Source organism: Bos indicus, chromosome X, assembly GCF_029378745.1.
Source record: "Bos indicus isolate NIAB-ARS_2022 breed Sahiwal x Tharparkar chromosome X, NIAB-ARS_B.indTharparkar_mat_pri_1.0, whole genome shotgun sequence".
Classification (NCBI taxonomy): Eukaryota; Metazoa; Chordata; class Mammalia; order Artiodactyla; family Bovidae; genus Bos; species Bos indicus.
This window is the reverse complement of record NC_091789.1, coordinates 91,481,755-91,623,185: the sequence shown is the minus strand read 5'-3', so window position 1 is coordinate 91,623,185 and position 141,431 is coordinate 91,481,755. Positions and strand designations below refer to the sequence as shown.

Here is a 141,431-nt window from a genome sequence, read left to right as displayed (position 1 = left end):
CTGAGTGACTGAAATGAACTGAACTGACAGGAGGACCCACCACCTCTGACGTTCATCTACAACAACAGGCTCCTTTCTAAGTTTTTCCAGACAAAACTCTATAAACAATTCTTACCCCCAACTAGGAACTATACCACCACACCTCTGTAATCACACTTCACATCTCTCCTTCCTTTACCACGTCTCAGGAACTGCAGAACATTCTTTTACTTTCTCAGGGAGATTCCCTTCTGCATATGGTGTAAATACTCCTCTTGTAGGCTCTACACTGGCGAGTTCACTGTCAGTTTCAGAGACTACTAACAAGTTCCCAGAAAGACTGCTATTTGCTATCGATTTCAGCTGTTGCCTTCTTACTCCTGGAATATTTTTCTTATGTGGAACCACCACCTATTTATGTCTTCCCACTAACTGGACAGGAAAACTGCACCCTGGTATATCTGGCCCCAGATATTTCTATTGCTCCTAGCAATCAGACCCTTCCTATCCCACTAACTCATAACTGACCCAGATGGGCAATTCAATTCATTCCTCTATTAATCAGTTTAGGAATAGTGGCTGGGATTAGGACAGGGACCACAGGACTCTTTAAATGACTATCAAAGCCTTTCCAAAGACCTCACTGACAGCCTAGAAGAAATAGCTACCAGCTTTATCACTATCCAAAACCAGCTAGATTCCCTGGCAACCGTAGTCCTCCAAAACAGAAGAGGATTAGACCTCCTCACAGCAGAAAAAGGAGACCTATGCCTATTTTTGGAGGAAGCCTGCTGCTTCTACGCCAATAAATCAGGCTTTGTAAAGGAAGCAGCAAGAAATCTGACAAACAGGGCCTCGAGAATACATCAACACCTCAGTAATTCATGGGAAAACCGGTTAAGTGATTGGAATTGGATGCCCTGGGTCCCACCTTTTCTAGGCCCTCTCCTTCTACTTACTCTCATCCTAAGTTTTTGACCATGTTTAATGCATCTTTTTTCAAAAATTCTTCAGGACCACTTACAAGCCTTCACCAACTGAACTATCCACGAGCTACTTCTAACTCACTCAGATTATCAAAAACTTCGACCCCACACAAATCCCCTTGACCCACATTCCAGCCTTTTCTTTTCTCACCCCCTTGAAGCCCCTGTCCCTCAGGAAGCAGTTACAGAAGACTGACCTTTGGCCCTTATCCTAAATCAAAAAGGCTGGAATGACAGGGCTCACATGGGGTCTCTTTGTTAACACAGCTCATTTTGTTGACCTTGCAAACAAAGAATAAAATCACAGTGATCTTTGAGACTGACCAAATTGACATTCTGTTTTCTCACTGGCACCTACCTTCTCAAAGCTACAAGACCACCAGATTCCAGACCTCTGTCTACGTGACTACAGGACTCAACTACAGGCTAAAAATTAACCATCCCTTCAGAGAATTTTTTATTGGTGGAGTATAAGAAAGACCCCGTCAGAAAGGGAGGACACTGGTTCTCCTCAAGGGCCAGTCATCCTCTCTTTTCCCTCTAATAAATTTCCCTTTTCTTGCCTGACTACCCAGCTCACTCTCTTTTGCCCTGCACTCGCCTTACACAAGCCTTTGCCTTATATAATACCCTAGACTCCTCTTGGAGGGAGGGCACAGTTCTTGAGGCCTGAGCCTACTATGTTCCCCTCTCCAATGGCTGAGAATAAAAGCCACCTTTCTATTTTCCCCAAAATCTGTCTCCCTACTTTTCATTTGGCTTCAGTGGGCAAAGAAGGCCAAGATTTTGATTGGCAACAATTTTGGGGGCTTGTCCAGGATCTGGTTGCAGGTAGGAAGCCCCACAGGGCCCCTTGGCTAGTGGACAGCCTGGGACTACTGCCGTAGGGCCCTGCCCAGGATAACACCTGACCCTCCTGACCACTCGGCTGGGGAACTCTGAAACTGTGGTGGAGAACTGGAGAGAAGTTACCCTTTGCAGCTGCTAAGGCTCCTTTTGCCTTAAGGGTTCTTTTTTTCTTCTCTTGTCCACACCAGCCCAGACTTGGACCTGGGGAATACTAAATATTGGAGAATCAGAAAGAGGGTGTCTAGTAATGTCATAACACCCACCAGCATTTTGTAAGTTTCTTGAGGTACACCTTCTGTTTGGGGAACTGCTTGCTGCTGTTAAGTCGCTTCAGTTGTGTCCGACTCTGTGTAACCCCATAGACAGCAGCCCACCAGGCTCCCCCGTCCCTGGGATTCTCCAGGCAAGAACACTGGAGTGGGTTGCCATTTCCTTCTCCAATTTGGGGATTCCTCTTTATAAAGGAGGATCCTGTTGGTAAGGCGCTGCTTTGGAGAAGCGTCACAGGCTTAGTGGGACTTGAAAGTCACATCTGGGGCAGTTTTGCCTGTTGGTTTTTGGATTTGGGGCACTCCTGTGCCATTTGTTTTTTCTGGTGACTTCCCACTGGCATGGTTTGGTTTGTCTATCTTGGTACAAACGTCTGGTACTAACTGCTCAAGATAAAATGGGAAGCACTATCTCTAAAGTTCCATCTCAGAGTCCGATAGGTAAATTCCTAGGTGAATTGTCAACTATAATTATGACAAGTATTTACTTAATTGGAAGTTAAAGATGATCACATAAAAAATAATTAAAAAAATTTTTTTCCAGGGAGGCTTTTTTTGTTGTTGCCTACATAATTAAGGTGATGAGAAAAAAAAAAGGTGGCTTGATAACTTTAAACAAAGCCCTCCTAGGGGGTAAACTTACATTTCTCTGTGTTTTTGAGTTGTAAATGTTCTATCTGATCTTTCTAAGTTCTATTGTGTGTTTGTTCCTGTTAGGCCTATAAGAGGTCTTTTTATAATTTATTGGTAGCCAAGTGATGGATCCTTCTAAAATCAGAAAAACTAACAAATTATTAAATCTAGAGTGCTTTCATTATAAATAACTACTTTGTGCATACCTATAAAACAAAAGTCAAATTAGCCTGAGAACGAGAAAAACTGGTTTGGGGAAAAGTCATTGTGATCTTCCCTTCAATGTCTCTTTGTTGTTCAGTTGCTCAGTCACATCTGACTCTTTGCGACCCCATGGACTGCAGCACACCAGGATTCCCTGTCCTTCACCATCTCTTGAAGGTTGCTCAGACTCACGTCCATTGAGCCCATGACGCCATCCAAACCCTTGTCCTCTGTCATCCCCTTCTCCTGCCTTCAGTCTTTCCCAGCATCAGGGGCTTTTCCAATGAGTCAGCTCTTCGCATCAGGTGGCCAAAGTATTGGAGCTTCAGTTTCAGCATCAGTCCTCCCAGTGAATATTCAGGACTGATTTCCTTTAGGACTGACTGATTTGATCTCCTTGCAGTCCAAAAGACTCTCAAGAGTCTTCTCCAACACCACAGTACAAAAGCATCAATTATTTGCCTCTCAGCCTTCTTTATAGTCCAACTCTCACATCCATACATGACTACTGGAAAAACCATAGCTTTGACTATACGGACCTTTTTTTGGCAAAGTAATGTCTCTGCTTTTTAATATGCTGTCTAGGTTCATCATAGCTTTTCTTCCAAGGAGTAAGCATCTTTTAATGTCATGGCTGCAGTCACCTTCTGCAGTGATTTTGGAGCCCAAGAAAATAAAGTCTGTCACTGTTTCCATTGTTTTCCCCATCTATTTGCCATAAAGTGATGGAACCGGATGCCATAATCTTAGTTTTTTAAATGTTGAGTTTTTTTTTTTTTTTTTAATATTGTGTTTTAAGCCAGCTTTTTCACTCTCCTCTTTCACCTTTATCAAGAAGCTCTTTAGCTCCTCTTTGATTTCTGCCATTAGGGTGGTGTCATCTACATATCTGAGGTATTGATATTTCCCCTGGCAATCTTGATCCCAGCTTGAGCTTCGTCCAGCCTGGCATTTCATGTGATGTGCTCTACATCAAAGTTAAACAGGGTGACAACATACAGCCTTGATGTACTCCCTTCCCAATTTTGAACCAGTCTGTTGTCCCATTCCAGATCTAACTGTTGTTTCTTGACCTGAATACAGGTATCTCAGGATACAGGTAAGGTAGTTTGTTATCCCCATCTCTTTAAAAATATTCCGCTATTTGTCGTTTGTCGTGATCCACATAGTCAAAGTCTTTAGTTTAGTCAATGAAGCAGAAGTAGAGATTTTTTCTGAAAACCTCTTGCTTTTTTATATAACCCAACAGATGTTGACAATTTGATCTCTGATTCCTTTGCCTTTTCTAAATCCAGCTTTTACATATGAAAGTTCTCGATTCACATACTGTTGAAGCCTAGCTGAAAGGATTTTAAGTATTACCTTGCTAACATGTGAAATGAGTGCAATTGTGCGGTAGTTTAAACATTTTTTGACGTCGCCCTTCTTTGAGATTAGAATGAAAACTGACCTTTCCCAGTCCTGTGGCCACTGTTGAATTTTCCAAATTTACTGGCATATTGACTACAGCACTTTAACAACATCATCTTTTAAGATTAAAACAGCTCAGCTAAAATTCCATCACCTCCACTAGCTTTGTTCCTAGCAATGTTACCTAAGGCCCACTTGACTTAACACTCCAGGGTGTCTGGCTCTAGGTGAGTGATCACACCATTGGTATTATTTGGGTCATTAAGACTTTTTATTGTACAGTTCTTCTATATATCCTTGCCATCTCTTCCTAATATCTTCTGCTTCTGCTGGGTCCATACCCTTTCTGTCCTATATTGTACTCATCTTTACATGGAATATTCCCTTGGTGTCTAATTTTCTTAAGGAAAACTCTAGAACTCTGGTCTCCAACATTAAAAATCAAACAAGTCTGTTCTATTTACCCTAGTTTTAAGTTATATATTTAAGGGGCTAAAAAAATTTACACTGAGATATCTGTCCAACAGTTGAGATAGTCAGACAGAAAGGGCCTGACCTCCTGGCTCTACCCAACTCCAGGGATCTCGGAGCCTTTTATATAAAAATAGCAATTTTACTTTGACTCATTTTATAAATTCAAAAAGGTCTTTGCTGAATGGCTTATACAAAACTTTAAAGACTCTAAACTTTATAACTCAGAATTTATACAACATAAAACTTTGTAAAATAAATTTCAGTTTGACTAAAAATCTTGTCACTGATTTTAGTAACTTTAGGTGACAGAACTGTTCTTTGAAAAACTATGCAGCTATCTTTGTCTTACAAATGTCTGAACCAAAATGTAAATACAGGCCTCAAGGACCTGCAACCAAGAAAAAAAAAAGGTGACACTTAAATCTAAAGTCTCAAAAGGTCCTTTAGCCAAACTTACAGATAGCAGGCCTTGGTCATCTGCACAAACAACCTTAATATATATCAACTACTTATAAACTAGTAAGTTTATGTTGTAATACCCGATTCATAACTAAACTTTTAAATGAGTCCATGAGATCTCTAGTTTGCCTGTTTATGTCTGTGTATATATTGTATATGAGATATCTTAGTTTTGATGTTACTTTCTAGAGGTAGCGATGTCTCATATACAATACAGAATGGCTACTGTCTCTGGCCTTAGGCTCTGGAGAAAATAGGCTAAGCAAAATTTCTTTTAAAATTACAGAACCAGTTCTTTTTGCATATGCAATTAAAAACAACTAACTTGTTAAAAAATGCCTAAAAAAAACCCTTGAAGTTAACTCTTATCATGTCCTTAAGATACACAGCCCACTTTGCCCAAAACTTCAGCTTTGGTTTAATTATTAATAGTAGTTTATGCTCACCAATCTATAAAATGCTAATATAAAAGTCAGTTCTTGGTTGCTTAAAGAAAATAGGATGTGTGTTTTTGCTTAAAAAAGATACGAGAAATAAAATTACATATTTTTAAGAAAAAAATAAGTTTGACTTACAGGTGACTGTTTCTAAATGGAAAAAGTGACAGATACAAAAACCTAAGAAAAAAATTAAACTTTTTTTTAAAATTAAAAGCTTGTTTGTAAACCTTATCTCACTAATCTATCTTTGGATGAAGGTCCAATGTCCTGTGACTTGGAACCAGAGGATTGCACATTCTGGAAAGGACAAAATTCAAAGGACCATCACCAACCTGGACAGAAGAACTCTTGTCAAGTTTTCTTAACTAGCTCATGTACCATGAAAATGAAGGAAATTAACTCTTAGATCAATTTCCACTCACAAAGAGTCCCTGCATTGGACTGACCTAGAGAGAGGATGGCTGATCTCCAAATCACCTTTATTTTTTTATTTTTTTTTATCCTCTTTATTTTTTTTAATTTAATTTTATTTTTTAAACTTTACATAATTGTATTAGTTTTGCCAAATATCGAAATGAATCTGCCACAGGTATACATGTGTTCCCCATCCTGAACCCTCCTCCCTCCTCCCTCCCCATACCATCCCTCTGGGTCGTCCCAGTGCACTAGCCCCAAGCATCCAGTATCGTGCATTGAACCTGGACTGGCAACTCGTTTCTTACATGATATTTTACATGTTTCAATGTCATTCTCCCAAATCTTCCCACCCTCTCCCTCTCCCACAGAGTCCATAAGACTGTTCTATACATCAGTGTCTCTTTTGCTGTCTCGTACACCGGGTTATTGTTACCATCTTTCTAAATTCCATATATATGCGTTAGTATACTGTATTTATGTTTTTCCTTCTGGCTTACTTCACTCTGTATAATAGGCTCCAGTTTCATCCACCTCATTAGAAGTGATTCAAATGTATTCTTTTTAATGGCTGAGTAATACTCCATTGTGTATATGTACCACAGCTTTCTTATCCATTCATCTGCTGATGGACATCTAGGTTGCTTCCATGTCCTGGCTATTATAAACAGTGCTGCGATGAACATTGGGGTACACGTGTCTCTTTCCCTTCTGGTTTCCTCAGTGTGTATGCCCAGCAGTGGGATTGCTGGATCATAAGGCAGTTCTATTTCCAGTTTTTTAAGGAATCTCCACACTGTTCTCCATAGTGGCTGTACTAGTTTGCATTCCCACCAACAGTGTAAGAGGGTTCCCTTTTCTCCACACCCTCTCCAGCATTTATTATTTGTAGACTTTTGGATTGCAGCCATTCTGACTGGTGTGAAATGGTACCTCATAGTGGTCTTGATTTGCATTTCTCTGATAATGAGTGATGTTGAGCCTCTTTTCATGTGTTTGTTAGCCATCTGTATGTCTTCTTTGGAGAAATGTCTATTTAGTTCTTTGGCCCATTTTTTGATTGGGTCGTTTATTTTTCTGGAGTTGAGCTGTAGGAGTTGCTTGTATATTTTTGAGATTAGTTGTTTGTCAGTTGCTTCATTTGCTATTATTTTCTCCCATTCTGAAGGCTGTCTTTTCACCTTGCTGATAGTTTCCTTTGATGTGCAGAAGCTTTTAAGGTTAATTAGGTCCTATTTGTTTATTTTTGATTTTATTTCCAATATTCTGGGAGGTGGGTCATAGAGGATCCTGCTGTGATGTATGTCAGAGAGTGTTTTGCCTATGTTCTCCTCTAGGAGTTTTATAGTTTCTGGTCTTACGTTTAGATCTTTAATCCATTTTGAGTTTATTTTTGTGTATGGTGTTAGAAAGTGTTCTAGTTTCATTCTTTTACAAGTGGTTGACCAGATTTCCCAGCACCACTTGTTAAAGAGATTGTCTTTAATCCATTGTATATTCTTGCCTCCTTTGTCAAAGATAAGGTGTCCATATGTGCGTGGATTTATCTCTGGGCTTTCTATTTTGTTCCATTGATCTATATTTCTGTCTTTGGACACTAATAGATGGAGAAATATACCATGTTCATGGATTGGAAGAATCAATATAGTGAAAATGAGTATACTACCCAAAGCAATTTATAGATTCAACGCAATCCCTATCAAGCTACCAACAGTATTCTTCACAGAGCTAGAACAAATAATTTCACAATTTGTATGGAAATACAAAAAACCTCGAATAGCCAAAGCGATCTTGAGAAAGAAGAATGGAACTGGAGGAATCAACCTACCTGACTTCAGGCTCTACTACAAAGCCACAGTTACCAAATCACCTTTAAAACAATGCTCAGAGGAAAAACTACATTCACATGAAAATAAAAAGATGACATCAGAAGTAGACAAATTGCCTAAAATCCTCGACCTGATTCGTATGATCCTTTATAATGTTTTCTTGACTTCTTGGACCTTTACATATAAATCAAACGTTTTTCTATGATGGACATGATACTATGCTAGTTTTAAGGATCAATCCAATTGTTGGGTTTGTGCCAATTACCTATGTCTAGCACTTCTGGGTTACCTTAGTGGATTTCTCCACTCCAAGGCTCTAATTGGCTGACTGTTAGAAAATTTACCTTTTAAAAAATTATAGTCATGTTCAAGTTACTATTGACATTATAAAATCTCCTCACCTTATCAATTAATAATACCCACTCTGACCTCAGGCTTCCCTGGTGGCTCAGATGGTAAAGTCTCCACCTGCAATGCAGGAGATCTGGTTTCGATCTCTGGGTAGGGAAGATTACCTGGAGCAGGGCATGGCAACCTACTCCAGTGTTCTTGCCTGGAAAATCCGATGGACAGAGGAGCCTGGCAGGCTACAGTCCATGGGGTTGCAAAGAGTCAGACACGACTGAGCAACTAAGCACACACAGCTCTGACCTTGGCCATAAATATACAATTTACTCTATTGCTCAAGTTTAATCAGAGCAACAAACAAAATTTCAACCAAGAAATAAAACCTGCCACAATTACAGGATGGATTTATATAGTTAACATCAGGCTATGGTAATTTAAGGAGAAGGCGATGGCACCCCACTCCAGTACTCTTGCCTGGAAAATCCCATGGATGGAGGAGCCTGGTAGGCTGCAGTCCACAGGGTCGCTAAGAGTTGGACACAACTGAGCAACTTCACTTTCACTTTTCACTTTCATGCATTGGAGAAAGAAATGGCAACCCACTCCAGTGTTCTTGCCTGGAGAATCCCAGGGACGGGGGAGCCTGGTGGGCTGCCATCTATGGGGTCGCACAGAGTTGGACACGACTGAAGCGACTTAGCAGCAGCAGCAGCAGCATGGTAATTTAAATTCAAAAGCTCCTCTATCCTGGGAACAATTAACTTATACTAAAGATAATTAGTCTAGTTACACTAGAAAACAGGCTGGGTGCCTTGTGGACAATGCCAAAATATAGTTTCCCTAAGAAATAAAGATTGGTACAGAACAAACTAAGTCAGATGACATAGGTATAATCTGGGTTATACTAGGGTGAAGGTGAAAAGTAAAAATCGCTCAGTCGTGTCCAACTCTTTACAACCCTACGGACTATATATATAGTCCATGGAATTCTCCAGGCCAGAATACTGGAGTGGGTAGCCTTTCCCTTCTCCAGGGGATCTTCCCAACCCAGGAATCGAACCCAGGTCTCCTGCATTGCAGGCAGATTCTTTACCAGCTGAGCCATAAGGGAAGCCCAATATACTACAGGGAAGCTCCATATACTAAGGTATATACACCTAAGGGAGGTTCTTAAGTTCTTACTTATGACCTTACTATTACTGCTAACTATATTGTTTTGTATACTGCCTGTTTCATAAAGTATTGTCCCTTGCGTTATGAAATGTGTGACTGAGCCACTGATAAAATGATGGTATACAGTTCCACATAAGATCAATGATTATAATAGTGTGGCTCTAGATATGCGAAAAAACAACAGAAGAAAAATATTTTCTTGGACCACAAGAGACTAGTAAATACAGGTAGTTCAGAGAATTTTGAATACTGTTTTATGGTCTAGTCCAGTGATAGCACATTGAGTGGCCTGTCAACAAAATTTTCACAAAACCTGGGAATGAGTATTCCTAGCACTGTGGAACAAAAAGGTCATGTAATGCCCTCAAACCATGGTCAAATTCATTACACTGAAGGGGCTCTGCCAATTGGAAATTGGCACTTGTCATCTGTCTCTACAAAGATTGGCCACTAAAGCTGCTGACCTTTAATACCCCTGAAAGGAATTCAGGGTGGAAATTAGGAATGAGGCTCTCTGTGCTCTGGAAAAACTGGCAGAAGTGGCTTCCAGATAATTAAGACACTTTCAGGAGGAGATTTTTATGAACCCTGATTCTTGCATCTTCTCATACCTAGAGAAACACTAACGCCATTGACAATGACAGTCACTTTGGCTATTAAGTAAAAATTATAATTAATGTCAAAATAGAGTAACTATGGAAATAACTAGGTGACACTATGGTGTGATTTCAGAAAACTCCTTGTTTTGTTAAGAACTTGAGTTTTCTGAGCTGTGTCAGAATTAGGATGCCATCAGCCATTCTAAAAACAGATCTGCCAGCAGCAGGTGACTACAACCCTTTTTATTTTTTAAGATCTCTTCTTGAACTGTTATATGTTTAGACAATGGAATTGCTCTGGACTGTATGAAGTTGAACGGTTCTATGAAGACCTACAAGACCTTTTAGAACTAACACCCAAAGAAGATGTCCTTTTCATTATAGGGGACTGGAATGCAAAAGTAGGAAGTCAAGAAACACCTGGAGTAACAGGCAAATTTGGCCTTGGAATAGGGAATGATTCAGGGCAAAGACTAAGAGAGTTTTGCCAAAAAAATGCACTGGTTATAACAAACACCCTCTTCCAACAACACAAGAGAAGACTCTATACATGGACATAACCAGATGGTCAACACCGAAATCAGATTGATTATATTCTTTGCAGCCAAAGATGGAGAAGCTCTATACAGTCAACAAAAACAAGACCAGGAGCTGACTGTGGCTCAGATCATGAACTCCTTATTGCCAAATTCAGACTTAAATTGAAGAAAGTAGGGAAAACCACTAGACCATTCAGGTATGACCTAAATCAAATCCCTTATGATTATACAGTGGAAGTGAGAAATAGATATAAGGGCCTAGATCTGATAGATAGAGTGCCTGATGAACTATGGAATGAGGTTCATGACATTGTACAGGAGACAGGGATCAAGACCATCCCCATGGAAAAGAAATGCAAAAAAGCAAAATGGCTGTCTGGGGAGGCCTTACAAATAGCTGTGAAAAGAAGAGAAGTGAAAAGCAAAGGAGAAAAGGAAAGATATAAGCATCTGAACGCAGAGTTCCAAAGAATAACAAGAAGAGATAAGAAAGCCTTCCTCAGCAATCAATGCAAAGAAATAGAGGAAAACAACAGAATGGTAAAGACTAGAGATCTCTTCAAGAAAATTAGAGATACCAAGGGAACATTTCATGCAAAGATGGGCTTGATAAAGGACAGAAATGGTATGGACCTAACAGAAGCAGAAGATATTAAGAAGAGATGGCAAGAATACACAGAAGAACTGTACAAAAAAGATCTTCACGACCCAGATAATCACGATGGTGTGATCACTGACCTAGAGCCAGACATCCTGGAATGTGAAGTCAAGTGGGCCTTAGAAAGCATCACTACGAACAAAGCTAGTGGAGGTGATGGAATTCCAGTGGAGCTATTTCAAATCCTAAAAGATGATGCTGTGAAAGTGCTGCACTCAATATGCCACCAAATTTGGAACACTCAGCAGTAGCCACAGGACTGGAAAAGGTCAGTTTTCATTCCAATCCCAAAGAAAGGCAATGCCAAAGAATGCTCAAACTACCGCACCATTGCACTCATCTCACACGCTAGTAAAATAATGCTCAAAATTCTCCAAGCCAGGCTTCAGCAATATGTGAACCATGAACTTCCTGATGTTCAAGCTGGTTTTAGAAAAGGCAGAGGAACCAGAGGTCAAATTGCTAACATCCGCTGGATCATGGAAAAAGCAAGAGAGTTCCAGAAAAACATCTATTTCTGCTTTATTGACTATGCCAAAGCCTTTGACTGTGTGGATCACAATAAACTGTGGAAAATTCTGAAAGAGATGGGAATACCAGACCACCTGATCTGCCCCTTGAGAAATGTGTATGCAGGTCAGGAAGCAACAGTTAGAACTGGACATGGAACAACAGACTGGTTCCAAATAGGAAAAGGAGTACGTCAAGGCTGTATATTGTCACCCTGCTTATTTAACTTATATGCAGAGTACATCATAAGAAACCCTGTGCTGGAGGAAGCACAAGCTGGAATCAAGATTGCCAGGAGAAATATCAATAGCCTCAGATATGTAGATGACACCACCCTTATGGCAGAAAGTGAAGAGGAACTAAAAAGCCTCTTGATGAAGGTGAAAGTGGAGAGTGAAAAAGTTGGCTTAAAGTTCAACATTCAGAAAACGAAGATCATGGCATCTGGTCCCATCACTTCATGGGAAATAGATGGGGAAACAGTGGAAACAGTGTCAGACTTTATTTTTTTGGGCTCCAAAATCACTGCAGATGGTGACTGCAGCCATGAAATTAAAAGATGCTTACTCCTTGGAAGGAAAGTTATGACCAACCTAGATAGCATATTCAAAAGCAGAGACATTACTTTGCCAACAAAGGTTCGTCTAGTCAAAGCTATGGTTTTTCCTGTGGTCTGTATGGATATGAGAGTTGGACTGTGAAGAAAGCTGAGCGCCGAAGAATTGATGCTTTTGAACTGTGGTGTTGGAGAAGACTCTTGAGAGTCCCTTGGACTGCAAGGAGATCCAACCAGTCCATTCTGAAGGAGATCAGCCCTGGGATTTCTTTGGAAGGAATGATGCTAAAGCTGAAACTCCAGTACTTTGGCCACCTCATGCGAAGAGTTGACTCATTGGAAAAGACTCTGATGCTGGGAGGGATTGGGGGCAGGAGGAGAAGGGGACGACAGAGGATGAGATGGCTGGATGGCATCACTGACTCGATGCACGTGAGTCTGGGTGAACTCTGGGAGTTGGTGATGGACAGGGAGGCCTGGTGTGCTGTGATTCATAGGGTTGCAAAGAGTCAGACACGACTGAGCGACTGAACTGAACTGCATGTTGAAAAACAAGAAAAATGCATGTGTAATAACCAATAGCCACGTTAAAGATTAAGACCTACCATCTCCTCTTCTATCGAACACTTCTCCTCCTGCCTTCAGTCTTTCCCAGCATCTGGGGCTTTTCCAACGAGTCAGTTCTTCGCATTTAGTGGCCAAAATATTGAAGTTTCAGCTTCAGCATCAGTCCTTCCAATGAATATTCAGGACTTATTTCCTTTAGCATGGACTGGTTGGATCTCCTTGCTGTCCAAGGGACTCTCAAGAGTCTTCTCCAACACCACAGTTCAAGAGCATCAGTTCTTCAGTGCTCAGCTTTCTTTACAGTCCAACTCTCACATCCATACATGACTACTGGAAAAACCATAGCTTTGACTAGGCAGACCTTTGTTGGCAAAGTAATGTCTCTGCTTTTTAATATGCTGTCTGGGTTGTGAGCTTGGCTTTTCTTCCAAAGAGCAAGCGTCTTTTTATTTCACAGGGGCAGTCACCATCTGCAGTGATTTTGGAACCCAAGAAAATAATTTGTCACTGTTTCCATTTTTTCCCTATCTACTTGCCATGAAGTGATGGGACGAGATGCCATGACCTTTGTTTTTTGAATGTTGAGTTTTAAGACAGCTTTTTCACTCTCCTCTCTCACTTTCCTCAAGAGGCTCTTCAGTCCCTCTTCACTTTCTGTCATGAGGGTTGTATCATCTGCATATCTGAAGTTATTGATATTTCTCCCAGCAATCATGATTCCAGCTTGTGCTTCATCTAGCCTGGCATTTTACATGATGAACTCTGCATATAAGTTAAATAAGCAGGGTGACAATATACATACTTGACATACTTCTTTCCCAATTTGGAACCAGTCTGTTGTTCCATGTCTGGTTCTAACTTGCTTCTTCACCTGCATACAAATTTCTCAGGAGGCAGGTGAGGTGGTCTGGTATTCCCACCTCTTGAAGAATTTTCCAGAGTTTGTGGTGATCCACACAGTCAAAGGCTTTGGTGTAATCAATAAAACAGAAGTACATGTTTTTCTGAAATTTTCTTGCTTTTTCTATGATCCAATGGATGTTGGCAATTTGATTTCTGGTTCCTCTGCCTTTTCTAAATTCAGTTTGAACACCTGAAAATCCATGGTTCACGTACTGTTTAAGCCTGGTTTGGAGAATTTTGATCATTACTTTGCTAGTGTGTGAGAAGAGTGTACTTGTACAGTAGTTTGAGCATTCTTTGACATTGCTCTTCTTTGGGACTGAAATGAAAACTGACTTTTCCAGTCCTGTGGCCACTGCTGAGTTTTCCAAATTTGCTGGCATATTGAGTGCAGCACTTTCACAGCATCATCTTTTAGGATTTGAAATAGCTCCACTGGAATTCCATCACCTCCACTAGGTTTGTTCATAGTGATGCTTCCGAAGGCCCACTTGACTTCACATTCCAGGATATCTGGCTCTGGGTGAGTGATCAGACCACCGTGATTATCTGGGTCATGAAGATCTTTTTTGTACAGTTCTTCTGTGTATTCTTGCCACCTCTTAAACTTTTCCGCTTCTGTTAGGTCCATACAATTTCTGTCCTTTATTGAGCCCATCTTTGCATGAAATGTTCTCTTGATAGCTCTGATTTTCCTGAAAAGATCTCTAGTCTTTCCCATTCTATTGTTTTCCTCTATTTCTTTGCATTGATCACTGAGGAAGGCTTTCTTATCTCTCCTTGCCATTTTTTGGAACTCTGCATTCAAATGGGTATATCTTTCCTTTTCCCCTTTGCTTTTTGCTTCTTTTCTTTCACAGCTATTTGTAAGGCCTCCCCAGACAGCCATTTTGCTTGTTTGCACTTCTTTGTCTTGGGGATGGTCTTGGTCACTGCCTCCTGTACAATGTCATGAACCTCCATCCATAATAATCAGGCACTCTGTCTATCAGGTCTAGTCCCTTAAATCTATTTCTCACTTCCATTGTATAATCATTAGGGATTTGATTTAGGTCATACCTGAATGGTCTAGTGGTTTTCCGTACTTTCTTCAATTTAAGTCTGAATTTGGTAATAAGGAGTTCATGATCTGAGCCACAGTCAGCTCCCGGTCTTGTTTTTGCTGACTGTATAGAGCTTCTCCATTTTTGGCTGCAAAGAATACAATCAATCTGATTTTGGTATTGGCGATCTGATAGTGTCCATTTGTAGAGTCTTCTCTTGTGTTGATGGACATGAGTTTGAGCAAGCTCTGGGATTTGGTAATGGATAGGGAAGCCTGGTGTGCTGCAATCCATGGGGGTCACAAAGAGTTGGACATGACTGACTGACTGAACTGAACTGAAATAAACCTAGACAACTGGCTACCTGGCTACAAGTCTCCTTAAAATGTTAAATCTAAATTAGGATTCATGCTTAAATTTTTCTATTTTGTCTGTTAATGTTGAGGTTGTCATTCCTCCAACTACTTCTGAGTCCAAATGGATCCATTCCTTTGGACAGGATGACCCATCCACTGACTCTACCTGGACCACAATCAAAATTGTCATCAAACATGACTTGATTCTTACTCCTTCTTTGATCCCTAATTACATTAACTTTTACTGATCTAAGGTCTCTATTTAAAAAAAAAAAACTGTTATGTTTTGTCTCCTCCAGATGACAACAGATTTAGGTCAAGATAATGATGATATGGAGAGAAAACCCACACCCCCAAAGAGATTACAACCACTCCTCTGAACAGATCCTGTGGAAATAACCACAAAAGTCACCCTGGGGCCCCTTAGTAAAACAGGGAGCAAACTCTGTGACCTCCAACTACGTAGGGTCTATGAATCCCAGGTCAGCATTAAAGAAGTTACAGAAGACTGACCACCTGTCCCTCATCACCCCAATAAAGATTTTTGGAGTTCACATCTTTCAAGATAAATTTAAAGTAGGAGATAAACGGGCCTCTGGGCCAAACCGCTTGTGATTGTCAAACGGAACAAAACTGATGTTTATCCTCAGCCAGACAAGAATGACACCTATTTCCCTTCCTCTATTGATATGGAGGGAATAAACTGGGGGGATTTGTTACATTGAAAAGGAAAAAAGAAGAATGAGTTTTTCTCTTTCCTTTTACTAAGAACAAAGAAGAGAAGAGTGAGCAGGCCTGAACATTCCTATATTTTTTTTACTTTAACTTCTCCTAACTCTGCATGTCTCTAAGTTAACTTTTCTGCCCCCCTAACTCTGCAGGAGCTACAATTCACATTTTCTCCTTTGACTCTACGCTAAGTATATCTCCTATCTGGTGTTTATTCTTCCAACACTCTTCCTCTTGTAGTTAGTTACATAACAGAGAGAAGGCCCTCAGAGCCACGAACTGCCAAACTACGGGGTTACTGACACCAGTTTATGACTACCTTTAAAACAATGCAAGAGGAAGAAATCAAAATCCTATCATCTTTTTTCCTCATCACCGACTCCTGACCTGGACCCCTTCCTTATATAAGCTCCTAGACTCCTCAAGGAGGGAGGGCACAGTTCTTGAGGCATGAGACTACTGTGTTCCCCTCTCCGCTGGCTGAGAATAAAAGCCACCTTTCTATTTCCTCCAAACTCTGTCTCCGTATTTTTCATTCAGCCTCAGTGGGCAGAGAACGCCAAAATTTTGGCCGGCAACAGGCATGACACTTTAATGACACTGAGTTATTGTAAAAGCCAAAAGTAAAAATAGTGACCTTACCCTAATCACTCTAATTCTGCAGGTTTAGATGGGCTCAGTTTTCCTTACAGGATTTCCTTAGTAATGGGGTTCATTATATTTATAATTGTCATAGATTCCTGCACCTAAGGCTGGTCTCAGGAGTAGGGACCCCTCCTTATATTTTGGGCTTTATATCATAGTATGAGACATTTGCATGCATTAATTTGTATACATTATATGCATTCACATGCATTTAAAGGATATGACTCTCCTTTGGGGTCACACAGAGTCAGACACGACTGAAGCGACTTAGCAGCAGCAGCAGCATCCCCTCCTTAACTGAAACTTTCATTTACATGGTTCTGTAAAACACTGGGTTTCCTAGGTGGCGCTCGTGGTAAAGAACCCGGCTGTCAATGTAGGTGATATAAGAGACTCGGGTTCGATTCCTGGGTTGGGAAGATCCCCTGGAGAAGGGAATGGCAACTCACTCCAGTATTCTTGCCTGGAGAATCCCTTGGACAGAGGAGCCTGGTGGGCTACAGTCCATGGGGTCGAAAAGAGTCAGACAAAACTGAAGCAACTTAGCAAGCCTGCTAAAACACTATTTGGCTGAAATTATCTTACTCTTAAGTATTTGACTGCTTTCATCCCAAACATCACTATGAATATCTGATGGTCATTCAAACACAAATGGTATCCTGGCTGACAGCATCAGGGAAGGGCTTTCAACAACCATCTTCCTGGAGCAAGAGAAGAAAGTGTTACCGAGTCCAAGCTTGCTCGCCACATGAGAAGCCAATGAGAGAAGCCAATGAACCCAAGAGACAAGGGGTTGAGGCAAGGAGGAGACTTTAATCAGGGAGCCAGCTGACTGAGAAGATGGCAGGCTAGCACCTCAAAATAACCATCTTACTGGGGTCTGGATGCCAGGTTCTTTTATAGATCAGAGATGGGGGGAGGTGAGGAAGCAAAGTAAAAAGGCCATTAATCTTGCAAACATCTAGAATGGCAAGTCTCGGGCAGGGGATGTGTTAATGTCTTCCTTCCTGCCATCCACAGGTGGACAGGGTTCTGAACAAAGGCACTATAGTTTAACAGTCAGGCCAAGGGGCAGGATTCTCTGAGGCAGGTCATTATGTATGATTATAATAACCACAGCAACAAAAAGCAAGTCAAAGAAATAGTTCCAACATAGAGTCAGAATTGGCTTCTCTGCAACAGAACTCATAGGTTCTGTGCTAAGAGTGTTCCAGCTTCTCTGGAACAGTGGTGAGAGCTGAGGCTGTGTGACGCCAGGGCCTATGGTTGGTGGAATGTAGTATTGCCTTTTGCCTCTGAGTTGGGCCACAACCCAAATAAGTGCCCACTCTCATCTGCCTCTCACTATTTCCTTTAGTTTTTGAAACATGGTTGACACTGTGTCCCCTATAGTGTTATACACCAAGTTTAAACTTGTTAAAGTATTGTTATTGCTTTTTTTTTTGCTCTTTTTTATTGAAATATAGTTGATTTACAACGTTGTGTTAATTTCTGCTTATACTGCAAAGTGATACAGTTAAATATATGCATACATTCTTTTCCATTATGGTTTAATCACAGGATATTAAATATAGATCCCTGGGTTATACAATAGGACCTTGCTACTTATTCATTATGTATATAATAGTTTTTGGGCTTCCCTGGTGGCTTAGAGGTTAAAGCGTCTGCCTGGAATGCAGGAGACCCGGGTTCCATCCCAGGGTTGGGAAGATCCCCTGGAGAAGGAAATGGCACCCCACTCCAGTACTCTTGCCTGGAGAATCCCATGGAGGGAGGAGCCTGGTAGGCTACAGTCCATGGGGTTGCAAAGAGTCGGACACGACTGGGTGACTTCACTTTCACTTTCATATAATAGCTTGCATCTACATTATTGTTTATATAATTTTTATAACTCCATTGCATGCACAAGGTGTCATTTTCAAAAATGTTTTGGAATGCTATATTAATAGCATCTAAGAGCCAAAAGAAAATTGTCTATAGTGAATGCACATCTAGCATATTATCTCTTGAAAGGTCTCCAGTGTTTTATAAGATTTTTTAATAAGAAACTCTATTAGCAGGGAATGATAATTTCAATAAAGAAGTATAATTTTCCTTCATGAATCTTGTAATTTTTTTAAGGTGATTTCAATTACTGGCAGTTGCAAAGGTTAAGATTCTTAGAGATTAGTTATTCTAACAATTTTCAGAAATAGTAAAGCCTAAAAAATTGGCATATCCCCCCCTACTATATAAAAAAATGAAACATCTTTCCTCTTCCTTTTTTTCCTTTTACCTTTTTTCTTCTTTTATACTTCCAGTTACTCCCTTATCTTTTATCTTTCCTCTACTTTTCAATGTATCCTTATAAGAAAATTTTACTTTATGAAAATATTACCAGCAGCACAAAGGTTTTTTTTTTTTTTTAATTCAGTTTAATCTAAAGCCTGAGGGGACACAGAATTTACCCAACATAGAAGAATATGAGAAATAAACAGGTAACCATGTGTTAGAAAAAATGTAGATGTTTGAAAGTAATATTGATTTAAATGTATCTCTGGAAGCAGAAAGCTGTTTTATTTACACTACTCAAGGGTTTACAAAAAGTGACTATGAATATGCAGCAACTGTACAAAAGACAAATGTCAGAGTACAAAGGACCTTTACATTTATTTATTTATTTTTTGCAAAACAATGATCTTTACTTTATTGTCATCTCTTCAAGTTTTATCTGTCAGAAAGCCTCCAGATTATGAAATGCAGAAAGAAAAAAATAATCAGCCAAAAGCAGAACCATCAACTTCATAATCCAAACATGCAAACCAAACAAGAGTTACAAGATCATAGCATTCCTCTATGACCTGGTTCCTGTAATTCACGTGGAGACAGGAACACCATGCACTATGGAATCTGGGGTGTGCTTTGAAGGCCTAGTTTCTCATGTGCAAATCTCTGTGATATTGGGCTACTCAGTTTACCTTGAGAAGCCTTGGTAGTCTCACCTTTATTTTTTTTTCTTTCCTTATTTTTTTTTAATTGGAGGCTAATTACTTTACAATATTGTAGTGGTTTTTGCCATATATTGACATGAATCAGCCATGGGTGTACACGTGTTCCCCATCCTGAACCCCCCTCCCACCTGCCTCCCCATCCCATCCCTCAGGGTCATCCCAGTGTACCAGCCCTGAGCACTCTGTCTCATGCATCGAACCTGGACTGGCAATCTGTTTCACATATGATAATATACATGTTTCAATGCTATTCTCTCAAATCATCCCACCCTCGCCCTCTCCCACAGAGTCCAAAAGACTGTTCTATACATCTGTGTCTCTTTTGCTGTCTCACATATAGGGTCATCATTACCATCTTTCTAAATTCCAATGAGTTAGTATACTGTATTCGTGTTTTTCTTTCTGACTTAATTCACTCTGTATAATAGGCTCCAGTTTCATCCACCTCATTAGAACTGACTCAAATATATTCTTTTTAATGGCTGAGTGATATTCAATTGTGTATATGTACCACAGTTTTATTATCCATTTGTCTGCAGATGGACATCTAGGTTGCTTCCATGTCCTGGCTATTATAAACAGTGCTGCAATGAACATTGGGGTACACGTGTCTCTTTCAGTTCTGGTTTCCTCAGTGTGTATGCCCAGCAGTGGGGTTGCTGGATCATAAGGCAGTTCTATTTCCAGTTTTTTAAGGAATCTCCACACTGTTCTCCATAGTGGCTGTACTAGTTTGCATTCCCACCAACAGTGTAACAGGGTTCCCTTTTCTCCACACCCTCTCCAGCATTTATTGTTTGTTGACTTTTGGATAGCAGCCATTCTGACTGGCATGAGATGGTACCTCATTGTGGTTTCGATTTGTATTTCTCTTAAAATGAGTGATGTTGAGCATCTTTTTCATGTGTTTGTTAGCCATCTGTATGTCTTCTTTGGAGAAATGTCTGTTTAGTTCTTTGGCCAATTTTTTGATTGGGGTGTTTATTTTTCTGGAATTGAACAGCAGGAGCTGGTTGTATATTTTTGAGATTAATTCTTTGTCTGTTGCTTCGTTTGCTATTATTTTCTCCCATTCAGAAAGCTGTCTTTTCACCTTGCTTACATTTAAATGTATAAAATAATTCTACCCAAAAGCATAAAGACTTTGCCTTACACTTATCCTTTTATCATAATAATAAAGTCCTTAGCTTTAATTCTTCTGTTTTCGGTTGCCCGGGGTCTTCCTTGCTGCACAAGGGCTTTCTCTAGTTGTGGTGAGCGGGGGTTACTCTTTGTTGTAGCATGCAAGCTTCTCATTGTGGTGGCTTCTCTTGTTGCAGAGCACAGGCTCTAGGTGCACGGGCTTCAGTAGTTGCGGCACACAGGCTCAGCATTTGCAGCTCAACGGATCTAGAGTGTGGGCTCAGTAGTTGCGGCTCAAAAGCTTAGATGCTCCACAGCATGTGGAATCTTCCCGGACCAGGGAAAACACCTGTGTTCCCTGCATTGGCAGGCTGATTCTTATCCACTGGACCACCAAGGAAGTCCTAGCTTTTAATTCTTATTTTACCTATTTGCCTCTATGTTTTTATTAGGGGAATTCCAAAGTCATAATAATGAATGGCACATGAATAATAAGAAAACATTCATTTTCTTTTCTTTTTTAAATATTTATTTATTTTCCTGGCTGCACTGAGTCTTAGTTGTGGCATGCAAATTGTTAGTTGTGGCATGTGGGATCTAGTTCCCTGACAAGGATCGGACCTGGGCCCCCTGCTCTGGGAGCATGAAGTGGATTTACAACACTCGTTCCCTCTGGAAGCCAAGTTTAGAAACCTACTATCTTTTACAAAACAGGGAATGCTTGTCAGACTTGTAACTTCTGGCAAAGTTCTGTGACTAAAGAGCCCCCATTACACTGGGCATTGGCCCACCTGCTCCTAATAGATTAACATCAGACCTGTGACACTCTTTCTGGTTACCAGTGGTGCCTCATCACAGTTGATGTTTGTTCAAATTGTGTTATGTTTTACTTGATGGACATACACCCAAATGGTTCTAATGGATGCTGCTAAAAGTACTGGAATAATAGATGTTTTAACTATGCATAATAGTTCTCTTGATTGTATGGAATGTTTTCAGTGGAGAAATGCCACAACTAAAACAGTAGCAGTAGAATAAGACACGATCAGGAGCCCACCTGGCTTCCACAGCCATATGGTATCACTGAAACAATACAAGATGGGGAAAGGGGAGCTGATCATGGTATTAAGACAAAAACCTAATAGAGATGGATGTGTTTTTTTAAAAAATTCAACAGATGTAAGAAAAAAAATTCTATAGTATGCTCATGTACCCAAAGCAAAGCAAGAGGAGAGAAGCAGAAGAATAAGAATCAGAGGGAACAAATAGAAAACAAATAATAAAATGGCAGAAATAAGCCCAGATATATCTCACTAATTACTTTAAGTTTAAATGGTCCAACTATACCAACTAAAAACAGAGACTGGCAGAATGGATAGAAAATACAAACCAAATATATACTGTCTACAAGAAACTCACTTCAGGGACTTCCCTGGTGGTTCAGTGGTTAAGACTCTGTGCTTACACTGCAGGAGGCATGTTGGGGAACTAACATTCCACATGCTTTGTGGAGTAGCCAAAAAAAAAAGGAAAAAGATAAGCAATGCAAACATACATTTTTAAAAAGTAGACTTGAGGGCTACCCCGGTGGTCTAGTGGTTTAAGTCCACCCGCCAGTGCAGGGGACACAGGTTTGATTCCTGGTCCAAGAGGATCTCACACGCTGCAGACCAACTGGGCCCATACACCACAACTACTGAAGCCTACGCTCCTAGAGCCTGTGCTCTGCAGCAGAAGAAGCCACCACAGTGGGAAATCTGGGCACCACAACTAGAGAAAGCCTGCGTGCAACAATGAAGACTCAGCAGAGTTAAAAATTAGTAAGTCAATCAATCTCTTTTTAAAAAAAAAAAAAAGTAGACTTGAGAGCAAATAAATTTATAGGGACAAAGAGAAACATTGTATAATGATAAAAGAATCAATTCACCAAAAAGACATAACAATCCTAAATGTGTATGCATTAAACAAAATAGCTTCAGGGTATATGAACAGCAAAAACTGATGGGGCTGAAAGGAGAAATAGATACATCCACAATTATAACTGAGGACATTAGCAATTAATAGAACTAGTGGAGAGAAATTCCAGCAGTGATAAAGAACTGAACACCACCACTGATTAACAGGATCTAACTTATATTTATAGAACATTCTACCCAACAGTAACAGAAAACACATTCTTTTCAAGTACCCATGGAACAGATTCACCAAGATGGACCATTACCTGAGCCATAAACCAAATCTCAACAAATTTTAAAAAGGGCCCGCAGTTCAATCCTTGGTTAGGAAAGTGAGATCCCACAAGCTCCACAGCCAAAAAAACAAAAAAACGGTGGAATCAAACTAGAAGTCAATAACAGAGACAACAGGGAAACATCTAAAACGCTTATTTAAAACCATGCTTCTTGGGACTTCCTTGGTGGTCCAGTGGCTAAGACTCCATGCTCCCAACACAAGGAGCCCAGGTTTGATCCCTAGTCAGGGAACTAGATCCCACATGCCACGATAACAACAAAAAAAGTTCCCGCATGCCACAACTAAAGAACTAATGTGCCACAGAGAAGATCGAAACTACTCTGTGCCACAACTAAGACCAAGTGCAGCCAAGTAAATAAACATTAAAAAAAAGATTCTTAATCATCTATCGGTCAAAATGGAAGTCAAAAGGAAACTTTTACAAATACATAGAACTGAAAGAAAAGAGAAAATAAAACATATCAATATTTGTGCAATGCACTAAAGCAGTGCTGAGAGGGATATCCACAGCACTAGATGCTTACATTAAAAAGGAGGAATGTTCTCAAATCAATAATCAAACTTCCTACCCCAAGAAACTAGAAAAAGAAGAGCAAAATAGATCCAAAGCAAGCAGCAGGAAGGAAAATAATGAAAATAAGAGCAAAAATCTGGCACTTCCCTGGTGGTTTGGTGGTTAAGAATCCACCTTATAATGCAGGGGATGTAGGTTTGAACCCTGGTCAGGGAACCAAGATCCCACATGCTGCAGGGTAACTGAACCCATGCCTGTGTGACACAACTAGAGAACCTGTGTGCCACAATTAAGACCCAATGCAGCCAAGAAAATAAATAAATAAATATTTTTTTAAATCAAGAAAATTGAAAACAGAAAAATTGTAAAAGTCAATGAAACAGAAATTTAGATATTTGAAAAGATCAATAAAATTGAAAAACCTCTAGAGAGATTGAGAAAGATAAAAAAAGAGAAGATACACATCACCAATATCAGGAATAAAAAATAGGATAGCTCTACAGATACTGCAACAGTTAAAAGGATTATAAGACTGATCTATACATCTGTGTCTCTTTTGCTGTCTCGTACACAGGGTTATTGTTACCATCTTTCTAAATTCCATATATATGTGTTAGTATACTGTATTGGTGTTTTTCTTTCTGGCTTACTTCACTCTGTATAATAGGTTCCAGTTTTATCCATCTCATTAGAACTGATTCAAATGTATTCTTTTTAATGGCTGAGTAATACTCCATTGTGTATATGTACCAGAGGGAGGGTAGGGGAGGGAGAAGGGAGGAGGGTTCAGGATGGGGAACACGGGTATACCTGTGGCGGATTCATTTCGATATTTGGCAAAAGTAATACAATATTGTAAAGTTTAAAAATAAAATAAAATTTAAAAAAAAAAAGGATTATAAGATATAATAAAACTATGAATGACTTTAGGCTCATAAATTCAACAACCCGGAAGAAATAGACTGAATACTGCAAAACCACAAACTACCAAACTCATCTAAATAGTCCTATAGCCATCAAAGAGATTGAATTTTTTATTGATATTTAGCCCCCCAAAAGGAACTCTCTAGGCCCAGATGTTTTCACTGAAGAATTCTACCAGACATTTAAAGAGAAATTAGCACCAATTTTATTGAATCTCTTCCAGGTAAGAGAACACTTCCCAACTCATTTTATAAGGCCAATTTTACTTTGCTATCAAAACCAGAGAAAAAAGGACAAAAAGGAGAAAACTACAGATTGTTATCTCTCTTGAACTTATCCACAGAAATTCAACAAAATGTTAGAAAATCAAAAACATTAAAACAAAATCAAAACAAATCAAAACATTACCAAGGTTTATAAAGAGTTATACACCACAACCAAGTGAAATGTATTCCAGGTATGAAAGGCTGGTTCAACATACAAATTATACACCACAAATAAGTGAAATATAGTCCAGGTATGAAAGGCTGGTTCAATATACAAAAATCAGCCAATGTCAACCACTATACCAAGAAAAATCAGATGATCAAATTGATGGAAAAAAAAAAATCACCAAAACCCCATTTGATAAACTCAAACAGCCAGATTTGTGGTTTCTGGAGATGATGGAGTAGACACACTTTTCCCTACTTCTACCTCTAAGTACACTTAAAAACCTGGATATCGTATATAAACAAGGCTCTAGAAGACTCTGAAAGGTGGAGAAAAGACAGCAGACTGGCTAGAGACTCAAGGAGGGAATGACATGGCAGTTAGTTCCCTGGGTTTTATTTCTGCATGATAGATCCAAGACGAGGTACTGGAAAAACCAGCAACTTCAAAACACTAAGTAGTGCAGACAAGAAAAGATCCAAGAAAACCTTTTCTCCCTAGCCAAAGAAGCAGGCAACAGGCAGCCTGTACGAGAAACAAGGTAAATGTTGGGACATGAAGATTAAACATGGAAAAGGCTTGGAAACAAACTTGCTATGTGAAAATGCATTAAGAAAAATCTCAGTTCTCCTCCTACCTTTCTCCTTTACTTTCACATAGAACACCACTTCTGATTTTTTTTTTTTTTTTTGACTGTGCCACACGGCTTGCAGGATCTTAATTCTCAGACCAAGGATTGAAACTGTGCCCTCAGCAATGAAAGCACAGAGTCCTAACCAGTGGACTGTCGGAATTCCCACTTCTGATAATTCTGGTCACTAAATGTGTGGTGGTTTTTCCCCTACCAAACAATTCCCTGTGACACCAGTTGCATGTCTTACTACTCAGTTCTGACACACTTATCTACCTGGAGATTGCATCGGATCTGTCAGGTTAAGGGCTCAGTCCCACAAGACTGCTCCCACAACTTTGGATGCCAATCAAAAGTAGTAGGTCCCCAGGTTACCCACCACTTCTGTCTGACTCAGCTACACACTGGAGATTCCCATGACCTCTTCTCCCTTGGATTCACTAAAAAAAGCTCACAGAACTCAGGGAAACATCCATGTTTATCAGTTTATTAAAGGATATGATAAAAGATACAGATGAACAGTCCAGCTGAAGAGACACACAAGGTGAGATCTGAGAGAGTCCTGAGCACAGGCATTTCATCCCCATGGAGTTGGGGTACATCACCTCCTGGCATGTGGACAGTTCAACCACCCGGAAGCTCCTAGAACTCCGTGCTATTGGGATTTTATGGAGGCTTCCTCATGTAGGCACAATCAATTATTAACTCTACTTCCAGCCCTCTCCCCTTTCTGGAGGGTGGGGAAGTAGGACTGAAAATTCCAAGTTTCAATCACTGCTTAGTCTTATTGGTGACCAGCCCCCATCCAGAAGCCTATGTAGAGTCATCTCATTAGAATTCCAAAGGATTTAGGAGCTCAGTATCAGGAAACAGGGTGAAAGACCAAATATTAGAAGAAAAGATTCTCCTGTGCTCTTATCATTTAAGAATTACAGGAGTTTTGGGAGCTCTGTGCCAGAAAGAGGGGGTAAAGACCAAATATATATTTTATTATAAATCACTACATCACAGGAACAAAGACAGAGAAGCTACTTACATTTCTGGGCATGCATGATCTGTCTAAATATTTCATCCAAGGAAAATAAATCAAAAATATTTTCTCACTTGATTAGGAGATATTAATATATAAAAGGGATTCAAAAGAAGAAATTCAAAATGTATGTGGCTTAGTCATGTAGATATGTGCCTGTGGCCTAAAAATAACCATAATATTACTAGTGAGAATTAAATGTTAGAAACCTTTTAAAGTGTAAATGACAGCTGATTGTGTTTTTTTGGTTTGTTTGTTTAGTAATAATGGAAATCTGCCTTTGAGAAGAAACTTGAATATATCTTAAGAGTGTTAGTCTGACTCTTTGTGACCAAGTGGATTGTAGCCCACCGGGCTCCTCTGTCCATGGAATTTTCCAAGCAAGAATACTGGAGTGGGTTACCATTTCCTTCTCCAGGGGATCTTCCCAACCCAGTGATCGAACCCAGGTCTCCTGCATTATAGGTGGATTCTTAACCACTGAGCCACCAGGGAAGCCTACGGCCCATGATCAAATACAGGCCACTGTCTCTTTTGGTAAATAAGTGTTATTGAAATACACACACATGCACACACAAATGGCATTTCTGTATACTATTTATATTAATATAGGTACAAACACAATGCCATTTATAATTGCTCCAAAGAAAATGAAATACTTAGGTATATAGTTAACAAACATGTACAGAGTCTGTATGCTATAAATTACAAAATACTGATGATGGAAACCAGAGGAATTCTAAATAACTGAAGAGATTTCTTGTGTTATGGATTGGAAGACTCAATGTGGTAAGAAATGTCAGTTCTTACCAAACAGATCTATAAGTTAATGCAATTACTATGAAGATGTCATAGATATATACAAAGATTTTCTAAGATTTATATGGAAAAGCAAAGGCTAAAATACCTTAAACAATCTTGGAAAAAAAACAGGAGGAACCACTCCACCTGATATTAAGGTTTACTTCGGAGAAGGCAATGGCAACCCACTCCAGTACTCTTGCCCGGAAACTCCAATGGACGGAGGAGCCTGGTAGGCTGCAGTCCATGGAGTCGCGAAGAGTGAGACACGACTGAGCGACTTCACTTTAACTTTTCACTTTCATGCAGTGGAGAAGGAAATGGCAACCCACTCCAGCGTTCTTGCCTGGAGAATCCCAAGGACGGAGGAGCCTGGTAGGCTGCCATCTACGGGGTCGCACAGTCAGACACGACTGAAGCAACTTAGCAGCAGCAGCAGCAGCATAAAGCTATAGGAATTAAGAGAGTGTGGTGTTTGCAGAGGCATATGGATCAAAGGAAAAGAATGGAGAATCTGACATAGACCCACACAAAGACACCCAACTAATTTTTGTCAAGGGAGTGAAAGCAAGCCAATGGGAGAAGGACAGGCTATTCAACAAATGGTGCTAGAGCAAATGGACATCAAAGGGAAAAAACCTGGAATCTGGAACCTCACACCTTACACAAAATTAACTTGAAATGGATCACAGACTTAAATATAAAACGTACAACTTTAAAAACTTTGAAAAGAAAATATAAGAGAAAATCTTCAGACATCAGGCTAGACAAAGAATTATTATACATGATGCCAAAAACACAATCCGTAAAAGGGAACTATGACTAACTGGGTGTCAGCAAAATTAAAAGTTTTTGCTCTGGGAGGGACTCTGTTAAGAAAATAAAAAGACAAGCTACAGACTGGGAGAAAATAATTGCAAAATGTATACCCAACAAAAGACTTATATCTAAAATATGTAAAGAACTCTCAAAATTCAACAGTGAAAACCAAAAACTCCAATTAGAAAATGGGCAGAAGTCATGAAGAGACATTTTACCAGAGAGGATAAACAGATGGCAAATAATGATGTTAGGCATTATTAACCATCAAGGAAATAAATGAAAACCATAGTCAGATATCCTTATGCAACTATCAAAATGACTAACATGAAAAACTGTAACAACGCTAAATACTGGAGAGGATGCAGAGATCACCTACACATTGCTAGAGAGAGTTTTAAATGGTACGGCTACTTTGGAAAATAATTTGAGTTTGGCAGTTTCTTAAACAAGCAACTAGTATATGACCCACCATTGCATTCCTCAGTATTTATCCCAAAGAAATAAAAACTTATGTTCACCCAAAAACCTGTATACAAAACAGTCTTAACAGTTTTATTCATAATACCTGAAACTGGAATTAGCCAAGATATCAAGTTGTGATAAAGCTTAGTTGCCGCACAGTATGTGGGATCTTAGTTCCCTGACCAGAGATCAAACCTGTGCCCTCTGCATTGGAAGGTGGATTCTCAACCACTGAACCACCAGGGAAGTCCCGATTTCCTCATTTGATATTGTACTATAGTTATGAGAAAGCCCCTTTGTACATTTTTCTTTGCAGGAAACCTTTTGTACCTTTTTTTTTTTTTTTTTGCAAGTTCATGTGAATTTATTATTTCAGAATTAAAGGTTAGAAGAAAAACTGTGCATGGAGAAGGGACTCGCACTCAATAGGCAGAGCTGCAGACTGTGGAGCTTGCCCTGGACATATGTAGCCTGGCATCAAGGTGACTGGATCATCAGCCTCCATGGGGACAAACAGTATGGCAGCAGATCATTTGAGACTCACAGTTCTGTTTGTGACCCATTCAGTGGATGCCTAAGGAATAGGACCCTTTCGGGATTTGCATCAATAAATCAACAAGATGGTAAGCACCATGCTACCCAGGTAAGGACTGTGGGCTTCTACTGCTACAGTTCAGGACTGGGCCCCAGAACAAGACCTGGTGATTACAGCACATGAAGGCTTCTTCATGAAAGAATCTCCCATTTGGAGAAAATGTTTTAATTATGAAGTTGAGGGGTAAGGGAAGAGGCCCAAACTGACTGTAAGAGACCCAAATCACCCAAGTAGTCCTTTTCACTCTGCCTCTTCCCTTCCACTCTGACCTGCACAAAGTCAGGACTTGGCAACTAGGTGAGAAGAGAAGGGAGGCTGGCATCACTAACTTGGTGTTTCTCTTTCCTCCAGGTTGATGATAATCATAGGTATGAAATGATGACTTCTAAGTTGGTCCCGGAGGGGTGCACACATCTGGGGGTGGGAGACAGTCTAGAAGGGCACAAGGTATACAAAGAAGAAACTACTGAGCCATCTTAGGATGAGCGTAGACACAAGGTATGAGGAACACATGGGGAGCTTAAAAGATAGGAGTGCTTTGGAGACTGGGTGTACCCATCACATGACCACAAAATGAGAGTGAAAACCTGGGCTTGTAGGGAAAAAACACCTTAGACCCAGTGATTGGCACAGATGGGGGAATATTAGGCTCTCTTGGCTCTTGCCCGCAGGATCCCTGACCTGTCGTGTCATCTCAGAAAGCTGTGGTAACCTTGTCCCAAGGCAACAAAACATTGTTGCTGAGGTCACAATAAACCTATTAGCAGAATCTGGTTACCCCAGATGGGGCTTCCCAGGTGGCTCAGGGATAAAGAATCTGCCTGCAATGCAGGTGACTCAGGTTCGATCCTTGGGTCAGGAAGATCCCCTGAAGGAGGGCATGGCAACCCACTCTAGTACTCTTGCCTAGAGAATCCCATGGACAGAGGAGCCTGGCAAGCGGCAGTCCATAGGGTTGCACAGAGTCGGAAATGACTAAAGCAACTAAGCAGTAGTTACATCAGATCAGGCTATGGCAGGGGGCTGAGTTGACTGGGGTTGCCTAATCATTCTCTTCAGAAACACTTCTGCTTGCTTTTACAGAAAGATTTAAGATTCCCTGGTGGCTCAGATGGTAAAGAGTCTGCCTGCAATGTGGGAGAACTGAGTTCAATCCTTGGGCTGGGAAGATCCCCTGGAGAAGGAAATGGCAACCCACTCAAGTATTCTTGCCTGCAAAATCCCATGGATGGAGGAGCCTTGCAGGCTACAGTCCACGGGATTGCAAAGAGTCAGACATGACTGAGCAACTTCACTTTCACTTTTCACAGGAGCTGTTTAATTCATCTGAGTTTGTTTATCGTAAGGCACAGAAAATTGGTTTATTCCTGTCATAAGAAATGATACACTTCTGCAACAGTTTATGCCCCAGCAGGGTTCTACTTCTGACATGGACATCAAGCCTATACTTGCCTGCCACACATGAACCAGTCTAAGCGGTGAAGCATGACAAACTACCAGCATACAGAAAGGCCACCCCAAAAACAGTAATCTAAACAAGATGAAAAGGCAGAGAAATATCCAGCAGGTAAAGGAACATGATAAATGCCCACCAAACCAAACAAAAGAGGAGGAGATAGGGAGTCTACCTGAAAAAAAATTCAGAATAATGATAGTAAAAATGATCCAAAATCTTGAAAACAAAATGGAGTTATAGATAAATAGTCTGGAGACAAGGATTGAGAAGATGCAAGAAATGTTTAAGTACCTAGAAGAAATAAAAAAGAGTCAAGCAATAATGAATCATGCAATAAATGAGATAAAAATCACTCTGGAGGGAACCAACAGTAGAATAACTGAGGCAGAAGATAGGATAAGTGAGGCAGAAGATAGAATGGTGGAAATAAATGAAGCAGAGAGGAAAAAAGAATTAAAAGAAATGAGGACAACCTAGAGACCTCCGGGACAATGTCAAATGCTCCAACATTCGAATCATAGGAGTCCCAGAAGAAGAAGAGAAAAAGAAAGGCCATGAGAAAATACTTGAGGAGATAATAGTTGAAAACTTTCCTAAAATGGGGAAGGAAATAGCCACCCAAGTCCAAGAAAACCAGAGAGTCCCAAACAGGATAAACCCAAGGCAAAATACCCCAAGACACATATTAATCAAATTAACAAAGATCAAACATAAAGAACAAATATTAAAAGCAGCAAGGGAAAAACAACAAATAACACAAGGGGATTCCCATAAGGATAACAGCTGATCTTTCAATAGCAACTCTTCAGGCCAGGAGGGAATGGCAGGAAATACTTAAAGTGATGAAAGAGAAAAACCTACAACCCAGATTACTGTACCCAGCAAGGATCTCACTCAAATAAAAAGGAGAAATCAAAAGCTTTATAGACAAGCAAAAGCTGAGAGAATTCAGCACCACCAAACCAGCTCTTCAACAAATGCTGAAGGATCTTCTCTAGACAGGAAACACAGAAAAGGTTTATAAACTCGAACCCAAAACAACAAAGTAAATGGCAATGGGATCATACTTATCAATAATTACCTTAAATGTAAATGGATTGAATGCCCAAACCAAAAGACAAAGACTGGCTGAATGGATACAAAAACAAGACCCCTATATATGCTGTCTACAAGAGACCCACCTCAAAACAAGGGACACATACAGACTGAAAGTGAAGGGCTGTAAAAAGATATTTCACACAAATGGAGACCAAAAGAAAGCAGAAGTAGCAATACTCATATCAGATAAAATAGACTTTGAAATAAAGGCCATGAAAAGAGACAAAGAAGGATACTACATAATGATCAAAGGATCAATCCAAGAAGAAGATATAACAATTATAAATATATATTCACCCAACATAGGAGCACCACAATATGTAAGGCAAATGCTAACAAGTATGAAAGGGGAAATTAACAGTAACACAATAAGAGTGGGAGACATTAATACCCCACTCACACCTATGGATATAGGTCAACTAAACAGAAAATTAGCAAGGAAACACAAACTCTAAATGATACAATAGACCAGTTAGACCTAATTGATATCTATAGGACATTTCATTCCTAAACAATGAATTTCACCTTTTTCTCAAGTGCACACAGAACCTTCTCCAGGATAGACCACATCCTGGGCCATAAATCTTGCCTTGGTAAATTCAAAAAATTGAAATAATTCCAAGCATCTTTTCTGATCACAATGCAGTAAGATTAGATGTCAACTACAGGAAAAAAAAAAAAAAACTATTAAAAATACAAACATATGGAGGCTAAACAACACACTGCTGAATAACCAACAAATCACAGAAGAAATCAAAATATGCATAAAAATGAAAACACAACAACCCAAAACCTATGGGTTTCAGTAAAATCAGTGCTAAGGGGTAGGTTCATAGCAATACAAGCTCACCTCAAGAAACAGGAAAGAAATCATATAAATAGCCTAACTCTACACCTAAAGCAACTCCAAAAAGAAGAAATGAAGAACACCAGGGTTAATAGAAGGAAAGAAATAATAAAAATTAGGGCAGAAATAAACTAAAAAGAAACAAAGGAGACCATAGCAAAAATCAACAAAGGTAAAAGATGGTTCTTTGAGAGGATAAATAAAATAGACAAACCATTAGCCAGACTCATCAAGAAAAAAGGGGAGAAGAATCAAAGCAACAAAATTAGAAATGAAAATGGAGAAATCACAACAGACAACACAGAAATACAAAGGATCATAAGAGACTACTATCAGCAACCATATGCCAATAAAATGGACAACCTGGAAGAAACAGACAAATTCTTAGAAAAGTATAACTTTCCAAAACTGAACCAGATAGAAATAGAAAATCTTAACAGACCCATCACAAGCACAGAAATCGAAACTGTAATCAGATATCTTCCAGCAAACAAAAGCCCAGGACCAGACGGCTTCACAGCTGAATTCTACCAAAAATTTAGAGAAGAGCTAACACCTATCCTACTCAAACTCTTCAGAAAATTGCAGAGGAAGGTAAACTTCCAAACTCATTTATGAGGCCACCATCACTCTAGTACCAAAACCTGACAAAGATGCCACAAAAAAAGAAAACTACAGGCCAATATCACTGATGAACACAGATGCAAAAATCCTTAACAGAATTCTAGCAAACAGAATCCAACAACATATTAAAAAGATTATATATCATGACCAAGTGCGCTTTATCCCAGGGGTGCAACGATTCTTCAACATTCGCAAGTCAATCAATGTGATACATCACATTAACAAATTGAAAGATAACAACCATATGATTATCTCAACAGATGCAGAGAAAGCCTTTGACAAAATTCAACATCTATTTATGATAAAAAAAAAATCCTCCAGAAAGCAGGCATAGAAGGAACCCTCAATATAATAAAAGCCATATATGATAAACCCACAGCAAACATTATCTTCAATGGTGAAAAACTGAAAGCATTTCCCCTAAAGCCAGGAGCAAGACAAGGGTGCCCACTCTTACCACTACTATTCAACATAGTTTTGGAAGTTTTAGCTACAGCAATCAGAGAAGAAAAAGAAATAAAAGGAATCCAGATTGGAAAAGAAGAAGCAAAACTCTCACTGCAGATGACATGATCCTCTACATAGAAAACCCTAAAGATTCCACCAGAAAATTGCTAATCAATGAATATAGTAAAGTTGCAGGATATAAAATTAACACACAGAAATCTCTTGCATTCATATACACTGAGAGAACAGAAAGAGAAATTAAGGAAACAATTCCTTTCACCATTGCAACAAAAAGAATAAAATACTTAGGAATAAATCTACCTAAAGAAACAAAAGACCTATATGTAGAAAACTATAAAAGACTAATGAAAGAAATCAAAGAGGACACAAATAGATGGAGAAATATACCATGTTCATGGATTGGAAGAATCAATATAGTGAGACTGAGTATGCTACCCAAAGCAATCTATAGATTCAATGCAATCCCTATCAAGCTACCAACAGTATTTTTCAGAGAACTAGAACAAATAATTTCACAATTTGTACATAAATACCAAAAACCTCAAATAGCCAAAGCAATCTTGAGAAAGAAGAATGGAACTGGAGGAATCAACCTGCCTGACTTCAGACTATACTACAAAGCTACAGTCATCAAGATAGTATGGTATTGGCACAAAGACAGAAATATAGATCAATGGAACAAAATGGAAAGGCAAGAGATAAATCCACACACCTATGGACACCTTATCTTTGACAAAGGAGGCAAGAATATACAATGGAGAAAAGACAATCTCTTTAACAAGTGGTGCTGGGAAAACTGGTCAACCACTTGTAAAAGAATGAAACTAGAACACTTTCTAACACCATACACCAAAATAAACTCAAAATGGATTAAAGATCTAAATGTAAGACCAGAAACTATAAAACTCCTAGAGGAAAACATAGGCAAAACACTCTCTGACATAAATCACAGCAGGATCCTCTATGACCCACCTCCCAGAGTAATGGAAATAAAAGCAAAAATAAACAAATGGGACCTAATTAAACTTAAAAGCTTTTGCATAACAAAGGAAACTATAAGCAAGGTGAAAAGACAGCATTCAGAATGGGAGAAAATAATAGCAAATGAAGCAACTTTCAAAGTATTAATCTCAAAAATATACAAGCAGTTCCTACAGCTCAATTCCAGAAAAATAAACGACCCAATCAAAAAATGGGCCAAAGAACTAAACAGACATTTCTCCAAAGAAGACATACAGATGGCTAATAAACACATGAAAAGATGCTCAACATCACTCATTATCAGAGAAATGCAAATCAAAACCACAATGAGGTACCATTTCACACAGTCAGAATGGCTGCAATCCAAAAATCTACAAGCAATAAATGCTGGAGAGGATGTGGAGAAAAGGGAACCCTCTTACAGTGTTGGTGGGAATGCAAACTAGTACAACCACTATGGAGAACAGTGTAGGGATTCCTTAAAAAACTGGAAATAGAACTGCCATACGACACAGCAATCCCACTGCTGGACATACACACTGAGGAAACAAGAATTCAAAGAGACACGTGTACCCCAGTGTTCATCACAGCACTGTTTACAATAGCCAGGACATGGAAGCAATCTAGATGTCCATTAACAGATGAATGGATAATAAAGCTGTGGTACATATACACAATGGAATATTACTCAGCTATTAAAAAGAATGCATTTGAGTCAGTTCTAATGAGGTGGATGAAACTGGAGCCTATTATACAGAGTGAAGTCAGAAGGAAAAACACCAATACAGTATATTAACACATATATATATGGAATTTAGAAAGATGGTAACGATGACCCTATATGCGAGACAGCAAAAGAGACACAGATGTATAGAACAGACTTTTGGACTCTGTGGAAGAAGGCAAGGGTGGGATGATTTGAGAGAATAGCATTGAATCATGTATATTATCATATGTGAAATAGATCGCCAGTCTAGGTTTGATGCATGAGACAGGGTGCTCAGGGCTGGTGCACTGGGATGACCCTGAGGGATGGGATGGAGAGGGAGGTGGGAGGGGGTTCAGGATGGGGAACACATGTACACCCATGGCTGATTCATGTCAATGTATGGCAAAAACACTACAATATTGTAAAGTAATTAGCCTCCAATTAAAATAAATAATTTTTTTAAAAAAAGAAAAATAATATTAGGTAACAGTATTCATTTAGTATATGGATATGGCCCAAGTAGTGATTGTACTAAAATTACTAAATTCTTTACAGCACTGTTTTATTATATGAATATGTTTTCTATGTATGTATGTCACATATGTATATGTGTCATATGGAACAGATATAATATAAAATCCATATATGTGTCACATACACACACAAATATATAATACACTGTGCATGTTAAAACTCTGGAAATTATAAGGAAATATCACAGCCTCTGGATTTCTTTTTTCATTTTTAGCTGTAGCTAGAATCTTTGTGATGCAGTGAATTGAGGAGAAGTCAACAGGAGAATTAAGCTCAAATGAATATATCATACACCAACTTCAAAGAATGGACTTCATCGGCCCTTTGCCCACGGCTGTGTTTTGAGCACCACCTTGTTAGTAAGCTGAAACTCAAAGCAGTTCTCTTGACTCCAGTGCTTGAGTGGTTTACATTATGCTATGTGAGTTAGTAACTGGGAAAACCACATGTGATAAGAAAAACCTATGGTGATGACAAGAGAAATTGATTTATTCCATAGTTTTCACACAACATAAAAACATAAAAGGAAGGGTTTATTCTGAACAGTTTTCCACTGTTACATAACTATACAATGTTCTGAGTAAAAAGAAGGACCACTCTGAGACTTTTCTTCTTTTTTTTTTTTTTAGTTTTTTTTTTTTTCCATCAAGCATCAAGATCTTGAAAAACAAAAATTCCCACAGTCCCCAAGCAGAACCTGAACATCTCAGATGCCATGGTGAGGGTTTGAGATGAGTTCTTAGTTTAAGTGTGGGAAAGCAATAGACTAACAGACTCAGGTAGCAGTTTAGCTGAGCACAAGGTCTCTTCCTGATCTGGAAGTCAGCGAAGATGAGGGCAGAATTGAATAGTAGTTTTTCAGAATCAAGTTCCTAGAACTCACTGCTGAGTGATTTGAGGTCTCGGTGCCTGGAGTTCTGGCCCAGGTCTGGTCGTTCTCATTCTCGCTTCCTCAGGTGCGTACAGGTGTCTTGCTCCCTGTTTGTCCCAGGTGCCTAGCCCGTGCCCAAGCTCTGGGCTCCTTGAGCATCGCTGGATGCCTCTCCCAGCTTCCATCCCCAGGTTGTTCTGATTCCACTTCTCCTCTGCAACTTTAGAACATGTATTAATATGCGAGTGAGGCTCACAATATGTCAGGGATAACCTTTAATATGCTCTAATTTATGAAAAAAGTAACATTTTCAAACTTGGTGCTTCCACTATTATTAGTGCTGTGGACATCTGCTGATTTGGGATTGCTGGCACCCTTTCCTTCTTCTTATGGAAACAGCTGCCTCTTTTCTCTTGGAGGGTTGACCATCCTTTCTTCTTTCTTTGGGGTTGGAGGACTTGCAATCACAATGGTGGTCACAGTGGGGATGGACTGATTTGAGAAATATGTATTAATAACTGGAGTCAGCAGGACGAAATAATTTGCCATGAGGGGTGAGGACAGGACAGGGAGTCTTGGCTTGGGTAATGTCAGAAGATGTCACTGCTAATGGAGCTAGAGAATATAGCATGAGAATTGGATCATGGTTTTAGTTCCTTATATTACATATATCCTATGATAAATTCTAAGTAACTTACCCGACTTTCTCATTGATTTAGCTACAGTCATACAAAGCACCATTTTTAAAAAGGTGGAGGGAGGAAAATCCAAGTTGCTAGGTGGAAGAGAGTCCTTTCAAATAGTGCTTTGTATGACTGTCTGTAGCTCAATCAATGAGAAAGTCGGGTAAGTTACTTAGAATTTATCACAGAATATATGTAATATAAGGAACTAAAAAAACAGTCTTCATGAGTACCACCTATTTGATGCTTATCTAAATAAAATTTGCATCATTTGCAAAAAAAATCTCCCTATAGTGTCAAAAATGGGGTGGGAGAGGAGTAGATATTTACTCCATAGAGTATTACATTAAACTATTTTAATATATTCTATGAAATCCAAATGTTCGAAAGACCAACCTTAAAATGTAGAAAAAAATGTTGCAACTGTACTAACACTCATTACTAAGTAATATTCATGGAATATTTGCTCCAAGCCCAGCAGCCCCCAGGTGAGCCTCTGCCTCCTTTCTGATGCCATGTCTGAGAGAAGCCAAGTCAGTCAATGTCTCTGTGAGGCAAAATAGTCATTAAGAAACAAAAAGTACACTTGCCAAATCTTCCAACTCATTGTTTAATTTTTTACTTGAAGAAGACAAAAACACTGCAATTCACATATTTAGACAACTTTATCACTATTGCTCAGAGGAAAGGCCTGTCCTGGTCTAGTAGAATTCTACAGAAAGGTCTTGTGTTTGGTGTAGTAAGGGATACTGGGCTCTGGCAGCCCACTAACCTAATTAATAAAATGGTACCCTTTGTACCAGGAAATGTCAACCCACTCCAATCTTCTTGCCTGGGAAATCCCATGGACGGAGAAGACTGGTGGGCTACATACAGTCCATGGGGTCGCAAAGAGTCAGACATGACTTAACAACTAAACAACAATAATCACTTTTCAGATCACACTTGAATTATTAATTTTTCAGAGAATTTGAATGCAAAAAGTAACAATCAATATAATTTAAATGTCATCTCACAATTAAGAAAGTATCTCACAAGTCTGTTCAGTTGCAGGTTTTTATGTTCTATTACATTGCTAAGAAACCACTGGGGCTTCCCTGGTGGTCCAGTGGTTGAGATTCAGAGCTCCCAATGTGGGGGGCCTGGGTTCGATCCCTGGTCAGGGAACTAGATTCCACATGCAGCAACTAAAAATCCCATGGGCTGCAACTAAGACCAGGAGCAGCCAAATAAAGAAAGAAAAATAAGTTTCTTTCTTAAAAAAAAAAAAAAAAAGAAACAGATACCCTTTCTGAATCATCCTTGTGATTCAGGGAATCACAGACTATTCCCTGGCCATTTCACAATCTTTGCTGGATGCATTAGAATTTTCTAGGTGGTAAAAAGAAAGTTTTGAATTTTTTAAATTACTATGGACTTAAAAGAGTAGCAAGTTTCTGCACTGTATTTCTGAAAAATATCTGGGAATAACTATAACAATAACAAAAGCTGAAAATTATTTTCAAGGACTAAAGAAAACAAATGCATTGTCATGCATGCTACATGTTATCAGTTAAAATAGCCAACTGTGATGAAATATCTGAGGGAAAAAGTAGAGACTTTTACAAATGTAGAAGAAAATGTTACTTCTCTGGGTCTAAGTACAGAGTACCAAGGACAAGGAGAAATATGTCAGAACAAGCAGAAAAATCGGGTCATATACCTTGAGAATCGAAACCTCTTATTTATTCTCACTGAGAGAATTACTGTGAATAACTAGGTGAGTTTGATAGCAGCATAAGGAACAGAAAGGGAATGAGAAAAGCAGGAAGCAAATTCGAATAGCCAGGAGAGTGGCTTTGACCATGAGCATGGTGTCAGAATTTCAAGAATGACAGAAAAAGCAAGTAGACAGATGGCAGAGACACTTGCTGAAACCATAGGGAAGAGAGTTTCAAATATGTTATCATTGCTTTTGAACACTCATTGCCCTTAACTCTCTGTGAGGAAAGCTCTGCTAGCCTTTAAGACTAATGAAGACTGGTTGTCTTGCATTGGGAAATATGGGAGGTTTAAACTGAAAAAGCCTAAGGTTTCTTGATGAAAACAAACCTATGATGGGGCATTCAAACCCAAAGCAGCATTTTTAAAAATCGAAGTACTGATGGTTTGCAATATTGAGTTAGTCTCACATGCACAGCAAAGTGATTCAGTTATGTGTTTTTTCAGGTTATTTTCCATTACAGGTTATTACAAGATATTGACTGTAGTTCCCTGTGCGTGTGCGTACTAAGTCACTTCAGTTGTTTCCGACTCTTTGCAACCTTATGGACTGTAACCCACCACGCTCCTCTGTCCATGGGATTCTCCAGCAAGAATACTGGAGTAGGTTGCCATTTCCTCTTCCAGGGGATCTTCCCAACCTAGGGATTGAACCTTGGTCTCTAATGTCTCCTGCATTCACAGGCAGGTTCTTTACCACTAGCGCCACCTGGGAAGCCCTGTAGTTCCCTATTAGTGAAGTCACTCAGTCATGTCTGACTCTTTGCGACCCCATGGACTGTAGCCTACCAGGCTCCTCCATCATAACCTATTCCTCCTCTCCCTCCCTTCCCCTTTGGTAACCATGTTTATTTTCTATGTCTGTGAGTCTGTTTCTGTTTTGTAAATAAATTTATATGTATCATTTTGGGGGTCTTCCCTGGTGGCTCAATAGTAAAGAATCCACCTGTCAATGCAGGAGACATGGGTTTGATCCCTGGTCTGGGAAGATCCCACATGCAGAGGAGCAACTTAGCCCCAGTGCCACAACTACTGAGCTTGTGCCCTAGAGCCCACGCTCTGCAGCAAGAGAAGCCACCACAGTGAGAAGCCCAAGCACCACAACTAGAGTAGCCCCTGCTTGCCACAACTAGAGAAAGGCCCTTGGGTAGCAATAAAGACCCAGCACAGCCAATAAATAAACCAACAAATAAAATTATTAAAAAAAAAAAAACAAGATCAATGCAGAAAGGCATTTATACATCACTGAGAAAGGTGTTTGGGGTGAGGGAGAGGAGAAGTAAATACAAAAATTATCGATGTAATCACCTGTTTTTTTCCAGAAAAAGCTTAAAATGAGTCATCTCTCTCCCTATGTCTCCTCTACCCACCTCCTCCACCACTCTTATGATTCCAGAGAGGAAATAATAGCCAATAATCACTGTGGTCACAAGTAATTGATGGTCACAAATGCATGGTCAGGTACATAAAATTATTTCTACTTTAAAATACAAATTACCAAAATGAGGAAATATATGCATACACTCAGTTAACGGAGGTTACCATAGAGACAGCCAGCCGTACTGTTTCCAGTTACTGCTCTTCATTGCTCAGAATGCATCCACTATAATTATATTCCTCCTAGAATACTCAGATACACATGTTCACGTGCACACACACACACATGCAGGCTAAACACAGTCAAGCAACACAGTCCCACAAAATTTAGGTTATGCTGTTATTTCATCTGTGCTCTTGAAACCATGGAAATTCAGAGCAACAAGAGGCTCTGTGTCCAGAGTCTTATCCAACATACTACGGTTGCAGCTGTAGAAAATTAGGTCAAAGCCTGAGATGGGAGTTAGGAGCAGGCTTCTGACTAGATTCTGAGTGTGCTCCTTGTCCCAAGATTAAGATGGCATGAAAGAGACTCCCAGAAAATGCTAACTTCCCATCAAAGAGGCCCCCTTTGACATTGGAGAGTGACGACATCTATCATACAGAAAGCACTATTGTGAGGACATTACTGAGCGCTGGAGTGTGAATTATTCTTTTATCTTTAATTTTATCATCTAATAATGCTTTGAAAGTACAAATATCATTTTTTGATGCTATGCCTTCAGGGAAATTAAGAAGTGATCACTGCAGTTTTAAACACTGTACTTCCAAAATAGACATATAACTCGTGATTTGGGAGGAATGTTGTCACCTAAGGGGCTGGATTATAAAATTCCAATTTAAAAACAGTATAGGTGTGAAAGGTGTTAGCTGCTCAGTTGTGTCCGACTCTTTATGATCCCATGGACGATGGCCCACAAGGCTCCTCTGTTCATGGAATTCTCCAGGCAAGAATACTGGAGTGGGTTTCCCGACCCAGGGATCAAACCCAGGTCTCCCAAATTCTACTTTAGAAAAGTGTTGGAGGAAAAGTGGGGGAGGGGATGTTGGAAGGATACCATGGGGAAATTAAGAAATATCACAGCATTTCAAAAATAATTAAAGAGGAATCCTCATCCCCTCCCCCACTTTTCCCGTAACACTTTCTTAAAGTAGAATTTGTGGAAAACCTATTTTGTTTTGAAGTTGGAATTTGATAAGCCAGCCCCTTAAGTGATTGCATTCCCCCAAAATCAGAAGTTATGTGTCTATTTTGGAAGTACAGTCCTTCCTGCAGGGGCTTCCTAGGTGGCTCACTGGTAAAGAAATCTGCCTGCCAATGCAGGAAATGCAGGTTTGATCCTTGGATGGGGAAGATCCCCTGGAGAAGGAAATGGCAACCCACCCCAGTATTCTTGCCTGGGAAATCCCACGGACAGAGGAGCCTGGCGGGCTACAGTCCATGGGGTGCAAAGAGTTGGACATGACTGAGCACAAACATCTTTCTTTCAAAAAGATCTCAGAACAAACTGGAGGCTGCCACAGAGAAAGGGTTGGGGGTGCTGATGAAATAAGTGAAGAGGATTAAGAGGCACAAACTTCCAGCTATAAGATAAATAACTCCCATGTATATAATGTACACATAGGGAATATAGTCAACAATATTGTAGCAGATTTGTCTGGTCATGGATGGTAACTAGACTTACCATGGTGATCATTTCACAATATATTCTACTGTTCTGTTCTACTGTTCAGGGCATGTGCATATACACATGCTAAGTCACTTCTATCATGTCCGACTCTTTGTGACCCCATGGACTGCAGCCTGCTAGGCTTCTCTGTCCATGGGATTTTCCAGGCAAGGACACTGGAGTGGGTTGCCATTTCCTTCTCCAGAGCATCTTCCCAACCCAGTGATCGAACCTGCATCTCTTACATCTCCTGCATTGGCAAGCAGGTTCTTTACCACAAGTGCCACCTGGGAAGCCCAATATATATCACAATATATACATATGTCAAATCATCATGTTGTACATCTAAAACTAATACAATGTTCTATGTCAATTATATCCTAATAAAACCAGGAAAACAAAAAAAAAAAAAATAAACTTTTTAAAAAAGACCTCAGAACACATACCACCACATGCCAACTTGTATTCAGCACTCACTTTCCCTGAATGCTCAGATCTCTTTGCTAAGAGATTTAGGGCTTAGATGTAGTCAGGTAATACATATATATTTAATACATTTCCTTGTCATTTATTTCAATATATTTAGTAAAAGTAGCCTGCTTCATATGTCTAACTCTCTTGGGTGATTCCCTGTTCTATCTCCTACAAAACAATTTCATTTGGAGTTTTAACATCAGAGAAGATGAAAGCTTTGGACTATTGTTGTTTAGTTCCTAAGTCATGTCCAACTATTTTGCGATCCCATGGACTGTAGCCCTCTAGGCACCTTTGTCCATGGGATTTCCCAGGCAAGAATACTGGAGTGGAAAAAAAAAAAAGAATACTAGAGTGGGTTGCCATTTGTTTCTCCAGGGGATTGTCCCAACTCAGGGATCGAACCCACATCTCCTGCATTGGCAGGTGGCTTCTTTACCACTGAGCCACCGGGGAAGCCCAAGCTTTGGACTATGGTTATTATAAACTTCATTCTCCAAAAGCACAAAATTAACTTGTTTTCTTATAAATAAAATTACTCCACTGACCACAACAGCACAATCTGAAGCTTCCAGTATTTCTGTATCCTGTGACAATGGAGAAGCAGCCCTGTGTGGTTCCATGATGGGAGTCCTCAAAACATGCCAAAGATAGAGATGGAGATATGGATGAATTACACTGTAGCAGTCAGAGCAGGCAATGTTCAGTCTCTGCTTGGGCAACAAAATAACCAATCTCTTCTTTTTTTGATGCTAGGTTAAAACAAAGAGCTACCACAAATAGCTGAAATTTGGTGGTGGGGGATTCCTAGAGAAAGTCAGCTTTGTTAAAGTACTATCTATCAAACCTCATGCCAGAACCACTAAGAAAGTAGGAAATCCCCTGAACTTGAGACATTTCCCCCTTGCCCACCCTGTGATGATGGAAACTCCTTTAGTAACCAGGAAGCATTAACCCCACCATGGCAGGATGCAAAGAGATAAAGCTAGGGAACAGGATGGTCTAAAATAATTAACAGCTCTCTAAAGAGTTGGCCCTACTAACATGGCTCATTCTTTCCAATTATAGGAACACATTTCCTTGTTTTTTGTTGTTTTTTTTTTTTGGCCCTGCCATGCAGCATGTGGGATCTTAGCTCCCTAACCAGGGACTGAACCCATGCCCCCTGCAGTGGAAGCTCACAGTCCTAACCACTGGACCACCAGGGAATTTCCAATACATTTCCATTTTTTAAAAAGCTTACACATGATTAAATTCATTAGGAGGACTGAAAGTACTATTTTTTTTCTTCAAACAAACAAAATTGCTTTTCAGCACATGTTAGAAGGAATAGAGTAGTAGAAAGGGTGGGGCTGTAAAAACAAGACCTGGCTAAAATATACCACTTATTTGCTATATGACCTTGGGCAAGGGCAAAATGCATACCTGCCTCAGCGGCAGCTCCATCACAACTATGACACCATATTCCACAGTCTCACACAGAGAGCAAGTGAGAATGTATCTAGAAACTTTTTGGTAATTCCTGAAGTCTCATATACATTGTTTTCATGACATTAGAACAGTACACAGTTTATAATAATTATTAAAGTATTTTTGTCTGCAGGATAGATTAAAAAACAGATTTTATGTGAAAACACATATTTTACCTTCACTGAAACTCATACCCCTATTCATACATGACAAAAAGAAAGGGTTAGCTGAAAGCTAGAGACAGGGACAAGAGCTTGGGAAAAGGCAGCAGTGTTACCAAATAGATACAAAGTCTGCTGCTTTCAGTACAGGGTCCTTTTGGAAAGAGGAAAGGTCCTCCCCAACCTACCCCATTTCCAACTGGGCACAGGAAACCTACTAACTGAGGGAAGGAGAAAGAGAAAAGCACTTTAGTGACTGCAACTGCTAGCACACACCAAACCTAAGAATTTGTTAGGTTCTAATATGGAAAGAGAAAGATTTTAGAGCTGCTCAAAGAATAGGACAGGAATCTTACACAGAAATAGAAGAAAAGAAAGGAAGATCCCTTGGAACCCTGATTTCAGACATTGTTCATTCTTAAAAATACAGAAAGCTATATTCTCAATTAAGTTTTCTTCTATAGTGTATTTACATACTGGTGTTATTTTATTTTATTTTACCATTTTATAGAGTAGCTAACACAGGTAGTGGTCAGCTCAATGGGGTGGCTGGTGAATGCACGTGGACCATGACCAGTCATGCGTTGCATTCTATGGAAACTATAACTGAAGACCTAGAAACCATAAGGGTTATATGCCATTTCTGTAAACCTCATCCATGTGCTACTGTTTTCTAATTTTCTGTTCCCTCTTCTCCTTGCTTTCTTCTGCCATCCATATTTCTTTTGTAACTTCCAAATAGCTCTCCCTTCTATCTCCTTTCCACACAGAAAGAGTGTACAATTTTTTAAAGGTATGATAAGTTTTCAAAATAGAGATATCGGTATTTATATACGTTTTGTCCAGTTGTTAAGGAAACTTTTTTCAAGATTAAGTCTATGATGGCACCAAAAAACAGTAAGCATTTCACAAATGTGTTACTTTTATTTAAAGAATTCAATAGTGTCAAAAGTAATCTATTTACATGGGGTTTTCACAATCCATGTTTCTGTCTTTTATTATCTAGGATTATAAACATAACAGGGCTTCCCTGGTGGCTCAGACAGTAAAGAGTCTGTCCACAATGCGGGAGACCCAGGTTTGACCCTGGGTCCGGAAGATCCCTTAGAGAAGGAAATGGCAACCCACTCCAGTATTCTTGCCTGGAAAATCCCATGGACGGAGGAGTCTGGAAGGCTACAGTCCATGGGGTCACAAAGAGTTGGACATGACTGAGTGACTTCACTTTCTTTCTTTTCTATAAACATATCAAGGCAAAAAGTTATAATAATTAACGAACTAAGTCTTCATCTCAAGAAGTGGGAAAAAGAACACCGAAACAGTAAATTTTATAAAGTTGAAGGACAGCAGTTCTGCTTCCAGCCACATGGACAAGAAGCCACATGGACAAGACTCACCCTCCACACAATGCAACTAGAGTAGCCCTTGATCACCCACAAGGAGGGAAAGCCTGCATGCAGCAACAAAGATCTGGCACAGCCAAAAAAATAATGTACACTATAAACCATAAAGCAATCAGTGAATAAAACCATGAGTTAGAGCTAATAAACCAAAAAAAGAGATGAAGTGAAATCATTTTAAAAAACCTAATTCAAAATAAAGCAATAAAAGAGGGAAAATAACAAGAGGGAAGAGGACAAACAGAATCAGATAGCTGCCTCACCATGCCACCTGCTCTGGAGCAAGTCATGGTGGTGGCACTGGCGGCCTGGCTGCTCCTGGCGTCCATGACTGGCGTGCAGCAGCAGCAGGACTTCAACAACCTCAAGGCCGTCAACATCCAGGGCAAGTTGGTGTTGCTGAAGAAGTACGACGGCTAGGTGTCCCTGGTGGTGAATGTAGCTAGCAAATGCGGCTTCGTAGACCAGCACAGCAGGACCTGGGGCCCCAGCACTTCAATGTGCTTGCCTTCCCCTGTAACCAGTGTGGCCAGCAGGAGCCCGACAGCAGCAAGATTGAGAGCTTTGCCCCGCCGCACCTACAGTGTCACTTTCCCCATGTTTAGCAAGATCACAGTGGCCAGCACTGGTGTCCACCCTGCCTTCAAGTACCTGACGGAGACTTCTGGCAAGGAGCCCAGCTGGAACTTCTGAAAGTACCTAGTGGCCCCAGATGGAAAGGTGGTAGGAGCTTGGGACCCAAGCATGACAGTGGAGGAGATCAGGCCACCATTTACAGTGCTGGTGATGAAGCTCGTCCTGAAGAAGCAAGAAGACTTATAAACACTTTCCTTCCTCTCCCTCATCCCCTCCCCGCACTGTGCATGAGTGACCAGAGCAAACTCAAATGGTGCTACAAAGAGACCACAGACTCTCCTCCACTCTTATCCTGATACCTAACCCATCACTCCTGTCAGGGGAAAATTCTAGTAGTTTGATTATTTGAATCTTAGAGCAACCTCTAGGAACCAGTGAGAGTTCTTGACCAATGACTTACCAGCTGGTAAGAACCTCTAGCCTATGAAAACATGTGGCAAATAGAAGCATTTCAAGCAATTATCTTCTATCTATAAAGCGGGACCAATTCCTACCTCACAGGGCTATTGTGAGGATGAGGATGAAAAGCCTATGGAAGTGCCAAGGGCAGTGCCAGCTAACCAGGAGGCATTCAAGAAATGGTTCTTGCATATGAACCAAAAAATAAGTTGTGATCAACAAAAACTTGAACCCAACATGAATTTCGAGCCCTAAGAATCCAGGCCAAATATTTGCTGTTGTTACAGTTTTCCTATGTATTTTTTTTCAATTACAAAAGTAATACAATTCATTGTAAAATAATACATGATACAAAATAAAAAATGAAAGCATCTCCCTCAAAAAAATAATGATAGCTAGATGAAATACTAAAACTTAAACATATCGATAATTACATTAACTAAGTTATCTAAGCACCTCAACTAAAACTCAATGTAAGATTATGTAAAAAGATCCCAATTGCATTGCTTCCTAAATGTGTTAAGAAACACATTTATAATACACAAGGGGAGTGACATTAGCAACATGGCAGACTAGGAAGCTCCAAGCTTATGTTCCCCAACAAAAACCTAAAATTAAATTTGAAAAGAAAAAAGCAAGCAAGCCAAATTATCAGACCCAACTGTGTCAGCACTTCTGGAAAAGTCACAGGTTTACAGCAACAGAACAAGTGTCCAATCAAGAAAAAGTCATTTTCAAAATCATGGGAAAGTTTTGCAGCATTCTTACTCACCCTCATCCCAGCTTCTCCCTAGGAAGGTGGTAGTTGTGGTCTGAAAGCGGCTGCCTGGTTCCCAGTCCCCTCCCTTGAACTGGAGGAAACAGCAGATTATTTGCAAATGGTTGCCTATGTGCTTTCTACCCATCCACCATGTTCCATGTTCCTTTCTTCTTGCCTTCTTTTGGATTATTCATCTATTTTCTCCCTCTTGTTTGAAATGTGTACCTTTTATAGTTTTTAGTTTTTATACCCTTATTAAAATACAGTATTAGTCTAACTTAAAATCTTCTAGAAGATGCATTTCTTAGTATGCCCTAAACTGTATTCAATTCACAAAATCCTTCGGCTAGGTCTGATTTGTTGCTGAACTCATCCATTGACTTTTTCCTACTAAATGCTAGTTTTAGTGATATAGAATTCTATTATTTTCTGTTGACCAACCATAATACAATGGTATTAAGCAAATGTTAGTTACATAATCACAATAGTAAAAGATGTTTATCAGTTTCACAGTAAGTAGCCAGACAAAAAAATAAAAGATAATTCTTAAGTTTTGCTATGAAGGTGATGGCACCCCATTCCAGTACTCTTGCCTGGAAAATCCCATGGACAGAGGAGCCTGGTAGGTTGCAGTCCATGGGGTCGCAGAGAGTCAGACATGACTGAACGACTTCACTTTCACGCATTGGAGAAGGAAATGGCAACCCACTCCAATGTTCTTGCCTGGAGAATCCCAGGGACGGGGGAGCCTGGTGGGCTGCCATCTATGGGGTTGCACAGAGTCGGACACGGCTGAATTGACTTAGCAGCAGCAGCTCAGATCTATCACTTCTGTTTGGTTCTTTCTCAACTTATTTTTACTTGTTTTCATTTTCACTTTTAAAGGTTTTAAAATTTTTTTTCACATGTATCTCTATTTCCATGACCAGAATAAGCATGTTTTACACTGATGGCTGAGGAGTCTATTGTGTCTCTGTATTACTATATTGTCTTTTATTTGTCCTGATTCTTAGGCATGTTGTCTTTTCAAGGTGTCTTTGGTTAAACCACGGAAGTTATTTTGAGTTAATTCCTTTTAGGTGGATGTCATAGCTAATGAGGACTTATTTTGAACCAGCTCTTCATGCCTGCTTCATCTGCAAAATGGGGTAATAGTGCTTAAACCATATAGTCTTTGTGAGGACTTCAGTTCAGTCAGTTCAGTCACCCAGTCGTGTCTGACTCTTTGTGAACTCATGGACTGCAGCACGCCAGGTCTCCCTGTCCGTCACCAACTCCCAGAGTTTACTCAAACTCATGTCCATTGAGTCGGTGATGCCATCCAACCATCTCATCCTCTCTCATCCCCTTCTCCTCCCGCCTTCAGTCTTTCCCAGCATCAGGGTCTTTTCAAGTGAGTCAGTTCTTCACATCAGGTGAAGTAATGGAGTTTCAGTTGTGAGGACTAAATGACAGCTTATGAGTCCCTGGATCCAATATTTTTATTTTTTTGCTTAAGTCAGTTTGAGCTGAGTTCCTCACAGCAACTATCTCGATTTCGCCTGTATCTACAGCACGACTGAAGGCTGGTGGGTGATAAGGCTGGGCTGAGTGCCCCTCAGAGGGGGCTTCGCAGGCCCAGTGCAAAGGCAGGAGGCTTGTCGGGGGAATGATCTCTCAACCGCCCTGATAAGGATTCCCTTCCTCAGTGTGAAGGGCTGGGGTGCTTGTTTATGTCCAGATACTGCACACTGGTCCACTCCATTCTGCCCCACGGTTGTCCCCACTGGAGCTCTGTTTCTCTGAGGTGAGAGCTGGCACCCACAGGAGGGCTCAGGCGGCCGGGGGCGGGGGAGTGGGGGGGCTGTGCAGTGCTTAGGTGGCATTTTATGCTCACACAATGCTGCACCCATTCTATCTCGCTCTTCTGTGGGATGAGGCTGGAGGGACCCTGCCTGGTTGGGAAGCTGCAGTCATGGTGGGAGGCTAAGCATAGGGGCAACACAGACACAGCCCATCTGTCCTGTCACTGTGGGTGGCTTGGGCCAGATGTACTCCCTCCTCAGAGGACACTACTGCTGGCCTGTGAGGTGGTCTGGTTAGTATCTTTATATCCAGAACCCAGCCATTTGCCCCCACACATGCCTGTCTGTTCCAGACACACCTTTCCCACAGCAGCTGAGCACAAGTCATGTCCACTACCACTTCCATCCTGGGTCCACAGAGGTCAAATGTCCCCTTTGGGGACTACTACCTCCAGTGTAAGTGATGAGGTGCCTAGACCTCTGGACATAACTAGAGCAATTACTTGACCTCTGCATCTGTTTGCCCACCTGAAATTGGCAATGACAACTCCCGTGTGAGACTCTTGTGAGGATTATGAGTCAATATTTGCAAAATGTTTTAGAAAACACTGGGCATGCAGTTGGTGCTGAGAGTTGTGTCTGGCGCACAGATGGTGCTTCACAAGCACTTAGAATAGGACCTGGCACACAGATGGTGCTCAATGAGCACTCAAGAGCAGCAGCCATCACACACCTGGCATTCACTATGCACACAGGCACAATACTGGTGCTTGGTTAAGGATGTGGAAAAAAAAACCCACAATGCCAAGGAACACACTGGCACTTTTATATATACACAGCGCAAGGTACAGGGTCTCAATAAGAAAATACACTCTGTTCAGGTGCACCCCACCCCCACCCCCTGAGAACACCCCAGATTGAGAACAAGAAGGAAGGGGAGAATCATAAATAGAGAATAGAAGGAAGGTTAATGCTCTAAAGGGCAAACACGGGCAGGGAACACACTGCTGGAAGGAGACACGACCTCTTCTTCCCTGGGAGAGCGCAACATAGCAGCAAGGAGAACAGTAGCCACAACTAAGCCTGTGACGCCTGGCGTGGGGCACCTATAACTCGGGTTAAGAGAATGGGGGTGGCTTCAGGAAGGAAGAGAGCCGGGACAGCTTCCTTCCTGGTGGCAGGGCCAGGGCCCCTCAGTTTACATCCACGAACTCTGATTTGGGTGGGGCACCACAGGCAGACGATGCGGGGGGCTTTGACGAGCTGGCCTGGGTTTGCAGACGGCGTGCCACGTCCTGGCGTTGGTAGAAGAGGACATAGGCTGCCTTGGACTGTGAGGAGAAGACAGGAGTCAGCGTGGGTTGGGGAAGAAGGTATCGGGAGAAGGGGAGGAAGGAAGATAGGAATCACCTCAATCTGATTCTCTGTCACAGGTGAGACGCTGCTGTCATCGAAGTAGTGCCACTGACCACTGTCCTTGTTGCAGGCAAATGTCGTGTCTGTAAGAGAGGGCAGGCAGTCCTCACCTACCTTCCTGCCCCTAAGAAGGGTCCACGTTGGCTCTCTCACTCCTCTGACACCAATGACCTCGCCACTGGTTCACACATCTACTTACCCACTGGGACATCCCAACCCCATTGCCCCCACCCTGAGCATGCCCCTGGGTACATACAGTGTCCATCCCGCAGGCCCCCATAATGGTTGGAAACTGCGATCAGATCGTATTTGTACAGCTCCCGGGATGAGTCGTTCTGTGGCTTGATGACAAACTCAGAGAAGTCCAGGTCCCTGTGGGTGTGGCAAGGGTTAATATCAGTGGCGCCCCCTTCCCCCAGTCCCTGCCTTCCTCCCCACCCCACTCCTGCCCCCAGCCAGCCTCCCCAGGCCCCAGACCGGATAGGAAACTCCACAAGGGTGTCCAGCTTTTCTCTGGAGAACTTGGTGTAGGAAAAGCGCTTCAGGTGGATGATGAGTGTCTCTGGTAGCATCCACAGGTCCAGCTTCTTGGTGGCCAGCTGGTGCTGCTTGCAAGTGGGGCAGTACCTAGAGATGGAGCCCAGGTCAGGAGACAGACACTTTCTGAGCTCTTGTTGCCATGTAGCTTTGATGGGCCTACTCCTATGTTACTTTAGCATGCTTGTTAAAACCTTGCCACGTACTTATCAATTGCCCAACATAGGCACTTTTGTACTGGCATGTGTTTTTGTTTGGATTCTGGTCTGGCAGACCCTAGTCATCTTTTTGAGCCTGCCTCTGTCCCTCTGGTTTTCTCTCTTCTGTTTTACTCACTCGCCAGGTATTTGCTGACGGCCTACTGTTGATATGAAGTAGACGGCACTACTTCATATTTGTTCCCTTTCTGCTTCGTGGAGATGCTCCTCTTATTTTTTGAGATTGGCTTTATCTTTTCAGTTCTTTCTGTTTCACTTATTCTCCAACATCTTAATGAGCATCTACTGCACAGCCCACACCATTATAACCAATGAGAAGAGACACACAGTGAACTTAAAATGTTTTCACTCTCAAGGGGCTCACTCTAACAGGAAAGACAAAAAACGACGTAAGAGAAGAACGTAAGATGTGACATCAAGGGGTGTTAATGGAGCAAAAAAGAAATGCTAGGCTCAGACAAAAACAGCACATGAAAGGAATGCAGGGAGCTGATGGCTGGGGGAGAAGCAGTTTTTAACAGAAGAATAAGAGAAGGCCTCTCTGATAAGGTGATATTTGAAGAGAGACTTGAGCAAAATGAAGGAGGTCAAGTCCTGTAGATAATTGGAGGAAGGATGATTTTGGGAGAAGGAACAGCTCGGGCAAAGGCTCTGAGGTGGAAATAGGCTTGGGCTGTTGGTGGCCAGAGTGGCAGGAGGCGATCGAATGAGCAGGTGGGGGAAGGTGTATTTAGTGGTAACAGGGGCTGGGCGGAGGTGGTCCTACCTAATAGCACCCCCAGAGGCCCTGTTCTGGTCCCTTACCAGGGGTTTTCCTTCTCTAGGGTCTCAACGGTGGTGAAGAGCTCAATGCATTCCTGCAGCTGCACTGGTGCCTTCTTCAGCACGTACCCAACGCAGTCATGCTTCACGTAGCCCTAGGTTTGGGGAGTGGATGGCAGGTATGAGGATGAAAAGTGAAAGTCACTCAGCTGTGTTGGACTCTTTGTGACCCCGTGGACTGTAGCCTGCCAGGCTCCTCTGTCCATGGAATTCTCCAGGCAAGAATACTGGAGTGAGTAGCCATTCCCTTGGGGGATAAAAAGGAGTAGGGGTGGAAGATGCACGCTAAGTGGTTAAGGGCATGGACTTTGAAGTTAAGAATCTGAGGCCCCGGGAGCTCTGTGATCACGGCTCAGCTGAGGTAGGAGAGGGTGTGTGTGGTGCCAACTGAAAGTGCATCCCCCTCCCTGCCATCCCCGAGATCTCCTTTACCTCAGCCTCCACCTCGTCATAGTAACGCTTCTTCATCTCTGGTTCCCAGTCGATGGCAATGTACGGCTGGGCTAGGGGCGAGGGGAGGTGGTCATGGGCCCTGCTGCCAAGGAATACCCCCTCCCGCCTCCCAATCCTGGCTCACAGCTGAAGGAGACACCATGGGTATCCTCGTTGAAGGTCGAGCGGTCACTGGTCCCATTGGAATTCACTGTGTGCAGGGTGAAGAGGTGCTTGCGCCGTGCCCTCTGGGGCCAGTGAGATGGCCCAGGAGAGTTGTCCACAGGGGCCCGACTTCTGCTCACGACTCTGGAGCTAGGTCCAGCCTGCTCCAGCCCAGGGTCTTGGGAGCTGCCCTCAGTCACACGTCCAGGCTTAGGGAGCCTATCCTTATCCTCCAGGTCTGCTAGGATTGGGGGAGGATGTCAGAGGTGGGAATGTGTGAACCCCAGAGGGCTGAGCAGCAATGCACATCCAGGTGGACCCTGTGTGTGTGTCAGACCCACCCCAGACCCACCACTGACCCACTGACCCTCCCTCAGGCCATGGGAGACCCTCATCCTTGTGGATCCATGTACAGACACTCATCCTTGCGGATTTGCTCTCCTTCCTCTTCCTCACCTTTCTCATCCCCGTCATCCTCATCATCCGAGCTGGGTCTGGTCACGTAGCGTCTGCCAACAGAACAGAGGAGACTCTCAAGGAGGGCGCCAGAGGGCAGGGAGGACAGAGCCCAGAAGTCTACTTTGCTTATGATGGGAAGCCATGGGTCAACCCCATGGTTGTGGAGGAGGAGCCAGAAGGTCTCAAGAGATGCTACAGGAACGTGGGAAGAGATGGCCTGACAATGGAGGATCTTGTGGGCCACAGTTAAGGAGTGTGGATCTTAAGTATGATAAGCCACTGTTACACAGATACATGATCAGCTGCACATTTCCATCAGGGAAGGCCTCCGAGGAACATGCATAAGTGCCACGTGAGGGAGAGGTGAAGCCAGATAGTGCACTGCTGTTTGCCTGGTGGGGACTCTGGGTTTTAAGCACAATAAAAATCGATCGAAACACAAATAACCAAGACTCTCCTAGGAAGACAATTAAGTACAAGATGACGTTGTCTGCCATGTTCACTCCTATATCCCTGGCACCTAGGTGAGGTGGTGGCGAAGTCAGAAATTTAGAGGAAGAAAAAAGCCTACAAGTTACTCTCTGGCCATGTTAAGTTTGAACTGTCTTCAGGAGCTGGACGGAAGGTGGCAACCAAGTGGTTGGACACTCGACTCTGAGTTCTGACCCCACCTCCCCACCTGACCTGGAAGCGCAGACTCACGAGAGGCGGTACAGCAGGATGTGATACAGGGCGTCCCACGAGAGCCGGTCCCGGGGCACTGACACCAGGAGCGGGTGCCCAAAGAGCATCAAGCCATAATAGGAACTGTTATAGTCCCGGGCTGGGGTGCGCTCCCGCAGGTAGATAGGAAGCACAACATCCTCTCTGGAGTTCTCACCAATAGCAGCCCTGCCCGACACCTCATATCTGTGGGAGATGAACATCAGGTCCCGTCTGATAAATATACCCAAGAGGGATTCAAGGACTCTGCCCCAGTTGCTCCAGCCACTCACTACTCACAGCCTGAAAGTATTCTTAAAAGGGTCCAAAGAGTCACCCAGGGTTTTGGATCATTTACACAGCACCTTGTTTACGTGATATTAGATAAAGTCTTTTGGTGTTATTAGAGCACTGAGGGAGCTGACAAAAATTTTTCGTGACACAAGGATCTAAAACAATTTTTTTTTTTTGGAAAACTGCTTGGTTACAAAGAACTTTTCTACTCATAAAGCACCTTCTATTTCAGTTACCCAAACATTTCAAACATGTTTTTCTTTTTGGCCACACCACATGGCATGTGGGACCTTAGTTCCCAATCAGGGATAGAACCCATGCTCCCTGAAGTGGAAGCACAAAGTCCTAACTGCCAGGGAAGTCCCAAACTTGTTCTGAATGCTTTTATGTTCAGAAAGCAGCTTAACATTCCCTATCTTAAAAATCATTTGGGTTTTGTGGCCTGCAAAGTGAGTAAGGAGTGCAGATCAGCATCTGGTACATATGAGGTACTAGTTAAGTGCTGAATAAAATAAACAGGAGCCTCCCTCACATAATAAGGAAGAAAACACCCAAGGACACCCTGCATAAGGATTTCACCCCACTCACTGACACCCCTAGCAGCCTGCCTTGCTAAGGTACATGGCTGAAGCCCTGAGCAGGCTGAGGAAGGGAGAGGGAAGGTGGTTAACAAAGGAGGTTCCTAAGAAACCCCCATCTCCCCTGGTCTTCTTACTCACATGAAGATATCATCTCGGTCCAAGATGCTGCTCAGGGACTCCTCCAGCTGGTAGATCTTGTAGAAGCGGTGACTGAAGACATCAGCCACCATCATCTGGGAATGGGTTACAGAGAGGGGACCGATCAGTCTGCAAGATCTCCCACAGGCCTTTCTGCCTCCCTTGGTTTCCTTGCCCCTGTATCCCACCTTCCTTCCATCTGCAGAGCCTCACCCTTTCTGGCGAGATGCCAGTGTGTTTGGCCAGAGCCACACACAGATCCGAGATCTTGCCTTTCTTGGGGACCACGAGCCGGTGCTGAGGGAGAAATGGTAACCACAGAAGAGCAGAAGGATGTGTGGTGAGTTAGTGCAGGAAACCCTGAGGTATGGCTGAGTAATCAAACCAACTCTATGAGTGCAGGTCCCTCATTACACCCCCGTCCTCGTTCCCCTCATACCTGCTCCGGCTTGCGGCGGGGGTCCATGGAGACAAAGAAGACCTCCATGACCCTCTTATGGCTCACAGGCAGTGGGACACTGAGGTAGCAGAAGGGGTCGAAGGTCACAGACACATTGCCACAATCAGGGCACACCAGTGTGGATTTGAAGAGGCCATGGAAAGTGTCCACGATCACAGAATCATTCCGCCGTTTGTGGTTTTGCCAGGCTTCCTGAGCAACCTCCTGTTGACAGTGTAGTGCTGAGTGGTGAGGGATGCCAGGGGCTGGGGAAAACCATGGTTTGCAGGCAGGGTGCGCATGGGAGTAAAGGTTAAGGCCACTGGTAAAGTCCAGAGACAGAGTTATAGTGAGGGCCACCTGGAGACTGTGTTGTTCACTGTCAGGGCTAGCGGTTACTTGGGGAAGGAGACTGGGTGGGAGTTAACTCTCACTGGGTGTAGGAGCAGATGTGGAGATATGGTGAAGATGAGGATGGGACTGAGGTCAGGGAAGATGAGCTTAACCAAAAATGGGGAGTGGTGAGGGCACCCCAGGGGGGCCAGAAAATCCCTGTGGCAGAGGTCCTAGTGGCTTTAACAAGGCTCTCATGATGGGGGTCTTCTGGAAGCACCCACCTGATCTGGCCTCCCAGCAGCATCACATAGCTCCACATATTCCTTCTTCTTGATGCGATTGAGGTCCTCGTGTAGCCCATCCAGGAGGAACGACAGCAGCTCCTGTGAGTCATGCTGCTGGTAGCCCAGAAACTGGGACGCAAAGTGGCCGACCTTGGTCTGAGGAGATGGGCGGGGCGTCAAGGCATGAGGGAGGAGATGAGTGGGGGGTGGGGGTTGGGGGGTTGGGGGGCAGATAGGGGCTAGCCAGGGCTGAGCCACACCTTGAACACCTGGGGCACAATGGAGCGGTGGTGGCCAGACCATGCCTGTTTCACCAGGTCTGCATAGGCCTGTGCGATCTCCCCCTTCATGCCCAGTGGGTTGCAGAAGTTGAGCTCCTCCAGGTATCGGTTTTTAAGGAAGTACTCTGTGAGCTGCGGCACGTTACTGAGGCACTGTAGGAGGCAGGAGCCAGGTGAGTGAAGGGGAGAAAAACGTAACCAAGGTGGGGATGGATGAAAGGAAGGGGGAGGAGGATGAAGGGGAAAGAAAGGAATGGGCAGAGGAGTAGGGGAGAGGAGAGAACAGCACTTCAGGAGAAAGAAGAATGTGGTGATGAAGGAGAGGAGACTAGGGAGAGCAGGGAGCAAGTGGAGAGGAAAGGCACAGGTATTTCAGAAAGAAACATGGGCACATCAAGCCAGACTGTGGGGACCTAGCTTCCAACCTGACACCTTGCCCTGCAGTGCCCCCAACTCTGTCCTCCATTTCCAATTCGTGAATCCACCCCCATGCTGCACCAGACCTAGACCTCATGGTCCAACCTGCAGGGCCGAGTTCATGAAGCATGTGTTGCCCAGATTGGTAAGACCACAGATGCCTGGCTGGCCCTGGAAGTCCTCTTCCTCCTCCAATGTGCTGCGCCTGAAACGGATGAGTTTTTATCAGCTGAAGAACTACCATGCACAGAGAAAATGTGCTCATGGGCTCAGTGTGCCGACTGTGGGACCCCACTCTGGACCAGAAACCCCGAAGGCTCACGTGTCATGTGGCTGGGCACTGGGCCAAGTGCCATCCTTGTTTCGGGTCTCCATGACAACCACCTGGGTTGGAGGAAGAGGAGTAAAAAACAGGGAAGGCATTCATGGAGGGCCCATGGGTACCGAGCTCTCACTTCTCTGAATCTGAGCATGGCCTGTGGGCAAACAAGTCCTCCCCACCCTCACCTGCCCAGTCTTGAGAGCGGCGTCAAGCACTGTGACGCGGGTGTTGCACAACCTCTCAAAAGAGCCCTCCGCGTTCTTGATCCACAGCCGAGTCTCTTCCTGGGGGCTCACCAGAAACTGCTCTCGAGCGGTGTGCAAAACTAGGTCTGTGGAGGGGGATGGTGCACGTTGTTCAAGGTCGTCCTGGTACCCTGAAGGATCCCCTCCTTCTTGACCTCAGACTCCTTAGATCACTGAACCATGACTGTTGCCGGGAATGCCAATCCATTCCATGACCCATGGGCTCACCAACAGAATCTGTCTGGCTGAATTGAGCCGTGTGAGGTGTGTCCATATCACTGTGCCGGACAAGCAACAGTTCTACTGAGTACACTTCAACCTTGTGGGTGCTGGGCAGTTCCACAACCTGCAAGGAGGGAAGGGTACACACACTGGCGTACCCACCGTGTGCACACACCGACACAGGGTGACCACCTCTGCAATCAGAGGAGCATCCACAGAGACGAACACACATGGCACAGACACACGTACGAGGCTGTGTGAAGTGAGCACACACAGGCAAGCAAACACAGGGGATGCAGCAAGATATCGTCTAATGACCTAAGAAGGGCAGAGCCAGGTGTATGGATACAGCGGACATGAACACACAGGTCTGGACCCGTCCTGGACCTTTAAGGCCTTCTTCCTACGCTTCCCCCCACCAGAAGTCAACCCCCACCCTGCAGCACCCGCACCACCCACTATACCTTGCGTTCAATGGGAGGCTGGCCATGCTCTAGACCATACCAGTTGACCAGGTAATGCCAAGCAGCCGCTGGGAGCAGCACATAGTCCTCACCTTCCACCAATCCCTTCTTGAGGCGCCAGTTTACCTGGTCTGCAGGAGGGCAGGGGGAGGTGGCAGAGGAACAATCAGGGAAGGAAAGTGATGAGTCAGTCTGGCCATCTCACCAATGACCTAGCACAGAGAAGGGGCTCATGATCGTTTGTTGGGACAGAGATGACAAGAAGTCCAGGGCTCAGCTGACATGGGGAGGCAGAAGCCTGGTACCTTCAAAGAGTTCAGCATTGTTGATGCAGCCAGGGAAGGTGCTGGAGTCCTGATTTCCTCCCCGCACGTACACCTCCCACTGCTTGTACCAGTGATGCCCCACGAGGAACCTGGACCAGACAGGTGACAAGGGTGTCGCACAGTTATCTGGTGGTGTGTGGTACCACGTCCCATGGTTATTGGACTAAACATATCCACACGTTACCAAGAAGATAAGTTTCATGAACATCTGAAACTAATACAGAGCTAAAAAATAAAACAACAACCAAAACCAAACTCATACCATGATGCCAGAAAACATGAGATTTTATTATAGAATAAATGATAATTTACTTGTATTAGTCTGTGGGGTAACACAATCAAATTAGATTCAAAATAATTGTTATTTGCAGCTAATGTTATAAGACTTCAGCCATTTTTTGAATGTGCAATGTTTGTACAGGATACAAAACTCTTCAGCTGAGAAATGGATTGTTAAATATGGAAAATCCACTCAGAAATTTAAAAAAATTTCAACTGCTAAAAGAACCACAAAGTCCTCCTTCAAAAACTGCACACTGTGACCTTTAAAATAATTTTTTTGTCTTTAGGATTTATTTTGATGTTATAATAAATTTCTAATCGTATGGTGACTAGCTCACTCTGTGTAAAACTGTGAAAAACATGTAACATAAAATTTACCATCTGAACCATCTTTAAGTACAGTTTGACCTGCTCTCTTTTAAAGGAGACACTTTTATAGGCACTACTAGGATAAACATTTAGGACTGCTGAAATGTGCCTGTGTAGAATGCCATGAGAAATTCTCAAGTCTGCAGAATATCTGATATATAGAAAGTGCTAAATAAACATTAGCTGTTATCATTCCAATCCTAGGGCTCAGACAACAAAGTTCACGTACACATAATCCTCATGCCGGCACCCCTCGACCCCCACCTCATCGCTCTGCAACAGAAACCTGCTCTGAAACGGACTTTTTTTTTGAGGGGCGGCATGCCCCACAGCATGATCTTAGTTCCCCATCCAGGGATCAAATCATGCCCCCCCTGCAGTGGAAGCTGACGGTCTTAACCATCAGATTGCCAGGGAAGTTCCTGCTATGCAATTTTTGATACATAGAAGGCTATCCAAAGTATTTAACAGCCTCAAATAAAAACTTTTCAAAAAGCTACAAAATGGATGAAAAATATGTAACCGTTTTCTAGCTATTTAACTGTATACATTTGATTCTTTAAAATGGCACTTTTCTTTGTTAACCTGGAATGTCGCCCAAAATAGGCAAACTTTTCTGCGGGCTGTTTTATTTATTTGGAGGGGGGCGGTGTGCAGTGACCCCCCCCAGATCCCACACTTCACTCAGGCTGGGGACACACACACACACCCTCCCCACCCTGGTCGTTCATGCCACAGACACCCATCTAGAAGATTCTATCACGGACTTTACCCTCTACCACTTGTACCTTCAAGGTTTTAACTGCTTCTGTGGATGGTCTATGAGGTGAATTTACTCAGTAAAGCTAGTTTCTTGTTAATGGGAACTTTGACACAAAAGGAGGCACAGCTTAACAGGTTTTTTTAAAGCAGATTTTAAAGGAAAATTAACATTAAAATAACTTTTTATTTACAGTGGTAAACAAAACCTCCACACCTGGCTACAACATGAATTTCTGAAGCCTTCATAGAAGACTGAAGCTTTACATAAATTTTCACAAAATATTACTACAATGTTTTTTTCAATTCAAAGACACTTTGAATTTTTTTTAACATTTCTGAATTGGGATGGCTCATAATTTGTCAGCTCAGGTGACAGGACATATAGAGTTGTCAGTGTCTAATGGAAAAGCACGCACATGATTACATTTACTCCTACATGCTCATGTTTTTTTTTTTTTTTTGGTTGCTAATGTAAATGTATCTCTAAAATTCTAACTTTCTAATTTCTTATTGCTAATATACAGAAATAAGATGGATCTTGTTAAAGTCACTTATGTTTCTGTTTCCTCCAATTTGTTCAAGTGATATGAAACTTGTACTTATGGAAAGAAATTACTAAACAAGATTGTCTGTCCTCTAGATTTCTCGTGTCTGGAGAAAATATCGGTTATTTTGGTTAATCATTACATTGCTAGGTATAATAATTATGGAGAAACAGAAATATGGATATAAACTAAGATATGATTTCCTACTCATTTTATTAAAAGGTTGTTAGCTTATTCAGATATAAATTACACTGTTCTAAATTACTTATATATCTATATAAGCCTAAATACATAAATAAAAATGGATATAAATAAGTCCTTTCTGTAAATTGTTACATGAATAATGCACCAAAGGAGGAAAATTAGAATTGGGTTTTTTTTTTTCCCCCTAGAAAATGACTACGTTAACTTATGCCCAGACTGGAAGCTCCTTTTTTGTCACCAAATTACTGTCAACTCTTGGTGCCTTTTGACCTCTCTTAACTCACTTTTTAAAAAGAATTCTTGCTTTTAAGAAAAGTTAAGCTCCCAATAATCGTTGCTATTTATCACTGTATGTTTTACAAGGTTGACTATAAATATTTCTTGTCTTCACTTCGATTTATATCTTGTTTTTAAAAAAGCAACAACAACTATTCTTGGGATCCCCTTGCTGGTCGGTGGTTGAGACCTGCCTTACCATGCAGGGGATGGGGGTTCGATCCCTGTAAGATCTCACATGCTGCAGGGCTACTGAGTACACACGCTGCAACTAAGACCTGACGCAGCCAAAAATACAGAAATAAATATAAAACAACGAACTATTCTTGCTTTGTCTTTCCAAAATTCAGGCCAAAGAAAGAACAGTAACATTGTTCAAATGTTCTTTTCTGCCTAAACTATCTCTGGGAGATATCACAAAGATCTACTCCTTCACCCTACAAAAGGAATGCATTAGGTTTACCTAAAATTTTTCATTTTTCAAACTTTTTAAAATTTTTAAAAATGACAAACCAAAAAGAAATTTATCTTCCTAGGTTAGTTATGGTTAATTATATATAATTAGATATACTAATATAAAAACCTTTCAATAACTGCATACTTTTGAAGCTAAAGAGCATACTTTTTCAAGCAACAAAGACTAGTACAATAACTTTCTACCAAAAGATCCCCCCCTCTAGAACTTTAGACTCACAACCCCCTTTCCCTTTTTGGTTCATAAAAAATCTGAGCAGATACTAGGGGTGCTGACTCAATTACAGGGGAATTGTTGGAGGCCTATTACTTATTTCACTCTTTCATTAGATCCAGTGGCCAAGGCATAATTATCCTGTGTAACAGCTTTAGGAGAAGTCTGCACAGCACTAACCTTTAATGAAGACCCTAGAACTAAACCGACTGAAATTTTCACATGTTTGGTTGACAATTGCTGCTACAGCTGTTACACAGGATAAATACGCCTTGGCCACTGGCTAGTCTCTTAAGTTCCGGAGAGAAATTGTTTTCCCTTCACACATCACAATCGATTCTGCAACACTGCACCCAGGCAGCCACCTTCTTTGATCTGAACAAAGACAGGCTCATGCTTATCTACCTCTTGTTAGGAAACTATCTACACCCTGCAAACAACCAGAGGCTCGTTCACTACCCCAGATTTAACTTCAGATGGTTCACTTTCGAAAATTTGCCAAGGAGGCTATACTATCATTGATTTGAATTTTCTCTTAAAATTTAAGCTTATCCCAGAAATTAATCAGTTTAGATAGCCAAATAAATTAAATGCCCTCACCCAGATCTGCCAGTTGACAAAAGCTAGAAAGTGCAAATATTAACATGTATATTTAGGTATATGATTTGCGATAGGTCCAAGACTTTGAAATGCTTTATGAACACAAAATTCCTGATCACTCCAGTGACCCCTTATAAAAAAGACAGCAAATTAAACTGGCTTCAATGCTTAACGAACATTGATGGGATAATTCTTTTTATTGACACATCCTAATTTTATTATTCAAATAACATAAAATTAACCATTTAAAAGTGAACAATTTAGTGGCATTTAGTACATTCAGTGTTGTGCAACCACAAACTCTATCTACTTCCAAAACACTTTCAACACACCAAAAGGAAACCTGGTATGGGTGGGATACTTTTAAAGGCTATTGTCACAAGACTGTAAAAGTAAGAAAGATGGGGCAGGAACTAAAGCCTGCAAGCCCTTCTGAACACCTCCAAATGGACTATAGCAATATTTCTGTTATTGTCGTTTACTCTCAAGATGGACTGAGGCTGTACCTTGCTGGAGAGCTATAGTGTAATAGTAAAACTGCTTGGTTTCATATTTCCGATTTGGGGAATTTTAACTTGTCTCTCCAGTAACAGGAATATGTATTTCGCTAGTACTGTGATTAAAGAACTCTAAAAGGAGCAAACCTCACTTCTATCCTAAAGGCTTTCAGGTGAGAGCTTGCTTGCGGCAATGCAGGAATGCCAAGAGTCCAATACAGCCAATACAGCCGGATGGAGAAAATAAGGGGGGAGGGTAATCTGAAGAGAAATGGGAGAAACGATCACAGCCAGATACCAGCCTGGAAACTGTAAAGCCCTGCAAGTCACTGTAAGAATTTCAGCATTTACACTGCATGAAACAGTAAGACTCTTGAAACGTTCTGAGGTAAAGGATGGACATAAAGACTCACTCCGTATAGAAACAAGAAAATAATACTAGTACAGTGGAGAAACCCAGCAAATACCTTCACCAAGTGATCAAGGCTACCGTCACCAATGACATCATGTAGATACTGAGTACCCACCTGATACGATGCAAAGGGTACTTGATACGCAGCCAGTCTGATTTCACACATATCCTCCCATAAAATGAAAGCTTAGACCACAAATACTATTCAGGGACGCATACAATGGTAGGAAACTGATAACTAAATCAAAAATTCAGGCAGGGAGGGGAATTTTCATCCCGGAGCAGCACAGAATTTCTTAAGGTAACGGTTTGAATCTTAACCTAGGTGGTTAATTCACAAATTTTGTATTATTCTTTAAATTTTTAACTTAGAAATAGACTCAGAAAAGTCGTAAAAATAATACAAAGAATTTCTCCGTGCCCTTCATTCAAGATTCTCCAAATTTAAATTTTTACTCACTCGGTCATTATTTCTTTAAACACGTCTTTATATATTCTATTCTTTCAACCATTTCACAGTAAGCTTGCTTACACAATGGTTCTTTAACCTTAAATATTTCGGTTCTTTAACCCTAAATGAATTTCCTAAAAACAAAGATATTATCTTTCACAATCACAATACAATGATCAAAACCAAGAAATTAGCAGTACTAACATCTAGTCTACAGACTTTGGTAAACATTTTATCAATTTCCTCATTCATATCTTTTACAGTAAAAGAGAGAAAGTTCACTTTATGAGGTGAAAAAAAGATTTTTAAATAATTTTTTTTTTCTGCTCCGGGATCCAATCTAGGATAACACATTGCATTTAGTTATGCATTCGTTAAATCCCGTTAATTTCTTCAACTTGGAACAGTTCTTCCCGACCTTGAAATTTTTGAAAAGTACAGATCGTTTATTTTTATAAAATGTCCATCAACCTGGCCTACGTAAACGTTTCATATAATCTTTGCAGGTCTTACGTATTTCACAACTTAAAAAACGAGATGCAACTCGGCGAGAAATAAAATGAACCCAGAAACAGTACATTTCGAGCAGAGATTAGCAAAGAAATCAATTAAACAAGTCAATTTATCAAGGTACGCATTGATATTTTTAAAATAGCTGTTTTTTCTTGATTACAAAACAAAGCACTACTAAAACAGAAAACAAACGTAACATCGAAGGCCCCTCCCGTGCCAATCACCTGCACTTTCTCCCGTCCTGGGACGAAGAGCTTGGCCAGAGGCAAAAACCTCGCCGCTTCACAAGCTTTGCTCATTCGCAGGCGCCATTTTCTGCTTCACGGGCACCACCTCCCCTCTGCAGTCTCTCCACGGCCTCAGGACACGCCCCTCGGCCTAGTCACGAGCCTCGTTCCCAGGCTCCAGCTCTCTCCACCACTCAGGGTCCGACTCCCTCCCTCTTCCCCGACCCGCTCCGCCTCCCTATCCTCTCCTCAGCCAGACGTCACCGGCCTTGAATTCGTTCTCAGGCGCCGCGCAGTAGTCACGGCCCGCCCCCAGATGCTTCGTTACGCCCCGCAGACTACGCTCCCCAGCTCTGTTGTTGAGATCCCCTCCTTCCCAAGTTACAAGGTCCACCTCGCTGGCCTCGCCCCGCCGCCGCGGCCGTGCCTTCTCATGACCCGCCCCCTGCCTCTGCGCGCCAAATCGCGCCGCGCTGTCAGGCTGCATCGCACAGGCCCCACCTCTTTCTCAGACTAGGCACTTCCCCGCCCCTCTCGTTCCCAGTCCCATAGGCCATTCCTCCTCCCCAGGGCGGCTCTCACGTGGACCTCCGCCGCCACGTTCCCCACAGTCCCCTCAAGCCGAGGCTCCGCTTTCAGCTCTGCCTTACCAGCTTTCGCCGACCCGCAGCGGACGCCGTCGCCCATTCTCGATCTGGCGCCGTTGGCTCTCCAGGCCCGGCACCTTTTCCCGCTGTGGCTTTCGGTGGTCGACCGCAGTCGCAGCCGTATCCGCGGGATTCGCTGCGACCGCCGCCATAGCCATTTGCCCTCCTCTAACGGTCACCGCAGCTGGGAGTAGGAAGGGCCCCTCAACGGCCACTTCCGGATTTTGGTCCCGGAAACGGAAGCAGAGCCCCCCATACAGCCAGGGGGCTACTGCCATCTTGAAAAGGGACCCCCGCGCTCGAACTCGTCGAGGGGCTGGGCAGGCATAGGCCCGTGGGCGGTGATTTCCGCCACCAATAGGCGGGGTAAATCCTCCAGGTGGGAACTGAGGACCAAGGTGTCTTGTGGGATTCTAACGCCATGTTGAGTCAGGACAAACGATTGTGTGGAAAGTAGAGGTAGTGGTCCCCGAGGTGGACATATTGGGACGTGCTCAGGGGAAGCTTCCAGGACCTTTCTATCCCATGCTCTGCTGAGGACCGCGCGCCTGTATCCTGGGAGCGGCCTTTTTGCAGGCCTGACCAGGATGCCCTTCCTTCATTGCACTACCCTTCTCCATCAGAAACTAATGCAAAAGAGGGCATGACTTCCAGGGCGCTACCCAGGCCTGTGGGCCTCTTCCTTGTGTGAACTAGATTTATCCTCTTGACAAAAGTGTTGAAGGCAAGTCAGCCCCAGGCCAGGTATATTTTTATTGGAGTTACAGCACTGATAATAATAGTTGGCCCTGTTTAGCTGTTTTATTGCACATAAATAGTAGTCTTAGGCAGCAGGTTGCCTATGGGAAGCAATGGGGATGTTGAGGACCAGAAACGTTAATTCACTTTGCCCCACTAGTAAGTAGTGGAGTTGTGGTTGGAACTCAGGAATTCCAGTTCCAGAGGTGCCACCTTTAAATTCCAGGACAGAGATTTTCAAACTAGGGTCCTTTTTGGCTTTCTACCCGTTCAGGAGACCCTTTCACGGTTCACGAAGTCAAAACTATTCACGACAAGGCTTTTTCATGGTCATTTTCTATTGTGTGTGCCATGGAATTTTCCAGAGACTGCATGACATAAGCAAAAGCTCTTTGGATATCCTTAAGAATATGAAGGAATTCTGAGACCAAAAGTTTGAGAATCAGTCCACTGCACCAGGGCTTTTTTTCAGCTTAGGCACTATTGACATTTCTGTTGTAGGATAAAGTTTAGCTGCATCGCTGCCACTACCTGCTGATTCCAGTAGCATCCCCCAGTTGCAAAACTTTCTCTGCGGGTGAGGGAGATTATCTCCTGCTGAGAACTGCTGCTCTAGGCTATGTCTACATTTTCTCTGCTGGGGCTCCCAGCCCTCTATGTTGGTGATAACTAAAATTTCCCCCTTTGGCTCCCTATTGGCTGTCCCCACCTAACCATCACACAAACTCCCTAAGACAGGATCATGATTCTGGGTCTGTTTCAGTATATTTCCCTCACTATCACTACCCATTCCCACAGGCAAACACACACCTTGCCTTTTCACACCTTTAGACCCATGCACACAGGTGTCCAAAATACCCTTTGCACAATTTCAAACCCCACTGCCACCAATACACATGATCTCACAATTTACCTCTATTTTCAGTTAACTTTGGTAGGGCAAGAATTGTGAATTACTGATGCCAGCCTCCAGCTCAGACCTGGCACAGATGAGGGGGTCACAACTCAGTTGTGTAATCTTTGAGGGAGGAAAGGTTGCAGCCATTTCACCTCAGGATCTGTAAAGTGGCATTCGAGTTGGGTCTGGCACATGGTAGATAGATGCCCTTCAGGCCTACCTGGCTTGCCAGGTTCTCTGAACTGACTCTCACACCCATCTGCAGATACCTCCTCCCCATTTAATTTGAAGCCTGTCCTTCCTACAATCCAACAAGAGGCCTCCCTCCCTAGGCTTGATTTCTCCACTTTCCAGAGACCAATCTCTGCCCACACCGATGACCCTACCAGTTCTGAGAGCAGTTGGGTGAATTCTAGCCCTAAGTCCAGCCTGGCAATCTTGTCCTGTTTTGCAAGGTCTTCATTTTCCCCACCTCCCTTGCTATCAGAAGTGGCCATGTCAACTGATTCTAGCCAAAGGATGGCACAAGAAGTCTGCTGAGGAGCTTAACAGTTTTAGCCGTTATAAGGAAACAGGGAGGATGGTTTTCCTCGCTTGCTTTCCCATCTTTGGGGACTTTACAGTCATCGTGGAACCATAAAGCTGTAGACTATCACCAGAGTGCTTACAGGGACACAGCAGAGGTCCACTGCCACCGCTGGACTTCAGCAACCAGCCACTTAGGCTTGCATTTCCTATAGCATTTGGCAGGCCCTGCCCACCCCACATCTTCTGCCTGGAAATCTATCCTAGGCTTTGCTCAAGATGGTGGACAGGGGCTAGAACTCCCAGGACACAGGAAATCAAAGCTTCAACTTGAGTCCCAGCCTATCTATAGACTTCTGGCCTCACAAACCATTGCATTCTTTCCACAGTCATCTCATACATGTCCATGGTTTCCATTACTTCCTAGATACCAATAACCTAAACTTCCATCAATGGCCCTAGTCCTAAATTTGACCCATGTATTAAAAAGATTCCCGTATCTTCTCCGTGGTTTAAAATCTACCCTATCATATTCCCAACTGGCCTGCCTCATGGTCCCAGCTAGACACGTGTTAGTCATATTGGGTTTCTCTGTCTTATCTCCCCCAAATCCTGGTTTTATTGGGCCTTCCAAGTGTCTTTCAAAGAAACAGCCTCTCCATACCTAACAGTCTATCCTCCATCTGGTTTCATATTCTGGGGTAAATCTAACTCCTCTCTGCTCAATCCTTAGCCCATCCTCTATACAGCCTGCCCTATCTGCTTTTATGTCCCACCATGGTATGTGCAACCCCTCAGATGCTTTTTCATAGTCCTGACACATCCCTGGCCCACTCGCAGTGCTCTTCTAGATAGTAGGCACCCAGTGTGAATTCTCCAAGGTCCCAGTACTCACCCTGGGTTAAGCCCACCCCCACAGGGATTTGCAATCAGGTTTTTCACTTTAGACTTTTTAATATTTCATACAGCGATCACGGTGCATTCAGGAACCCACCCCTCCCAACTCCCCTAGGAGGGCCCCTGCCCCTGCCCTCCCACCCCATTTGAGGGCCCCAGGGTTTAGAGTGGAGGAAGGGAAGGTAACCACCCATCTGGGGATTGACCCCAGAGACTGTCCCTGCCCTGTCTCACTTTCCCCCAAGGTTAGGGGGTAATGCCTGGGCACAACCTCCCATGCACCCCTCTGTCCCTGCGTGTGCGCATATACACACTATGGCTCCATCGCTGAGTTGGTCAGTTCCTGGCAGGGCCCCTACTCAACAGCACCGTGCGGGATGGGGGCAGGAGGGCTGGGCTAGGGAGACCCTGAGAAGGAAGCCCCAGCTATGGGACTGCAGGAGGGAAAGAGTGGGGGCCCCCCACCTCATCCATCTCCCATAGAGTCTCCAGTAGTCCCCAAGTCCCCCTGTGGCTGGGGATGGCAGGTGGGGGTTGGAAGGCGAGTTGTCAAGGCATGCTTTCCCTTAGCTGACCCCAGGGTCTGGTGATGATTAGGGTTTTGAATAGGGGCTATGTCCCTGCCATGAAAAGGCTGGGAGCAGGGCTTCATTGCACAAAATACTGTGGGAGGGCCACACACACCGAGTGGGGCCCAGCAGTCTGTATACAGAGATATTGCATTTAAAAAATGAAAACCTCATTTAAAATAATTAAAAAAACAACAATGAATGAAACAAACAAACAAGGCCCACACAACATGAGGCAGGAAAGCAGGAAGGGGAGCCTCAGACCCAAGCCATCACCATGTCTTGTCTGAGTCGAGATCCCCAGCCTGGGCTAGCTCCAGACCCCTGGTTGGCCATGGGGTAGTGGTCCTGGGGGAGGGTATGATGGGGAGGGGTCTAGGCCTAGCCTCAGTGTGGGAGGCTGGCACGGCCACGCTGTCCACCAGCAACTACCAAGACAGAGAGAGAAAGAGACACAGACATATAGACAGACAGACCAGGCGAAGGAGCGATGAGAGCTTTGTTAGCACCCAGCAGACAGGCCAATGGGTGGGCCAACAGGCCAATGGTCGGGTGTTCAGACAGGCAGCAGGGGACATGTGGGCATGGGAACATGAGTCAGGCAGGTAGGCAGGCAGCAAGCAGGGAGGATGCAGTTGGGGGCTGCCCTGTGAGGGGTGTGGCATCCCTCCAGCTGCTGCCTGCTGGGGCCTCGGTCTGTGGCTTAAAATTCGGTGTCCACCACTCGGTAAGCTGGCCTGCCTGCAGGGGAAAGCAGAGCGGATGGCTGTTGGTGAGCAAGCAGGTAAGTGGATGGGGGCCAGGGGGCAGGGAAGAGGGCAAGGGTCACACCTACACTTACCTGAGTCAGGCATTGACGAAGATCGAATGCTGGCCTCCTTTTGTAGCTGGATCTCCTTTAGTGCAAATATGGAAGTAGCTGTGGGTGGAGGAGAGACAGAAGTGGGGCATGACCCATGAGGCCATCCAGGACCACCTCCCGTGTGGCCTCATCAGGGCAATTAGAAAAATTTCTAATTTTCTTTGAGTCTTGACTTTCATCGGCCAAATAATCCCACACACAAACCAGCTACCACTAGGGAAAATGGAATGTAGACTATTACATGACACTGAGAAATTAGTAATTTTGTCAACTGTGATAGTGGTATTGCAATTACCACCTGTTAAGTCTAGATGATGGATGATGTTTGGGTTGTAACTGAGATTAATCCAATGTGGTTTTTTTTTCAGTGTGATCGTTGTATTATTGTTGTGCTTAAGAAAATATTTTAGAGGTACATGCTAAAATTGTATAGATGAATGATAGATCTGAGATTTGATTTAAAATAATCAGAGTGAATATAGATAAAACCACTTTGGCCATGAGTTGATCACTTGTTGGAGTACTTGGGGACTTATTATTTGGTTCAATATATAACAGACCATATTACTTGGTTTAATATATAAATATACGGGATTTTAAGGTAAAGTGATGGATGTTCTGCCAGGTTTTATGTTTGAAAATTTCCATGAAAGGTAAAAGAAACTGAAAGCTAAAAGACTTTTTTGTAAAAAACAACATATCACATATGTGAACAAGGGCATATGCCTCACCCCATCAGAAGTGGCACAGCTAGAACTCAACACAACTGCCCAGCTATCTGCAGCAATCCTGTTGCACAAAGTCCCCCACCAGCTGGTCCATTCCCAAGCCCCACTCACTGTCAGGAAGTTTGTGGATCCGATCCCCCAGACTGAGGAAGAATGGATGTTTCATGGCATCCTCTGCGGAGATCCGATTGCGACCTTCAAACTGAGTGTGTGTTGGGGTGGGGGAGTATTGACACTTTCAACAAGTAGGCTTCTCTTCCTCCCCACCTCAGACCCTGCCCCTATAGCTGTTTCCCCACACCTGGAATCCGCTAGCCCCCTAGGGTGGCCCAGGAAGGTGGTCTCACCTGCAGCAGCTTGGTGAGGAGGTCAGCCCCGTCGCTGTCAACTCTACCTCAAGGACAAGGGGACCTGTTTTAAACTGAGTTTGGGTACTCTGGCCCCTAACAGCCACCCACCCACCAGCCTCACCGGGGTGCATGGCTCAAAAGGGCCTCGGCTCGGTACTTGGGGTAGTTGTATGTCCTGAACTCTTCATTGGACAGGATGCCTGGCCATGTATCTTCATTTGGGGTTCCTGGCGGGGAAACGGAGTATCCTAAGCATCTCACAGGGCCTTCCTGCATGTCCCCACAGTTCCTAGGGCTCATGCCTCCCTACCCAAGATGCGGAAGATGAAGTGCAGCTGCTCCTCCACTGTGGAGCCTGGGAAGAGGGGCCGGCCTGTGGCCATCTCATAGAAGATGCAGCCCACACCCCTGGGCAGGGAGAGCACAGTGAATAGGCAGGTAGTTGGCTGGTTGGCTGTTGTGACCAAGCCACTCCCCTTTACTGCGTGGCCCCTGCCACATTTCAGCCTGTCCTTACCACATGTCAATCTGAGTGGAGTAGTCCGTGGACCCGAGCAGGATGTCAGGGGGCCGGTACCACAGTGTTACCACCTCGTTGGAGTAGGTCTTCGTTGGAATTGACTTGGCCCGGGCCAGGCCTGGTAGGTGGAGATAATGAGCAGCTGGAATTGAGGAGGTCATGGGCCGTCTGAGGGAGAATGTAGTTGGGACTGAGGGCTTCCCAAGTGAAGCCTAGAGAGGCTGAAGGGGAGGGACTGAGATGAGGTGGTCAGGGGGAAGGAGGGGCTGGGAGAGTAAGGTTGGGGGATCACTGGGATGAAGGGGGAGGCCAGGGGTACCGAAGTCAGCCAGCTTGAGCTCTCCTCGCTCATTGATGAGTAGGTTCTGTGGCTTGAGGTCTCGGTGTAGCACCTTCTGCCGGTGGCAGTAGGCCAGGCCACGGAGCAGCTGGAACAGGAACAGCTGGGGACCCAGGAACAGCAGGCAGAAGTCAGAGTAGCCAGCAGCTTGACCCCAAGCAGGCACTGCTCCCCCTCCCAAACACAAGCACTGAGCCCAGAGCCTCGTCTCATAAATAGAGGATAGGGCCCCAATGCCCTTCAAGGGCTCCCAGCAAAAAAGCCAAATGGGAAACGTCTGTTTCTGGGAGATTTATGGGGTGGAGTGGGTGAGTGGGGGGCCCCCTTGTGCCCCTGCTTCCTGCCCCACACCCACTTTCACGTTGTGCATGTTGATGATGTTCCCACAGTCATCCAGGTACTGCTTCAGGTCCTTGTCCTGAGGCGAGAAGAGCAGGTAAAGGAAAGAGGGTCACATCCTGTGGCTCCTGGCCATCTCCCCACCTCCCCCAGGACCCATGGCCACCCAACCTTACCAGGTACTCAAAGACAAGGGTGAGGGACTTCTCCGTGTGAATAATGTCATGTAGCGTGACGATGTTGGCGTGTTTGAGGTCCTTGAGCAGGGACACTGCAGGAAGCAGGGAGTTGGGACAGGGGAAGAGTCAAGGCCCACACTTAGGACAGAGGTGAGGAGGAGGACTAGACAGGGTCAAGCCCAGGGTTTCCTCCTTTCCCTGTGTGGTTTGGGATGGTGGCTCACAGTCCACTCCAACCCAGTTCCAACCCACCTGCTATCAGGAAGAAGGTGTGTCCCCCAGTTCCAAACATGCAGAACCAGAACCTGGGATCACAGCCTTAGGCTTACATGACACTAGATCTTTACAACCAGTTTTTGGTTTTGGAAAGGGCCCTTGTTCCAACCCTCAGTATACAGACCCACAGCTTCATGTAAAAATGAGTTTGCACACTCAATTTCTATACAATTCAGACTCATTCCATGTGATTTTTCTGACTAGAAACTATTGTGTCAAGTAAACTGGTGAGCACTTCAGGGATATTCCTAGAACCAAAGCAAACAATTTATCTGCCTCTTCTCAACACAGGAAGACTCCTGGTTACCCTGATTTATTATCTGGATGTGTGGGTGATGAGCACTTTTTCACAAATCCCAGATCACCACGAGAGAAGTCTTCTGGGACCCCCAGTCCTGTCCTCACTATGGGTGTATATGTGCACATACGCACCATGGGGAGAGCCTGGGAAACCTGGAACAGATTGGGTGGGACCTGTACCTTCCCGGATGGCGGTGCAGGGTGCCCCCTCTTCGTGTTCCAGTCTGATCTCCTTGAGTGCCACAAGGTTGTCTGTGAGCTTGCTTTTGCCTTTGTAGACAGTGGCATAGGTACCCTGGGATGTGAGGAACAGTGACAGGAGAGAAGCTATGAGGCTACAGGGAGTTTCCACTGACCCCAGCCCTACCATGGGTCTCCTGGCTGTCTCTCACCTCTCCCAGCTTGTCCAGCTTGATGTAGGTCTCCAGTTTCCCAAAGCCGATCTCAGACTGTCGGGTAAAGGAGGCAGACTGAAGTAGGCTCAGCGGAAGGGACTGGGAGGAGGAAAAGGAGGACAGGAACAGAAGATGCTCACCAAGCTGACACGGCGGAGACGGCGGCTGAGGGGCTTGTCAAAGATGGGGCTGTTGAGGGTCAGCTTCTCAAGGTAGCCCTCAGGCAGCCGGATGTCGGCTGGTAGTGATAGGCGCTTGTTGATGTCCTAGCAGGCAAGATGGGGGAGAAACAGGACCATCAACTACAAATCTCCAGATCTAACCCTTTTTTTCCAGCCCCACCACTGCCCGGACAGGGAGATAAGCACCTCAGTGGAGATCTTGCGTGGGGGATGGTTGCGCATGCGCACCCTCACTGGTGACTGCACCTCATCGGAGGACGTGGCTGAAGCCTGGTCACTTTCCCCATCAGACCCCATCTTCAAGTCCTCATGCACAATCTCTGGTAGTGGGGACAGGGGGAGAGCACACCAGGTGGGCTCAGGAGCCCCAGGACAAATCCCCCCACCCCGATAACACATTCCCTCATCACACATTTATGCACATGGACTCCAGAGCAGCCTGGAGTTCCTCAGGGAAGAGGGTGGGAAGGCCCCGGGAGGTTCACACAGGTCAAGACAGGTTGAATTGGGCAGGGGGGGCAATAGTCACCTAGTAGAGCACCCCGTGTCAGCGCCGAGCTGAGACTGTGGCTTGCCCAGGGCCAATGGGCAGGCAGCGGCAGAAGTAGCCGAATGCCCTGGGAAGGCAGGCCTGGGGCAGGCAGGTGCCAGGAGGCCTGAAGGGGCTGTCACAGAGCGCAGAAGGGCAGAGGGAGGCTTGGGGCAGCTGTGGCAGGCAGGGTACCCTTCCTCCCCCTGAGACCTGGGCACAAAGCCAAGGAAAGGGGCACAGATGGACAACAGAGAGAGGGTGTTGAGCAAGGATGGCAGAGGTAGGGGAGAAAATGGAGAAAGGAAAGTGAAAATAATACAAGTCTAAGAAGAAATCGGTTGGCAGGCAGCACCCCTGGGGACCAGGGTAGGAGCGGGAATGGTCAGTGGACCCACCTGGTGCAGAGCTGAGTGGGCCCCGTACAGAGCGAGGTTCCCCAGGGGCAGCACGTGTGGGGGCCTCTCCAAGGTCACTGCCGCCGCCCCCACCACTCTCATCCAGGCCTATCTGTTCAGGGGCACCATTGGTCTTATCTATACCTCGGCCCCCTCGGAGTGTCATTGACAGCTGCCGTTTGATCTTCTTCATCCGATCCATGGCGACCTGAGCAGGGGGTAGGGATGGGAATGGGTCCCACCCTAGCAGTCGCCTGACCCTCATGGGCCCCCTAAAACCCAGTGAGGCGCACTGACAGGAACCTGCGGCAGTGCCCACCCAACCACTGTGGAACCCTGGAATCACGCAGGATTCCTGGAAACCTGGCATGGATGGAGACCTCAGTCAGTGCCTGCCACCTACACCAACCAGCCCCAGCAGACCCTGCTCCTAAGAGCCCACCTGGGTATTAAGGCTTGGGTGGCTGGCTGAGGGAAAGGGCACAACTGGTGAAGTGTTGGCCCCTTTGGGGGCAGCCTCACTGTGGGAGCAGAGGGCTCTACAGCAGGCATTCTCAGGTGCAGCGGCACTGATGGACCCAGCCATTGGTGAGGTGGGGGACTCTCTCAGGACCCTGAGACCACTGACACGGCCCCAGGGATGTCCATGCAATGGCATGTTCCGCTGGCACCAGCCCCACATCACCCCCAACTACCAAGGCAAAACGCTCCCCGTGGCCACAGGGTCCCTCTCGCCTCCCCCAGCAACCATCCTCCCCCAGCAACCATCGTCAAGGTGAGTAGTGGACTACCCCACTGGGCTACCCAGATGAGGGGTGCAGGGAGAGGGAGAGGTTTCCTGCCCAGACCCAACCACTGGGTGGGGTTGTAGGGGGATCTCAAAGTATACCAGCTGTCCTGAAAGTTGCTGGAAAGGTTCAATCAGGTTTGGACCACAGGGTCCCACCGAGATTTTTACAAGCCAGGTCACAATTCTTGTCTAGCTGAGAATGTACCATGTGTCCCTTATCACCCCAAATAAACGTCTCAGTCCTTCATGTGGCCCACAAGGTCTTACCCCACTCACACTACCACCCTTCTGGCCTCACCTCACTGCTCACTGCTGTTCTGCAACTAAAGGCCCTCCTCAGGGCCTTTGCAGCGGCTGTTCCCGGTACTTAGAATACTCTTCCACTAGATTTCAAAGTAGCTCACTCCCTCACCTTTAGGCCACTGCTCAAATATCACTTTTTTTCATAGATAACCATAAACAACCCTATTTAAAATCTGAACCATCCTGAGCTCCCTCACCTTGTCAGTTGTCCCCTCAGCACTTATCATGTCCTCAGAAATGACACCATCTATTTATTGGTTTCTTTATTCTTTACTGTGTCCTCACCACCATAACTAGAAGATCAGCTCTGCCAGGATAGATGGATGTCTGTTTAGGTCACAGCTATATCCTGAGGACCTGGAACAGTGACTGATACAGAAAAAAGTATCTGTATCAGTGCTCAAAAAGTGCTCATGGCAGAAATTAATGAATCAGGAGCTAAGGACCTAGGACCAACATTTGTCAGGGTGAGTCCCTGCTACTCATTAACAACCCCAGACAAGGTGGCCCAGGGACACTGGCATTGGCAAGATGACCTAGATGGGGCTGCTGGCAGGAATGGGGCCACCAAAAGGCTTAGGCCGGCCTTCTTCTGCTTCCTCCTGGCTCTGGGCCAGCAAGGAGGGGGAAAGACCTGGCCCAGGGACCATCTGGACTCACAGCAGGGCCTAAGATGGCCCTGGGCCCAAGGGAAGCAGAGCTAGGTAGGAGGCTGGGGCTGGGGCTGGATTTGAGTAGAGAAGTGAATCATCTGTTACCGTGAAATCAGGTGCTTACCCCAGTGGTCTCCACACCCCACTTCTGCCTGCCTGAATTCATCACTCCCAAAAGGGTAGAGGGGCCAGCCTAGCAGAAAAGATCTCAATAAAGAAGATGAAGTCCAACCTGGGATAACAAGAGCAAAAAAAAAAAAAAAAAAAAATCCTGACCCAGGAGAGTGAACACTGGACCTGAGGCTGAGGAAGATGAAGCATGGCCAGTTCCCAAAGACTCTTAGGTCTGTCCATACGGCATGGATACCCAGTTGTTTTGCCTGTTGTGGAAGGGAATAGGGGATCTGGTGGGGGGAGGTAGTGTATTGTAAGTAGGGCTGGATGGAGGATGAGGAAGGAGCCAGAAGGAGCCATGGGTCCATGACCTCTAACTGGAAACTCCAAGGGCTGGACATGTTCCAGGGCTTAGTTTTGGGGAGATTTTAGGAAGATGGGGGTACAAAACCTGTGTTTCATGCAATGCCTCCAGCAGGGGGACCCTGCACCAGGTCCTGTGAGCAGAGACACTTGAACATTAATATGTAGTAAAACTTTTAAATATCATCTCAGTTTTCTCAGATTTTTAGATTTTAGAATAGTGAATGAGGGAGCAAGAAACTGGATACACAACCACACTCAAAAAAGGGCACATGTTCTTTTTGACTCCCCAAGGGGATGTTTCCATCCTCAAAATATTTTCATACCCAAGGATACTCACCACCTCACATTACACCAGCCACTGAGGACACAATGATCACATTCTAGTAACTCCCATAGGAACATACCATCCTCATTCTGTTCAGGCACATCATCCCATAAGCACACACTGGACTCTCACAGTGTCCTGCTTCCTTCAGTACACACTGGACCCTCAGGAAGGCTTCTCTGCATTTTAACTGCCAACAGCACCGCAATGTCCCTATTTATCTTTGACCCTATTAGCATACAAAGCCTCAACAGAACACTGAACTCTGTTAGCACCCAGCCGGCTCCTCTAAGTTAACTCTTAGCACCACATGCTGCCTGTTAGCTTCTCCACAGCATTCACTGTTCCCCAGCAAGATTCTGATCCCTATTTACATGCACTTAGGACCCTCTACAGCTGTAGAGAGTAACCTACATTAGCACTCACTGGACCTTCACACTGCCCTGAATCCCTTAACATAAAGTGAATCTTGCAGATCCCTGAACCTGTTTTTGCCCACACTCAGACCCCTCCACAGCTGTGATCATTATTAACATGTCTTCTGGTCCTCCCACTACCCTGTCCCCCCACTTCCCATCAGCACAGGCTGGACCTTCACTTCACCCTGACCCCTATTACCACGCACCGGGCCTCACAGTGCCTCCCCATTAGCACACCCTGAACCCGTACTCAGCCCCATTCTCCAGGGACACACAAACACGCTGTTCTATAATGGCCTGACCCTCATTAGCACACACAGATCTTCATCCAGCCCAGAACCCCAGTAGCACACTTCAGCCCTCCATGGCTCTAATCCACTTTAGCACACCTAGACCATCACATATTCTTTTCTTTTATTTCTCTTTGCTTCAACTCCTCCACAGCTATAACCCCTGTTGGTTGACAACTGGATCCCTTCACAGCCCTCATCTTCTTTATTGCACACAAGATCTTCTCCATAGCTCTATCCTCCATTAGCACTCCCTGGTGCTGCTGCTGCTAAGTCACTTCAGTCGTGTCCGACTCTGTGCGACCCCATAGATGGCAGCCCACCAGGCTCGCCCCGTCCCTGGGATTCTCCAGGCAACAACACTGGAGTGGGTTGCCATTTCCTTCTCCAATGCAGGAAAGTGAAAAGTGAAAGTGAAGTCGCTCAGTCGTGTTCGACTCTTAGTGACCCCACGGACTGCAGCCCACCAGGCTCCTCCATCCATGGGATTTTCCAGGCAAGAGTACTGGAGTGGGGTGCCATTGCCTGGAACCTCAACAAATCTCAGGCACTCAGGAACACACTATCTTTACAATATTCTGACACTCACTAGCATATTCCAGAACTCATACTGCTCTGATTCTCCTCGCACTGACTCACATTTACATACCTGTCACTAAACCCACATGAGCAGTCACTAGAACTTCATACATTACCCTGCCTCTTCTTTATAGGGCGTCCTGGTGGCTCAGACGGTAAAGAATCTGCCTTCTATGTGGGAGACCCAGGTTCGATCCCTGGGTTGGGAAGATCCCCTGGAAAAGGGCATGGCAACCCACCCCGGTATTCTTGCCTTGAGAATCCCCATGGACAGAGGAGCCTGGCAGGCTACAATCCAAAGGGTCGCAAAGAGTCGGCCACGACTGAGTGTCTAACACACATATACACACAATCTCACATCCCCTGACTTCATAGATACACACTCATCTCACACCATTTTGATCCTTAATACAATGAACCTCTTACAATGCTAAGATTCTTCCCTCACCACCGATCCCCACTCTCCACACACATATATCCACAATTCTGATACCCATTAGCACAGGGCTCAGGTCTTCCACCGGTTTGCCCTCATTAATATACTGGGCCTTATACTCCCCAGACCTTTATTACCATATACACATACCCTTGAGAGCTACGACCCCCACTGGCACCCTCTCAACACTGGACCCTGTCCTCTATGAGCACACTGTATCCTCAAACCCTGCAGTCTCTCATGGACAAATACACAGTGTTAACACCATCGTTACTCCCTTACCACATATAGGACCTCAGAGCTCCGATCCCACCAGCGAACCTTCCCTTCCGGCACCTCTACCACCTATCCACCAGCAACACCCACAGGGCCTTTCTACAGCTCTAACCCTATTTGCATATCTCAGCACTCCTCTGACGTCCTCTTCCTTGTTATTCATCCTCGGGCCCAGCACCGCCCCTCTGCTAGCACACACTGAGCCTCAAAACCTTACACAGCGGTTAAGACTTATTACCACATGCTCTGACCCCTTCACAGCTGAGGCCCCCGTTAGCAAACCTCTAGTCTTTCACCACTCTGCCACCCATTTACACACCCCCTGGTCCTTCGACCAGCCTACTCCCCACTAGCACCCATAGTGCTTCCCATCCCTAGCTCCCAGACCAGGCCCAGGGCGGGGCCAAGGTCAGTGAGGCCCTGAATGACCCCCCGCCCCGGTGCATTCTGGGAAACTCGCTGGGGGAGGGGGCACAGGCCAGCGGTGCAGCCCAGACCCCTGGGCACCGCCCGGGGTCTGGGTTGGTTCTGCAGGAAGAGCAGCCCCCACCCCATGCCTCGTGAACGCGCTCACCGGCGGGGGCGCGCGAGCAACCTCAGTGCCGCGGGGCCGGCGCGGCGGCGCCTGGGGCGGCGGCCCGGGCTGAGGCCGCGCGACCTCCTTCTCCTCCAGTTCGCCGCAGGCGCCCGTCCCAGTAGTCTTCGGCCATGGCTGCTGGGCCCGGGCCGCCGCCGGCTGAGGAGGAGGAGGCGGCGGCGGCGGCGGCGGCGGCTGAGGCGGAGGCGGCGTCCCGCTCAGCCGGCCATGAGCTTGGCCGCTGCGGGCGATGCCCCCGGGCTCGCTGGCGCCCGCTGGAATCCGAGAGCTCACGGCGGCTCGCGGTTCAGAACCTACTGCTCACGGAGACGCGGCGAATCCCAGGGCCGAACAGCCAACGGCCAAACCACTGCGCGCGCCGCGCTCCGCGCATGCGCACGCACGCGCTGGAAAGGGTGAAGTGGGAAGGAGGGGACTCACCTCGGACTGCAGGTACCAAAAGACCCGTCCGCAGCGGGAGGGGGCGCGGCCATTGCGCGCCCACTGGGGAATGTGGCGCTGGCCCTGGAACGGCGCCAGCGGGAAAGTGTAGAGGTTATTTAGTACTGAGTTCCGATCTTGCTAGAAGTTTGCTAACGCCGAAGTGGGCAGCAGCCAGTGACCAGCGTGCCGGTCACCACTCGCTCACCCTACTCGGTTTCACTTGGTACATCCCCATAATAGAAAACGGGACTTTTGCAAGGAGGAAAAAGACAGATGAGGCAGTCAGTCCTAGTCCCCTGAGGTGCATAGGGAGGCAGGGATTTTAAAGGTTCGCGAGATGACTTTTCTCGGAGAGGCGGCCTGGAAAATCATTGGCCTTTACCACCTTAGATAGGACAGTGTCTAGCCCCGCCCAGCAGCTCCCCCACCTTCCTCAGACCGCGAGCTCATTCCGACTGAGAACGTTTGCAGCCCCGCCCTTTGAGGTGTCGCCCAGGCAATCGGATTTGCTCCCTGGGGTGAGGCTGAGCAAGAATGAAGGGCGTGGCCTGCCTGGAGAGGCGTGATTTCGCTGTCCTGACCACGCCCCCACCAGGTTTTCATTGGTTTCGTCGTGGGCGGGTCTCCTTTTTGTTCCGAGCTCCTCTTACCATAGGTCAAACATCTCGCAAGGTGATTGGTCAAAAGATCGCTCAGTCGAATTTCATCCCGCCTCTAGCCACTCCCATCTCCATCAACGAAGCTCACAGGGTGGAGCCTAGGCTCATGGGAAAGACGGACCTTTAAAGGGGCGAGTGCATTACTTGGCATGGTTGGGGCTTTGACTTGGAAGGGGACGTCTTTTTCCCTTCGCCCGAGGACATGCACCCTAAATTGGGTTTTACTGCCACCTTTCACCGACTCGATGGACAGGAGTTTGAGCAAGCTCCAGGAGTTGGTCATGGACAGGGAAGCCTGACGCGCTGCAGTCCATGGGGTCGCAAATAGACATGACCCAGTGACTGAACTGAACTGCCACCTCTACCTCTTCTGAGCCTCCAGAGCCCCGCCCATGACTCCCTCCTGCGCTCTCCAGTTTCCCACTTTATTTATTGGGTGCCTGTTGTATGTCAAGCATTGCCAAGCCAACCTAATCCCTTACCCATCTCTGCCTGGAAAACTCGTACACCATCACCAAGCCCAGTTCAAATGGAGGTAGACTCCATTGCACATCTTTACTGTCTAAAGCCATATCCCCCACCTCTTCTGGGCTTCCCTTTATGATACCCTTGGCCATACCAGTTCATACAAACAAGGATTTACCAGAGCATGTCGTGAGTGGAAATACTTGACAAAAGTCCACCTCAGGATAGATTTTCAGGTCCATTACTTCCCAGGCCTCATCTCTTACCCTTCTCACTCCACTCCAGCCATACTATTATCCTAGCTGTTCCTGAAGAAAGCAGGCACAATCCAGTCTCAGGGACTTTGCACTTGCTGTTCCCTTTGCCTAGAATGCTCTTCCTTCAGATATTCACATGCCTCATCCTCTTCAAGTCCTTGTTTTAATGTCACCTTCTTCATAAAGCCTTCTCTGACTCCCCTATTTTAAAATGCCTACCTGCACCCCATCGTTCCACACCTCCACACCTGGCTCTACAGACCTTTTGAATTGCACTGATCAACTTCTAACATGCAATTTACTTACTGTGTTTACTGTCTATTCTGGGTCTCACCTGTATGTGCATGCACACACACCTCCCACCCCAGGACAGCGATTTTTTTTTATCTGTTGCTGTCTCCAACGCCTACAATACTGCCTGGCTCACAGTAAGCAGTTGACAAATGTTTGGTGAGTGATTGATGATAAACAGTATTAGGCAGCGACAAGACACAACCTTGTCCCTATCCTGTCCTTTGTGCCTGCTGGGTGCAGAGGGCTCAGTGCAGTGACTAGAAACCCTGCCCACTGAGCCCTGGTCTCCCATCTTGCTAGTGTTATAATGGTAGACAAAAATGACAGAGAAGTAAAATGGCATGTGTGGGCAACAAAGATGCAACCAGAAATCATGGGTTCTTGATGAAGAAGCTGTTCTCATACCTTGTGTGAATTCGGTAACAAGGGGATCCAGGAGCTGTGCTGAGGGGGATACAGTGAACAAGGCCTAAAGTACCCACAAAGGTACCAGGATAGTAGAAGCAGAGAAATCAAATTCGTGTGCAAGCCTCAGATGCTGCAACAGTAAAAACAGTGGACAGAGGTGCAGAGTGTTTGGGGTACTCTAGAGCAGCAATAATGGACAAAGTGCCTGTAGTGGGAAAACCTCTCCACTTGACCTACACAGCCAGCATGACCAGTAAATGGATCCCAGAGGTAAAGCACTTCAATCCCTAATGTCCTGGTGGAGAATGAAGGGCAGTATGGAAGGATGAGGTCACCCAAGCAGCAAAGACCAAGAAAAGTAACCAGAGAAATGTAGGCAAGGGCATACGCTGTGCTTGGGGTCTGGAGCTGGCCCAGGAGGCAAAAGTTGTGCAGACAGGCTGTGATGGGTGTCAGGTGAAGTTCAGGCTAGGCTGTGCAATTCCCAATACTCAGGTTTGAGTGAAGGAATTTCTAAATAGAAAAGGAAAAAGTTGGAAGTCTGGCTGGGTGAAGGACAGTGGTTATAAATAGCATCCTCTGGCACCACGTGGCCAGTCAGACTGGTGCTTTCAACTGTCTGGTGTGCTCAGCCAAGACCTAAGACAGAGTATGGGAAGTTCTGCAGTCCTGGTGGGGTTTGTGGTGGGCCTCCTACCGCCAGCTCTAACCAATCAACAACCCACATCCGGCTCTCACAGGTGGGAAGCCTCATGACAAGAAGCCCAGACCTGAGGGACAGGAAAGAAGTTTTTCCTCCACAGATGTTCTCAGCCAAATATTTTCATCAAAACTTCAAAGTATGCACAAACACTGGCATTCCTCAGTCCAGCAGAGCTGTTGAGCCCTCCCTTCAGCAGGGAAGTTGAACAAAGGACACCACAGGCATTCCTGGCACTGGGAACCATGATGCTAAAGGCTTGTCCAGGGTCTGAGTGCTTCGATCCAGGTGGGAAGGGATCTTCCCCAAGGACATAAGCCACAGTGACCAAGCCCTGGCTGACTGGTTGCCATACATTTTCCTTCACAGAAGAGGAACAAGGTTAGAGAAATTAAAAGACTTGTTCAAACACTACTCTTTACTACCTCTCAAAATCAATAAGGCAGGGAGGGAGTTAGGAGCTAGAGACAGAGAAGGCTAATTTGAACCCAGCTCTAGTGAAGTCACAGAGACCTAGATAACTGCTCTCTATGGCTTCATCCATGCTGCCACTTCTTCCTAAGCAGGAAGGACAGAGGGGAAGACATGGCAATTCCCACATTTTCTCTGCCTGGGATGCTGGCAGCTGGGGATGAGGCTGAGCCCTTTGGGTTACCACATCAACTACACAGCTCCAGGAAGTCCCTTCTTTCCCTGGAACCAGCAGGGTATGCCACATCTGGGTTAACAATTCTTTATTAGGAGTCAGGTTCCGAACAAGGTAGAAAGCAGCGGCAAGAGGAGTTCAGGTAGGGGGATGAGAACACCAAGCCTGGCTAGCTGGGCCACTGCCAGAGGTCAAATGGGAGCCCTGGGATGGAAGGGATCTGGAGAGGGGATCTGGGGTCAGTCTACAGGAGAGGACACGGATCAGCGGATGGTGTATCGTACATAGGGGACCTCAACATCCTCGCCGCTCTCATCGTTACAGCACAGCTCAAGCACCAGTGCTCGCACATGGCGGCCAAGCTTTCGTTTCGACACACGGCTTACAATCTCGGTCATCCTGGGGACAAGGGAGCAGAGGGTCAGGAAGGCAAAAGGTAAGTGAGAAGAGGCAGGTAGCTGGGGGCAGTGAGCAGCAGTGGGACAGCTGCAAGTTGAGGCTCCCCACCACCCAACTCACGGCTGATCCAATCGTTCCTTGAGCTTGGCGGCTGGCATGAAGAAAGAGTAGAGCATAGACACGCCCTGGGACAGCATAGTGATCTCCAACTTATGTTCTGTCTGGAAGAGGGGGAGGACAGCAGTGTTACAGGGGTGGACAGGCCAGTCAGTCACCTGCACATGCCACCCCCAGGTGGGGTGAGAGTCAGAAAGGGTTCTCACCTTGAAGTAGTCGAGGAACTGTTTGAGGGTCATCTCCTCACCGTTAGGCTGCAAACCCTGTACCTCAAAGCGATCCCACAACGTCCACTCTTGGTTATAGTACTGTGGGAAAAGTAGCAGTCTTTGGCATGGGGGCCATCAGGGCACCAAACCTCATCAGTCTCCCCCTCACTCATGCAGACATGCTAAGTCAGACCACAAGCCTCTTTTGTCCAAAATGTTCTTGTGGCTTTTGTCTGGCCTTGAGTAAGCAGTGAAACCCTTATGATAATTGAGACAAGGCCTTACATCATGGAATCCTATTCTCTTCTCATTTCCTATCCCCTCATCCTCTCCCACATTCTGCTCTAATGACTTCTTCTTCAAACAGGCCAGGCACACTCCTACCTCAGTACCCTTGCAGACACTGGTCTCTCTCTATGGAATGCCTTTCTGGCAAGGCCTGGCCTGTCTTTTCACCTCCTCCAAGTATGGACTCACATGTCATCTTCTCCTTAAGGCCGTTCCTGACTATCCCACATTTAAAATTCTAAAGCCATCCCCTTGCCCCCTGGTATTCCCAAGTTCTCCTTATCTTATTCTTTTTTTGGAGGTTCTAATATTGTTTACTGTATTACTCTATTTCATGAATATAACCTTAGCACCTGTAAGAGTACCTAGCACACAGTAGGTGCTCAATAAATATTTGAGTGCATAAATGAATGAAGCAAGTAAAAGCACTGAGCATAGCAAGCACTCAGTAAATGTTGGGTGCTACTTTTGTGCAGTTTTAATCATAATCTAATATTCAAATATCTTTTCTGAGGGCTTCCACAGTCATAATCAGACACCTACTTAACACATAGAAGGTACTTAAAAAAAACATGGTAAGTGAATAAATGAACAAAGGTGTACACGAAGGAAAGAGGTACACATTGACAGAAACCCTCTCCTGGTGACAGGCTATGAAGCAAACTAGAGCCAGCTCTATAGACAAACATCCCACCCACAAACCCACTTCCTAATATAGACCCTCACCTGGTGACGAGGTGCTGCGAGGGGCTCGGAGAAGCCAAAAAAGGGCAGGGCCAAGTTAAGGAAACCATTCTTGTAGGAGTTGAGCTGTCGGTGCCCCTGCACCACCTTGTACAGCTCTAAACACACAAGGCCAACCACGGCTGCTGTGGTTGTGGCAATGGCTGGGATGATCTTTCCTGCAATCAGCTTGCTCTGTGAGGCAGCAAAGGATCAAGGAAGATGGAAGTTGAGAGTAGAAGAGGCTGAGTCTAAAGAAGGGATGAAATGTGGGCAAATCCAGCCCGGGAGGGGGTGGAACGTTGGGTCTGGGTTTGCCTCACCTTGTGCCGGTCTGCAGGGGGAATGTCATAGTTCTCTGCCCGGAGGTTGGATGCGGCCACGATGAAATCCATATGGAAGTTGGTGTCATCATCCTTTTAGGAGTGAGAGGTTAAGGGAGGAGGGTAGGCAGACAATAGGAGAGAATCAGAGGAAGAAGATTCCTGGCCTCTAGGGGCACAAGTATCCACTGCAATTACCTGCTGGGCTCTCAGATCACAAAGGCATGGCTGGGAACATCTATTCATTCAGGGCCGCCTAGCAGGCCCATGATCCAATCCCACAAAGGCCTGGGGCTGCCTCCCGATCCCCAGAAGCCTGTTCTGTCCATCCCACCTATGCTTATCCCATCCCCACTGCCTGCTGGGGCCCCCAGCCAGCACCTTCTCAAAGTCGATAGGGTACATCTTGAACCCAGGGAGCTTTTCGGGACTGGGCAGTGTAGCCTTGAGCTCTTCCAGACGGCTGTCATCTGCAGGGAGAGAGGGACACCATCAACGCTTTAGACCCAAGGCCAGGGTCTGAGGTAGAAACAAGTGGGGCAAAAGGTGTTTAGGGAAACAAAGGATTTGAAAAGGAAAGACATCCTGGGAGAGACGAGGGACAATGGCAAGAAACAGTGCAGGACAACAGAGTACAAACCTGAAGAAGATTGGGGTGGGAGGGGTGCAGCATGGAATATCAAGAGAGGTAAGAGAGGTATCTCTAGAGACTAAAGAACCGAAACAAAGACATAAGGAGAAAGCGGGGATGGACAGATAAGAATGGGAGAGCAGTAGATCTCAGGGAGAATGATGCAGAGAGGTGGGGAGACATGGAGGATACAGGGGAAAAGGGCAGGGGAAGATATACAGAGAGGAAGTTTAGAGAAATATGCAGATGTGGTTAAGATGAGAGGACAGAAGATACAAAAAAGTAGAGAATAGGGACATATAGAGAGAGTGAGATAGGTGAGAAGACTGCATACACCCTATATATACTCTACATACACTGTGTCTACATGTATATACACACACACACGTTTATACACATTTTACATGTACCTTATCTATGTTTTATACATATACAAATACATGTGCATGTATATGAGGGAAAAAATGAAGGAAATATGGGTGAAATGCAGAAGTAGAAAAAATATACAGAGAGGAACATGAGGGGTAGATATTTGGGAAGAAGATGGGAGACATGGGAGAAAATAAAAACAGCCACATTCAATTCATCGTGTATGGCTGCTTTTGGGCTTCAACTGCAGAGATCATTAGCTGCAGACACTAATATGGCCTAAGAGAGTCAACTGTTTGGCCCTTCACCCAATAGACAGCATGAGCTGGGGGAGAGAGATGGGGAACTGGGGTAAAAATATGAAGAGGGGGATGAGGAAAACTATGTGGAGGGTAATATCACGGTGAAGACACACATGGAGGAACATGGGGGTGAGAAGATAGGGGCAGATACCAAAGGAGCAAGACCACACCCTCCGGATAAACAGATCAAAAAGGAAGTCTCAGGACAGAGTCGCACAGCAGTGCTGGGGCAGAGAACTGGTGAGGAGGCTGCACTGGGCAGAGGACCAGTGGGGCAGTAACTCCTGGCAGAGGGGCCAAACATCCTCACCCACAGAGGCATTGGCGCTCTGCAGCTCCTGGTCAGAGACATGGATCTTGACTCCAGACTTGGGGGTGAACTCGGGGACCTGCACAGACTGTAGGAGTGTGGCCACAGCAGCTCGGTCCTGAGAGCCTGTCAGCCCGTAGGTCTGGGCGAACAGGTTGGCAGCAGCTATCACGTAGTCCAGATGGAGGGGCTGGGAGAAGGCAGGGCCCAGAAGCGTGAGCACGTCTGCCCTCACCTGGGGCGTCTCGGCCTCCTTCCCTCCCACCCACTCTCCACTTGACCCTAGGAGACCCCAAGGAGGAGACTTACATTGCTGACATCAAAGGTGAGTGGGTGTGGACAGCGTTTGGGCCCAGACCAGAATGGAGCTCCTGAGCTTGTGAGCTAAAGAAGTGGAGAGATTTTTGAGGAGCAGGATCTAAAACTGGAGCCTCTCCAGCAATCCTAACTTCTCACCTGGGCCTTGGGTATGCCCTATTCACTAGCCCTGGCTGGGCATGCATGGCAGGGGATAGAGTCAATCATGAATAACCCAGACTGTAAGGGTCCTGTGAATGGAAGTTCTGATGCCAGGGTGAACTAGGGGTGTTACTGAAAGAACTCCTGGCACTCACTCTGTGCAAGACACAGCTTAACAAACTCTTATGACCTGCCAGGTACTGTACTGAGTTAATATTAACAAATACCAAGAAATCCTCACAAGAACCCTCATGAGGTAATTATTACCACCTCTACTTTACTGACAAGGAAACTGAAGTAGAGAGAAGCTATGTGACTTGCCCAAGTGCAAATGGTGCTTGGAGTTGAACCCCCACTGATTTCCTGAGCTCTTAACTCGAAGATTTCTCCTCTATGATCGCTACAGTCCTAGGAGGTGGATGAGTCAGCCCACCTCACAGGTAAGGGAAATAAAAATGAAAGTCTCTTGCTAGAAGGAAAGGGGATGGCAAAAAAAGGTCAAGTTTAATCATTTTTCTGAGACTCCCCACACCTTGGGGCATGTGCCACAGCTGGAATAATCCCCAGGAGGAGCCAGAGAACTCACAGCAGGCTCCCATTACGGAAAAAAAGCATTCTGCCAAGTGGACCTGGCAAGTGGGCGTTACCTGATCAGGAGGGAAGTTGTGTAGCAGCTGCCGGATATTGTTAGAGTACTGCGTGTGCCAGTGGTGGCAGGCCCAGGTCACACAGTCAGCCCAGGTCTGTGGCCGCTGCAGCACGAGACTACGCTGCACGGCCTCCAGCACCTCCAGGGGTTGAGTGCCCGCCAGTCGCAAGGTCCGCTCCACAAACTTGGGGTCTCTATCAGGAATTGGGGGAGTCAAAGGGGCAGGATTACACAGCGGCCTCAGGAGTGGGCTCCAGGGCAACCTCACTTTCTCCAGAGAAAGCTAATCCTGACCGCCAATGGAATGAGGCTCAAGCTTCATTCACAGATTCATTTGAGAAGTGTGCCTGTGCTGGGTGTCACAGCAATGAGGAAAGCAGCCAGGATGCCTTGACTGGCAGGCAGGGGGTGGGCTGAGGGGACATTTGGTTACTTACGTGAGGTATTGGTTGACGTTTTCTGCCGGCTGCTTGAAGAGGCCTTCGAACTCATCTCTAGCCCACTACAGACAAACAGATTACAGGGGGCAATGGTGGACAAAACGGACTTCTGGAAGCGTTAGAAACACCATCAGTGAACAAATCCAATGGGAAGAACATAGCTGCTCTGGGAGAAGGTAAGCCCCCCGCAAACTTCCCCACTCCTCAACCCCCTAACACTTCAACTGAAAAACCAATGAACTTGACCTGGACAGTACACTAGTGAATGTGTGAAAAAAAAATTAAGATCTGTATACCTTACTTGAAATATGGCATGCCTCAATTAAAAAAAAAAAAAAGGTTCAGTTATGTATATTTTAAAATTTAAAAAGAAAAGAAAAAAGAAAATTCAGACCAAACCCCAAAATAATTTCTATACAGGCCCTGAAGATTCAGCAGCAAACTGGACAGAGGTTCTGCCCTTTGAGGGGGTTTGGAGGACACAGATGTGAGATCTAGGTTCAAATCCAGCTGTTACATAGTATCTAACTTTGTGACTTCAGGAATACACTTAACCCTGTGGTGCTGCTGCTGCTAAGTCGCTTCAGTCGTGTCCGACTCTGTGCGACCCCATAGACGGCAGCCCACCAGGCTCCCCCATCCCTGGGATTCTCCAGGCAAGAACACTGGAGTGGGTTGCCATTTCCTTCTCCAATGCATGAGAGTGAAAAGTGAAAGTGAAGTCGCTCAGTCGTGTCTGACTCTTAGCGACCCCATGGACTGCGGCCTACCAGGCTCCTCCATCCATGGGATTTTCCAGGCAAGAGTACTGGAGTGGGGTGCCATTGCCTTCTTTCCCAAATAGATACTGTAACAGTCCTAAGTACCTCAGGGGTTGCATGTATGTATACATTTACAGTTTATTTAAAATAGCACCAGATACATAGTAAATGCTAAGTGCTTTACAGCAACCCTATGAGGTATACACCACTGTCAACTCCATCTCATGAGACAGAGAAGCTAAGTCCAAGGTCACTCAAGGCCTAGTGACACTGTGGCAGGTGCACAAACATAAACACACCCAGCCTGGAACTGGAGAGGGGGAAGGGAAAGTGATGGAGGAAACTTTTTTTTTCTCTATTTTGTTCCCATACCCCATACTTCAACTAAACATTCTGAATGGTCTGCTTTCAAAGACTGCAGTTAAGATTCATCTGATAGCACAATGGTTATCCTCAGGTTCTGATTTGAGACATAGGTGCTGGATACCCTAGATATGTTCATTTTGTAAAAACCTCCAGGCAGATAATATATGCACTGCTGTGTATTATATGTTTATGCATCATACCAACAAAATCATCCTGGAAAACCAGCTGTTAAACCCATTTGGAGCAATAGCAGTGGACACATGAATATGGACTGTTAGAGACAAATAAGTAACCAGGAGAGACAGTAAGAATTACCACTAATGGTGTTCAACATGAAGGTATTTTGGCTAGATGTGGCAGTTCTCACCCGGGAGTGATTCTGCCCCCAGGGGACACCTGGCAATGTCTGAAGACATTTTTAGTTGTCACAAACAGAAGGGGGTGCCATTGGCATCTTGTGGATAGAAGCAAGAATTGTGCTAAACATCCTATGGTGCTTAGGATGCCCCCATGACAAAGAAATATCGGGCCCCAACTGTCACCAGTGCTAAGGTTGAGACCCTGTTGTGTGGGAATATAGCCTCCCTTTGAAGAAGTATAGGGAGTGAAACATTGTGATGTCTGCCGTACACATGGATCTAAGAAAATGTGGCAAAACATTAACAAATGTTAAATCTAAGAGTATTTGAGTGTTCCTCATACTATTCTTTGTATTCTGTCTAAATGTTGAAAGTTTTCCCAAAAGAGAGAAATAAATGGATCATTCTAGAAATATACGCTGCAATCTATACAGTCCATGGAATTCTCCAGGCCAGAATACTGGAGTGGGTACCCTTTCCCTTCTCCAGGGGATCTTCCCAACCCAGGGAATAGAACCCAGGTCTCCTGCATTGCAGGCAGATTCTTTACCAGCTGAACCACAAGGGAAGCCCAAGAATACTGGAGTGGGTAGCCTATCCCTTCTCCAGTGGATCTTCTTGACCCAGGAATCGAACCAGGGTCTCCTGCATTGCAGGTGAATTCTTTACCAACTGATCTATTAGGGAAGCCCTAAATGTTGAAAATTTTCCCAAAAAGAGAAAAAGAAATGGATCATTCTAGTAATCTAGGCTACAAGATGGGAAGTAAGAGAGATAGGTTTAGAGAAAAAGCAGAGGGGTCGGTAGCCATGAGGCCAGGGTGCCTGTTCCCTGCTCTCTCCCACCAATGCTGATCACCTGCAGGGTGTGCTCGATGGCATTGGGGAAGTTCTTCAGTGTGCAGATGGGGATGGACTTTTCAGGCGGGTCCTGGCTGGAGCTGTAAGATTCTGTTAGGAAGGGGATCACCACCTGCACGTTGCCCTTGGTGCCCAGTGTGCCCGACTCCAGCAGTGGCTTACGGTAGTACACGCAGCGGCGGTCCATGTACATGCCTGGGGGGTGGGGTCACAACATAACATGAGTGGCAAGACAGAACATTAGGAGGCAGGAAGACAGACACCTCCAAAACATACACACACACGTGCGCACGCATACACGTAACTTGGCAACTTGGCCCCTGACCTCCTCACCCGCCTCCAAACTCACGGGCATCCACATTATCCAGGGCATTGGTTACACCATCCAGGTTTTGGAAGAAATCATCATCATAGATGCGCTCAGTGTCAGGACCTACACGGTTCTGGTGGCTTGTCACTCGGATATGAGGATTCATCTGGCGCACAGCTGCAGCAGCTGTGTCAGACTTTAATTTCTAGGGGAGGTGAGAGTGGGAATGGGGGAACAAAACTCAGTTATTCATGTGTGCAGCCAGAGAACCCCTACAGAGCTGTCCTCCTGAAGGTTGACATATTTAATGCTGCGAAGAACTAGGCCCTGAGTTCAGGAAGCTCTCTGGTTTGGCAGGAGACAGTTCATGACAGAACCACAGGGCTAGGGCAGGGACAGATATGCCAGGGGTTCGGTGGAAGGAAGCAGTAGACAGGCAAAGATTGGAGACAACAGGCCAGCCTTCTGTTCTTCTGCCTACCCAACATCCACTGTTCTTTCAGGTAATGGCACCTAGGCTGGGGAACATTTCCCCCAAACAAAACAATCTTAGCATACAGACAAGAAGTTTGAGTCAGGCCATATCCTTCCTCTGCTGAAAACCCTCCCTTGCTCCTGCCTCCACTGAAGGTAAGATGACTTGGTCCCCATTTCCTCCAGCTTATCTCCGACTCCCCTCCCACCTCAGGATCTTGGCCTGAGTGGTTGAGGAACTCTACTTCCTCACGCCCTCCAAGTCGGCAGAGATGAGCCCTTCCACATATCAAAATTGCAAACTGATCTCCCTGGCCTGCCCACTTCCCTCATCTTGCTGTTGCTCTTTCCTCTATACAGCACTTACCAAGAACGCTGAGTATAAACTTTATTATTGTACTGTGTTTATTCTTTACTCTGTCCCCACCCCACCAAATCTTTGTTTCCTTGGTGTACTGCAAGTACCTACAAGAGCACCTACCTGGATAATTACTTGGTGAATAAATGAATGAACAAAAGGGGAGTCGATCCTGGCCAGGCAATGATGCTGTTCCCCACACAAGGCTTACTAGCTAGATCCCCGTATAACCTAGCTTCTATCTGTGCAGAGAACAGTGAACCTAGCACAAGTGCTCTCCTAGGAGAGGCCTCCTGGCCAGGTTGGGCCTTGGCTGCAGTCTGGAAACCTGGATTTCAAGCGAGTTCTTGCCATTCTCCACCTAGTAAAGGCTGCTCACTGTGCCTAGGCTGCTTATGCAAATCCTATGGCTTAGGCCAAACTCCTGCTCTCCTTCTAGGAGTCTGGAATTTGGGGATGTTCCCAGAAGAGGGCGCCTACATGACCAGCCCACAGTAAAATCCTTGGGTACTAGGTCTCTTACAAGCTTCCCTGACTGGCAACATTTCATATGTGTTGTTACAATTCGCTACTAGGGGAATTACAGGTGTCCTGTGCAACTCCACTGGGAGACAGTCTTGGAAACTTGTGCTTGGTCTCCCCCAGACTTCACCCCATGAGCCAACTTCTCTTTGCTGATTTTGTTATGCATTCTTTCACTGGAAGAAATCATAGCCCTGAGTATGACTATATGCTGAGTCCTGTGAGTCCCCCTAGTGAATCACTGAACTTGGGACCCCCAACACACTGTCCCAACCAGCATTCATAAGAGGTCAAGGGAAAAGAAAACAGGAGATGAAAAACGGTGGATTCAATGGAAGGGTACTCAGCGTTCAGTGAACGAGTGACAGAAACTGAGGGAGAGCTGAAGCAAAGAAAAAGGCAGTAAAGCCCCCTTTCTAGGAAGAATGGGAACAAAAGACAAGAGAAAAACAAGATGACAAAGTACCACCTCCATCCCCCATCACACTCACAGTGACATCCCAGGGCCGGAACAGAAACTGTCTGTTCAAATTTGACTTCTCAATGGTGTCCATGTCTGTGACAACAATTTCTCCATCTTCTGCACAGCCCAGCCCAATCATGGCAAAGTTCTTGAGCAGTTCACAGCCAATGGCCCCTGCGCCCACCTAGAAGACAACCAAGAAAAGACACAGAGTGTCTGGGTCAGGGTGATGCAGGTCAGCATGAAGTCACTCATCACTCTATACTCTCACTCCCCAGAAAACAGCAAGAGGGGTGTCTAGTGCCACATCTTTAAGTGCCACGACTGTGAAAATAACCTAGTCATCTGAGGGCAGAGGCACAGATGGGGGAAACAGAAGGACATACTAGGCTTTCCCAAGATAAAAAAAAAAAAAAGGGGCACAAGTCATGTGATACAGATACAAGAACCAAAAGACACTCCCTCAGGTGGCAAGAGACCCCATAAACAGGTAGCCAGAGGCCAGGGGATATGAAGGAAGCAGGTGTCCCAGCAGATCACTCACCAGGAAGTACTTCTGCTTGCCCAACCTCTCCTGCAGGTCTGAGCCAAATACAGCTACCTGCCCATCATAACGGTTCTGGCGCTGAGGAATGCAAAGGGAGAAAGGTCAGAGAGCAGCCTCACCAGAAATGCCACCTATGTCACCTCCCCCAGGGCCCTACTCACATACCGGGAGGCACTTGTCCTCTGTGAGGGCCTCTTTGTCCTCAGGGAGACACTCAAGGGCATCAAAGTACAGCCACTGCATGATGGGCATAAACTTCCCAGAGCAAGCCTGGAGAATGGACAGGAGAGGGGAAGTAGTCAGTGCTTACCTGGGGCCTCATGCAGATGGGACAAGTGATAGAGGCAGGTAGGCGCCTGGCCTACCCCAACCCTGCCCTTTTCCACCTACGCTGACCTTCATGACCTCCTGGGCAGCAAGGCCCCCAATGAAGGCATTTATGGGAGCCAGGTCCCCAGCAGCCACATATGCTAGCTTCCGGATGAGGTCCTCATCCAGGCTGCCCTGCTGCACTGCGGGCAGGGATCGAGCGTTCACAGCCTGGGCTATGGTCACCAGCTCTGCTGCATCCTCCTAGTGGGGCCAAAGGAACCAAGAGCACGCTTGTTAGGTCACTGTGTCGGGGGTGAGAGGTGTAGACAGAGGGGCAGAACAGGCCTGCAGTGCTAAGGTCATCTGCCCTGGCTTGGCTCACCCACACGCACCTCATTGTGGGGCCGAGGGGACCGGCCATGCTGAGCACAGAAATGGTGCAGGGCCTGGAAGCCAATGTGTAGCTGGGCAGGGCGGGAATACTTGGCGAAGTCTGTCATCACAAAGTCAGGCTCTGCTAGGGAGGCTGGCAAGGATTTCTGTGGGAAGCAGGGCATCAGGAAAAAAAAAAAAAAAAGAATCAGAAGAGAAGAATTGAGAACCGTGAGATACCCAGCCCCAGCCCCCACATCCCCCACAGCCCACCGCCCCTCACACTCACAAAGCTGATCTTCTTGGGTACTTTGACCTGGCTGACGATGCCTCCGCGGATGTAGTCAGAGAAGTTGGAGGTGTCACAGATGCTAAAGGTGTAAGGACCTAGGGTAGACAGGGAAAATGTCAGGACACCCACTCTCCCTAAAACCTACAACCACCTACGAGATGAGGGAAAATCCATTCCTGACCCAGCTCGGATATCAGGAGTAATCTCCTCTCCATCCTGAGTTCTACTCGAACTTCAGAAACCATCTCCCCTCTACCCCAGACCCAGCACCCATGGGACCCCGCATCTCTAACCCCAAGTCTACAATGGAAGACGTTCTCTGCTCCCTGTCTGAATCAGCTCAGACACAAGTGGATCCTCTGATCTTTGTTCAAACACCAGAGACCTTGCCTCCCCTCAGTGCAGACATCAGGGGCCTATTCTACGAACAGCTCAAACACAAGACAGCACTTCTCTCCCACACCCTGCTGGGTAGACCTTAGGAAACTCTACCTCTGGTTCATCCCAGATACCCAGGATGTGTCTCCCCTCACGCAGAGCCCAGGGAAACGCCTCCTATCTCCCCTGGTTCCCCCCTGGCCCTAGCTCACCCAGAACTTTGATTTCCATGGGCTGACTTCCATTGAGTTCAATCATGCCCTGTACTTCCGAAAAGGAGACGAAGTCACCACTCTCAAAGCCATGTCGGGCCTCATCCAGACAAGTAACAACACCGGGGTTGTCCTGGTTGAAGGAGGAGTACCTCAGAGGCAGGCTCAGGGTACTGGGAGTAGACAGGAAGGCCTGTGACCGCCCATCCGCCTGCCAGGACCCAAGGCTGGCCTCCTCACCTTGGTGACCATAGAAACCATAGCACTGAGCGGCTGCTCCCCATTGGAATCAGTGAGGATCATTTCCTCTCCAAAATCACAGAAGAGCTGCCTGTAGAGGGAGGCAACAGGGCTGATGCCCAAGTCCCACGCACATTGAGACTGCACGTGTCCCTCAAGATGCAGTGAGTATTTGCTGAGCAAATCAGCCCATCACTGCTGGGAATCAGACTGTGCTCATGCTACGTGAGGCAAGGTAAACACGCAGCATCCAAAACCCAAAGGCCTAAGGGGGGCTGAGGGCAGTCAGAGCTTGGGGGTTTTTTCTTGGACAAGGCAGGGGTCAGGGTGGAAAAGAGCAGGGGCACTCACCCGAACAGGCCCCGGGTGTCTGCCACCACCAGCTTGATGCCATGGCTGTGACAGAACTCACCTACCCGCAGCTGGTCCTCCAGGGGGCTGTTAGTGAGGACCACCACCTGTGGAGAGGTGGAAGCTCAGGCAAGGGCCCAGCACCAGGGTGAAGGGTAAAGGGAGCAATCATAGAGGAGGGCTGATAGGAGGGCTCACGGGGTCCTTAAGGCTTTGCTGGTTCAGCTCTCTATCACAAACAGAAAGTATCTACCACGTATCAGATTCAGCCCAAGCAAAACTCAATGAAAGGAAATGTGAATCCCTAGACTATGGCAGGCAAGGTAAAGAGGCAACTGGGAGGACAGAGTCTGGATAACAGCTGACTCCTTCATTTGCCAACACCCACTGCTGCCTGTTTACAGCCCTGCCATGCCCTGGGAGACACAGAAGTAAAACTTTGTCCTTAGCCAAAGTCTGAGCTCACTCCTACCACACCCACTTGCTCCCAACTCTTAAAACACCTGCTCAGCCATGAGTCTCTGCTGAATGCCTACCCACTCCCATCAGGGTGAGCTCCCACGGCTACAGCAGGGTTCAGCAGCAGTGTCCTGGCTCGCAGGGACACCCTGGGGCAGAATTTCAGCTCCCACAACTCCTCTTTCTGGCCCAGAGTTTTATTTAACCAACAACCAGCTGCTAGTCCATAGCCCTCACAAAACCTTTATCAAGTCAGCATTACTACCATTCCCATGTCTGCAGACAGACAAAGGCAGGAACAGGAGACTCCATTACTGGCCCGACATTATGCAAGTACAATGAGAGACTCGTGCCAAGGCAGTTTGGCTTCAGTCTCTGCACATAACCACTATGCCTTCCCGCCTGTTGGCTTACAATATTCCTCCTAAAGAGGCAGGCCCAGGGCCTAAAGCCTGCTCGCATTCCCTTGCTGCAGCCTTAGCGGGAAACCTGACTCACAGGCTAGCCCATTAAATGTTTATCAAAAGAATAAACCAGAGCTGGGCTCTGAGAGAACTGGGCATGAGGCCTATGGTACCTGGAAGTCACTGAGAAAGTCCTCCACAAGGGGCCCGGTGTAGGCACTGACAGGCACATAGCTGTTGAGCTCAGCGAGACGGGGCTGGGAGACCTCAGCTCGGTTTTTTCCTATGTCTTCTTCCCGCAGGTAGAACTGCAAAGGAGAGTGTAGGAAGAAGTGAACTGGCTGTGTAGCCCAGAGGGCTGGGGCCTTGGCAAAGAAGGGGGATGGAAAGAGGAACCTGGGAGGAGAGGTCGGCCCACTGGGCAGTGCCCTGGTCATGCAGTGTGACAGCCTTGACCCCACCGAGGATGATGTTCTTGGCAATCTCCACGCCCAGGCCCCGAAGGCCTGATACCAGTACGCTGGAGGTCTGGAGCCGCTTCATTGCCTCATGGCCCAACACATACCTGCCGGGTTAGAGGGTGTCACAGGTCAGAGTCACGCCCTCCTGACCCTATCCATTCAGAGCCCCCTCCCACCTCACAGTCCAACTTCAGCCCCACTCACAGCTGCCGGGAGTAAAGGCCTTCATCTATGTCTGCGTCACTGACATTTTTCGCCATTCCCTAGAAATGGAGGGGAACACTAGGTTCAGGGAGATGTGCAGGAGGAGGGACGGGACAGACAGGACAGGGATACAGAAGATGTTTCCCACCCACCACCCCACCTGCCAGTCTCTAGGAAGAACACACTCACGTTAGCTGGCACCGAGGGCACTTCGGACAATACGGAGTGGGCAGGGGAACAGTTAGAACCCGGCTTTGGATCAGGCCCGGACACGCGACGTTTCTTGGACAGCGGCGAGCTGGACATCTGGAGAGCATAAAAGAAATCAGAAGTGAGCCTGGGGCATGGGGGTGTTCCTGCTGGTTAGTGATGACTGGGGGGCAGAAAGGGAAGATGTAAGAGCTAATATCCCCATTTTACAGAAGAGGAGACAGGTACAGAGAGGTGAGGCGACTTTCCCAGGGTCACACAGCTGTCAGAGCTAAGATCTGAACTCAGGTGGTCTGGCTTGCAATCCATGCTGCTGACCACCAGGCCATTCGCTTTTCTCCCCAGCCCAGCATAATGAGGGAGAGACTCCAATCCTGTGGGGGGAAAGGAGTGACAAGAATGTACTTGTGGGGGAGTCAGAGGAAGGATGTAGCTTCAGGTCAGACCTTGCCACTCCTCAATAGATATCATTTAACCCTTAAGGGCTTGGTTCCCTTGCCTGGAAAACACAGGTGAGAATACCACTTACCTACCCCATGGAGTTGAAGTGATGAGATATAACACAGACCAGAGAGCCTGACATGGAGCAGGGAGGGAGGCAACAGCAAGGAGCCATTCTCCTCCCCTTTAATCCCAACGACCAGGGTTAGAGAGGGAAACGTGGCTTGGACATCCACCAGGGTGGCACGATGGCAGGAGATATTATGCCGAGAACTCAGCTCCCAGAGGGGTTCACAGAAAAGAGTTTCACAAAGTCCAACCCCCTCCCCACCACCTCCAGCTCCAGGAGGGGAAATCACCCAGAGCCAATAAAAGAAGCTGCAGACAGAAAGAGCAAATACACACTTCCCAAGCCTTGTCCCTATGTGGAGTCCTTTAAACAGGTCAACAATGATAAATGAATATTTATTAGGAGTCCTCCTTGTGCCAAATATCAAACTAAGCACTTAATGAGCTATGCCTCACTTTGTCCTCAGGGCACCTCTGTGGGGTTTGGACTACTACCAGTAAGACGGCCCCCCAACTCACACTGGAAGAAAATAATCCACTCAGGGACTTTGGAGACTTGACTGAGGTCCCCACAAAGAGAGTGGCCAAGCTGGAATCATACTAGGACCTGCTGACCCTGGAAGCCCAGGCTGCTTCCTAACCTTATGGCGTTTCATCTACTCAATGGTCCTGACCCTGCGAGGCAGGGCTGAGTGTCCTTGCCAGACAAATGGAAAAACCTGAGCTCATGAGGACTAGGTCCCAGAGACAGAATAATGCAGCCTGCTGTGAAAGTGAGATCTTGGAGCGAGGGGGTGACTGGACCCAGAGGCTGGAGATGACAGGACTCTGAATCATTTCCCCTCACCACCAATGCACCTCTAAGCCTCTGTTCTCCTACACTGAGCCTTTTCTGACACCCAATCACACCAAGTACCCCCACTGTACCTGAGGCCACTTTGGCACTTGTCACATGCTAGCAGTAAGCAAGACGACAAGAGCACCCTAACATCTACTAGGAGCTTACTGCCCATCAATCTCTGGGTAAGGGGCTTTGTCTAGTTCTAACAATGCTCACAAACCAAATAACGTTATACCTATGCAACAAATAAGAAAACAAGGGCTCAGAAAACTCCAGTCACTTGCCCAGCGTCATGCAGCTGGTGCTAGACTGTTTGCCAAATGCCTCCTGGGGGAACAGAGTCAGGACCCAGCTTGGGGCACAGTCCACATGGCTGACAGATGAGAGGTGAGGGAGGGGTACCCAGGAGGCAGGAGGCTGGCTACAGTCCAAGGCACCCAGCTGAACTGCTGGGAATACCAAGAACCAACCCAGGTAGAAGCTTGGTGAATTAGCTGGGAGACCACGGCAAATTCCATTTTCTATGACTGACTTCCTGAGACAGAGTAGGGAGCTCATTTCCTTTGAGCCCCATTTTTTTTCCCCCGCAAAGCAAAGACAAATGGAAATACCCTCAAGGGGCTGCTAGGGAGGTTAAAAAAGTCAGTCTGTGGTCAGAACTCAGCGACTTAAGCTCCTCCCCAGATACCTCCAGAGAGACCTCTATTACTTAGTTATCTCCTTGCCTTGCCACTGATTTGGTTGTTGAACACACACCATCTCCCTGCACCTGAAATTAAAAATGGTCCAGGGCCAGAGAGATCTCTGCTATCTAGACTTTGACATCGGGATCCCTAGTGCTGGCAGTGAGGGTCTAAGCAGGTTTCAGCAGATGGTCTGAGAGAGGACTTCAATTGCAGAGATTGGGAACAGGCCAGTCTCAGGGCAAGCAGAAAGGGGTCTGGGGCAGAAACCCCAGAGCAGATCTAAAGATCCTCCACCCCAAGTATAAAATCAATACCTTTTCTCTCTCAACACATGCTATGGCCCCAATTAGGACACACGTACTACCAAATGTTCAGCAAACCTGAACCAGGACTCAGAGAGCTTCAGAGCTTGCCTGAGATCTCCAAACTGCTGATTTTGAAGCCTGAGCATTCTCTACCACCCAAACCAGAGGCGGTGTGAGGTAGGAGCCCTGGAGCAGGCTTGAGAGCAAGCAGCCACAGGGTTAAGACATCAGCACGGGGAGAAGGTAGGGCACAGGATGCTGGGGCCTGTCAAGCTTCCTAAGAGGGATTAAATGAGAAATCCCTAGGAATATAAAACAGAAGCATCAGGAAGCGGTTGCCTGAGCCTCTGGAGTGTCAGAGGGAGACAGGAAAGGGGATGTTACAAGTCCGGGGCGGGGGGGTGGGGGTGGTGTGTGATGGACAGCCAGGGTGTGACTGGGCAAGGTTGTTAAGACTTAAATCAGGGTCTTTGGATAAGGAGCTTTCAGGAAAGGGCAGGGAAATTGCACCGGAGGCCCCAGAGGCTACACAGGGAATGGATGGGGGATTCTGGGGCCCATCCTCCCATCCAGGAGGTTTCAGGAAGATGATGGGGTCTGGGGGCAAGGGTGCTCTCCATGAGGAGGATGCTGGGGCCCTGGGGGTCTACACTGGTGGCAGAGGGAAATCTTTGACCAAAATTAACAGGGACTTGCAGGGGAAAAGGTGTCTGTGACCTTGATGTCAGAGATCCAGGAGGCTACAAGGGTGGATGCTGAGCGTGGGGTTGTGGAGGGATTTCTAATAGAGCAACAAGGCCTCGTGTTGATCTCTGATTGGTACATGCTAGGTACTGCAACTGCTCTGAGGAATGGAAAGGGGAGGTTGAGCCCAGACAGTTCTGGCCCCAAAGATTTCAATACGCAGGGTTTCTCTGACCAATTATGTGGAAGCCCATGGAGGCTCTAAGAGTCAGTGCTGAGGAGGGGTTTTCTACTCTGATGGAGAACAACTGGACCTGTTGTGGGAAGGGACAACTGACCATGATGTTGGGGTCCAACGAAGCTGAAACCCTGAATGAAGATGCTGGGATCCTGGAAGGCTCTGAGGGCAGATTCTGAGGCCTGATTCAACGTTAAGCGATCTGTGAGAGAAGCCAGAACCCTGGTTGGCTTTTGAAGGCAGAGGTTGAGTGAAGGGTGGGATTTGAGAGGCAAGTCTGATGCAAGGGGCTAGGAGCCAATAGGGTCTGCAAGGGCAGAGGCTGGCAGAGACATCTCTGATGGAGGATTATGTGTCCAAGCAATGCCTCCCTGGTGTCTGGTCCCCTGGGAAACTCTGAGGTAAGATACTGGGGTTTAGAAGTGTCTGATGGGGGAGATGTTGAGGCCCGCAAAGGATAGTCTCTAAAGAGAATACTTGGACCACAAGACAAAAGGAGACACTCTTAAAATAAAGAAGTCTTTAAGGACAGATTCTAGGAATGAAAGCAGTCTCTAAAGGTGAATGCTGAAGTGGACCTCTGAATAGAAATGCTGGCCCAGAAGGGTTTCAGAGGGAAGATGCTAGAGCCAAGGTGGGTTGGGAGACCTCTGGTTTGTGGAGGAGTTGTCTCTGACATGGAGGCCAAGCACAAATAGCCTTTTACAGGGTCTAGACTCCTTGAAAGCTCTAAGGGCAGACTGTGTGTGTGTGCGTATGCGTGTGGAGGATGGTTCTGAAGGAAGATGCTAGAGAAGGTTAAATGAAACCAAATGGACCCTTCCTGAGGTTTGGCCCCTCTTGGAAGCTGCGAGGACAAATTCTGAGGAACGAAGGGTGAATGAAGAAAGCTTCTGGGGGTAGGTCCTTAATGACATACACTGGTAGGAGGCTTTGACCAGGAATGTCGATCCCGTTTAAGTCTCCATTGCTGACTGGGGGAAGTTCCGATCTGCTATGCAAGATGCAGGACAGGGCCAGGTCCCTGATTAGGAATGCTGGCTGAGTCTCTAATAGCAGATTCTGGAGGTCTGAGCCTAAGGTCAGATTTTGGAGCCCGAGGGACTGGACTGGTCCCAGATGGGGAATATCGGCCCCGCCCAAAATGGACCCCCGACTTCTCTTCAACGATCCCTCCGTCCAAGTCATCACCACTCGCCCCGACATTAGCTTGGCCCAGCACCGGCCCAACACCATCCAATCCCGAAACCCCTGCCCCGGCCAAGGCGCTGAGAAAGGCCGTTTGTTACCAATGCCGGTTCCCCGGGTCGCGCCGCCGCCAACTCCTCTAGGAGCCGAAGACAAGCCCGGCCGCCACCCTCCTCCTCCTTCTCCTCCTCCTCCTCCTCCCCGCCGCCTGGGCCGCCTAGAATCACCGCCGCCGACTTCTCCTCCCGCGTCGTAGTGGTTCTGCTCGTTCCTGCCACCTCCTTCACCTCCGCCGCCGCCGACACAAGATGGCGGCCGCGGAGCCCGAGGCCGGAACAAAACCTTGGGCCCCACCCCCCAGAAACCCGGATGTACGCAGGCCGCGCCCATTCATGAATCATGTATGACGGTCCCCGTTTGTAACTCATTCGAAGGGGAATACCACCATCTGCTGGCTTCTCTGGCAGTAACTAGGCAAACAGGTAAAACGACACAGAGGGCACGCCCGTCAAACGTGAATAATGAATACATTGTTACAGCCAGGATACCATGGAAACCCAGAAAGGCCACCAAAGACACACTTCCTGATTGTGAATTATGCATGAGGCCGGGTGGCTGGTTGACTAACACCCCGCAACCAGAAAGCCAATGTTAAAACATGGAAGCCACACCCCAATGCTCATGAATAATGAATAATCTTGCTGCAGCCTGGAAGCCAAGGAGACTGAGGCCACATTCATGAATAATGCATAAGGTGGGCAAGGACAAAAGAGACAGGTCCACCCACTGCTGCATCTAATACCCTGTAAACAGGGAAATAGAGCTAACACAAGAAAATACTCTCACCTGGCTCATGAATAATGAATAGTGATACTGCAGCAGCCCAACCTGGAAACTCAGAGAGGTCAAGAAAGGTACCACCCAGTTACTCATGAATTATGCATGAGGCTGGAGGGACAGAAATACTCCAGCCAGCCCCGCCCAGCAAGTAAGGATTATGGTATTCCAGCCAAGACAACACGGTCACCGCTTCCTGTTCATGAATAATGAAAGATGCTGCAGAGCCGCAGGGGAAACCCAGGGGGAAGTGCAGCTGCCTCCTCCCCACCGTTAACTAAAAGCACGTGAACCAGAGCTGCTTTGGTCCACCCAAATCCAGGTTTACTACCGGCGTTTGGCAGTTGCCTCAGTTTCTACAACCGTAAAATGGGGGTAGTAGTAGAACCCACCTACATCATAAAGGCAAAATGTGTCACTATGAAAACCAGAGAGTATAAACTATGAAATGAACTCAGAGCAGTGCTGGCACAGAGCACTGTTACATTTTTAAAGTATTATATATTAATGTAAAGGTAACATGTAAATATAATATTTTGTATTGATATAAAATTAGTTATGGGTGAGAGTATACCCAGACACCAGAGAAACCCCCAATTTGGGGCATTATCTAAAAAATATTGCCTTGAAACACCCTTCCAGATTTACACTGTAAAACAGAGCACTAAGGTCACCAAGAGACACAACTGTATACCAAAGCCCCAGGGACATGATAAACACCCACTACATTTCTATTTAATAATAATAGATCACATTAACCGATCGCCTGCTATGTGGTGGTTCCTTTGGTGAGTCCTTTCCATGCATTGTGCCACTTGTCTCAGGAATGCAGAGCAGGGAATCAGTTCCTTCAGGTCTCAGGTCAAAGAGACCTCCTGAGTTCTCAAATCCTCACAAAAATCACTTCCACCCATCGATGACTAGCTTTGTGACCTGGGACCAGACACTTCTCTGGGCCACTGTATCCCCACCCATAAAATGAGAACAATAGTAACCTACCTTGTGATGAAGTTTAAATGAATAAACATGTAGAAAGGGCTCAGAACAGTGCCTGGCCACCTGGTGCTATATGACTAACAGTAGTAGTAGTAGAAGTACCAGTGAATTGGGTGGGTGGGAGAGAGACATTATGGTATTTAAGACTACAGACTCTCGAACTAGACTAACTGGATTTCAATCCTGGCTCAGCCACTCGCTAACTGTGAGTAACCTTAGGCAAATTACTTAGCCTCCTGGTGTCCCAGTTTCCTCATCTATAAAGTGGGACGATAATAACCTACCTCCCAGGGTTGTTGTGGGGATTAAATGGTCTAATAAAGCTGCTAAATGAGTGCAAACTAACCTGATCACCATTATGCTCAGACTCATTTTTTCAAGTTCACAGATCTGCCAAAGATCACACAGCTGGCAAGGATCGATGTAACTCGAATCTAGAGTCTTTGTTGATAATCTGGGATTATCGGGCAGCAAAGAATGAACAATGCGCCAGGCCTCATCCCTTCGTGAGACGCAAAACTTTTAAATCCTGAAACCTCTTAAGGAAAAGCTAAGAGCGGATCGTGCCGATGAAGCCCTAAAAGCTACGCCCCTCATGAATTATGCACAATGCCCCTAGACAAGCCACAGAAAACTCCGGCCGCTACTCACCTTTTCACGCTTTATCAGTGTGATCTAAATTTTCCCGGCAGACTGCAAGGCGCCCCTTTCAGCACGCCCCTTAAGCACAATGAACCGCTCCCTTGTGAATAATTCACAAGCTGATACTTCAACGAACCAGGTGTGAAAAGGGCCAAAACGGTCTTCTTCAACAGCTCATCTCCTCATGCATAGCGAATAAAGCCATGGCAAAGGAAAGCCGGTGACACTCTGTCCCCTCGGAAGAGCCTAGCACGCTAGGCTCCAGCGTCCCTTCTACAGCCTGGGCTGGGGGTTCCTCTTCCTAAAACAACATGTGGGCCCCAATGTGTCCGGTCTCTCAGCCTTTAATACCCAAGCGCGGTGAGACATCATAATAGAAGCAGAGGTCACAAAGGCCATTAGATACCTCCACATGCCACGTCGGTCCCGCCTGTTCCCACCGTCACCAGGACCCTTCCTGAATCAAGCCCTCCCCAAATTCCGCCTTGAGTTCAGGAACCTCAAACTTTTCCCTTGGGAAGCACACCAAATCCTACCTCACGGACAAGAGTATTCATACACGGATCCTAAGGGTCGCCCCAAACATCCCCCTAAACCCAGTATCTAAGGGGTATAAACCCTGCCTCCGAGGGACGCTCCGAAAACAGACTTCAAAGTCCCACCCCGGAGTCCCTAACGCCACTTGCGTCCCCTCAAAAACAGCCACCTCTAAATGCCACACCGGGCTCAGAGCTCCCAAATATGCCCCTTCGAGGATCCCCGAAATTGAGCTCCCTCCTTCAAATGCTGTTCAGGGGACTGGGGGGACCTTGATCCAGCTCACCCCCTGTGCCGGGCGGAAGCCTCTCCTTCCTGCTGGAGATGAGCCGAAGCCACGGGGCAACGGAAGAGCAAATCACCTCAGGCGTAGAAGAAGAGCCAGAGTTTGCGCGGAGCTCTGAAGCGCGGGGCCTTGGAGGGCCCCCGGTTTGGGACGTACCACAGATGCTAAGCTAGAGGGGAGCCCTCCCCTGCTCCTGCTCTCTTGGAGCCTGTGTCAGACCCAGACACCCCTATGAGTTGTGGTACTTCCCGAACGCGCGAGGCATGCTGGGGGTCGTAGTCCAGTTGGGCCGGTGCCTGGTGCACGTGGTGGGCAGGAGCTCCCAGGGTACTGGAAAATGTGAACTTGGGCTGTGGAATTCCGGGAGCTGTACTTTGGGGGGTGGGGTGGGTAGGAAAAGGAATCAGAACATGGAAGTAACTCCAGATGGAAAGGCACATTCATCCTACAGATGGAAAAGCTGAGGCTCAGTTGACCAAAGTTCATTCATTTGACACTTACAGAGCTCAAGCTGTGGGCCAGGTGCTAGGCATCTTCCTTGCCCTCAGGGAGCTGACAGACTAGAGAGACAGCCCATAAATGTAAAAATTTTATCTAATAAAATGTATCAATATTTGTAAATGTTACATGATAACTAGTATCAATATGTAAATAATTTACATCTGTAGGGAATTCCCTGGCAGTTAGGAGTCTGTGCTCTCACTGCCCAAGGCTCAGGGCAATCACTGATGGGTCAACTAAGATCCCACAAGGGAGCAGTGCTGCCCCCCCCCCAAAAAAACTATATATATAATAAATATATCACATACACACTGTGTATAGTCTATATTCATATGTGAATATGCAATTAAATAGATATGTAAATATGTGTTGTGTATATGTGATAACTACTACGGAGAAAAATAGAACAAAGTAAGGGGAAATTAGGCTTCTCAGGTGTCGCTAGGGGTTAGGAACCCGCCTGCCAATGCAGGTAGACATAAGAGACACAGGTTTGATCCCTGGGTCTAGAAGATCCCCTGGAGTAGGAAATGGCAACCCACTCCAGTATTCTTGCCTGGAGAATTCCATGGGCAGAGGAGCCTGGCGGGCTACAGTCCATGGGGCCTCAAAGAGTCTGACATGGCTTAAGTGACTTAGCATGCACAAGGGGAAATCTGTGGGGGAAGGTTGCATTTTTAGATAGTCTGGTTATGGAAGGCCCTCCTGAGAAGGTGTTGCTCCAGCCAAGGTAATTAACACAAAATGCCTTTATTGCCTTATCCCAAATTCTGTATCACATATCCTGTCCTCAAATCCTCCAAATTTGCTCATCTGAAAAAGATTCATTGAGTGCCTACTAAGTGCAGGGCTCCAGGAACACAGCAAAGAACACAGCAAGGAGACTCAGTTCAGTTCAGTCACTCAGTCATGTCTGATTCTCTGTGACCCCATGGACTACAGCATGCCAACCTTCCCTGTTCTTCTCCATCTCCCGGGGCTTGCTCAAATACATATTCATTGAGTTGGTGGTGCCATCCAACCATCTTGTCCTGTCATCCCCTTCTCCTTCTGCCTTCAATCTTTCTCAGCATCAGGGTCTTTCCCAATGAGTCAGTTTTTTGCATCAGGTGGCCAAAGTATTGAGCTTCAGCTTCAGCATCAGTCCTTCCAATGAATATTCAGGACTGATTTCCTTTAGGATTGACTGGTTTGATCTCCTACTCCCCTTGCAATGGTCAAGAGCACTCTTCCATCACATCTTTTCCTTCTGGTTTATCATTTGCCTCTCTCTGAGAGATCTTCCCTGATGCTCCATGTAGAGTAGTCAGGGAATAACTCTCTGAGGAGGTGGCCTGTGAAAAGTGAGGAAGCAAACCATGTATATTTAACATGGGGGGAAGCATCAGATAGAGGGAACGTCAGGTGCAAAGCCTTGAGGTTGGAAGTTCTTGAAGTGTGTGTAGCTGGAGAGGAGTGAGGAAGGGAGAGCACTGGGAGATGAGATCCAAGGCCATGTCAAGCAAAGCCTTGTACGCCAGGCTGTGTTTGATTAGGTTTTTATTCTAAGACCCATGGGGAGCCATAAAAGGATTCCATGTAGGGAAGTCACATTATATAAATTATATTTTAGAATAAACAATCTGGCTGCTCTGTGTGGAAGGAGAAAAAACTGTTGGGGGAGGGGGATGGGCAGAGAGAGGAAGCAGAAAAGCCAGCGAGAAAGCTACTAGAGTCCAGGAAGAGATGAGAGAGTGTCAGGCCAAGGGGGATGTGGGGGTGGGGATTCGATTTTTCAATTTATTTTGAAGGTAAAGACACCAGGGTTTGCTGAGAAATCAGATACAGGGCATGAAAACTAGAGAGGAGCCCTGGCTGACCCCTGGGTTTTTAGCCTTAGCTGCTGGAGGGATGGTGTTGTCCTTAACTGTCAGGGGAAATACTCCATTAGGAGCAGTCATGGGGCAAAATCAGGAGTTGGTTTCATATGTGTTACATTTTCAGTGCCTGTTAGATATCCAAGGTCTGGTATATGTCAGTTGAGTGAAAATTTTGGGGACTAGATCTGAGATGCAGGGGTTGGATTTGGGGGCCATCATAGGTGGCAACTGAAGCCATGGGTGTGGCCAACTTCTCTGAGGAATTGACTGCCTTCAAATGGATCAGTAGGAGTAATTGAGACAGGATTTGGACTTTCCCAAGTGAGAGGGAAGGGCACTGTAGTCAGAGGGAACAGCTTCAACAAAAGCCTGTGGAAGTAAGAAAGCAGGGAGAGAGAGAAGTGGGGGCAAGAGGTGTACCATTCACATTGCCCACAGCCACATATGAGAGTGCAGCTGGTTTATTGCCTCACTGAGCAGATTGTCAAACCTTTGGATGTTTGCCAATCCAGTATAATTATAATATGCGTTTCTCTTACTAGGCATGAACTTGGGCATCTTTTCATAGATTTAAAGGTATTTGTCGTTCTTCTGGGAGTTTTCTGTTTGAATCCTTTATCCATTTTCTATGGGGTTGTTGTACTTCTTATGGATTTTTAGGGACTCTCTATATATTAGCCTCTTGAAAAATGGAGTCTTGAGGATGAGAGAGATTTGAACAGTTGTGGTGTGTATATTTATTCGTGCTTCCAAGGTCCAGTATGTGCCAAACCCTGTTCAAGGCATTATAGGCACAGTGGTGAGCAAGACAGACCAAAGTCCCTTCCCTCACGAAAGCTTTCATTCTAGTGAAGGAAACAAATAATGTAGGAAAAAACATATAGTATATTAGAAATTGAGAAATATTATGGAGAAAAAGAACACAAGGAATAGGCCATAGGAAATATTGACAGGGTAGAGTTTGGAACCTTAAATGGGGTAGCCAGGAGGTGACATTTGAAAATTCAAATTGGATATCTCCTTCAGTCTGGAACAGTTCTTCAATCTTCCCTTGACATTCATGACACTGACACTTTTGAAGATTATAAGCCAGGAGTTTTGTAGACTGTCCCTTAGTTGGACTTCCTCTGACATTTCCTGTGGTTAGATTCAGGTTCTGCATACTGTCTAGGAGTATCACAGAAGCAAAGCTGTCTCCTCACTTCATCCTATCGGATGGCTCAGGATTTTAATACTGCTTTATTGACTACGCCAAAGTCTTTGACTGTGTGGATCATAACAAACTGTGGAAAATCCTTAAAGAATGGGAATACCAGACCACTTTACCTGCCTCCTGAGAAATCTGTATGCAGGTCAAGAAGCAAAATACAAGAACTGGACATGGGACAATGGACTGGTTTAAAATTGGGAAAAGAGTACAACAGGGATGTATATTGTCACCCTGTTTATTTAACTTATATGCAGGGTACATTATGCGAAGTGCCAGCCTGGATGAAGCACAAGCTGGAATCAAGACTGCCAGAAATATCAATAACCTCAGATATGCAGATGACACCACCCTTATGGCAGAAAACGAAGAACTAAAGAGCCTCTTGATGAAAGTGAAAGAGGAGAGTGAAAAAGCTGGCTTAAAACTCAACATTCAAAAATCAAAGATCATGGCATCTGGTCCCATCACTTCATGGCAAACAAATGGAGAAACAGTGGAAACAGTGACAAATTCTATTTTCTTGGGCGCCAAAATCATTGTAGACGGTGACTGCAGTCATGAAATTAAAAGACACTTGCTCCTTGGAAGAAAAGCTGTGAGAAACCTAGACAGCATATTAAAAAGCAGAGACATTACTTCTCAGACAAAGGTCCGTATAGTCACAGCTATGGTTTTTCCAGTAATCATGTATGGATGTGAGAGTTGGATCATAAAGTAAGCTGAGTGCTGAGGAACTGATGCTTTTGAACTGTGGTGTTGGAGAAGACTCTTGAGCATCCCTTGGACTGCAAGGAGATTAAGCCAGTCAATACTAAAGGAAATCAGTCCTGAATATTCATTGGAAGGACTGATGCTGAAGCTGAAACTCCAATACTTTGGCCACCTGATGTGAAGAAATGACTCATTGGAAAAGACCCTGATGCTGGGAAAGATTGAAGACAGGAGAAGGGGATGACAGAAGATGAGATGGTTGGATGGCATCACCAACTGGATGGACATGAATTTGAGCAAGCTCCGGGAGCTGGTGACGGACAGGGAAGCCTGGTATGCTGCAGTCCATGGAGTCGCAGAGTTGGACATGACTGAGTGACTGAACTGAATGTTCACTTTTTTCCCTTCATTAAGATGGTATCTGTCAAGTTTCTCTACTGTAGAGATACTATTTTCCTCCTTGAAACTTTGGAACTATGTAAATATCCTGTTTACGTCAAAGTGTAACCACTGTCTTTAGCACCCAGAGATTTAATCACATTAGCTGAACATCATTACTGTACCGATTATTAGTTGACATTCTACTGTAAAGGAGATATTTCTCTTCTCCATTTATCTTTAATTTCTGTGAGTATGGATTTATGGATTCTGGAACTGTATCAAATGCTATTTCTGTGGTTGCTGTTTTAGTCTATGTAGTGATATATATATATATATATATATTCCTCTATTGTTGACCCAATTTTGCATTCCTGAGATGAAGTATTTGATTAAAACATATTTGCTAAATATACTATTGGATTCTTTTAGCTAGGGTTTTATTAAGGATTTTTACATCTACAGGTGTTAAATGGCTTGAAATGTTTTCTTGTATTATCTCATCTGTTTTGGGGAGCTTGCTCAAATTCATGTCCATCCAGTCGGTGATGCCATCCAACCATCTCATCCTCTGTCATCCCCTTCTCCTGTCTTCAATCTTTCCCAGCATCAGGGTCTTTTCCAATGAGTCATTTCTTGACATCAGGTGACCAAAGTATTGGAGTTTCAGCTTCAGCATCAGTCCTTCCAATGAATATTCAGGACTGATTTCCTTTAGTATTGACTGGCTTAATCTCCTTGCAGTCCAAGGGATGCTCAAGAGTCTTCAACACCACAGTTCAAAAGCTGTGATGACACCAGTCTCATAAAATAGACAGCTTTCATTCTTTTTTCTTATATCTAGAACAACTTTGTATGAGATAGCGATTAACTGTTCCTTGGGAGTTTGGTAGAGTGCACCTATAACAACCATCTGGGTTCTTTTTTTGGCAAGGAGAGGGAAGATTTCAACTTTACTACTTTGCTTTATTCAAGTAATCTGTTTCTTCATGGAACAGTTTTGGCATTTTATATCCCTCTACTAATATATTCATTTCATCTATATTTTCAGATACACTTTCTCTATTACACCTGTAGTGAATTCCCCCCTCTGGTTCGTATTTTGTATTTGGTTTGTTTGCTTCTTTTTAAATTGATCAGTCTTGCCAGAGGTCTGCTTTTCCTCTTAATTTTTGTTTCAAAGATTCCACTCTTGATTTTATTAACCTGTTGTTTCCCTCCCTACTTCATCTATTTCTGCTCTTCTATTATTTCCTTTCCTGTTACTGAGGTTTGCTTTGGTGGTCTTTTTCCAACTTCTTGTATAATTTATATGACAAAATGCCCAGATTGTAATTATATAGCTTATTGAATGTATACATAGTTATACACCCATGTGACCAGCACCCCAGTCAAAATACAGAACATTTCATTTTTCTAGAAAGCTGCTTTGCAACTCTTTCCAGTAAGTCCAGAAAAATCTCTATCACCACAAATGTGCTGATTGAGAACTTGATATAAACAGAACGGTAAACAATGTTTCTTCTTTTATGTCTTTTTTCACTCAACATGTTTGTGGTTCATTTGTGTTGATTTTTGTATCAGTGATTTTGTCACTTTTTATTGCCAGGTTGTATTCTGTTATATGAATATACAATTTATCCATTTTCCTCTTGCTGGATGTTTGGGTTGTTCCCATTTTGTGGTTATTCTGAACACAGCTGCTGTGAATACATGTAACAAGTCCTTTTGTTGACATGTTTGCATCTAAGAATGGAATTTCTTGTTCACAGGGTAACCTTATGTGTACTTTTCTATGAAACAGCCATATTTCCAGAGTGGCTGTACCACTGACTACTGCCAGCCATGTATGAGGCTTCCTCGACATGGGATTCCTGGGAGCTACACTCTGGGGAACTGCAACAGGGAAGGGAACATGGGGGTGTCTCCAGACTGAAAGCCACTCTTTCAGGTGGCCTCTTTCTGTCCCTATTTCCTCTCCCTTTCCCACTGGGCCAACACCCCCACCCCAGATCAGCACCATCCCACTTCTAGGGGGCCCCATCTTTCTCATCTGTCCCTGCCACTGGTGCAGGGTGATGTTTCAATGCAGACTATTGGTGGGGGAGGGGCTTTGAGCCAATTGCTATTCCTACACCACCTCCCTTCCTATCTCAGAGCTTGTATGTTTGGGGGAGGGGCAGTTCCTGGCCCTGTTGCACAGCCCAGCCCCCTAAGGCCCAGAGAGGGCAGGCCCAGCCGTGTTCTGCTGCACTCAGACCTGTGCTGAAAGCACACACATGTATTTGTGAATCACAGGGTGTAGATTGGTTAGCATGACCAGAGTGGTAGGGCACTGTGGTAAAAGCCATGGAGAAGACTGGGACGTGGGTGGGCCCAAATGGTGGGGCATCCCTGGGACCTGAGAGTGGCAGGTTGACTTCTCTATCTCCATGGCTCTGGGGTCATCAGCCCGTTGAGAGCACAGGGCTCACTGGTGCCAGAGCACCCATCATCATTCACTTAGAAATGCCTTCAAGCACTGTCCCCACACCTAGGGAGGGCCAAGTACAGTTTAGCCTCCTGACTGTACAGCAAGTGTAGCTGTGGGGTGGCAAGGCCAGGGGGTGGGGGTTCCTCGTCCTATCTCTGATCCGGAGGGACAAGCCCAACAGTACCATGGTGGTGCTTGACTTCCTGGTACAGTCTAACCTGCTGGACCCAAAATGGTGAGGCGCTGTGACCAGATCTTGCATGTTGGGGCACAGGCCAGAACACCATGTCCTGCTACCAACCCTCACCAAGCTGGGAGCCACCATGAAAATCACTGTGAATGCCACCACTGCCACCCACCTCAGCCCGACAAAGCCTTGTCTATCTGTGTTTATGTCCCCATGTCTGCATGGGCCACAGACCACTCTGGGACATGAGAAAGAGACACAAGCTGCAGACTTTTCAGCTTTTATTACAAAAACAAGGGTGATTCCAGCCCAGTTTTCCAATAAAAGTCTGCAACTCAAAGTTTGACTTGGTCACAGCTTCTCTGGCTGGGGAGTAGGGCTGGTAGACAGGTGCAAGGCTTCGCTTTGACCACCCAACATTTCATTTTCCCCCGCCCCACGCTAGACACCTGATGCAAGTATAAGTAGGTCTTGCAGCTGCTCACTGGGCCTCATTGAAGCGGGTCACCATTGTCTTGTGCAGCGTCTCCTTGTAGGACTCAGTTGACGTGACCCCATAGGAGCTGCCTCGGGCACCCAAGCCAGAGCCCCGCACCCGTGTCTGGGCCTGTGTGAAGGAGGAAAACTCTGTTAGTCAGCCAAGGCTACAGTGGAGAGTGCTGGAGGATGGGGACGGGATCCCAGCAGGCTCACCTCAATGGGAGTCACAATGCCCTGCTTCTTGCGGCCCAGACCACTGCCCTCTTTCCAGCCCATGGCTTGGAGCATGCGACTCCCAATGTTGTCACTGCCCAGCCCATCCCGTGTGGGCTGCTCAAAGTCCCTGCAGGGGACAGGGGCACAGTGTGAGCGGCAGACCTGCTGGCCCCACACCCCCCACCTGGCCCTGGATACTCACACGGAGGCCGCAGACATGCCGCTGTACTTTCTCCTCTTGGGCTCCGGTGGCTCAGGGATGCCGTACTTCTCTCTGCGTTCAGCTGCGCGGTCCCGGTACTTCATTTGCTGAAACAGCGTTATATGTGTGAGAATGAAAGGGCTGACAGCTCTTTGCAGGAAACATGGGCACAGCTGGGGTGGGGGGCCCACAGGGAATGAGATCTGGCCAACAGGTCTGAGGTCCTGCACGGGGTAGTTGGGAAGAAGCTTGTGCATGGGGACAGATGTGAGGTGGCTGATGGCAGCCAGGCTGTGTCTAGCTGAGGAACTTGCCCGCATCAGTTGCCTGCATGACAGATGGGGTGCTTGGCAAGGGACTGATGGATGGAGCCGGGGAGTGGGTCACACCTCACCTCCATGTCATTCTTCTCAAGTGCCTCCAGCTCGTTTTCTGACAGGTGGGCTCGCCGGTGAATCTCAAGGTTTTGCTGTAAAGGAGGACAGGAGAAGAGTGAAGCGGCCAGGTCAGGCCAGGCTGAGGTTCCCTGCCAGGCCTCCCTCAGTCACCTTGTGGAGCCCGGAGAGCTGCTGGTGCCGGATGAGCGCTTCCTTGCTGGGGAACTGGCGCCGGCAGAGCAGACAGGCCAGCTTCTGCCAGTCGGTGAGCTTCTCCTCCCGCTCTGGGCCCCCGCGTTCCTGCTCCTCCTCACTGTCACTCTCCCCGCTGTAGGCTGCCACCAGCCCCCTAGGTGGGCTCTGGAAAAGGGGAAGGCAAGAGGTCAGGCTTGGCTAGTTCACAGCCCCCCACCCTTCTTTCTGCCCCAGGCACTCACTGGGCGGTCATCGCTGGCCAGTTTTGGGAGGTCCATGCTGGTGTGCTGTCTCTCAGCTAGTGCTCCCTGAGGTGGAAAAGTGGAAGTGTTAGTTGCTCTGTCATGTCTGACTCTTTGCAACACCATGGACTATAGCCCGCCAGGCTCCTCTGTCCATGGGATTCTCCAGGGAAGAATACTGGAGTGGATTGCCATGCCCTCCTCTAGGGGATCTTCCCGTTCCAGGGATAGAACCCATGTCTCCTGCACTGGAGGCAGATTTTTCCATCTGAAGCACCAGGGGTGGAGGGACAAGGAAATTCAGGGACTCCACAGAAGGACCAAAGGGATGACAAGCCTTGGGACAGAGCACAGATGGACGGCCACAACATACCTTCTTCTCGAGGATGGCGTAGCCTGCATCCGCGGTGGCTGACTCCCGCCTTTCGTCATCTCGCAAGTTGCTGATGGGCTGGAAGCTGTTTTTGAAGTTTTCTTTTTGTTTGTTGAGGCTGCGGGCCCAGCGTTCCATGTCCTTCGCAATCTAGGGATGAGAGTGGTGAGGCGGTGAGGCTCCTAGGAATCTACCAACTGCTGGGGTCACCAACTCCAACCACTGCCCTTGTAGCAGCCCGCCCCTTCCTGCCCTGCAGCCTCAAGTGGAAGGAGAGAGAGGAAGAGGTTAAAGTCCCCATTTCTCTGTCATCCTGTCATTAGTGCTCCTCAGCAAGCCCCTCCCTTGCTGTGTCCCTATTCTCCTCATAGGTGTCCACACCACTAGGGTCGCTGTGAGTTCTCATCATTCTGAAATGCATAGAATGGCTTGCTCTGCATACAATTTTAATTAACAGGTGTGATTCTACGCCACATTCTGTATTGATGCCCAATCCCCACCCAGGCACACCATCAGTTTTAGAATTTACCAGGCTATCAAGGGAACACGAAGTTCTTGCTTCTAAGTGTTGCACCCAGACTGTCACACTCTTCCTCCTCAGACAAGACATGGAGGTTCCCTCCAACTGCCCACCACCACAGAACACTGCAATGGCTGTTTTCCTGCCCACCCCCTGATGGGCCTGGAAGAAGTTCTCTGGCATGTGTATACACAGACAGATGAATACACACCATCAGGTGGGGTTCAGGCCCATAGGAGCAGACTTGTGCATCTATTTCCCTAGGCAGGGTTAGCCTGGCTTCAGGTGTGCACAGACCAGCCCACACTGTCACCAACAGCACAAAGGTTCCCACCAGGGGACAGGAAAGTGGATAGGCTGCATTTGGATGGCAGTGGCCACCTCAGGAAGATGGACAGCCCCACTGTGTACCGAGGAGATGGCCCTGGCTCAAGGTCACAGTGCAGAGCAGAGCCGGACCAGGAGCCGGGTCTCTCTCAAGCACAGATACTACCCAGAAGACACCTAAAGGACAGACAGTGACTGCTGGGCTCCCAGTGTTCACCTGTTGGGCTGTCTTGGTCTTGTGCTTTTCCTTCTTCTCTTTGCCCTCCTTGGAGGGCGCTCCTGTCTCCTTATGCCCATCAGCTGACTGTTCCAGGGCAGGGACATAGGTCCGCCTCTCCCCATCCCAGTACAGGTACTGCTGGCTCTGGGCGTTGTAGTAGTACTGGGGTGATGGGAGAAGGTGTGTGAGGGAGGAATGAGATGCTGAGGAGCAGACACCACCCCCTCCCAGGCTGCCCCATCACCTGAGAGTTGGGATCATAGTAGAGGCCGGTCTGGGGGTCATAGTAGTAGCCAGATGTCTCATCATACTGGTAGGTGGAGACGTCAGGAACAGCTGGGGAGTGACAAGTATGGGGGGGTGTCACACACCTTGCTGCTTTGTGAAGGAGCCCCCCGCCCCTTGCTGCAGGCTGTGGCTACTCACGGTACTGGCTGTAGGACTCCTGGGCAGAGGGACTCGTGGCCGGTGGCAGGGTAGAGCTGGGATGGGTGGGACTCTGGAGCTCTGACTTGAGCACAGCGGGTGATATGATGGTGTATGACTGGTCATGGGGGCAAGAACAGGGAACAAGGCTCAGTGTCTGCCAGTGACCCCATGTCACCCAGGAGCCCCCCAAGGACCCCTCCCCCTTATTTCCCTCACCTGGCTGTTGGCAGCGCCCTGGCTCCCGCTTGCTTCAGCTGCTGACTGCTGGTAGACGCCAGGAGTGGCACCAGGCTGGGCACGGGAGAAAGCCTGTAGGGACACAGAGTCCACCCCAGGCTCCAGGGAGGTCTCAGGACCTGGGAAGGGCAACGGAGAAGAGAGAATGTGAATGGCAGGACCCAGGACCCTAGGCATGCCAGTGCCCACTGTGGGTTTGGGGGAGACGCTGACGCTCACCTGCTCCAGCCGGGTCCCCTTTGGTTCCGGTGATGCCAGGGCCCTTTGCGCCCTTGAGGTAGCCATGGGCATAGAGAGAGGACTCTGTGCCCTGGCTGCCGCCATAGCCCTCATCCTGTTGGTAGTAGCTGTAGTCGACCGTTGGCTCCTCGGGGGTGGCCCAGGCACCCTCCCCACCCTGGGAGGCCTGAGGGGCAGTGGGAGGGGCTCATTAGCAGAGGAGGTGGTGTAGAGGGGAGGGGAACCGGCTAAGAGGCATCTGCCCACAAGGGAAGCTAGTATCTGTCTGTTGACAGAAAGCATGCAGCCTTCAGACAAGGAACACCGGGCCACAGTGGAGTGGGGTGGTGACAAAAGCAAGACTGGAACAATGACATGTGGCAAAACACTCCCAGAGCTGACACTGCTAGATGCGCTGCGTGTTATATGGGTTGGGGGTCAGACCCTCCCCTCCTATATTTTCCTCTCCCAATTTTCTTACAGCCACTTCTAAGTTCCCTTTTATCGAAAAAAGTTGAAACAATTCACAATGACACATGACCACCAAACAGAAGAGAAAAGCAACTGCATGGCCCTGGAAAGGGAAGCCTAGGAGGAGGGGCTGGGGAATGGAGCTGCCATGAGGCCCCTGCAGCCCACACCGGCAACCACTGGGAGAGGGTTTCTGGTCCACGGGAAGCCGCTACAGCAAGGCAGCCCTCCTGTTTGCAGAGAGGGAGCGGGAGGGTGGAGGTGGCCCAGGTACGGGGGAGCTGGGGTGGAGGGGAGTCTCTGAGTACCTGTGAGATGGCCCACTGGGCTGCGGCAATGGCAGTGCTGGCCACAGAGGCAGCATTGATGCGACTGCCTTCGTTGGAGGCCATATCCCTGGGGAGGATGTCAGAGACTGGAAGTGAGACAGGAGGCCCCAAGCTGGGGGGCAGGCTGAGAAGGGACACAGGTGGGGCCCTGACCTCTTAGAACCCTTGGCAAACTCAACGTTGATGGTCTTGCCGTCGATGGTGAGTGGTGGGTGTAAGGCCTGCAGGATCTGTAGCAGCTGGGCTGCCTCCTGAGGGTGGGGGGGGGCAGGGCAGAAGGGTCAGGCCCGGGGAGGCCCCCGGCTCCATTGCCCCATTTCCAGGTTTGGGGCCGCGGTTGGGGAGCTAGGGTCAGGGTCCCTCCTCCCTGCCCTGGGGGCCGGGACTCTGGCTGCCCGGCCCCCCCCTGTGCCGCCCTCACCACGATGGTGGAGAGCTGGATAAAGGCGAAGCCACGGTTCAGTTGGGTCTGCTTGTCCTTGATGACGCGTACATTGGAGGAGGACAGCACTGCGTAGGGTGCCAGGGCCCCCAGGATGGAGTCCATGGTGCTATGTGGGTTCAGGTTGCGCAAAATGATGGCTGTGGGAAGGGACCCAGCATTAGGGAGCACGGATAACCTGCTCCGGCCCTGCCCTCTGCCGGCTCCCCACTGCTTCCTATCCCTGGCCTCCATGTTCTTGTACCTGCTGCTTCCTCCCACCTCTTCCTCTCTGCTTGTCAGCCCAAGTCCCAGCTCAGCCACTTGCCTGGTGAGAATCGTCTCAACACACCCTTCAAGTAGAGTTTGGTAATGCTCTTCTTCTGCTCTCCCTACATTATGTGTCTGACTCCAAACCCGTTGGACCCCCGGGAAGACTAAGTCCTGGTCACCATCGTCTCTCTGGCCTCGGGGAGCCCAGCCTAGACACCCTAAGGCAGAGAGGAAGGAGCAATGGACTCACTGTCGTTGGCGTTCTCCGAGCTTGGCTCCGAGCCCTGTGACAGGGCCTGGGAGGCCAGTACTCCCTGGGCCTGGTAGGGCTGTGGCAGGGGCAGCAGACCCTGGCTTAGCTCCCGACCCCCCAGTGGCAGCGTCTGCTGATCCAACCTCGCTCCCAGGGGCAGCTTCTGCTCCGCCTCTGCTAGGGGCATCAGGAGAGAGGCCGGTGACAAACGGGAAGGAGCTCCCAGGCAGGTCACCCTCCTTCCAGAGCTGTGGTCCGTCACCCTTTGCCCCTCTCCCCACAATGTCCCAAGGAAGAGGGAGGTAGGAAGGCCGTACCTGACTTGGGCACCCCACATTTGAAGCACTTCTCGCGGCGTTTGAAGTTCTGGACGCCACACTGTGAGGCACAGGCCAGGCTGTCAGAGGCAGCAGGGGGTAGGGGGTGGGAGCTTTCCGCTGCACCCTCCAAACATGGATCCAGAAATCTTCCAGGGATCCCGCCATGCCCCAGGAAGGTCCCAGGGTCGGGGGAGTGGGGAGCAAAGGGCTTTGGGGAATGGCTATCATTCTCAGACACACGACTCTTTACATGGTTTCAAATTTCTCCTCAGCGCCCACCCCTCAACTCAGGAGTCCGTAACCCACCCCACACCTCTGTTACCAACTGCTGTCTCCTCCAAGGGACCAGCTCAGAGACGTTTCCGCCTCCAAAGTCCTTTTAGTAGGTTCCTCTTCCCAGAACGTACTTTCCTTCTCAGAAACCTTCATCACTTTTCTATCCTTAAAAAGTCAGTAGCCCCTCTCCTGCCAGGCCTCATCCCTTCATCTCGAGGTTGGATCTTGCCACTCTTGAGAAATAAATCTGCCTTGGGTATTGCAGCCTCTGGAGACCCCCAGTTTTCACCACATTTCAGTCTCTGATCCGCGGTCAAGTCCTGAGCACTGTTCCCATGCCAGGCTCTCCGCAGCATGCGGCCTAACAGTAGGGAGCAGATGTAGCACAGAGGGGCAGCAGGTCAGTCTGGAAATGGTTACCACCAGGGACTCCAGGAGAGGAGTGGGCCTTGAGGCCCAGCTTACTCAGCTGGGTATAGTCCACATGGCTGTTTCACCTGGGAGGCCCAGAGGTTTGGTTTTGCTGGGAAGCACTTGCTAGCAGAGGACACAAGACATTTTGTGTAGCTGGTGTAGGAGGGTGGGGAGAAAGGCAAAAGCCAAGGCTGGAGAATAAGGTGACACTAGATCCCAGAGGAGCATCACACTCACATTCAGATATGTGCAGGTTTTTGGCAGAGAAGAAGGGACATGGTCAGAAGTGGGTGTGAGGAATGCCAAAGGTGAGGGAGTGGAAGACAGGCAAGAGGCCAGAAAACCAGAGAGGGGCCCATGGCAACTGTCTGGAGGGGTGAGGACCGGCCTGCACAGTGGGAATGGCAATGGAAGGCGTTTGTGTGATGGACGTGACAAGACCAGAGAGCAATGTGGTAGATAAAGGAGAGGAAAGAACAGACTGCCCTAGTTTCAAGGAGTATCTGAAAACACAGGAGAGATGGAGTGAGTCCTCCTGTCACTCTCTCCGGAGAGTTTGGACATCTGCCTTCTGGTGTTACTCTTTTCATTTTCAAACAAAGAGGCGCCCCCCCCCCCTTCCCGCTCCACTTTACTGGGCAGAATTCTTCTTGGGGAGAGGCTCGGGGCCCCCTGCAAGCTCTCAGGACTCCCTTTAGGTCTCAGGGCTGCCAGCCGGCTGTGGGAGGTGAGGTTGGCCTGAGGGGAGACCTGAACCCACGGTGGCACCCACAGCCCATGATCAGGAATAAGACACACAGCTCAAGGTTCCATCTCTCTGAGCCTCAGCCTCCTCCCAGGGAACATGACCGCAAAGACCTACAGCTTGTACAGTCAGTTTCCGTGGACCTGGCTTTGTCAGGGGTTGGGTCACCTGACACAAGCTCTCAGAACACCCTACACGTTATTCAGGACAACAGCTGACAGGTGCTGTTCCAAGTGCTACCCTCTCATCACTGCATTTCAATCCTTCTGACCACCTCTGGGTATTTAGCATTTGCATTTTCGAGATGGGGAGAGTGAGGCAAAGAGAGGTTCAATACTCTGACCTCAAGGGAGATTTTGAGGGAGTCTAATTTCAGCCAGTCTGGCCCTGATGCCCACGTTTCATACACCATGTTATGCTTCACCGTCACTAGTCACTCACATAAACGTCTGTGTGACATCTACTGGGGCCTCAGGCAACATCGTGCTGCATGAGGGCAGAGCCTGGCACTGAGTGAAAGCTCAGTATGAATTGGCAGCTGACTGGATAGACGGGGAGGGGGCTCCGGGGGAGGCAATGAGCGGTGCTGCTGGAACTGAGCCAGTTCCTCCATGCCCACACCTCTCAGAGGCCCCAGGGAGATAGACACATCACCACCCCTGCCGCGGCTGTCTCAATCCACGGCACCTGCTGCCCACTGCCCCTGTACCTTATTACACAGCCAGTCCTCATTGATCTTGGGCTTGGGGTCGCTGTAGTGCATGGACACCTTCTGGCCCAGGATGTTGAGGGAGTGCTGCGGGGAAAAGCAGAGCACAGTGAGGCCTGGGCAGCAGTGCCCCACGCACCGTTTCAGCACAGGAGAAGAGAGTGAGCGAGCCCTTCAGCTGGATGGATGAGGGACAGGGAACGGAGGGAGGTCGGAGAACTGACAAGGGAAGAAGGAAGGGAAGGAGGGAGGGAAAGAGCCACAGCCCTCGGGCGCAGCTGTTTGCTGCCTTTCCAGGCACGCACACGTGAACACACTCCACCAGGCACACAGTGCTCGGCTGCCCGAAGCTTGCCGGACAGTGCAGCAAACCCCCACTCAGCCCTAACACTGCCAGGCCACACCCAGGGCCAGCACTACACAGGCTACACTTGGGATGAGGGGGGACAGGGAGGGGAGGGAGAGGAGGGGAGAGAAAGAGAGAGAGAGCGCACGCGCACTAGTGCTGGAGAAGGGGAGAAAGAAAGAGCTATATTTCAAAGATGGACGGTCCTGCAGTGAAGCTGTCTTCCCATGGCCAGCTGGGTCCTTGGGCCCACTAGCCTGTGGACCAGCAGAGATGGCCCCAGGGCCGCCACACTGCCCCATCGCCCCATTCCCCTTCCCCCAGCCCGAGGCACAGTGCCCCATAGCAGTGAGCTGGGCTCTGGGTGGGTGAGCAGAAGCTTTGGGTCTCTGAAGGCCCCAAAGCTGTTGGGTTAGGAGCCCATGCCAGGCTGGGGGAGTGAGCTCCCCTCCCTTCCAGACAGTAAGACTCCTTGCTGGGAGGGCAGGACCACTGGAGACTCCTGGGTGGGCCAGGTACAGTGGGAGGGGTGGGGCTCCAAAGTGAGTCCTGGTGAATGAAACTATGACCCCTGACTGGTACTTTAGATCAATAGAACCCTGCTGGCCTGTCCTATGGAAATCACAGGGCCGAGCTCACAGGGAGAGAGCTGGCAAAACGGGACTTGCTAGTTAGTATGCCAACAACTAAGTTTCCCCAGCAGCTGGACTTGCAGTGGTGCCTGAGTGAAACAAAGTCCTGGCTCTGCCTCACCCCAGGGCAGGGTGGTCCCCCGGGGAGTGGGCACCTGGGTGGAAAAACCCCCCTACCACCCCCAAGGCAGCCCTTCCTCTGAAAACTCAGTTGGGAGAGGAGGAGAGGCAGAGCTAGCGCCTGACCAGCGGGAAGGGCCAGTGGCAAGTGTGGGCTCTTAATGGGAAGCCCAGTGGGTAGCGAGAGACAGGAAGAGGAGATAGTGAGGGTCAGGAAGGGGTAGAGAGAGGGGTTGGGGGGGATGGGACACAGGACCACAGGGCAGGGAACTGTGTCCGTAAGAATCAGGCGATGGGGAGCGCTCGATTACAAAGTAGTATTTGTTTGGGGGGGGGTTCAAGTGCGGCAAAGCAACCTGATTGGCTTCCATCCATCGTGTAGCGTCCTGCAAGTGACTAAACTCGACGAAGGCGAAGCCCCGGCTCTGACCTGGAGACAGCATTCAGATACAGACGCAGTGGGTTAGTCAACAGCTTTGGACACACGGCGTTCCCGGGGGCGGGACCCGAGGGGAGAGGACTGGGGGTGGGGGGCAGAGAGGGAAGTGGAGAGAGGAAAAAGGAAGAAAGGGAGAGAGAAAAGCAAAGAGAGAAAGACCAGGGTGTGGGAGGCCAGGGAGATGGTCGGGAGGGGCAGGAAGGAGGGAGGAAGGGAGGCAGGAAAACACAGCCGGAGAGGAGTTGGGGGCAGGGGATATACACACGGTAGCTGGGAAGAAAGACAGAGATGGGGGCTCAGGCACACCTGCCCAGACAGCCTGGGGTGACAGAGACGGAGAGAAGGAGCTGGGAGGGAAAAGGTACAAGGAGAGGTCTGTCTCCAGAGAAGGAAGGAGGGCAGAGGGGCAGGCTGATGGTTTCACCTAGGCCAGAATCAACACTGGAATGGTGGGGCCCAGTACGAGGCCAGGGTAGCCCAGGAGGGGTCCCGCAACAGGTGTGTAATGGAAGGAGCAAAAGAGAAGCGGGGCTAGGCTGCTTGGTGAGGCTGGGGAGGCTCCAGGACCATTAGGAACCAGGGGGAGTCAGGGACACAATGTCCCCCTCAGCCTCACCACCATGCAGGGAAGGTGGGACTCCCCAGGGAGCCACCTCAGGGCCAAGCTGGGAAGACTATAGCCACCCCAGTCCACGTCCTCCAAGATGGCAGGAGAATGGGGGCCAGGTGGTCCAAGGAGACCTTTAAGAATCTAGGGCCATGGTAAGAGCACCCAGGGCCACAGAGGAGGCTGCACCTGGGACACCACCCCAGGGAGACCAGAATCCTGCCAGCCTGGCTAGAGTGCAGCAGAGCACGACCAACATGCTACCAAGAGAGACTCCAGGCCTGGCCAGGGCTGGGAGAAGGATCCAGGGCTTGAGGCCGCCGGAAAGCAGCTCCTCCTTTGGAGGTGCACACACTGGGAGGGCTTAGACACGGCAGGGCATGCTTGATCTCCAAAAGAATAACCGTTAGGATGCACAGGAGGATGAAATGGTATAATTACAGAGAGAGTGAGAGGTAGGGACAGAGATACACACACACGCGCGTGCGCACGCGCGCGCACACACACACACACAGACACACACACAGATGGAGGAGTGGGGAGGAGACTGAAGATGGAGAGAGAAGCCCAGGCAGAGCGAGGCCTCACTGGGCCTGACTTGGGTAGCCTGGGGCCGGAGATCCTGCAGAGATACCCCACCCCGCCCACTAACCTCAGGCCAGCTCCAAGCAGCCTGCAAGAGGGAGGGAGGGAACGAGCAAGGCCAGCGACCTGGGCTGTTCCTTGGGATGCACTCTTGGACAAGAGCCATACCCTGCCTCCCCTCCTGGGACACATGGGTGGGACCTACTTTCTGGTCAGAGGCTGTTACCAGAACAGTGTCAGGGAGAGCAAGGAGCAGGGGAAGGAGAAGAAGAGGGAAGGAAGGGAGTCTATGAGGGGGATGGGGTTACCGTCTCAGATTCTCAGAGTCCCACAGAGGACGATCCCCGGAGCCTGGCCCTGGCCCTGCCCCTGGGGAGCACTCAGCACAGCTCACAGCTGCACCCCCTCCCCGACAGCCCTGCATCAGAGGCTCCTGGCCAGAGCTGTGAGGAGGGTGGGAGGAGGGGTGAGAGAAGAGAGGGTACCCCCAAGTGGCCCATTCCCAGCTGTGGCAGGAAGGCAGGGTGGGGAGGATGGGGGAGAAGGCAGAGGCAGGAGGGAGACTCGGAGGCTGAGGCTGGCCAGCAGAAGGGGAGGGTACTGGAACGAAAGCTCACCTGAGGATTTGTTCCGCATCAGCCGGACCTCCCGCGCTTGGATGCCATGGGATTGCAGCTGGCCACGGATCTGTATGGGGTGATATGGATTGGGGCAGGCTCAGCACAAGGAGGCTGTGGGTACCAGGGGCTGGCTGGAGGTCTCCGGGACCCCAAGGGGGTCACAGGGGTTGTGCGCACACTGTATCCACTCCCTCTCTCAGAGATTCTCCCCCAGTGATCACAGCCCCGGCCCCCTACCAGTACCCAGTCTCAGCTTTCAGACCCAGACTTGCAGAGGGAATTAAAGGAAGGAAGGGGTGGGCTACAAGGTGAAGCATGGCAGTGTAAGGACCTTCAGGGGCGGAGAATGTCAAGAGAGCAAGTGAGCCAGCAGCTCAAGAACGGTGGGCATGGGTGGTCTGCCAACAGGCTTAGTGCAGCCACAAAGCGAGGAAAGCTGGGGCGCAAACCTGGCTGTTCATGAACAGACTGCCCTCCAGCTTGCATTGAGAGAGACCCATGACACAAGCCCCAAACTGGGAAGAACTGGGGTCTGAGCAAAGCCCAGCCATGGGCACTAGATCACGAACAGAGTGGGAACTTGGGGTTGAGACCAAAAGGCACAGCTGTGGGGTATGGAAAGCTTCCTGGATGACCTATGCCAGGCGAAGCTGCAGATGCAACCTGGGATTTGGACCAGGTGAGGCAGGGTCCTGAGGCCAGTGGCGCCTCTTGCCAACAACTGGATGCCTGTGCTGGGCACTCTGGGCCAGTGGCCATAATGCCTCTGGGCCTCAGTGCCCTCACCAGGGTCAGCAACAGATTGGAGGTTCAACAGGCACACATGAGAATGGAGAAGAGAGATACACAGAAGATCAGGATCGCAATACTCAGGGAGGGCTCAGGAAATGGCTGGAACATGGGCTCTGGAGCTCAGCTGCCCAGTTCAGACCCCAACTCTGCTCTGTCACTTGCTGGCTGTGGGAACTGGGGCCAGCTGCCAGGGGCCTGGCCTCCTCATCCGTAGGATGAAAAACACAGAGGACCTTCTCTGCAAGGTGGCGGTGCATGTGGCCCACCATGTGACAGATCCTCCACAAATGAGAGTGTGCAGCTACCGCCTGACCCTGAAAAGGGCAGGTGGGCCAGACTTGAGAGCTCTCAGACACACAGGTGGAGTTTTCTCTGCAACAACACAGGCAGCCAGCAGGTTTCAGGGGAGAGCTGAGTGGAGCCTTCACAGGCCGTGAGGAGGAGGAGGAGAACTGGGTAGGGTAGTGAGGAGGCTATTCTAGTGGCCCCCATGGGGTTTTCCTGCTCACGAAGGGAAGTCGGTACGGACAGGGAGGGAATGTCACACAGGCAGACGGGGTGGGAAGGCTGCAACAGCAGTGAAGGAAGGAGGACCCAAGGCTCTGTGGTTGTGCCAGTGAGGAGATCTGGGGCTGCTGGCAAAAGAGAGCAGGTGGTAGGGAATGATAATAAAACCTCAGAAAATCCCATGGAGAGCCTCCCCAGCCTGCAGGGTCTCCACATCACCTCTGCCACCAGCGATATCTGGCAGCGGGCCTGGTGAGCATCTGGCCTTTGATCGACATATGCAGAAGGGATGGATCACCAGCAGAATGTATGGAAGGAATGCTCTGTTCCCTCCCACAGCCACCGCCGCAGCCCCCTGGCCAAACCAGCCTGTGCCATGCTCCTCCCTTCCAGCCTAGGAGACAACAGGGCCTACCCCAGGGGCAGAGCAGTGCTGGGGGACAGGGCTGGGGGGAGAAGGGCTGAAAGGTGCTGAGGAGGTGGGGGGTAAGGGAGGGGCTGAGGGCCCTGGAGGGGACCCAGCCTGGCCTCCTGCTCTGCCGCCTGCCCGGGGACATGGGGAGCACGTACGTCATCCTCAGTGGCTGCCTGTGGCAGCATCCTCAGCATGACGATGTTACTGGCCTTCTCCTCCTCCTCCTCCTCCTCCTCCTCCTCCTCCTCCTCCCCTTGCTCGGTCCGATAGTCCTGGTCCCGATAGTCGCCGTCTCGGGGGAAGCCTGGCGGGCCGGTAGGGCTGTGCCTGTGCCGCCGCCGCCGCCTACGCTGAGTCTCGGAGCCCGGGGAGGCCTCGTAGGAATCCTGGCCAACAAAATGAGATGAGAGACACCAGGCGGGCAGTCAGTCTGAGGGTGGGCCTAGGGGCTGGCCGCTGGCTCTCCGAGGCAGGCAGGCTCTGAAAGCCAGGGGTGGGCGGGCTCCGGCTAAAGGCTCAGGGCAGGCAAGGTGGGCAGGCCTTGAACTGCAATCCTCCTGGGATTGGAAATTCTCCCTCAGATGCTTTGGGGGGGCTGCTTTGACGGGGAGTGGGGGAGAAGCAGGTGGCAGTGTTGGTGTGGGGGAGGAACTCCCACAGACAGGTGAGCAGACACCACTGAGACCTCCCTGGGAAGAGACTGTTGGAGGTTGGCACACTAAACCCTGCACTCTTTCTGCCCCCTCCTCCCTCGTCAGCTCAGCTAGTACAAGCACAATTGTTCCCTGTGCCACAGAAGGCCACAGGTCACTTAAGACTCCCAGCCTGGGCCCTGTCACCAAGTTGTGGGTTTAGGAATTGCTTAAGACCTCGGCCAGAGACAGCCAGCAAGAGCTGGCAAAGACTGCGAGGACTACAGCGCTGCCCCTCGGTCCCTGATCCTCTGCCAGGCCAGTCCTCCGTCACCACCACGCTCCTTCCTAACAGGGTGTGGTCACTGGATTCCTGGGCATTGCCCAAACCCTTTGCTCAGCACTAAGCAAGGCAGGCCTGGGTCCATGCCCATCCTGCCCTCACAGGGGCCAGAAAACTCAACTCTCCACTCTTCCTGGTCCACCCAGGGCCCACCCAGTGCTCTGGACACATCCAGGCACAGCTCACAGTTGCCACCAAGGAAGCCTGACTGCCCACCATGGGGGTCTTTGTGCTGGACCCCCAGAGGGTGGCTGGCCACCCATATTCTGCTTCCCAGGGCTGGGGTTGCAAGGGTACCCTTCCCACTCCTCTGTGCCTGTGTGGACCAGGGCCCTGAGTAGCCCCTCAACCTGGGGTTCACATAAGGCAAGGCTGCTTCATCCCCTCAGATGGGGGCTCCCTGATGGTGGGCATCATGCCTCCCCCTCAGGCCAGGGCTAACTATCCAATATGGAAGTGGTTAGCTGGAGCTCAGAGGAGAGTCCTGACGGGGCTTTCCTTTCTGTTTAGGGGCTCTGCCACCACTGGGAATGCCCACACTCAGCCTCTCAGAGCCACTCTGCTTGCTGATACCCACGTGACATCCAGGTGCCCTCCTGACCCTAGACGCTGGGTCCCCAAACTGGCTGGGAGCAGGCAGTAGAGGGCTTGCAGTGAACCCTGAAGAACAGGGAAGAAGGGAGAGAGGTGGTGGCCAGGGGACCTCAGAAGTACAGAGCCAAGCACGTGGAGGTCAGGGAGACCCAACCTGGGACAGGAGCCGTCAGAGAGGGGAGTGGGGACAGACCCTTCAGGTGAGGCAAAGCCCTTGAGCACAGTCTGAAGGCATGGGAATGGAGAGCTACTGCACGCGGGGCTGCAGCCAGATCGAGGCCCTGCAGGAGCCGGCCCCCCAGCCCTCACCTCTGCACTCTGCTCCTCAGATGAGTCATCATAGTCATGCTTGCCCTCCTGGCTGCCGTACTCGCGGGGATATGAGCGGTAGTCCATGTCCCTGTAGTCATGATCCCGGCTACGGTTTTCCCCACTGTCATCCTGTGAACGATCGGTGGCTCCGTAACGGCCAGTCCTGTCTCCACGTCCCCCTCTGGGGAAAGAAGGATGGGAAGCAGAATATGAGGGCAGTCCTTTCCAAAAGAGGCCCTCAGCTCCACCCCTACAGGGATCCCTAAGGCCAACCCCTAATCCCCAGGCTGCCACCACCTCTCCTTCAAAGCCAGCCCACTTCTCTCCTTCCCTTCCCCACCTCTCCATTCCCTCACTGGGCCTTCAGGTGTGGCCCCCTGCCTGGTCTCTTCACCCCCCACCCAGGCCCCCTCCAGTTCATTCTCTCCACCCTCAAAGCAAGTGAGTGTTTCATAAGGCAAAGCCAATCAAGCCCAACCACAGTTCTCCTCCGACGGCTCCCTCTTATTCTAAAGACACCAAAACGCTCACCAAGATCCTACAAGGCCTGCAGGGTCCTGTGGGCTGAGGTCCCTGCCGACCTCTTTCCCTCCAGCTCCTTGGGCACTGCACCACTCTGCCCCTCTGTTTCATGGTCACCTTGCTAGCACTGGCAGCTGTTTTGTTAAAATTTCTCCTACTGAAATAACTGTAAAATAATTAGCTCAACATTGATTTAATGTGCATTTCTTTGGTGATTTAAAAAATTACTAGAATGAGTCTGGGGAAGGGACCATGCCTGTTTGGTTCACTGCTGTATTTCCCAAAGTTTAGCTTAGTGCCTAATACTCAGCAGGTGCCCAATAATTCTCTTTTGATAAAATAATGACTCTAAAGAGCACTAAGTCCTAACCACTGGACCAGCAGGGAACTCCCAGTATTCTAAATGCAACCAATACGTATCTACTTAAAAGAAGAAAAATTGGACATCAACGTAGACTACTACTAGCAGGATCGTAATCCTGGTTAGAAATGACACTAGAATGCCCATTATCAACACCATAATTACTATTCTAAGAAACTAGCTAGTAAACAATTAAACAAAGGAAAAAAGAGATTAAAAGCTGGAAAGGAGATGGTAAAATTACTATTACTTGTAGATGATATGAGGATGTATCTGCCTTTGCCTAAGAGAGTCAATGGAAAAATCATTACAAATAAATCAGTAAAGATGCTGTGTTCAGAAATTAATATTCAGGAATAAATACCTTGCTGGTATTCAGAGAGCCACTGTTCAGAATCAGAAGATTCCAAATATAATTGCATCAAAAGGTTAAATACCTAGACATATGCAATATCTTATGACTATATGTCACACCAATGGGCCAGGATTCATCTGAAATCGGTCAAAGATTTAAATGGAAGAAATGAAACCAAAGACGAAAAGAAGAAAACATGAGATAGTTAGTTTTTTTTAATAATCTTGAAATGGGGAAAACTGTGACCCAAATCAAGAAGCCATACAAGAAAAAGCTATCAGATCTGACCATATAAAAATAAAACATATCTGTTTGGGAAAAAAACAAAAACAGAAAAACAAAAACCATCACGAGCCAAGTCAAGACAGACAATAAACAAGGAAAAGGTATGGGGAAAAAAGAAAAAGAGAACTGGATTTACAGAAAATAATACAGTTGACCCTTGAACAAGCACTGACCCTCTGCTCTGTTGAAAATCCGAGTATAACTCATTGCCGACCCTCTGCATTTGTGGTTCCTCTACACGCTCGGATTCAACCAACCATGGATTGTGGCACACTGTAGTATTTACTACTGAAAAGAATCTGTATATCAACAGACCCGTGCAGTTCAAACCTGTGTTGTTCAAGGGTCAACTGTACAGATGGTTTATATTTGAAAAGATGCTCTATCTCACTCAACAAAAGATGAAAATTAAAACTATACTGGACAGTTCATTTTTGTAACACTTAAAATTTATTTTTGTGTATTTTCCCAAATATTTTTTGTGATAAATTATATACATAATTAACAAAAATGTTACCATTTTAAAGGGTACAACTCAGTAAGTGGCACAATGTACATTCACAATGTTGTATAATCATCACTACTACTTCTCATCACCCCAAACAGAAACTCCATACTTTAATTAAATAATCATTCCCCACCACCCCACCTAGCAACCTCTATTCTCCCCTGTAAGTTTGCCTTTTCTATGCACTTCATATAAGTAAGTGAAGTCGCTCAGTTGTGTCCAACTCTTTGCGACCCCATGAACTGTAGCCTACCAGGCTCCTCTGTCCATGGGACTTTCCAGGCAATAGTACTGGAGTGGATTGCCTTTTCCTTCTCCAGCGGATCTTCCTGACCCAGGGATTGAACCCGGGTCTCGCACATTGTAGACAGACGCTTTACCGTCTGAGCCACCAGGGAAGTCTGTGTCTAGCATACTATCTCAGCAGAATGCTATCAAGGTTCATGTTGCAGAATGTATCAGAATTTCATTTCTTTTTTATGGCTACCACATCTGTTGACTTCATGTTGCAGAATGTATCAGAATTTCATTTCTTTTTATGGCTACCACATCTGTTGACAACATTTTCACCTACTGGTTATTTTGGATACTGTGTATAATGTTGCTATGAACAATGGTATACAAGTATCTGTTTGAGTCTATTTTCAGTTCTTCAGCGTACATACCCAGGAGTGGAACTGCTGAATCCTATGGGTTTCCCAGGTGGCTCAGTGATAAGGAATTCGCCTGCCCAATGCAGCAGACACAAGTAATACCAGTTCGATCCCAGGGTTGGAAAGATCCCCTGAAGTAGGAAATGGCAACCCATTCCTGTATTCTTGCCTAGAAAACTCCATGGACAGAGCAGCCTGGTGGGCTACAGTCCATGAGGCTGCAAAGAGTAGGACATGGTAACTTTAATTTTTTGACGAATTGCCAGTGTTGCATAGCATCTGTACAGTTTTACATTCCTACCAGTGATACAGTTGCCAATTTATCCACATTGTCATCAACACTTGTTACTTTGACTTTTTTTCATGTGCTTATTGGTCATTTATACTTCTTTGAAGAAATGTCTATTTGAGTCTTTTGCCCATTTTTGAATTAGGTTTTTCTGTTACTGTTGTAGGAGTTCTTGATATATTCTGGGCATTAATCCCTTATAAGATATATGATTTGCAAACACATCCTCCCACTCTTTAGAATGTCTTTTCATCCTTTTGAATAGTGTTCTATGATGTACAAAAGTTTCTAATCTTCTAAAAAATTTTATTTAATTTTTTGGCTGTGCTTGCTCTTAGTTGTTGCAGTATGCAGGCTTATCCCTTGTTGTGGCATGTGAGCTCTCTAGTTAAGGTGTGAGTTAGTTGCCCTGAGGTATGTGGGATCTTAAGTTTCCTGACCAGGGATCGAGCTCATGTCCCTGCACTGGAAGTGTGGAGTCTCAACCACTGGATTACCAGAGAAGTCCCAAAGTTTCTAATCATGATAAAGTTTATTTTAAAAAATGATAATTTTAGACTTACAGAAAAGTTCAAAGATAATAGAATTCTCATATACACTTCACACAGTTTCTCCTCATGTTAAGAGAACCATGGTACATTTGTCAGAACAAAAAAGTTAACTGATCTACAGATTTTATTAGCATTTCACTATTTTTCCACTACTATCCTCTTTCTGTTCCAGGATTGAATCTAAGACACTACACTGCATTCAGTTATCATGCCTCTAGTTTCCTCTGGCCTGTGAAAGTTTCTCAGTCTTGCCTCTTTTTTTTTTTTTTTTTTTAATGACCTTGACAGAGGTTTGAAGCACGCTGGTCAGGTAATTTGTGGAATGTACCTCAACTTGGGTATAGCTGATATGTTCTTGTTATTTAGACGAGGTTAACAAAGCTGAGCCACCCATTTGATCACACTACATCTCAGGTGCGTGCTATCAACGTGACTTACTACTGGTGATGCTGAACTCGATCATCTGGTTATGGTGGGGTCTGCTGTAAAGTTTCTTTTTCCCTTACACTCTATTCTGTAGAAGCAAGTCACTAAGATCAGCCCACACTCAAGAGGAGGAAAAATTAATCTCTACCTCCTAGAGTGGGGAGTATCTACATATATTATTTGAAATTCTTCCCTAAGGAAGATCTTGTGATCAAATGTTTTTAACTCAACAAATCTTCAGAAGTCCAAATGTTTAACAACAAACTGTTGGCAGGGCTGTATGGAAAACAGGTACTCTCATATTGGTGGTACGAGTGAAAATGGAATGATCCCCATGGAGGGGAACCTGGCAATAGCTGGCAAAACTAAAAATCTATATGCTTTCTGACCCCCAATTTTCCTTCTGGGAATTTAATGTGCTGAAGCACTAGTATGTATACAGAAATAGTATTCAATGTGACACTGTTTATAATAGCAAAGGACAAGAAACAACTTAGAAGTGTCGTGAAAATTCTGTTTAAAAAAAGACTAATGATGGGGAGAGGAACCCCATCAACTATTAAAACGTATTATAAATGTCCTAAAAGGACGTTTTTGGAACAACTGATGACATCTGAAAACAGACTTAAAAGAGAAAAGTACTGAATCAATGTTAAATTTCTTGATATTGATAAGTATCCTGTGATTATGAAAGAGAAAGTAGAAGGAACTGTAGTATTTTCTATAGTATCTACTGCTCATGTCTTCCACTAACTCAAAAGATTCCGAAAAAAAGGTGTTATGTATAGAAAGGGAGAGGGAGAGGGGAAGGGAGAGGGGAAGAGAAAAAAAGAGAGGGGGAAGGAGGAGAGAAGAAGGAATAGGTCTGTAAGTAGGCAAAGCAAATGCGGCAAAATATTTACAGTTGGTGCTTCTGGGTAGAGGATTAAGGGAGTTCATTGTACTTGCAATTTTTTTGGGTAAATCTGAAGTTTTTTCAAAATAAGGAGTTATAAACATACATATACATACCACGATCAAGGAGGGTATACCTTAAGAATATCAAGGATACAATTTAATGCAATTATGAAGTTGATAGACAAAAGGAGAAAAAAGCATGTAATTATGAACTTCAATACTCATTTCTGATCGGTTTTAGCAAACCAAAATTCGAGAATTTTCCTGACTTATTAAAGACTACATTTTAAGAGCCTACAGTACACATCACACTTGATGCCAAAGCAAAGGAGGTTGCCTATCAGGCCTGGACTGATTTAGAAAGACAATCAAAATCAACAATGATTGAGTAGAAATAACAAGAGAACACAGCAGAGATAAGGTAATTTACAAAAATCAACAGCATTCATTTACCCCAGCAAATACCAGCTTGAGAAAAAAAAAATAGCCAATAAAAACTACTGAAGTACCTCTGAATTACTTTAACAAACAATACACAACCAGATTAAATTTAAAACCTTTTGCACAGCAAAGAAAACCATCAACAAAACAGAGACAACTGACTGAATGGGAGAAAATATTTGCAACTGGTACGACCAATAAGGGATCAATATCCAAAATATATAAACAGCTCATACACTCAATATCAAAACAAACAAAAACAAACTTGACCTAAAAACAGAGAAGACCCGAATAGACATTTTTTCCAAAGATGACATACAGATGGCCAAGAGGCACATGAAAAGATGCTCAACATCGTTAATCATCAGAGAAGTGCAAATTAAAACCACAGTGAGATACCACCTCACACCTGTCAGAATGACTATCATCAGAAAGAACACAGACAACAAATGCTGGTTGAGAATGTGGAGAAAAAGAGGACCTTCATACACTGTTGGTGGGAATGTAAACTGGTGCAGCCACTGTGCAAAGCAGTATGAAGGCTTCTCAAAAAACTAAAAACAGTCTACTCCTGGGTATATATCTGAAAAAAAAAAAGATCAAACACTAATTCAAAAAGATACATGCACCCCAATGTTCACAGCAGCATTATTTACAATTGCCAAGATAAGGAAGCAACCTATTAGTGTCCACCAATAAACTGAGTGGATAAAGAAGATGTGTTACACACACACACACACACACACACACAGAGGAATATTAATCAGCCATAAAAAAAAAAGAATGGGATTTTTCCATTTGCAATAACATGCATGGACTTAGAGGGTATTAATGCTAAGTGAAATAAGCCAGACGGAGAAAGATAAATTCTGTATGATATCACTTATATCTGAATCTAAAAATTAAAACCAGTGAACACAACAAAACAGAAATAAATTCACAGATATAGAGAACTAGTGGTTACTAGTGGAGAAAAGGAAAGGGAGAGGGACAAGATAGGGGAGAGCATTAAGAGGTACAAACAACTATGAATAAAATAAATAAGCTACAAAGATATATTGGACAGCAGGGGGAATACAGCCAGTATTTTGTAATAATTATAAATCAAATGTAACCTCTCAAAATATATCACTATGCTGTGCACATGAAATAATGTACATCAACCATACATCAATGGGGAAAAAAAGGAGTACCCAAGACCTGTATTTTGGTTTATTCAGATTTTTATGTCCTTTAAATGAACCTTGTAGGTATTTATGACCTGTTTAAGAGGATGAGATGACTGCTTACAAAGATAACAATTCTCCTGAAATATATAAATTTAATGCAATCTCAAAGTTCTTGAACTTTTAGAAAGACTTGATAACTTTTTACATAAAGCTACAAAATGACTAAGTCAACTTCAAAAAATAAGAGCAGAACAGGCACTATTAAGACATTCTATAAGGCCACAGAACACTAAGGTTCTGCACAAGAATAGCAAAAAGACCAATGCAACAAATCAGACCACTCAAGACAGATCCATGTACATGAGGGAACTTGAGATGAGATGAGGTACCACAAATCAATAAAGAAAGAATGACCTATTTTGGGGGTGATATTAGGAACACTGACCACTATATGGAGGAAAATAAAACCAGAACCTACATTATAACATATTTAAAAGTGGACTCTAGATGGATTTAAAGACCTGAATGCAAAAGGTAAATAAAGTTAGGGATCCAGAGATAAGAATAGAGAAGATTTTTCAAAGGACAGATTTTAAGACAAAAAAGTGATGAATTTTAGCACACCAAAATTAAGAACAGGTATCCACCCTTGAGAGAATTATTAAATAAGAGGCAGCAGACACACCCCATGGTGTCCTTGGGACCAATTAGAAGCAAAGCACTAACATACAGGTAGCAATATAGACAGATCTTTAAAATGCAGTGCTGAATAATATAAAGCTCAGGAAACAGAATTAAAACTAACATTCTGTCATTTGTGTAAACTGAAAACACTCCAAACAAAACCACATATTTTAGAAGGATACATTTCAAAGACAACACAGCAGCTGCCTACAGCTATGGGAATTGCAAATAAAACAGGAAAAAATAAATATGGCAAGAGGTGGTCTTGTACCAATCTGTGATAGAAATGTACCTTGAACTGGAAAAGTATGATTAACTCAAACCCTTGCACTTGAGGTTCTTTAAAAGCCAAAAGAAAGCCAGTGGCTTTACCTCGTAATGAAGTCTAAGGCAAGTAAGCTACCTACTCAAAGTCAGAAATTGCCACACAGCACTTCTATTGAATACCATCCAAAATCGAATGCCTTTCACAAGACATTTTGAAAGGTCAAGGCTGAATAACACCTGATGATAACCACATCTCAAATTCGGGCTCATCACTTTTCAGAAACCAAAACATTATAATTCTACATTTTTCAAAAGGGGGTGGTAGCAGAAACCCTCTGTAAGGCAATAAAAAAATTATTTCCTCCTTGACTTTTTCATAAACCTACTGACTTTTGATAGAGGCTCTCTGGGACAGTTAGGTCTACTTTTCTATACAATCTTTAAATATCAGGAATGAATCATCTACATTAGAATCAAGTAAGGTGATCCACCAGTATGGTAAAGGTATGATCTGGCATCTCTGTATTTTACCAAGTGTCCCAACTGTTTCTGGTTAGTCCCTGAGTTTAAAAATAACTGGATAAGAGTGTCCACACCAACTTCAGCCCATCCTGTCCCTGAATCCCAGATCTTAAAAAGGCTGTGGCTGAGTAATACTATCTGACCTGGTTTGCCCCATACATTTTCTGGGCAAATTTCTGACTCTGAAGGCAACCCCTCCCCCATCCATCCCTCAAACCCAAAGCTACAGCCCACACCTCTCCCCTGAGAATCCACAGGCACTTACAACCCAACAACTGCCCACCTGTCACCCACTTTTGTCTGTCCTGCGGTGGCTGTCCATACCTTCCATACCTACCTGCGTCATCCAAAGTGGAAACCTGGGCATCGGTCTCCATGCCTCCCTTTCTCTTGATCCCTTCCCGCCCTGCAACCACACGTGGCACCTATCAACCAGAAACTGTGTGGCTTCCCTTGTGAGACCCTAAGTGAGGAGAAGGCTGCAATCTTATTTGTCTCATTTATCAATGCACTCTCAGAGCCCAGTACATGTCCTGGCTCTTGAGTGCCAAGTACATGTTTGCTGAAAAGAAACCAATCATCTGCAGCACTGTTTGGTTTTTTCTTGCCCAGATGCCCCCTCCAAGCACTTTCCTGGATCAATTCTCACACAGGGACAAACCTAAGCTGCTTGGGGGAGGGTGGGGGTTAGAGGGGAACTCACCGTCTTTCATACTCCATGTCCTGACAGGGCCTGCGAGGGCTGCTAGGGCCCCTCCTCAGCCGCTGGCTCCGTTTCACTTCCCAGCCACCCCCAGTGCTGCCACCATGATCTGCCAGCCTGGGTGATGCCTCCTGCAGGGACTCTGGGGAGAGCAGAAGGAAGAAAGAGGTCAGGGCAGTTATGGCAGAGAGGGTCTCCTTGAGAAACACTTGGTGCCAAGGCTCTCTGCTGTCCCCAAACCCAGCAACACTGTATCCCAACTCCTAGGGCTCCTGAGGATTGGAGCAGGAAGGCAGCCCTTATTTGGCCTGCTGCTTCCCTTCCCTATAAACGTGAGGCTAGAGCTGGCCACCCTGGAAATAGCACGGCCCTCGGCAGGCATGGAGCATCTTGCAGAGAGACCTGGTGGTGCCACCCATCCTGGGATCACGGCTTTGCCGTCTGAGACTGGTAGACAAGCTCAAGCCTGGAGCTACTTGCCCGGGAAGGGGGGGGGGCTCTCGGTGCTGGATGACTTGTCTGAGATTGGGCACACTAGGCATGGAGACAAGTTTTCATGACAGGAGTCCCAGGCACCCACCAGGCTCCTTCCATGAGCTTCCAGGTGCCATTTCATCCTCCCAAGAAGATGCTGGCTGCCCACTATGAGACGGCAGGAGACCATGAAAGGCTCTGGGGGTAAAGGGGCGAACTTGGCAATGAGACAGCTGCCGCCTCCCTAGGTTCCGGGCCAACACAGTTTTGGCCCTCACTTGGCAACTGGCTCGGCCCTGAGCCTGCCTCTTATGCACAGCCAGGTTCCCCAAGACGGCTCCCTACCCAGGGCTCTGGGCCCAAGTTATTCAGAGGTTAAAAGCAGCCCTTTTGGAGCCCGTTTTGAAGCACTGTGTTATTCTGCTGGAATGGGAGAGCAGTCACTTCACGGCAACCCTCAGTGCTGCGGTGAGAACTAAGGAGGGCCGAGAGCCATGTGACCGGGCCAGGGGTCACCACAAAGTATCCCTGAATCTTCAGGCCCCACCCTCTGAACAACAAGCAAGCAAAAGTCAGGCGTTAACAGCACCTGCCCAACACTAGGTTGCCACCACACCTTTCCTTCATGTATACACTCCTATCAATTTTCTCTTCCTCCTAAAGTCTCAGGGAATGAGAGTTACCTGCTCCCAGATGGGTAAGACTTAGAATCACAACCAGGGAACCCAGTGGATGAGAGCCAGAGACAAAATCCTCAGTACATCTGGCAAAAGCATCCATAACAGATAGTGACCCAAGTCACAGACTCGAGCCCCGAAGAACTACGGGCCAAAACCACGGACAGGGACCCACAAAAATACGGGCCATAATCACACAGGCCCCCCTCCCCTTTCACAGAATAAGCATCAGAGTAACCAATACGAACCTCCCCTCCCCCCCAAAAAAGGAGCAGTCAAGTCTTACACACCTTCCTTGCACTTTCCGCCCCCACCCAGTAAGTGGATTATGGCCAGTCCTAATAAGACTTTCTATGGGTAAGGACCCCCTCCCCATAGATAACCAGAGTTACAGACAGAGGTTCCGAGGATAGAGATCCAAGTCAGACCGACGATCTCCCTTCTCCTCCACCCAGAGCCACAGAACACTTCCCCATGGGTTGGTTAGTACCAAAGTCACACACAAAAGCAGGGAGCACACTTTTTCGGCTAAAAAGAAAAGTCGCAGTCAGCGGCCTTCCACGGAAAAAGTTCGGCGTCGCAGACACAGTGAGCCATAGGAGCCCACTCCCATCCGTCCCTCCCTTCCCCCAAGCCGCGTGCACCCATCCAGTGCCCCAATCGCGCACGCGCCTCTGCTCTCAAAAGGAGAAAAACAAAAAACAATAAAAAAAGACACCCTCTCCCAGGCTCAGACTGTGCCAAGCATCGGTCGGTTCTGCGCGAAGCCCAGACCCATCGACCACAGTCCGCCCTCGCGGTTCCTCTATGCAACCCCCTCCACCCCCGGCCCCTTACCTCCGCCCCCACGACCAGCGTTGACTCTCACCTTCTGCGCCCGGGCTGTCAAGGGAGGGCTCCCGGACATCACCTCGGCCCGCCGCCACCTCCTCCAACTCTTCCAGCTCTGCCCGAGCCGGTCCGCACAACTACCAAGTCCGAGGCTGGAGGCAAAAGGGCGGAGGGGGGGGGAGGGGAGGGGAAAAGCGCCAGGCGCGCTGCCCTCCCCGGGAAACCCACTGTCGCCTACTCCAGCCGGCCGCGATCACCAGCACAAAATGGCGACGATGAGAAAGGAGCCGGCGCTTCGACCACCATCCACCTACTAAGGGAGCGCGCTCTAGCCAACCCCGTCTATTGGTCGCTGTCAGCCCTCGGTCATCCCTGGCCTACTCTGATTGGCAAGCATATTGCCACCTCCCCGCTCCCCTTGCGAACGCCCGCAAGTCGAGAAAAGCGGTAGCTATTGGCCAATCCCGCGAGGCTGTCGTTTTAGAAGCTTGGCTTCCTTCGAAGATGAAAGAGCAACGGAAGCTCCGCCCTTCTCGCCGAAGGGCGAGGCAGCTCTCTGCGCGATTGGTTAGGAACATCCACGCAAGTGTCATTGCTTTCTTTTCGTCAAGTAAATTCCACAGCCTAGCGGTCAGAAGTTCCATAGTCTGATTGAGAGGATTAGAAGGTGGCTGCTTCCCTGAGGTCATGACAGAGTGAGGCAAAGAGAACCTCACACCATTCGAAAGCAAAGTTCCGATTCGGGACCTATTTAGTGCGGCGGGGGCGGAGCGACAACTCTCGCGCTTAGGACAACTGCAGCTGCGCGGAGTCACACTTCCGTCCCCGACCCCGAGAGCTTGCAGAACGATCTGTTATGGCGGCTAGGATGTTAGGTTTGTGCGGCCGCCGCCTTTTGGCAGTAGCGGCGACGCGAGGGCTCCCTGCTGCCCGTGTTCGCTGGGAATCCAGCTCCTCCAGGGCTGTGATCGCCCCGTCCACTCTGGCGGGAAAGCGGCCGTCAGAACCGACATTACGCTGGCAGGAGGACCCAGAACCCGAGGACGAAAACCTCTATGAGAAGGTGAGAGGGAGGGGAAACGGGACGCCAGAAGGGTCAATCGGGGACCAGCGGCTAGGGCGCCGTAGAGGACGGTCTTAGTCGGCTGGGAATTGCGCAGCTGGCGAAATTTTCGAAGATTTGGAAATTCTGCCTAGCTTGTTTCCTCCTTTGTATGGGTTCAGGGTCAGAAATTGGCCTTATTTTGCAGACAGACATCAAACCTGAAGTGGGCAATGTTCAAAGCACGTTTGAAGCAATATAGAATAACAACGTTACTAAACACTGGTGTGGTGCTTACTCAGGTGTTCGAAGCACTTTACATACATTAACTCGTTTAGTTCTCATAATAACCGTATTTCGAGGTAGGTGGTTTTGGTGTACCCATTCTACGGATGAGGAAACTGAAGCATAAAGATGTTAAGTGACTTGCCTAAACTCACATAACTGAATGTGTGGCAGAACCAGGTTTGCTGTGCTATCTGATAGTGGACTGAAATCAGAATGCCGTAGTTGGAATACAGGCATTGACCTTGTGCAAGTAGCTTAAGCCCTTGATGCTTCAGTTTCTTTGTAAGATGAGGAAAGTATTAGGACATTTTCTAAAAGAATAAAATACTACATGTGCCTCCGGTATTTAAATGAGTCAAAATGCTCAAAACAGCAGCTGGCACTTAGTACAAATACTCACCATTAGAAGGTGTTGTGGTTTTTTTGTTTTTTGTTTTGCCACTTTCCACCTCACTGGGATATTGTGCAATTTGTGCTTGTGAAAAGGCCTGGCATATAATAGATGCTTCATCCATACTGACCTCTTGTTGAGGGGCTTGGTTATATAGGATACTCATTCATGCATTCTGTAGCTATGTATTAAGGGCCTGCTGTATGCCAGGCAAAGTTCAGGGTGCTATGAATTCACCAATATAGAAATCAGATAAAGCCCTTGCTTTCATAGAGCTTACGTGGTAGTGGAGAATACAGAAAATAAACATGTAAAATATTAGAAAACATTAAGATAGAGTATGCAACCAATAATATAATGTGATCAGAGTATTTGAAGGATATGCTACTTTGGTAAACTAATAAATGCTTGAAAGAAAGTTAAATAAGATAAGTGGATGGAGAGTGACTTGGGGATAGGGAGTTACGAGGTTGAGGAAATAGGAAATAGCCAATACCAATCATTTTTGACCTGTAAAAATGTCAGTTTCCTATAGGTCAACTTAATAGATAAGGTGACTAGGGAGTGCCTCCTAAGGGGAATGAAGATGAACCCAAAAGCTTGAATAAGGAGACAGATCCAGCCCTGACTAAATCTGGGGGAAAGGCTTTCCAGACAGAAGGAACAGCAAGTACAAAGGCTCTGTGGTGGCAAGGAGCTTGACAAGTCCTAAGAACAGACAGGAATTTAGGGAGGGAGGAGAGATTGGTCCGAGGTGAAGTTGGAGACCAAGTTATACAGGACCAGCATCAGGCTTTGTGGAGCAGCAGGAAGCCCTCGTTGACTTCTCTCTGCCGTAGAACCCAGACTCCCACGGTTATGACAAGGACCCTGCTGTGGACATCTGGAACATGCGGGTTGTCTTCTTCTTCGGATTCTCCATCGTCTTGGTCCTTGGCAGCACCTTTGTGGCTTATCTGCCTGACTACAGGTGTGTGGGGTGTCCAAGAGAGTGGGATGGGTGGGGACAGAGGCAGGGGTGGATACTGAAGGAGACCGCCAGGAGTCCATTCCCTGGGGAACTAAGATGGGGATTGATGTCCACTGAGACTCCCTCATGTCTTCCCCCATGCTACTGCCTCCAGGATGCAGGAGTGGGCCCGCCGGGAAGCTGAGAGGCTTGTGAAATACCGAGAGGCCCATGGCCTCCCCATCATGGAATCCAACTGCTTCGACCCCAGCAAGATCCAGCTGCCAGAGGATGAGGACTAACTGGTTGCCAAAAGGGGCATAAGAAGCACCACCTTCTCTACCCTGCCTGCCATTCTGCCCTCTCCTCAGAGCCCCTAATTAAAGGGACTGAAAGTGTGACTGGCTGGTGTTGCTTCTGTTGTGAGAGGGATGTGGGAGTGGGGGCGTCAGAGTAGGGGTGCCTTTTCTGGGTATTCTGGTTATTTGTTGCCATGTGACAAACACCCTAAAACTTGGTGGCTTAAAACAATTTAGTATTATGTTTCATGCTCCTATGGTTGACTGGGCTCAACGAGGTAGTCCTTCTTGAAGATTTGGGTGGTTGCAGTCAGATGGTGGCTGGGGCTGGAATCATTGGAAGGCTCAACTGGGTTGAACATCCAAGATGGCTTCTTTATTTCCATGTTTGGTACTTGAGTCTTCTATGTGGCTTCTCTCACCAGCAGAATAGCCTGGGTTTTTTGTACGGTGGCTCAGGCCTCCTCTGCATAGAGGTGTAGCACATGGGAAGAAATGGACAGCAGCCATCTTTAGGAAAAAAGCTACCATACTGGGACTGC

General features: G+C 46.6%; 5 protein-coding genes and 1 pseudogene across 32 annotated transcripts; 2 read left to right on the top strand and 4 right to left on the bottom strand.

Moving 5' to 3' along the window:
- Positions 1-46,020: 46,020 nt before the first annotated feature.
- On the top strand, positions 46,021-46,554 carry LOC109555096 (glutathione peroxidase 7-like; annotated as a pseudogene).
- Positions 46,555-50,113: 3,559 nt separating this feature from the next.
- Positions 50,114-65,177, bottom strand: USP11 (ubiquitin specific peptidase 11). Of its 8 annotated transcripts, none has more exons than XM_070783537.1 (21): positions 64,888-65,177; positions 58,391-58,500; positions 58,086-58,216; positions 57,628-57,745; positions 57,340-57,485; positions 57,155-57,216; positions 56,938-57,037; positions 56,395-56,568; positions 56,132-56,290; positions 55,515-55,739; positions 55,289-55,372; positions 55,076-55,170; positions 54,063-54,269; positions 53,358-53,410; positions 52,882-53,142; positions 52,737-52,807; positions 52,287-52,399; positions 51,205-51,354; positions 50,984-51,099; positions 50,722-50,810; positions 50,114-50,642 (listed from the first exon to the last, which is right to left on the bottom strand). In XM_070783537.1, the coding sequence occupies exons 1-21, from the start codon at positions 65,160-65,162 to the stop codon at positions 50,505-50,507; spliced, it is 2,877 nt and encodes a 958-aa protein (XP_070639638.1). In that variant the 5' UTR covers positions 65,163-65,177; the 3' UTR covers positions 50,114-50,504. The 8 variants fall into 8 exon arrangements, with proteins under 8 accessions (XP_070639638.1, XP_070639640.1, XP_070639639.1 ...); XM_070783539.1 differs by having other exon boundaries at positions 52,897-53,142; XM_070783538.1 differs by having other exon boundaries at positions 52,882-53,139.
- Positions 65,178-68,684: 3,507 nt separating this feature from the next.
- Positions 68,685-79,616, bottom strand: CDK16 (cyclin dependent kinase 16). Of its 10 annotated transcripts, none has more exons than XM_070783548.1 (17): positions 79,479-79,616; positions 73,910-74,117; positions 73,512-73,647; positions 73,169-73,302; positions 72,941-73,066; positions 72,798-72,854; positions 72,586-72,700; positions 71,827-71,921; positions 71,667-71,729; positions 71,291-71,414; positions 70,969-71,089; positions 70,762-70,859; positions 70,573-70,678; positions 70,449-70,491; positions 70,213-70,303; positions 69,353-69,430; positions 68,685-68,939 (listed from the first exon to the last, which is right to left on the bottom strand). In XM_070783548.1, exons 2-17 carry the CDS (start codon positions 74,009-74,011, stop codon positions 68,899-68,901), a joined length of 1,530 nt encoding a protein of 509 aa, XP_070639649.1. In that variant the 5' UTR covers positions 74,012-74,117; positions 79,479-79,616; the 3' UTR covers positions 68,685-68,898. The 10 variants fall into 10 exon arrangements, with proteins under 10 accessions (XP_070639649.1, XP_070639647.1, XP_070639646.1 ...); XM_070783546.1 differs by lacking the exon at positions 79,479-79,616 and adding an exon at positions 79,035-79,172; XM_070783545.1 differs by lacking the exon at positions 79,479-79,616 and adding an exon at positions 75,200-78,930.
- Positions 79,617-82,983: 3,367 nt separating this feature from the next.
- Positions 82,984-104,928, bottom strand: UBA1 (ubiquitin like modifier activating enzyme 1). 3 transcript variants are annotated; one of them, XM_019955645.2, is made up of 26 exons: positions 104,795-104,928; positions 97,024-97,140; positions 96,835-96,893; positions 96,566-96,734; positions 96,343-96,477; positions 95,307-95,413; positions 94,956-95,046; positions 94,716-94,848; positions 94,123-94,220; positions 93,854-94,000; positions 93,546-93,722; positions 93,315-93,419; positions 93,147-93,227; positions 92,631-92,786; positions 90,825-90,990; positions 90,474-90,670; positions 88,127-88,191; positions 87,688-87,883; positions 86,891-86,965; positions 86,582-86,771; positions 85,351-85,439; positions 84,970-85,062; positions 84,650-84,841; positions 83,633-83,734; positions 83,430-83,530; positions 82,984-83,309 (listed from the first exon to the last, which is right to left on the bottom strand). In XM_019955645.2, the coding sequence occupies exons 2-26, from the start codon at positions 97,138-97,140 to the stop codon at positions 83,174-83,176; spliced, it is 3,177 nt and encodes a 1,058-aa protein (XP_019811204.2). In that variant the 5' UTR covers positions 104,795-104,928; the 3' UTR covers positions 82,984-83,173. The 3 variants fall into 3 exon arrangements, with proteins under 3 accessions (XP_019811204.2, XP_019811205.2, XP_019811203.2); XM_019955646.2 differs by lacking the exon at positions 104,795-104,928 and adding an exon at positions 101,724-101,834; XM_019955644.2 differs by lacking the exon at positions 104,795-104,928 and adding an exon at positions 101,598-101,749.
- A 7,449-nt stretch (positions 104,929-112,377) lies between these two features.
- RBM10 (RNA binding motif protein 10) lies at positions 112,378-138,381 on the bottom strand. Of its 10 annotated transcripts, none has more exons than XM_070784393.1 (24): positions 137,927-138,381; positions 135,939-136,080; positions 127,303-127,486; positions 125,580-125,810; positions 123,708-123,777; positions 121,816-121,889; positions 120,362-120,448; positions 118,215-118,275; positions 117,895-118,074; positions 117,372-117,532; positions 117,104-117,201; positions 116,930-117,017; positions 116,151-116,337; positions 115,911-116,050; positions 115,692-115,809; positions 115,510-115,601; positions 115,263-115,427; positions 114,199-114,348; positions 113,826-113,891; positions 113,560-113,748; positions 113,406-113,480; positions 113,012-113,118; positions 112,807-112,936; positions 112,378-112,720 (listed from the first exon to the last, which is right to left on the bottom strand). In XM_070784393.1, exons 1-24 carry the CDS (start codon positions 137,994-137,996, stop codon positions 112,595-112,597), a joined length of 2,991 nt encoding a protein of 996 aa, XP_070640494.1. In that variant the 5' UTR covers positions 137,997-138,381; the 3' UTR covers positions 112,378-112,594. The 10 variants fall into 10 exon arrangements, with proteins under 10 accessions (XP_070640494.1, XP_070640498.1, XP_070640496.1 ...); XM_070784397.1 differs by having other exon boundaries at positions 116,151-116,265; XM_070784395.1 differs by having other exon boundaries at positions 117,375-117,532.
- Positions 138,382-138,529: 148 nt separating this feature from the next.
- On the top strand, positions 138,530-140,991 carry NDUFB11 (NADH:ubiquinone oxidoreductase subunit B11). Its single transcript, XM_070784404.1, has 3 exons — positions 138,530-138,983; positions 140,481-140,611; positions 140,766-140,991. Exons 1-3 carry the CDS (start codon positions 138,777-138,779, stop codon positions 140,890-140,892), a joined length of 465 nt encoding a protein of 154 aa, XP_070640505.1. The 5' UTR covers positions 138,530-138,776; the 3' UTR covers positions 140,893-140,991.
- The last annotated feature ends 440 nt before the right edge of the window (positions 140,992-141,431 follow it).

Coding starts and splice junctions, on each gene's coding strand:
- UBA1 (XM_019955645.2), bottom strand. CDS start 97,140: ATGTCCAGCTCGCCGCTGTCCAAGAAACGTCGCGTGTCCGGGCCTGAT. Junction 88,192..90,473: donor CCATCGAGCACACCCTGCAG/GTGATCAGCATT, acceptor GTTTGTCTGTAG/TGGGCTAGAGATGAGTTCGA. Junction 86,966..87,687: donor ACAACTTCCCTCCTGATCAG/GTAACGCCCACT, acceptor CCACTTCTTTAG/CTCACAAGCTCAGGAGCTCC.
- NDUFB11 (XM_070784404.1), top strand. CDS start 138,777: ATGGCGGCTAGGATGTTAGGTTTGTGCGGCCGCCGCCTTTTGGCAGTA. Junction 138,984..140,480: donor ACGAAAACCTCTATGAGAAG/GTGAGAGGGAGG, acceptor TCTCTGCCGTAG/AACCCAGACTCCCACGGTTA. Junction 140,612..140,765: donor GCTTATCTGCCTGACTACAG/GTGTGTGGGGTG, acceptor TACTGCCTCCAG/GATGCAGGAGTGGGCCCGCC.
- CDK16 (XM_019955654.2), bottom strand. CDS start 74,279: ATGCCAGGTTTCCAGGAATCCTGCGTGATTCCAGGGTTCCACAGTGGT. Junction 71,922..72,585: donor CTGCACCGCCATCCGGGAAG/GTACAGGTCCCA, acceptor TGCTTCCTGCAG/TGTCCCTGCTCAAGGACCTC. Junction 70,304..70,448: donor TCCTCACCAAGCTGCTGCAG/GTGAGACCACCT, acceptor ACACACACTCAG/TTTGAAGGTCGCAATCGGAT.
- RBM10 (XM_070784393.1), bottom strand. CDS start 137,996: ATGTCCGGGAGCCCTCCCTTGACAGCCCGGGCGCAGAAGGTGAGAGTC. Junction 112,937..113,011: donor GGCATGTCTGCGGCCTCCGT/GTGAGTATCCAG, acceptor TGTCCCCTGCAG/GGACTTTGAGCAGCCCACAC. Junction 112,721..112,806: donor GCATTGTGACTCCCATTGAG/GTGAGCCTGCTG, acceptor TCCTTCACACAG/GCCCAGACACGGGTGCGGGG.
- USP11 (XM_070783537.1), bottom strand. CDS start 65,162: ATGGCAGTAGCCCCCTGGCTGTATGGGGGGCTCTGCTTCCGTTTCCGG. Junction 57,217..57,339: donor CCGCTCTCAAGACTGGGCAG/GTGAGGGTGGGG, acceptor CCTCCAACCCAG/GTGGTTGTCATGGAGACCCG. Junction 53,411..54,062: donor ATCCTGCTGTACCGCCTCTC/GTGAGTCTGCGC, acceptor TTCTGTTGGCAG/ACGCTACGTGACCAGACCCA.